Source organism: Macaca mulatta, chromosome X (assembly GCF_049350105.2).
Source record: "Macaca mulatta isolate MMU2019108-1 chromosome X, T2T-MMU8v2.0, whole genome shotgun sequence".
Taxonomy (NCBI): domain Eukaryota; kingdom Metazoa; phylum Chordata; class Mammalia; order Primates; family Cercopithecidae; genus Macaca; species Macaca mulatta.
In genome coordinates this window covers 135,988,033-136,132,211 of record NC_133426.1, presented here as the reverse complement: position 1 = coordinate 136,132,211, position 144,179 = coordinate 135,988,033, and the positions used below count along the sequence as shown (strand labels likewise).

The following is a 144,179-nucleotide window of genomic DNA, read 5'->3' as shown; positions in this document are numbered from 1 at the left end:
TGAGTTCTAGTTTGATTGCACTGTGGTCTGAGAGACAGTTTGTTATCATTTCTGTTCTTTTACATTTGCTGAGGAGTGCTTTACTTCCAACTGTGTGGTCAATTTTGGAATAAGTGCAACATGGTGCTAAGAAGAATGTATATTCTGTTGAATTGGGGTGGAGAATTCTATAGATGCCTATTAGGTCCACTTGGTGCAGAGTTGAGTTCAATTCCTGGATATCCTTGTTAACTTTCTGTCTCGTTGATCTGTCTAATGTTGACAGTGGGGTGTTAAAGTTTCCCATTATTATTGTGTGGGAGTCTAAGTCTCTTTGTATGTCTCTAAGGACTTGCTTTATGAATCTGGGTGCTCCTGTATTGGCTGCATATATATTTAGGATAGTTAGCTCTTCCTGATGAATTGATCCCTTTACCATTATGTAATGGCCTTCTTTGTCTCTTTTGATCTTTGATGGTTTAAAATCTGTTTTATCAGAGACTAGGATTGCAACCCCTGCTTTTTTTTGTTTTCCATTTGCTTGGTAGATCTTCCTCCATCCCTTTATTTTGAGCCTATGTGTGTCTCTGCACATGAGATGGGTCTCCTGAATACAGCAAACTGATGGGTCTTGACTCTTTATCCAATTTGCCAGTCTGTGTCTTTTAATTGGACCATTTAGTCCATTTACATTTAAGGTTAATATTGTTATGTGTGAACTTGATCCTGTCATGATATTAGCTGGTTATTTTGCTCACTAGTTGATGCAGTTTCTTCCTAGCATCGATGGACTTTACATTTTGACATGTTTTTGCAATGGCTGGTACCTGTTGTTCCTTTCCATGTTTAGTGCTTCCTTCAGGATCTCTTGTAGGGCAGGCCTGATGGTGACAAAATCTCTAAGCATTTGCTTGTCTGTAAAGGATTTTATTTCTCCTTCACTTATGAAACTTAGTTTGGCTGGATATGAAATTCTGGGTTGAAAATTCTTTTCTTTAAGAATGTTGAATATTGGCCCCCACTCTCTTCTGGCTTGGAGAGTTTCTCCCGAGAGATCTGCTGTTAGTCTGATGTGCTTCCCTTTGTGTGTAACTTGACCTTTTTCTCTGGCTGCCCTTAACATTTTTTCCTTCATTTCAACTTTGGTGAATCTGACAATTATGTGTCTTGGAGTTGCTCTTTTCGAGGAGTATCTTTGTGTCGTTCTCTGTATTTCCTGAATTTGGATGTTGGCCTGCCTTACTAGGTTGGGGAAGTTCTCCTGGATGATATCCTGCAGAGTGTTTTCCAACTTGATTCCATTTTCCCCATCACTTTCAGGCACACCAATCAGACGTAGATTTGGTCTTTTCACATAATACCATATTTCTTGGTGGCTTTGTTCATTACTTTTTACTCTTTTTTTCTCTACACTTCTCTTCTCGCTTCATTTCATTCATTTGATCTTCAATTGCTGATACTCTTTCTTCCAGTTGATCGAGTCGGTTACTGAAGCTTGTGCATTTGTCACATAGTTCTTGTGTTATGGTTTTCATCTCTATCAGCTCTTTTAAGGTCTTCTCTGCATTGATTATTCTAGTTATCCGTTCATCCATTCTTTTTTCAACGTTTTTAGTTTCTTTGCACTGGTTACGTAGTTCCTCCTTTAGCTCTGAGAAGTTTGATCGACTGAAGCCTTCTTCTCTTGACTCGTCAAAGTCATTCTCCATCCAGCTTTGTTCCATTGCTGGCAATGAGCTGCGTTCCTCTGGAGGGTGAGATGTGCTCTGATTTTTTGAATTTCCAGCTTTTCTGCCCTGCTTTTTCCCCATCTTTGTAGTTTTATCTGCCTTTGGTCTTTGATGATGGTGATGTACTAATGGGGTTTTGGTGTGGGTGTCCTTTCTGTTTGTTAGTTTTCCTTCTAACAGTCAGGACCCTCAGCTGTAGGTCTGTTGGAGTTTGCTTGAGGTCCACTCCAGACCGTGTTTGCCTGGGTATCAGCAGTGGAGGCTGCAGAAGATAGAATATTGCTGAACAGCGAGTGTTGCTGTCTGATTCTTGCTCTGGAAGCTTTGTCTCAGGGGTGTACCCCGCCGTGTGAGGTGTGAGGTGTTGGTCTCCACCTAGTGGGGGTTGTCTCCCAGTTAGGCTACTCAGGAGTCAGGGACCCACTTGAGCAGGCAGTCTGTCCATTCTCAGATTTCAACCTCCGTGCTGGGAGATCCACTGCTCTCTTCAAAGCTGTCGGACGGGGCATTTACCTCTGCCAAGGTTTCTGCTGCTTTTTGTTTAGCTATGCTCCATCCTCAGAGGAGGAGTCTACAGAGGCAGGCTGGCCTCCTTGAGCTGTGGTGGGCTCCACCCAATTCGAGCTTCCCAGCAGCTTTGTTCACCTACTTAAGCCTCAGCAATGGTGGGTGCCCCTCCCCCAGCCTCGCTGCCACCTTGCAGTTAGATCTCAGGCTGCTGTGCTAGCAATGAGGGAGGCTCCGTCGGCGTGGGACCCTCTGGGCCAGGTGTGGGATATAATGTCCTGGTGTGTCGTTTGCTAAGACCCTTGGTAAAGCGCAGTATTAGGGTGGGAGTTACCCGATTTTCCAGGAGTAGAGAGAGCACATTTGCTCTTCCTCTACCCTTTTGTTCTATTCAGGTCCTTAAAAGATTGGATAATGCCCACTTGTGTTGGTGAGGGCAATCTTCTTTACTCTAGCTATAGATTCAAATGTTAATCTCTTCTGGAAACATCCTCACGACACACCCAGAAATAATGTTTACCAGCTATCTGGGCACCCCTTAACCCAGTCAAGTTGACACATAAAATTAACATCACAGTTCCTAAACCAGTTATCATAGTTTTCAGAACCAAAAAAGATCCCGCATTGCCAAGACAATCCTAAGCAAAAAGAACAAAGCTGGAGGCATCATGCTACCTGACTTCAAACCATACTACAAGGCTACAATAACCAAAACAGCATGATACTGGTACCAAAACAGAGATATAGATCGATGGAACATAACAGAGCCCTCAGAAATAACACCACACATCTACAACCATCTGATCTTTGACAAACCTGACAAAAACAAGAAATGAGGGAAGGATTCCTTATTTAATAAATGGTGTTGGGAAAACTGGCTAGCCATATGTAGAAAGCTGAAACTGGATCTCTTCCTTACACCTTATACAAAAATTAATTCAAGATGGATTAAAGACTTAAATGTTAGACCTAAAACCATGAAAACCCTAGAAGAAAACCTAGGCAATACCATTCGGGACATAAGCATGGGCAAGGAATTCATGACTAAAACACCAAAAGCAATGGCAACAAAAGCCAAAATAGACAAATGGGATCTAATTAAACTAAAGAGCGTCTGCACAGCAAAACAAACCGCCCTCAGAGTGAACAGGCAACCTACAGTATGGGAGAAAATTTTTGCAATCTACTCATCTGACACAAGGCTAATATCCAGAACCTATAAAGAACTCAATCAAACTTACAAGAAAAAAACAACCCCATCAAAAAGTGGGCAAAGGATATGAACAGACACTTCTCAAAAGAAGACATTCATACAGCCAACAGACACATGAAAAAATGCTCATCATCACTCGTCGTCAGAGAAATGCAAATCAAAACCACAATGAGATACCATCTCACACCAGTTACAATGGTGATCATTAAAAAGTCAGGAAACAACAGGTGCTGGAGAGGATGTGGAGAAATAGGAACATTTTTACACTGTTGGTGGGAGTGTAAACTAGTTCAACCATTGTGGAAAACAGTGTGGCGATTCCTCAAGGATCTAAAACTAGAAATACCATTTGACCCAGTGATCCCATTACTGGGTAAATACCCAAAGGATTATAAATCATGCTGCTATAAAGACACATGCACATGTATGTTTATTGTGGCACTATTCACAATAGCAAAGACTTGGAATCAACCCAAATGTCCATCAATGATATACTGGATTAAGAAAATGTGGCGCATATACAGCATGGAATACTATGCAGCCATGAAAAAGGATAGTTGATGTCCTTTGTAGGGACATGGATGAAGCTGGAAACCATCATTCTGAGCAAACTATCACAAGGACAGAAAACCAAACACCACATATTCTCATTCATAAATGGGAGTTGAAAAATGAAAACACTTGTACACAGAGTGGGGAACATCACACACTGGGGCCTGTCGTGGGGTTGGGGGAGCAGAGAGGGATAGCATTAGGAGGAATACCTAATGTAAATGATGAGTTAATGGGTGCAGCACACCAACATGGCACATGTATACATATGTAACAAACCTGCACGTTGTGCACATGTACCCTAGAACTTAAACCTAGTTATTATACTTATAACCCTAGTATAATAAAATAAAAGAAACTAGAAAGAGATAAATAAATTAAACCCAAAGTAGAAGAAAGAAAATAATAAAAATCAGAGCAGAAATTTAAAGAAATAGAAAAGAAACAAACAATCGAGAAAACAAATTAAGCCAAAAGCTTAGAGTTGAAAGTTCTTAGACAACATCTGAAGTTCTTAGAGATAATCAATAAAATTGATATATTTTTAGCCAGGCTAATAAGGAAAAGAAGAAAGAAGACACAAATTACCAGTATGAAGAATGACAGGGGTGACATAACTACAGATTCTCCAAATATTACAAGAATACTAAGGTAATATTATGAACAACAACTTTTTGCCAATAAATTTGACAACTTAGATGAAATGGAAAATTTTTTGAAAGACACAAAACACATAAACTCACTCAGGAAGAACAGGCACTATGAATAACCCTCTATTTAAAAAATGACTTTGTGGCTAAAAACCTTTCTACAAACATAACTTCAGTGTCAGATGACTTTATTGGTAAATTCTACAAAATATTTCAAGAAGAAATAATACCAATTCTAAACAAACTGTTCCAGAAAATTGTAAAGGAAGAAATATTTCCCTTTTCATTTTAGCTAAGTTTATTACTAGCATTACCCTGATAACAAAAAAGGAAAAAGATGTTATGAGAAAACTACAGATCAGTATCCCTTATAAACATCTATGCTAAAATTTTAGCAAATCAAATCTAACAATATAGAAAAAGGAGGATGCACCCATGATCAAGTGGGGTTTATCCCAGCAAGGCAAAGTCAGCTTAACATTTGAAAATCAAGCAATGTAATTTGCCATATTAATAAACAAAAGAAGGGAAAAAACATATGATTATCTCAGTAGATGCAGAAAAAGCACTTGACAAAATCCAATATCCTTTTTTTTGTGTGTGTGTTGTTGTACTTTAAGTTCTAGGGTACATGTGCACAACGTGCAGGTTTGTTACATATGTACACATGTGCCATGTTGGTGTGCTGCACCCATTAACTCATCATTTACATTAGGTATATCTCCTAATGCTATCCCTCCCCCCGCCTCCCCACAATAGGACCCGGTGTGTGATGTTCCCCTTCCTGTGTCCAAGTGATCTCATTGCCCAATTCCCACCTATGAGTGAGAACATGCGGTATTTGGTTTTCTGTCTTGCGATAGTTTGCTTAGAATGATGGTTTCCAGCTGCATCCATGTCCCCACAAAGGACACGAACTCATCCTTTTTTATGGCTGCATAGTATTCCATGGTGTATATGGGCCATATTTTCTTAATCCAGTCTGTCACTGATGGACATTTGGGTTGATTCCAAGTCTTTGCTATTGTGAATCGTGCCGCAATAAACATACGTGTGCATGTGTCTTTATAGCAGCATGACTTATAATTCTTTGGGTATATCCCCAGGAAAAACTCTCAACAAACTAGGAATAGAAGGAAACATTCTTAACTTGAAGAGGAGTATTATGAAAAACCCACAGTTAACATAACATGTAACGGTTGACTACTGAATTCTTTCCCCCTAAGATCAGGAGATAAACAAAAATGTCTGCCCTTATTTGATATTTTACTGGAAGTTCTAGCCAGTGCAATGAGGCGAGAAAATGAAATAAGAGGCATCTAGATTTAAAAAGGAAGAAGTAAAATTGTCTTCATTTGTAGATAACATGATCATGTATATAGAAAATCCAGGAGGATCTACAAGAAATCTACTAGAACTAATAGATAACATTAGCAAGGTTTCTGGGTACAAAATTAATATATACAAGTCAGCTTTATTTCTGTATGCTAGCAACAAACAATTGGAAACTGAAATTTAGAAACAATACTGTTTACAATTCAATGAGAGAAAAAATAGTCTTTTCAACAAACGGTGCTGGGACAAGTGGATATCCACAAGCAAAACAATGAAGTTGATCTCCTTCCCTACATCACACATAAAAATTTACTCAAAATAGAGCATAGACTTAAACGTAAGAGGTCAAACTATAAAAGTCTTAGAACATAGGTATAAATCTGTGTGCTCTTAGATTAGTTTTTTCTTAGATACAACACCAAAAGCACCAAGGAAAATGTAGATAAATTCCACTTCATCAAAATGAAGAACTTTTGTGTATCAAAGAACATTATAAAGAAAGTGAAAAAGAAAAAAGACAACCCATGGAATAAGAGAAAAAATTGCAAATCTTATATCTGATAAGGGCCTAGTATCCAAAATATGTAATTAACTCTTACAACTCAACAATAAAAGGACAAATAACCCAATCAAAAAGTGGGCAAAGGCTCATTTCCGCAAAGAAGATATACAAATGACCAACAAGTACATAAAACATCATTAGTCATAAGGGAAATGAAAAATCAAAACCACAAGGAAATACTACTTCACACACACTAGAATGGCTATAATAAAAACAAAAACAGAAATAAGTATTTGGATAGGATATAGAGAAATTGGAACCCTCACACATTGCTGGTGGGAATGGAAAGTGGTACTGTTGCTATGGAAAACAGTTTAGCAGTTCTTCAAATGGTTAAACATAGAGTTATCATATGGCCTAAGTAAATATTTGTAGGTATATTCCTGAGAGAATTGAAGATATACATCCACACAAAAATATGTACACAAGTGTTCATAGAGCATTATTCATAATAGTTGAAAATAAAAACAACCCAAATATCCATCAACTGATAAATGGATAGATAAAATGTGATATATCCAAACAATTGGATATGATTTGGCAGTAAAAGGGGATAAATTTCTCATACATGCCACAACATGGATGAACCTTGAAAGCATTATGCTGGTGAAAGAAGCCAGACACAAAAGGCCAATATTGTATGACTCCATTCATACGAGTGCTCAGAAAAGGCAAATCTGTAGGGACAGAAAGAAGGTTAGTGGTTGCCAGGGGATGGAAGGGTAGGGGAATGGGAAGTGACTGGTAATGGATATGGAGTTTCTTTCTGGGATAATAAAAATGTTCTAATATTATATTACGGTGGTGGTTGCACGACTCTGTAACTATACTAAAAACCATTGAATTGTACACTTTAAACTGGTGAATTGTATGGTATGTGAATGATATCTCAATAAAGTTGTTAAAATAATTCAATACTAAGAAAACCAACCAATAAAAAATGGACTAAATATTTGAACAGACAATTCACCAAATAAGATATCTGGATGGCAAATAAACACATATAAAGATGCTTAACCTCATTAACCATTAGGGAGACAAAAATTAAAACCACAGTGAGATATCACTACAGATCTATTCGAATGGCTAAAGTTAAAAAGACTGACCGAAGTACTATTCCGATTATGTGAGGTAGTAGAGTAGTTACCGTCATAGAGATAGAAAGTAGAATGGTGGTTGCCAGGGACTGGGGAAGGTGCAAATGGAAAGTTAATGTTTAATGGGTACAGAGTTTCAGTTTGGAAAGGTGTAAAAGATCTGGAGATGGATGGTGGTAATGGTTGCAGAGCAATGTAAATATACTTAATGCCAATAAAATATAAACTTAACAACAGTTAAAATTTGTTATGTGTAATTACCTACATTTAAAAAATACATGAATGAGGTCTTCTTAAAAATGTCTAAATGGTAAATTTGTTATATATACATTTCACCACAATAAAGAAAACAAACAAAAGACTGACCATACCAAGTGTTGGTGAGGATATGGAGGAACTGGAATTCTCCTACTCTACTGGTGAGAATGTTAAATGGTATAACCATTTTGAAAAATGGTTTGGTAGTTTTATAAAAGTTAAACACACATCTACCATATGGCTTAGCATTCCATTCCTAGGTATTTACCCAAGGGAAATGAAAGACTTTGTCCATACAGAGACTTGTATATGAATGCTCATAGCAGTTTTATTGGCAATAGCCAACAACTAGAAAAAGAAACCATCCATGTGCATCAACAGGTGAATGAATAAACAAAATATGGTAGAAACCACTCAGCAATTCAAAAGTAATGACCTGCTGATACACAAAACACTGTTAATACATACAACAGCAGGAATAAATCCCAAAATAATTTTTCTGTGTGAAAGAAGCCAGCAAAAAAGAGTACATATTGTGTTACTCTGTTTATTAAAAATTCTAGAAAATGCAAACTATATATTAACAAGAAAACCTTCCCTCCAGCCCCTCCCCTCTCCTCCATCCCCAGGTGACTGCTTGAAAGCATTATCCCCAAGTGATTGCTTGGAGATGGAGCAGAGGGGAGGGGCTGGATGGAGAGTTTACAAAGAGGTGGGAGGAAACTGTAGGGATTGATGAAAACTTGATAGTGGTGATGGTTTCATAACAGTATGTATATGTAAAAACTTAGCAAATTGTACACTTTTGTACACGGCATGAAACTTGTGCAGGCATTGTATGTCAATTATACCTCTATAGTGCTATAAACAAAAAAGGAGGATGTCTTTGAACAGATAAACTTCAAGGTCCTTTCCAGCTTCAATTCTGTGGTAACTATTAGAGAAAATTATCCCAAAGCCTGCTACTGAAGTAGTCCTTTGTACTGGGATGCCCAAATCATTGAGACAAAACTGAGGAGTTTGCTTGGATTATGCGTAGACATGCTCCTGTTATTCACCTCTCTGGGGCTATGTAGACAGAACCTCAAAAGCCAGTGGGACAGAGTAGGGAAGCACACCACCAAACCAGTGGAAAGACATCCAGGTCAGAGGAGGAAACTGGGGAAATGACAGCCTAATGAGCACTCCTATTTCCAGTTTCTTTGTCTATGATTCAGAGGATCGGCTCGCCCTGAACATTCCAGACCAGTGAGGCATCTCAGGGCCATGAATGCATAGATATCCCAGGGGATAAAACAATGGAAGACAAGATGGAAATAAGAAATGGCCTTTTTAGGTCTCTTGACCCAAATGCAAGGAGCTAAGAGGATATGGAGGAAGAGGTGGAAGTATCCCTTTCCTGCAGGAAAGGAGATTATGACTTGATGGGGTCTAGGGAAATCAAATGTAAGAAACCAAAGACCTGGAATGTCAAGCCTCCTGGGATGTTTTTTTAGATGGACGTGCTAAAGAAGCAAGAGGAAGGAGGTGATACCACCTCCCCCGCACCCCGCCCCCAGCCCTGCCAACCCCTCCGCCTGCTGCTAACAGTGAAAGCCAAGAAGACCAGGAAGTGGAAGAACGCAAAGCCAAGAGGCACACTTCAAAGCCATTTGTCAGCTGGGCAGTGCCTTAAGCAAGTGCCACGGCTGACAGATCACTTTATGGGAAGCACCAGTCAAGAGGGAGCCAGCCCAGGAGGCTGTCACCCTATCCTCAGCCTGCACCTGGGTCAGATGCTTTAAAGGAAGACAATCAAAATCCTAAATACCCGAGGTGACTCCTGGCAATATTTACACCTGAGCAGAATGGCATTTTCTTCTTGATCCCAGAGGGTGATAAGTTATAAGCTTCAAGCCTGAAGCAGGGGAATTGAATGTTCTTGTAATTTTATCCTACATAGCAGAGCCACAGAAACTCTTCTTATCCAGAGGAATGTAGACCTCAAGTATCCTTCCCCGCTTTCACCCTTGTTCCTCCTGCTAACCCTAAGCTGTGCACAGTGCACTTCCCATTCCCCCAGAAGGCTGGTTACATTGGCCAGTATTGTAATAATTCCTCCAATTAGTAAGGCATTTCATGGTTTATAAAGCTCCTTCCCTTTCATTCTCTTGTTTGGACTCTTATTCAACCCTGGGAGAGAAACATTGTTTTCTCATTTTTTAGGAAAAGAACTTGAGGGACCAAAGCACAGATGTTCAGACCTATTCATTCATTCATTAATTCATTTATGTATTCATTCAGAAAATGACTGAACACCTACTATGAGTTAGATACTGGCTAGATGCTGAGGACACAGTCATGAAACCAGACAGCCATGGCCCCTGCCCTTATGGAGCTCAGTCTAGTTGGACAGTGAGGGGTGGATGGGGTGAGCCAGACATTAATTGAACACTAACTGAATTGTGAACTATGAGAAGCGATTACAGGGGAATTTCAGCCAGTCTGAGGGCCAAAGAAAACATCTCTTGAGGAGTGATTTGACATTAGAGATGAGCTGATGGATGATAGGCGTTAGCCAGAAAATGGGGCAGAGAATCGTTCAGTAGGAGGAAAAAGTATTGGGAAGGCACTGTGACAGGAGGGACATGGCATTGCAGACAGAAAGAGGATGAGAGGCAAGAGAAGAGGCTGGCGAGGTGGGTAGGGGCTAGATTATGCAGGGCCTCGCATGCCATGGTTAAGAGTTTGGTCTTGGTCCTAAGAGCCATGAGCCACAGAAGGTTTTCAAGCCAACTGGCATAACCATTCTGGTTGCTATGGAGAATGATGTGTGAGGAATGACAGGGCTGGAACAAGAATAGGGCAGCAGAAACATAGAGAAGTGTAGATTTGACAGCTATTTGGAGGTTAAATTGGCAGAAAGTTCATGCTCTGTTGATTCCAGCATGCCAGAAATGTAAATGGAGGTAGTGGGGTGTAATGGGTTGAATAGTAGCCCCCCAAAAGATATGTCTATGTCCTAACCCCTGGAACCTGTAAATTTGACACCTCATTTGAAAATGGTCTTTGCAGGTGTAAAAAGGTTAAGGAACTCAAGAGAGATCATACTGGATTATGCAGGTGAGCCCTAAATCCAATGCTGACAATCTTTATAAGAGTGAGGCAGTCATGCCTATAATCCCAGCACTTTGGGAGGTCAAGGTGGGAGGATCACTTGAGTCCAGGAGTTTGAGAACAGCCTGGGTAACATGGCAAGACCCGTCTTTACAAAAATAAAATAAAAAATAATAAATCAGCTGGTTGTGGTGGTGCCTGTAGCTCCAGCTGCTGAGGAGGCTGAGCCAGGGGCATTTCTTGAGGCCAGAAGTTCTAGGTTATGGTGAGCTATGATCACGCCACTGCACTCCAGCCTGAGTAACGAACGGAGTGAGACCCTAGTGAGGCAGAAGGATATCACATAGACAAAAGGGTCAGGTCATGTGAAGATGAAGATGGAGGCAGAGATCGGAGGGATGCAGCCCTAAGTCAAAGAATGCCTGGAGCCACCAGGGGATGAAAGAGGCAAGGAAGAATTCTCCCTTACACTTTCATTTTCTCTTTATTTATTTTTAATTGACAAATGATAATTGTGCATGTTTATAGGGTACAATGTGAGGCTTTGATCTATGCATACATTGTAGAAAGATTCAATCAAACTAATTTACATGTCTATCACTTCACTAATTTATCATAAACTTCTCACCCTAGAGATTTCTTGATTTCATATTTCTGGCTTCCAGAAGTGAGAAGAAATAAACTTCTGTTGCTTTCAGCCACCAAGTTTGTGGTAATTTGTCATAGCATCCCTGAGAAATTAACACATAGAGTTTTGCTTTAAGATGGCTAGTTTTCTTTCTTTTTTCTCCAAAAGTGTTACATTTTAAATTTTAGTACAATATTTGACTCTCTCTATGTGTATGGGAAATGTATGAAAGTCAAAAAGTGAGAACCTCAAAAGATCTCAGTCTGTGGCCATGGTTAGGATTCAGGTGGTGATGGGTGTCAATCCAAACTTGAGTTTGGGATAGAACAAAGCTGACCTCATCTCTCTGACTTTGACCTTATTATCCCAGAACTCTAAGCCCATAACGGAACTGGTCATAGACTCAATACCTTGTCCTCAACAGTCTTTGCCCTGGCTCTGCAAACAAAGGTGCCAGATTTGAGACATATAATATCCTTCAAGATATAAGCCCAGATAATATTAACCAGCAAAGCAAGAGGAAGAAAGGTTCAATGGACTTTGGAGATAAACCTGCTCCTTTGGGAGTGGCTATCCTAGCTCACAGGGCCTTGCTGCTTAAGGAAGGCATTCACATGCCTCCCCTGGGAGACCAGGGTATTTATAGACTGTAGGAGAGAGGAAGGATGGAGGCTCCTGGGAGACGTCATAGAGGATGTGCAGAGGAAATGAAACTGCTCTGAAAGACAAACAGGAGGAACGGGGACCTGTGTGGCTATGGGAGAGGATCAGAAGGAATTAAGCAGGATGTAGGGAAAAGGGGGTAATTCTGTGGAGCTGGGCCGGGCTGGGCTGGGTGCAGGAATAGAAGAACAGTTCTTCACCTCGGAGAATCTCTCTTAGGACTTATTCAGCTAATAAACTGTGAACCCTTCAAAGACATTTGAAATATAGCTGATTATCTGAATTCCATTGACATAACATTTTTCAGGTACTTGGGTATTGTGTCAAGGAAGGCATATCTGTGGGAACCCCTGGTGTTCCTTAAATATATCGTACGATCTGAGAAGGTATGTAGTTTGCAAAGAAGTTGGAAGAAACAGAAAAATGGAATAAGCATTTCCAGGGCAGTTGGAGCCCATGTGGCTGTGGCTGAAAGGTGCCCTATGGAAGGAATTAGCATGCAGAGACTTGAATATAGTATTAAACACTTGAGATGTGAATAGAGATAATGTGGTTATGCTGCAAAGTGGCTACTTCTCTAATTTTTGCAAATGTGATACCTTGTGATGGCTAGTATTTGACTCTGTGTGCTTGGGAAGAAGGCAAGTGTGAAAGACAAGATCTTGGTCTGTGGCCAGGCTTAGGACCTAGCTGGTGATCACAATTAAGAGGCATTGGACATCAAGACAAGAATCATACAGTTAGCTGAAAAAGAAACCCCAGCAAAGTCCAACAAAGAGATTACTCCCTCAAAATGATCATTAGGGTCTTTTGATTCACAGAGTAAATTTCCAGGCTGAGTTTCACATAATGAACGTCATGTCCTCTGATTTAAATCGTCTCACACCCAGAATGGGAAAGTGAATTCATGAATATGGCTTAATCATCTACTACTCTATGGCAAGCATTGTGCTGGCTGCTCTGGTGGTTATAAATGAGTTAGAAAGCTCAACTCTAGCCATTAGTATCAGAAAGACAAATACTCAGTAATGAGAGAGTGAAAAATTCATGTTCTCTGGTGGTGGTTAACTGAGCAAAGATAATTTGTCATGAAGCTAGTTAGTGAGGCATCAACTAGCAGCTGGCCTGTGCTTTTTTTCCCCCAAGTTCCTGTTAAGTAGCTTCAGAGGCAGGGTAAGCTTTGAAGCTCTTCATAAATACTTTTTCCCGATGTTGCTGCTACTGAACTTCTTTTGCTCATTAATTTAGCTTATGTCTTAAGGAACAAATTAGATGAGTGACAATGGAAGACTCATTCTGAGATGCTCCAAAAGGGCTGGCCTGTGGAATAAGAATCCTGTGCCTAACCACAGTCATTTTGTTGTGCCTTTGCAGCCAGCTAGGGGACTGCTTGGCCAGTGAGCACTACTCCTATCCTGGGAAGACACAGAAGGAAAAACAGGAGTTGGGATTTAGTTGAACCTAGGCTCTGTCCTGACTTTGCCACCAGCTTTCTGTGTAGCTTGGGGTAAGTCGCTTTTCCTTTCTGGACCTCAGTTTCTCCATCTGCATGATGAGGGGTTGGGGCTCTTGCTGTTGTGAAATCTCTCTGATGGCTGGCCAGGTTGATCCTTCTTCAGATGTCCTCTCCCCACTCTACTTTTTGCATTACTCCAGTAAAAACAACTACTACACAATGAGGGGAGGGAAGATGGTCACCTCTTTGTGTATGTCTATTAGCTGTTAGTGCTGACCCATCTAAGAACCTGTTGGACAAGTTGTGATGATTTTGCCCAAATAAAGACACGATATGGATCATAAACCTAGAGCAATTATTAATATGAATATACAATTCCTTCTTTCATTCAACAAACATTTATTGAGTATTTGCTTTGGGCAACAGCACTGCTGGTGAGAATATAAAAATGAATGAGACATAGTGTTACTATGTCATATTAGTCAGATATACACAAATACCCATGGGAATATGTAACATTTACACAATGCTTCCCTTACTATAAGAACAAAACTCAGTCAAATACTTTATAGGTATTGATTCTTTTAATCTTTTCAATAACAATGGGAGCTAGGTGCTAGCCCTTTTTTCAGATGAGGCATCTAAGGCTCAGAAAGGTTAACAATTTGCTCAAAGTAACCTATGTAGTAAGAGACAGAGCTGCCTTATTCCAGAACCCATGTGCTTACCCACTATGTGCTTCATGGCTTCCTAATTCAAGACAGTATGAGTTAGGTGCTAGAAGTTCAAATAAAGTGATAGGTGGACCCAAAAAGTGAGAAACTGCTTCTTGATGTTCAGTGAGGGAAGAGTGTGACTTTTGAGGTTAGGCAGTGATATAGTTTCGTTCTGTGTCCCCACCCAAATCTCATCTTGAATTGTAATCCCCACATGTTGAGGGAGGGACCTGGTGGGAGGTGATTTGATCATGGGGTCCTTTCCCCCATGCTGTTCTCATAATAGTGAGTGAGTTCTCATAAGATCTGATGGTTTAAAAGTGTTTGGCAGTTCCCCCTCCCTCTGTCTCTCTCCTGCTGCCATGTAAGATGTGTCTGGCTTCTCCTTTGCCTTCCACCATAATTGTAAGTCTCCCGAAGCCTCCCCAGCCATGTGAAACTGTGAGTCAATTAAAACTCTTTTCTTTATAAATTACCCAGTCTCATGAGAGCTCTGCCCCCATGATCCAGTCACCTCCCACCAGACACCACCTCCAACACTGGGGATTATAATTCTACATGAGATTTGGTGGGGAAACAGATCCAAACCATATCAGAGCCTTTTCTTCCTCATCAGTTTCAGAAGGCCAGAGGACAGACCCAAAGGTGGGGGGAGAGGCAGGTCAGGAAGAGGAGAAAACTAACATCGAATGAGCAGCTACCATGGGCTGGGGACTGTGCTAAGTACTTTACATACATTATCTCATTTAATCTCCCAACCATAAGGTCTTTGTCCATTCCTGTTGCTATAACAGAATACTCGAGACTGGGTAATTATAAATAATCCAAATTTATTTATTACAGTTGTGGAGGATGGGAAGTCTGAGATCAAGGCGCTGGCAGTTTCTGTGTCTGGTGAGGGCCCAGTCTCTGCTTACTAGATGGTGTCTTGAATGCTGCTTCCTCTGGAGGGTACAAACACCATGTCCTCATATGACAGAAGGGACGGAAGGGCAAAAAGGGAACTAGGGTGCCCCTTCCAACTTCTTTTACAAGACCACTAATTCATTCATGAGGGTGCAGCCCTCATGACTTAATCAATCTCAAAAGGCCCTTCCTCTTAACACATCACCTTGGGCTTTTAATTTCAACATATGAGGCAGGGCGCGGTGGCTCACACCTGTAATCCCAGCACTTTGGGAGGTTGAGGCGGGGAGATCACCTGAGGTCAGGAGTTCGGGACCAGCCTGACCAACATGGAGAAACCCCCTCTCTACTAAAAATACAAAAAATTAACTGGGTGTGGTGGCACAAGCTTGTAATCCCAGCTACTCGGGAGGCTGAGGCAGGAGAATCGCTTGAACCTGGGTGGCAGAGGTTATGGTGAGCCAAGATCATGCCATTGCACTCTAGCCTGGGCAACAAGAGTGAAACTGTCTCAAAAAAAAATTTTTTTTCAACATATGAATTTTGGAGGGACACATAAAAAATTAGGTACCATTATTATCCTCATTTAACAGAGGAAAAAACTGAGCCTCCGAGAAGCTAAATAATTTGCCCAAGGTCACACAGCTAACAAATGGGATTGAGGGACAGGATTTGAATTCAGTTATGTGAAACTCCAAAAGTTGAGTTCTTTGTAATGCCTCACACTGTTTAACCCACAAAAGAGGTGGGTGAGTCAACTGAACAGCAGTGGCTGGTGGTGGCATAGGACAATAAGCAGAACTGAATAGCGTGTGCATAGCTCTGATGAGGGGGACAAGTCACACTTTGAACTCACATAAGTCAGTTATCTCATTTCTGTCCCCAACAATGCACTGAGTCCTGCCCTTGCCTCCAGGATTGTCCCTCACCTTGACTGGAAACAGTCCTGCTGCTGACCACAGGTCCTGAGCCCCAAATGCAGCAACGCTTCCAGCAACTTCACAGCTACTTGCTCCTCAGGGCAGGAGAGTGTGGACAGTTTCATGTACCTCCTTCCCACCTCCAGAGAAATACCTTGAAACAGTGGTCCCAACATTTTTGGCATCGGGGGCTGTTTTCATGGAAGACAACTTTTCCATGAACTAGGGTTAGGAGGGATGGTTTCAGGATGACTCAAGCGCATTGTAGTTACTGTGCACTTTATTTCTATTATTATTTTGTTGTAACATATAATGAAATAATGCTACAACTTGCCATAATGTAGAATCAGTGCGAGCCCTGAGTTTGTTTTCCTGCAAATGGATGGTCCCATCTGGGGGTGATGAGAGACAGTGACAGATCACGAGGCATTAGATTCTCATGAAGAACATGCAACCTAGATCCCTCACATGTGCAGTTTACAGTACGGTTCATGCTCCTATGACAATGTAATGCCACCGCTGATCTGACAGAAGGTGGAGCTCAGGTGGTAATGGGAGCAATGTAGAGTGGCTGTAAATACAGATGACGCTTCACTGGCCCATCTGCTGCTCACCTCCTGCTGTGAGACCTGGTTCCTAATAGGCCAGGGAGCCATAATGGTCCATGGCCCAGGGATTGGAGACTTATGCCTTAAAACATTTATTCTGCTGATATTCATTCAATAGTATCATCCTGAACAAAAGACAGCACAGAGTTGGGCCAACAGTTACTTACTTACCTGACAGGCAGTTGTGAAGTATCAATTATGTGCCAGGCATTGTGCTACCTGCTATCACAGCAGTGACCTTAAAGTCTGGCAAATAGATACAGATATTCAAAAACTGGTCATTTCAATCTGATATTAAGATATCTGGGAGCCTACAAGGGGTTGACAGTGGGCAATCAGAGCTGTGTTCCTTGCCTCTTAAGCCTTGACCCCTGAATGGATATGGTGGTGATGGGTCCTCTCTGCAGAATTACAGCAGGCTCATAGAGCACAGTGTGCAGATGCAAAAGTGCTCCCAATGCACCGTGAGAGCATCTACCAATGAAAGGTACAGCCATAGCTGTTATGGAGAGGGCAAAGTTGCCGTGGGCAAGAGTGTCCTGAGAAAGAAAGATGAAATCTTGGATCTGGGACTACAAAAACAGATGTGGCCAGGCATGGTGACTCACACTTGCAATCCCAGCACTTTGGGAGGCCGAGATGGGAGGACTGCTTGAGACCAGGAGTTTAAGACCAGCCTGAGAAACACAGTGAGACTCAGTCTCTACAAAAAACAAAAATAAATTTAAAAATTAGCCTGGTATGGTGGTGCATGTCTGCAGTCCCAGCTACTTGGGAAGCTGAGGTGGGAGGATCACTTGAGCCTAGAAGTTTGAGCTTGCTTTGAGCTGTGATCGCACTACTGCACTTCAGCCTAGGGTAACAGAGCAAGACCCTGCCTCTAAAAAAAAAAAGGATGTAATTTGGTTAAATGAAGGAAGGATTCAATTAAAAAATGATTATTCCAGGTGTCAGATATTTAAATCTTACTGTAAACGCATGCCTTCAGCTTGGCTTGAATTTCTATTGGTTTGCTTTTATGTTCTTTTCCCTCACCTTGTACATTTTGAAGGCGAGGTAGGGTGGGAATATGGACTATAGAAAAAAGAAGAATGAATGAGTGCTCTATCCAATAGAACTTTCTTCAATGATTGAAGATTCTATTCTGTGCTGTCCAATACAGTAGCCACTAGCCACATATGGGCAATTGAAGCATGGTCAGTGGAACTGAGGAACTGAATTTTAAACTTCACTGGAAATGTGGTTAGTAGCTATTGTATTGGAAAGCGCTATGTGTTCTAACCACTTAGCAATATGCCATACACACCCTAGTAAATGTGCAATTAAATATGAATGCTTCTTTTAACCTAGTTATGGGGGACACTTATTTGGGTGTGCATGGGCTTGTCCAATCAAGGATTGGAGCACCAAGGTTCCTAAAAACAACTCTGCAAGGGCTTATTCTTAATTTGCACAGTACCTTCAGGCACATTATCTCACTTAGTCCCATAACAACTTTGAAGTGGGTAGAGCAGAGATTATCACCTCCATGAACCCCAGTGAGTTGAGGTGATGATGGCAAGGCCTTATAGCAAATGAGGGTGGAGACTAGAAGCCAGATGTTCTCCTCCTGGTTAGAAAACGCTTTCCAGCCAGGCATGGTGGCTAACGCCTATAATCCCAACGCTTTGGGAGGTGGAGGCGGGTGGATCATCTGAGGTCAGGAGTTAGAGACCAGCCTGACCAACATGGTGAAACCCCGTCTCTACTAAAAATTTATACAAAATTAGTCGGGCGTAGTGGCGCATGCCTGTAATTCCAGCTACTCAGGCTAAGGCAGAAGAATTGCTTGAACCCAGGAGGCAGAGGTTGCAGTGAGCCGAGATAGCACCATCGCACTCCAGCCTGAGCAACAGAGCAAAACTCCGTCTCAAAAAAGAAAATAAAAGAGAGAGACAGAGAGAGAGAGAGAGCGAGAAAAAGAAAAGAAAAGAAAAAGAAAGAAAACTCTTTCCAGGGGAACAGTGAAGGGAGAATGGTCTCCTGCTACCCATGCCTGCTACTCATATCCTGGGTCTCAAGGATGAAGAGGGGTACCATGCTTCACACGCTTTTTTTTACTTGAGTGTGGTTAATGGGCCATAGGCTATTAATGGGAACCTTATCTTATTCCCTTCCTGCTACCTGAATTTAGGCAGTAAAGATGTTTTTGAAAATTTCATTCATATATTCAAAATTATGTATTGAGTACCAGTCATGTCATAGTCACTGTTCTAGGTCTGGGGACACAGCTGTGAACAAAGCAAAGATCCCTCCCTTATGGAGGTAACCCTTCTGGCGGAGCTAGACTGATAATAAATACATTGTGTATATATAGGATTTTTGTAACATTTCAAAAATATTTTAAATATGCCGTGGTCTCTCATGTCTTTTATGGCACACATGCACCCTGTCCAATGTATCTTTTGTGTAAATCTGGACTTACACTTCAAGCAAACTGCCTAGCTTGCTGAAAGGTGGAGACACCTTTCGATTCAGTCTTTTAATATGTGTTGAGTGCCACCTATGTGCAGAGCAAGATATTGGGGACTTTGGAGAGATCCAGAAGAGTGAGAAGACAGTATCCTACCTTAGGGGGTTCCCAGTCCAATGAGGGAGGCAGCCCCATGCCTTGGGAGCTCCCAAGCTACAGAAGGAGCTAACAGTCCAGTCTGGAAAGGCAAACAACTTCAGGACCCGCTTCTAAACCGGAATCCCAAGTACACCCAAAATGAATCCAGCCTTGACTGTGTGGAGCTGGGTAAACCACCTGCCTCTTATCATGATGGGGAACTAGAATGAGGACAGCTCCAGGGAACAAGAAAGGGGACACCATAGGAGCTGTCGCAAGTCCCAACAGTGGGGAGGAGCTGAGGGGCAACCCTTGCTGGATTAGTGTTATCCCGGGAAGGCTTCTGGATGCGATGGGATTTGAGGTGCTGCTGCAAGAATGAATTGCTCACGGAAAGGTGGGGTGGGGGCATTCCAGGTAGAGGGTGCCTCCTGGGGGGTGCAGGGAACATGAGGGTGCTGGGCAATTAAGCCTTGGGCACAAGCCTAGGCAGTCACCCCCAATTCAGAGCCAGTTGAAAATGCAGAGGAGAGAGGAAGGCCAGTGTGTGGGTGTCTTGACCAAACCCTTGAAGCTGGCCAGCGGCAAGGGCAAGGACCAGGGTCAGGGTCAGAGGTAGAGGGCGTGAGTGAAGGCGACCCAGACTGAGTCCTTCCCTAAGCGCCTAGGTTTCCTGACAGCTGTGAAGGAAGCAAGGTGAGAAAGGGTTAAGTGTGCCCCTCCACCGCCCCAAATGCTTCCTGTGTTTGAAATCCTTCAGGTCTCTGCAAACCCTCTGGCCCCCGGCCAGACGGGCATTGTCCGGGGAGCGGTTGTGGGTTGTCAGAGAGGCTGCGCAGCCTTTGTTGTGGGGCCACCTCAGGGTTCCCTCTCGCGCTCTGGCTGGGGCTGCAGAGTGCGTGCCTGGAGGGGGGCGGTGCGGGAGGCTCGCTCCCTCTCCCTCTTCCTGCCCCCCCTCTAGCCCTCCCGATGACCACATGACCAAGTGGGCTCGCGGCCAAGCCACAAGCTACAAAATGCAGCCCCTGGAGTGAGCGGGGAGCATTCTCGCTGGCAGCCGGGTCAGGGGCAGTTGCAGCCGCGGCTGAGCAACCAGCTGCTAGGAAAGAGCTCGCCGCTGCCGCTCCCGGAGCCGCCGAGGCCAGCTTCGCGGCGCTGCCCCGCGGCGGGAGAGGAGGCTGCAGAAGAGCGGAGGCGGCCAGCGGGAGCGGCGGGGCTCAGCGCGCACACTCAGCGGCCAGGGAGCCTCCCGAGCTCCGCGCCCGCACGCGCCAGCCGCGGCTTGCGCCTTTCTTGGCCTCCTGGCGCCCGACCTCTCCTCCCCCGCGCCGGCTCGCCGGGGCCGCGGCGGCCCGAGGAGCAGCATGAATCTGCGGCTCTGCGTGCAGGCGCTCCTGCTGCTCTGGCTCTCCTTGACCGCGGTGTGTGGAGGTGAGTGCGCGCCCTCCCGCTCGCCCGGGCTGCAGCCGGCGCGCTCCTTTCCCTCCGCCCTCCTCGCACTCTCCCCGCCTCCCGGGGAGCCCGGCGCGAGCCGTGCAGTAGCAGCCACGCGCCGGCCAGCGCCAGGCAGCAGATTGACAGGGCGCCCCGGGCCATGGGGCGGCTGGCCGCAAGAACCGCTTCTTCTGCGGGGCTCAACTTGGCCTCTGGCATCATCTGCCCGTCACCTTGACCCTCCTAACTGTCGCTCGCAGTCCCAGGAGCGCAGGACCACAGGTGTGCGCCGCGTGCCCCATGCCCTGCACCCCGCGTGGTGAGGGTGGAGGCCGGGGACATGCCCGCTCCCTCGTGGATCGATGGAAGGAACTGACCAGAGTCGGGTGGGCTGGGCTCCCATGTTGAACGTCTTCTGGTCCCTGAAGGCTGGGAGCCTCCCGCCGGTCCAGGGGCGCGGGAAACCGGGGATGATGTGCCAACATGCAGACGTGACACTTGTTGCATAGGCAGGAGTGCGCGGAGGGGGTGGCGGCATGGAGCCCAGCTGTTGCTCCTTTTGGCCTGCATGTGTGAGCAGAGGCAGCCTCCCTAAGGCAGGGCCGGGCCCAGCCGGGCTGGGCTGGTCTTCTCCTCCCTAACCCCAAGGTCCTGGCTGGCCTCCTCCCCTGCACAGGATGCCCTCCCCATTGCCTCCATCCCACCCCCAGATACTTGGTTCTCTTACATCCTGGCTCCAGCCTTTCTTTCTGTCCCAGGCATGGGCATGCTTCACCTTAGTCTCCCTGTCGCTAAGCACCAAAGGAGGAAGCACAGCACCTGACCCAACCCCTCCCTGCAGCTCAGGAAAGGGGAGTCCTTTTGCCCTCACCTGCCAATACTTGGCACTAGTGCCCACGTCCGCCCCTAGCCTGGTCCCCACCCACGCCCCAGCAGCCCCATCCCGGGCTGCCTGTCCTCTGCGTGTCAATGTCTCCTGGGGCTGCCAGCTCCCACCTCCAGCTGCCACAGTCCTATGATCTGGCTGTCATTGCTGCCTGCCTGGCACCACACAAGGGGAAGGCCAAGACCAGGTGGACTAACGCCAGGACCATGGCTGGAGTCACAGGGAGGTGGGAGCAGAAAGAAGGAGAAGGCAGAGCAACGAGTTTCCTAGGGCAAGGGCACAGGGTCCTACGTGGTTCCAAACCCTCCAGAACAGGAGGGTGGCATGCAGCCCAGGAGCCTCCGAGGGGTCCAGCCAGCTCTGCCTGCCTCTCATCGCAGGCCACCTCCTTTCTCTGCTCTTGCCTTTTGGCCCTGTTGTGGCCCTGGGAATACTGCCTGACTTCTCAGAAAGGCGTGGTGGTTGGGGCTGGCACCTCCTGCCTCCAGGTAGCTGGCCAGTGATCTCTCTCTTCAAGACCTGAGCATGAAGTCAGCCACCACGACAGTAAGAAGTGGGCAGGTTTTTTCCACAGAAACTCCTATCAGGCAGGTAACAGAGGGAGCAAAAGATACTAATGTAAGATACAAATGTAAGATACAAATGATACACCATACCAGCCTGTCCTCAGGGAGCCTACCATCTGGTGTCATTAACAAGGCATGATACTTGTACAATACCACCACAGGCAAATAGTCCAGCGTGGTGCCTTCAGGGAAGAAAAAGACTGGGTGCAGAGAGAGTGTTCCAGAGGAAGGTGGGGCTTCTGGATCTGCACACTTGGTGCTCCCCACACAGGCTGTGGGGAGACCCCTAGCCAATAGACAACCATTCAGACCCTCCTGGGGCCCAGCCATTGGGACAGTACTAGCAAAGGGGAGACAGCTGGTTTCAAGGGAAGGGAAGTTGGCCAGGATGCCTGAACACGGTGTGGCTGGTCCAGAGCCTGCCACTTCGTGCTTTAATACCCCCGTCTTCATTAGGTAATCTGTCTACTCTGATTTGGGTAAATTCGTTGCCCTCACATTTTGCTCAAGCCTCATGTTGGAAACTTTCAGGGCTCTCACTGACTTCTCTACTCCCTGACTTCTCCTGGAGCCAAGAAGGGGCACGTCCCTGGAGGTGGCCACCAGCCAAGGGTCCAGGTACACATGTCCTGCTCCTGCTGGCTCCTGTCCTGGGTTAGAAGTAGGAATCCCAGAACCACTTTGTCCTTGGCCCAGACTGACATGCTGTCCCCGGCCAGAGTCCCCAGTCAAAGTTCCAGCCTGAAAACCATACTTCCTCCTCTCCACAGTCTGTCCTGACTTGGAATGTCCGCCCCCGACCCCTCATCACCCCGATACCACCGTGTACACTCCTCCACTGCCTCCTGACCTCGGATACACTTTGCTCTTGTGAGTCTGAGAACTCCTGGGCCAGGGCCAAGTGTCCCTCAGTCTCTGAGTACCTCTCTTTTTCCCCTTCTCCTCCCCCTCTGCAGGCCCAGCTCAAAGCCTGCAGTCACAGTGGGAGTGTGAGGAGAGCCTACTGTACCCCTCCTGCTCAGGGAAGGGCATCTCCACTCCATCCCCAGTCCTTAGCACTAAGCACCCGTGTAACCTGAGCCAGGCCTCTCCACGCAAAGAACTAAGGCAAGGGAAGCAGAGGGCCGCCAGACAGAGCATGATGTATCCCAGGGCAGCAAAGCTGGCACTGGAGACAGCACAGGGCCCTGGAGAAGGCGACTAGGATGGGGGGCTGGGCAGACAAAGAGACACATGCAGGACCACAGAGCAGTGGAGGGGCATTGCCAGCGGGGTCCCCAACGGAGGACACATTTGGGCTTTTAAAGTCATCACAAGACAGGCCAGACTGAGAGGAAAAACAGGTGCGTCATTCCTGATGAGGCTGGCATGTTCCTGAAAAGTCGCACGTACCTCTTTGTGCGTTGGCAGGGTTGGAGTTCAGATTGCATGAAAGTCAAATCCTGTCCTCCCCCGACTGCGGTTCTCAGCATAGAGATGCTATAGCTTCATGGCTGATGGCGCTTCAGCAGGCAATGGCTCCAATCTCTCTAGGCTCAAGATTGTTTGGGGGATTGCTCCAGCCTCCTTTTACGTAGCAAATGAGCTAGAAGAAAATATTTAAGTGCATTAGGGCTGGCCTCCATTTCTAAAGGGGAATTCTTTTGTACAGTCAAGACCTCTGCAGTGATGAGAATCAACAACCTCTAATTTGTTCCTTTGGACAGGATAAAGCCAGGGTTTCAGGTGTCAGCTTATCTGATGGTGAGCCAGACTCAGAATCAAAAGTAGGAAACAGGTGGGCTCAGAGTGCGGGAGGAGCCAGCAGAGCTCGGTGATGCTGAGGACAATGAGTCCCCCACCCAATGGGAGGGATGCAAGAGGCCCGGGGCTGGTCTCCAGAGCCTGGCTGGGGGCTCAGTCAGCTCAGAGCGGTTCTCTGCAGACCTAGAGTCTAGACATCTTCCTGGCCAGAGTCAGAACCACCAACCCTGCTCCTCATCCTGACATACGGCCTCTAGCCCTCCCTTTCTGACTGCCACAGACTTACAATCTTGGGTGCTGAGCACATGGAGATGACGCCCTCCCCCTCCTGGCACGGTGCTTCTCTTCTCCATGTCTGCCACCACCCTGAGCTACAATGGCCTGCGCCACTGCCCCATCCCTTCTGCACCCCCAGCAGTTCAAGGTGCAGAGGTGAGAGCCAAGAGTTGACTTGGTTCACTTCACAAGGCCCCTAGGTCCTTCCCCTGCGTTATCAGCATCATTCAGATCCATCCTCAGTGATCACGGTGAGCCTTGTGGGGACCCCAGAACTCAAGGCAGAGGCTGAAGCAGCTGTGGTGGGGAGCTTAGTGAAGGTCTTTCCCTCCTCCCCCTCTCCAGCCCCAGCCCCCTCACAGATGGCGCCAAGAGGGTAGCTCTGTGATAGTCAGACAGAAGCAGCCCACTTGTTCCATCCATACTTACTGCTCCAAAGTGCTAAGATAATTTTTCTTTTAATTCTCATAGGTTATGAATTTAAGGAACAAGTTGGCATGGAATTGTGGCTAGCTAACCAAATGACCCAACTCAACAGCGGGGTCCTCATGGACCTGGCGATTTTTCTTGGGGAAAGAGGGAAGGAGGGTGCAGGCTTGGAGAATATGTGTTTATGTATGTATTTGTGGAGGGGGTGGGTATGTCTGGGTGTGAGTGGGGAGAACTGCAGGCCCAGAAGCCCTGGGGGAAGAGAGCCCTAAGGCCAAACCCGCCCACTTTTGGCCCAAGAGGAGCCTAAACACTTGGAAATTGTGTGCAAGTGGAGGAGGACTCACAAGAGCCAAGGAGCCAAGGAAGGAACAGTGTGGGGATGTTGGAGGCAGAGGCAGAGGGGAAGGGGGAACTGCCAGCGGTATCACTGGGGTGTGAGCATCCAATGGGAGGCTCTGTGGAAACTGTGAGCAAGTGGTGGGAATTCCTGGGTAGATGGCAATGGGGCTCGAGGGACAGGAATCTAGATGCAGGCAAATCAGATGGTGTGCAGGGGGAGAGAGACTGTTACTCATTATCTCTGGCCTCAGATGCTGTATCTGCACAGGCCCGTACTGGGCATTGCACAAGTACCCTGCCTGGCTGCCTCTTCCCCGGCACCATTTCATCTCCGCACACAGCCTGCTGTCACCAACCAGGCTTGTCTTGGGGGTAGCAGCTCAGCTTCCCTGCATGGACTGTAGGCTTCATGAGAGTCGGCCTGCATGACTTTTCCCTTACTGCACCCAAGGATACCCTGCCCCACTTGGATTCCATTGTCAGGGCTCAGTCTGGTGTCAGGAAGCTTCTACTCTAAGCCTCCTGACAGATGTGGACAGATGTAAAGAGGAGCCCCAGAGTGCAGAATAGAAGCCAGTTGAGATTGAAATGGAAGGAATTTACATGAGACACAGGATGCAGGGTGTGATCCAGGAATTTCAGGAGGTAGGGCATTGATGGGGAGGTACCAACTTGCAGCAGCGCACCCCGCTCCTGGTGCACGGACATGCTGCTGAAGGTGACCATTCTCTCATTTATTCATTTTCAAATATTCGTGCAGTATTTATTGGTCTCTAAATCTGGTCTCAGGTTTCTAAATCTGGTGACAGTATGAGGCAGGCTGAGTCGGAGACCCCTCCCTCTTAACCTGCCTGGCCCAGCCCCATCCACTGGGAGGACTTGGTGCCCTAGAGAGGCCTAACCACCAATGAGACACCCAGGGGCGAGATATGAGCTCCCTAGTACTCAAAAGTGGGTCATCCTGCATATCAAAGGATGTAGGAGTAAAATGACGTGATGTTCGGGATTTGCTTTAAAATACTGCAGTCAAGGAAAATAGAAAAGGGATAACTAAAGCATATGTGACTCCATCTGGATAAGTGTTGAATCCGGGTGATGGGTACATGGTGGTGGGAGGGTCATTGTAATGTCATATGTCTAAAATGTTTGAAGTGTACCAGTCGCAGGGGTGCCATGGTGATTACTGCCTCCTGCCACCCAGCCAAGTACAGGCATGACGCCCCAAAGTGCACACCCCCCAATGATGTTCCAAAGAACCCACTTGTGCCTGTCGGCAACATGATATAACTGTCAAAAGGACAGAAAATCAGCTGCATCAATGGCAAGATGTGAGTAGTAGGTTCCGTTTGTGCCAGGACAGTGCAGAAATGGCAAATTTTCCCTCAATATGAACAAGAGAAACAAAGAAAATCTATGAGAAGTGCCGCCACATGGAGAGACCACCCCTCCCGTGGGCCTGTGGTCTGCGGCCCCTGCTCATTTCCAACAACCTTCCTCACTAACAGGCTTTCTCCTTCCTGCAGGGCCCCTGATGCAGCTTCCCTATGGGAATGGGCTGGAAGAGGGCAATGTCCGCCACCTGGTGCAGCCCAGAGGGTCGAGGAACGGGCCAGGGCCCTGGCAGGGAGGTCGAAGGAAATTCCGCCGCCAGCGGCCCCGCCTCTCCCATAAGGGACCCATGCCTTTCTGAAGCAGGTACTTGAGCCTCTGCTCAGTGGACAGCGCTAAAGCGGAGGGAGAGGGACAGCCTAGAAGCCGGGTGACCCTGCAGCTCAGCACTGGCCAGACACATCCATCAAGCAGTCCTGGCGCCACACGCACAGGGACTTAGAGTTGGCAAGACAGCTTATGGGGCAGCTGTCTAGCGCCTTTATTTTACAGACGATCTCCTCGTCTGAGGCCCAGAGAGGGGCTTGACACTTGGGGCCAGTCTTCCTTCCACCCTGCTGCCTGGGGTTGGGGAGGCTGGCCTGCTTAGAGATTTCTAGACATTCTGGTGGACCTTAATGGCTGGGGAGGGGTGCCCAGGGCAAACCTACAGATGTCCAGTGTAGATTGTCACCAGAGTTGGGGAAGGAGGCAGAGAGCTCTAGGGGCTCTCAGGCAGAGAACAAGAGGACAGCTGTGGCTGTGGTTGCCTGGAGCTGTGAGAAGGAGGGAAGAACCAAGGCGGCAGCAGAGAGAGGAGAGCTGAATTCTGTCCCTCACTTGGTCTGCTGGCTGTCCCACTGCAATGGGGACAGGCAGGCACCAACTCAGGGGCCTTGGGCTTGAGGTTTGGGCTGAGTGGAGTTGGGGGAAGAGAGAGAAAGGGGTCTCCTCTCCTTTCCTGGGGAGTTCCTTTAGTCTAGGATATGTCCATGACTTCTCTGTTGTCATTTTTGTCTCCTTAGGACTGAAGGGGCCCCCAAGTGCCCACCCCCTGTGGTTCTGTCTCCTCCATAGATTGGTCTGCTTCTCTGGAGGCCTCACGTCCATTCAGCTCTCACCTCACACCTGCTGTAGCCACCGATGGGCCTGGCTCTTCTCACCTGCCTGCTTCCCCCAGTGGCGTGTTTCTGGCTGTAGTTTGGATGATTCCCGTTCTCTCACAAGGATCCGTCCAGTCCATCTTCCTGGCCCCTCCCTGGACTGACTTTGGAGACCCAGCCCCGGAAAGCCTCCCTTCTTCTCCAGGTCCCCACTGCTCTAGTCCCTGCCTGTCTCATCTAACGCCCCAACCCTTCACTTGGGCCTTCCTTCCTCATGTCTGCCCTGGGCCCGGGGTGGAAATGCTCCCTTCTGCGGGCTCCAGCAGATCCCTTGTTTTCCTGTCAGTTGGACCCCTCACCTGGCCTCCAGGGAGGAATGCAGAGAAAAGCAAGGGGAGACTCTAGTTAAGAGGTGCTGGCTGCGGGGATCCAGACAGGGAACACTGGGGGCACAGAAGTGTGGCGGGGGGAGCTCTGGTGAAGTGGGTGGAGCATCGGTGTTTACTCAGTTAAGGAAGAGGTAAAGGAGAGGGGCCTATGAAGTCCTTTGTCACTTCTCTTGCCTTACTGTGCCTCCCAATACTCCCTTCTTCCTGCCCCCACACCCCATCCCCAGCTAGCCCAAACTCTAAGTCAGGAGGGGAGGGTGCTGGGTCTGACATGGCTCTATACCCTCCCAGGAGTAAAAGCCAAGCAAGAGGTTGTTTTTGCCAAGAATCACAGAATATTAGAACTGAAAGGACCCTTGGAGATCCACTTAGCCTTCTTAGGCAAACGCCTGCAAAAACAGAAGCCTGGAGAGGGGAGTGACCTGCTCGGAGTCATTGCAGAGCCGGAATGGGGACCAGGTCTCCCATCTCCTACTTTATGATGTTCTCTTCCCTCTTGATGATGTCTTTTCAAAGCAAATGAAGTGCCTTTTCCCGAGGCTGGGGCTGGGGGTGGCTGGGAGGGGAAGAGAAGGGAGAGGCAAGCTGGCTGTGAACTATCCTGTTGTAGGGCCGGAGCTGCTCCCACCTCCCTGACTTACCCCTGCTGCACCATTCCCCCAGCTGGGCTGGAAGGTTCCATAACTGGTCAGCTGCCCCCATTCTGGCAGCATTCCCAGACCCGGGGTACTCTCATAGGGGCAGCTCAGGAACTGAGACTACCGTTCAACGCCAGTGGTGCTGGTTTTCAGGAGCATGAGGTAGCCTTCAATCCTTGGACTCCATGGCCTTCCCTTCGTGCTGACTGGACCTTCCTTCCAGGGCTTTTCCTTTGGGGGAGGTGGAGAGGGGAGAAGAAGGAAGGGAAGGGCAGAAGGAAGGAGGGACAGGAGGAAGAAAAGAAAGCAAAGGAAGGGAAGGAAGGAAAGAAGGATGGGAGGAAGTGCAGCAGGAATAGCACCCTCTCCCCGGGAGGCCCCAGCTTCCGTGAGGGGCCATCACCAGCCATTCCTTGGAGGGAGCTTTCTCACCTATTGCTTGAGCAGGCTTCCCAGGAGGGAGAAAGGGAAGACAAGAGCCTGATGCCCAACTTTGTGTGTGTGGGGACGGGGGAGTCAGGGCCCCCCAAGTCCCACAATAACCCCAATGTTTGCCTATCCACCCCCCCACAAGCCTTCCTTTACCTCTGCTGCTGCTAATGCTGCTGCTGCTTAAAGGCTCATGCTTGGAGTGGGGACTGGTCGATGCCCAGAAAGTCTCTTCTGCCACTGACGCCCCCATCAGGGATTGGGCCTTCTTTCCCCGCTTCCTTTCTGTATCTCCTGCCTCATCGGCCTGCCATGACCTGCAGCCAAGCCCAGCCCCGTGGGGAAGGGGAGAAAGTGGGGAACGGCTGAGAAAGCTGGGAGATAGGGAACAGAGGAGGGTAGTGGGTGGGCTGGGGGGGCTGCCTTATTTAAAGTGGTTGTTTATGATTCTTATACTAATTTATGCAAAGATATTAAGGCCCTGTTCATTAAAAAATTGTTCCCTTCCCCTGTGTTCAATGTGTTTGTAAAGATTGTTCTGTGTAAATATGTCTTTAAAATAAACAGTTAAAAGCTGACAGTTCGCCCTTACTCTTGGAGGTCATGTTCAGGAGGGGCGTTCCTTTCCCCTGGGGGCCATGATTGTCCCCATGCCCACATATTGCACGTGCAGGGAGGTAAGTGCCTGCATTCCAAATCGGTTCTAGGTCAACTGGCCTCAAACCGATTTGCCACGAGCTCACAAAATGAATCCCTATGCTTAATGACCAGGTCACATAAAATCCAGCCCTTATAGGTTTTCTGGCATCTGTTTGGGTGTCCTCATTTTTTTGGCAGTGTCATTTAAAGAATTTTTCAAAAGCAATTTATTTAAGAACATGCTGATTAAATGCAGGATCGCTACTAAAAATTGTTTTGTATCCTTGGTGGGTGTCTTCTGCTATTTTATCTACTTTTGAACACTTTCAGGACTTTTTAGCCAGTTTGCCTTTCTTGAAAAATGTTATGTTTTCAGTAATAAATACATTTGATAATGACTGTTTGTATCATTTTATGTTTCACAAAGTGGAGTTGCTTGATAAATGAGATAGCCTGAATAATAAAATGCAAAGAGTTGAATATAATTCTGCCCCATCTGTCTCACTTCATGCTTGTTGTCAAAATGCCAATATCTTGCATAACAGAAGGGAACATTGGGTACATGCTAATTTGGTTAATAAACCCATTAGGTGCACACATGCATACACATTACAAAGCAAAACTCAGTGAGAAGCAGAGAGGAGGGATCGAAATGGGTTCATTTGATAAATCTCATGGGAAATCCTATAGATTTGACAAATATTTAGTGCTAGAAATATACAATTTTAAAGAAAGGGTCTTCACACAAACTCCCTAAAAAGTCATAAAAATGTTCAATAGGAGAGAAAATAGAAAAAGTCACCCCCAAGCATACAAAACAATCTCATTATTGACAAAATGCTGCAAGTTGTGATAGTGATTTAAAAATGCAGTGTTACAGCTGGGTGCAGTGGCTCACACCTGTAATCCCAGCACTTTGGGAGGCCGAGGCGGGCAGATCACTTGAGGTTAGGAGTTTGAGACCAGCCTGGCCAACATGTGAAACTCCGTCTCTACTAAAAATACAAAGATTAGCTGGGTATGGTGGCGGGCGCCTGTAATCCCAGCTACTCGGGAGGCTGAGGCCAGAGAATCGCTTAAACTCAGGAGGCAGAGGTTGCAGTGAGCTGAGATCACGCCACTGTACTCCAGCCTGGGTGACAGAGCCAGACTCCATCTGAAAAAAAAAAAAAAAAAAAAAATCATGTTACGTTGGAAGTGCCTCTTGGGAAAACTGGTGCAAAATGCCTTAGTTAAAAATTACTAGTTTGACTTTTAGGCAAACAGGTCATCAGAGGAACTGGTTTTAGGCAGAGGTTTCAGGTGGACTGACTTTATGCTGATTAGTCTGTAACCTCCCTAATCATCCCCAAAGTTCTAAATTCACGTGAAAGCAAGGAGAAGCGGGTGGAGCATGGGGCAGGACAACTTAATACCGACCCATAAGTGTACAGTGAATTAGATAAGTGAATCTAGAATCTGGTCTTCAAATTCCACAAGGCAAACTCTTTCTACAGTACTACAGAAGGTCCCCTAACTAGAAAGAATTAGATACAAAACGTGTTTGATATTCTTTTTTTTTTTCCCCAAGACAGAGTCTCGCTCTGTCTCCCAGGCTGGAGGGAAGCCAGTGGCATGATCTCGGCTCACTGCAACCTCCACCTCCCGGGTTCCAATGATTCTCCTGCCTCACCCTCCCAAGTAGCTGGGATTACATGCACCCGCCACCACGCCTGGCTAATTTTTTGTATATTTATTTATTTATTTATTTATTTATTTATTATTTTTTAGTAGAGACAGGGTTTCACCAGGTTAGCCAGGCTAGTCTTGAACTCCTGACCTCAAGTAATCCGCCTGCCTCGGCTTCCCAAAGTGCTGGGATTACAAGCATGAATCACCACGCTCAGCTGTGTTTGATATTCTTAGTAAATACAATACGAATTCGTAGTACAAGATGGCACGCTATGGACTGGTGGGATCAGGGAAAGCTAAAAAAGTGTGATAAAAACAGGCCCTAGAAGGCACAATAGCATTTGGTTAAGTTGGCGAAAGGATGATGGGCAGTGACGGCGGGGACAAGGAAGGGGGAGCAGCCACCAGGGTCCATGGAACATATGTAGTCCACTGGATACTACTGGGTGGATGCAAGTGTGACCTCCTTGGGGCAGGGGATAAGGAAAATAAAATTGGTGGCTTCTGTAAAGATAATTAGACCTCAAACCAAAAGAAGGCTGGACATATGATATGCGTTGCTACTACCCTTTGGAGATATCTTGACCAAATAAATACAACAGAAGCAGAGTAGGGCATTGTTTTTCAAAATGCAGAGCTTAGGAAAAGAAATAGGAGTTCACTTAACTGATTGTTGCTGGACTGGAGGTCCTGAGCTGAGAGGTTGACGAGTGGGGGCAGAGAACCTGAAAACCAACACTCTTTCAAATCCATCCGGAATTAGGCAGCCTCTGAAATGACAGAGATTAGGGAGGCAAACAGACTCAGACCACACACAGCTTTTCAGGACCCCAGGTGTGGTGTAAAATGAGCCATAACTGCTTAGAAATCTAACATTTCAGACTCTCCCGTAGGCCTGGCTGGCTCGGTACCCCTTGTAGGGGCTGGGCTCCTCTGCATTTAGGGAACCATGAGGCCTGGCCTGAGCAGCCATTCTGAGGTCCTTACAGAATTCAATTCTCCAAGCCTAAAGGTTATTCAACTGAAATGTCTCAATCCAAAGTTTCTTTCTGACCAGAGTGTGCCTGTGCCAGCTAACTGCCAGAGGAGATGGCAGAGATTTACTCAATGTCTTCCTCTCCCGGCTTGAGAAGGGCCGCTGACTTAGCCAGCATTTCTCGGTAACTCTCCAAAGGAAGGCTTCTTCTCTAGGACTCCTTTGAAAATCCAGCTTTTCCTATGTACTGGCCAGTGCTCAGAGAAGGAGCCCAGCAAGGGACACCCCTTGCCGCTGTCTTGGACTTCAGCCAAAAGTCCAAGTCGCATCCAGGACACTTCCTTGAATGTTTCAAATCAGCTGCCAACAGACTTTTTCTGTAAAGAGCCAGATAGTTTTCTTGACTTTTTGAGCCATATGGTCTCTATCCCAACTCAAACCTCTTTGAGTTTGATGCTGCTGCCTACTTTTTAGCACTGTGGTCGGAATTGACTGTGATGACGCAGGTAAAGTTTCTGGCATGTGCAGAAGCAGCCATACGCAATATATACACCAGTGGACATGACTGTGTTAAAAAAAAAAAAAAAAACTTTATAAAAGCAGGTGGCAGGGCATAGTTTGCCCAGCTCTGTCTCAAATGAAGCATCAGCAAGCCCTTCAACTCAGCCCCTGAACCCTTGCCTGGAGCACAAGGGGAAGACTTACATTCTGCAGCAAAGTGTAGAATTAAGTGATTTAATACACTGGTTATGAGATGGCCTCTGATAATAATCATACTGACAGAGTGATTCCAGTGGAAGGAGGAGTCTGGAGTCAGATAAGGTTCAAATCCTGGCACTGCCATTTACTCACCTGTGTGACCTTGCAGCAAGGGTCTTGATCTGGATGAGCCCATGTTTCTGCTTTGGGCAGGATGCTGCTGCCCACTTTATAGCACTGTGGTCAGGATTGACTGTGATGATGCAGGGAAAGTGTTTGGCACAGTGCCTGGCCCATGTTACGAGCTCACTAAGTGGGAGCTATTATTATCTCTGCTAAGCCTCATTCTAGCCCTGAGAACTGGACAGGGCAGCCATCATTATCTCCAATTTATAGATGAAAAATCAGGCTCATGGAGGTGAGGTCACTTGTTCAAATTCACAGAGCCACTCATGGGTGAGTAGAGCCTCAAACCTGGGTCTGTCCCCGGCTCGGGTCAGCTGCTGCTATGGTTTGAATGAACCCTTCAAATTCATATTTTGGAAACTTAATCCCTAAATTCATATGTTGATGGTATTTGGAGGTGGGGCCTTTGGTAGGTAATTAAAATTAAATAAAGTCATCAGGATTGTGCCCCTATGATGGAACTGGGGGCTTTATAAGAAGAGGAAGAGAGACCTGAGCTGGCACACTCTTGCCCTCTTGCCATGTGATGCCATTTTACCATGTTATGATTTGCAAAAAGGCCCTCACCAGATGCCAGTGCCACGCTCTTGGCCTTCCCAGCCTCCAGAGCTGTGAGCTAAATAAAGTTTTTTTCTTTGTAAGTTACCCAGTCTGTGGCTACAGAAAACAAACTATGACAGCTTCCTTGCTCCTGCTCAGGGTCCTCTTTCCCACCATGAGTGTGCCTCAGCCACTGGAATTTTCTAGTCTCCCAGATAACCTACAGGGCCTCCCCAGGGACAGATTTGGTCCTCGGCATTTTTCTTTGTAGAAGCTTAGCTTAGGCAGCAGCCCAGGAGGCCTCTCCAAAGGTGTTAAGTGCTCACCATTAACATCTGATCTGTCTGGAAGTCTGGAGCCAGGCACCTGTTTCAGGACACCTGCTTGGCGGTTGGGGTTCCTTTCTGCACAAGGCCAGGGGCTCAGAAACCTGGGTTCCAGTCCTGAATCTGCTTCTACCCAGGGCTTTCTGGGTAGCTTTGCAAAGTCTTTCCTTGGCCCTTTCTGGGCCTCAGCCTACTCACCTGCCCAGGACACCTGGGTGGGTAGATGTGAAGCACCTGCTTGTGACTAGGGCTTTGTTGGGGTCCCAGCTAACGGTGGGGGGTGATTCAGGCTGCTCTCCAGAGGCAATTCAGGACCTGACCCAGGGACCTGTAGGGAGGAGCTCTGGGAGAAGAACTGGGCATATGGCAGGAAAATGGGAACCTAAGCCAATGAGGGAGTCCACTGCTGGGTTACGTGGGTTGCACAAGCTTCCCATAACCCCAGTGGCTGCTGGAACCTCCATTCCATACTTCCCCCTTTGCACAAATTAAATGCTTTCTGATCTTCTCTGAGTGTTAAAAAATTGGCACACTGCTGCAGAGCTAGCCAGGTGGTGTGAAACTTGGGGTTCTGAGCTCTGGATCCTAACCCCAGCTTGGCCAGTAACTGGCTGTGCGACTCCAGGCAGGTCTGTTCATCTATTAGGGGTCCTGGTTCTCCCTCATCTATTTTCATAGGATGACAATCTCTGCTTTCCCTACCTTAAACACACAGAATCATAGAAGGGCAGAGCTGACTTGAGTCTGACAGATCATTCAGTACCCTAAGCCCTGTTATTTTTACAAATGAAGAAAGTGGGACTCAGAAAGGGTAAGTGAACTCTTAAAAGAACATAGCTAGATAGTCCTAGGAAGCTCATATAGAGTGCTTCTCATGTGCCAAGCACTGAGGAGCTTCACCTGTCCTGACTTATTCAGTTCCCATCACAATCCCATTTTATAGCTGAGGAAACTGAGGCACTCAGAGGCTAAGCCATTAGTCTAAAGATCTTCTGTGGTATGTGCAAACGAACTGAGAGAAACAAGGTGGCATTGCTTTAAAGGAAGGCAAAGGCACTGCTGAAATGCCAATCATTCCCTCCAGGGCTGCAGTCACCTCTCGTCTGTAGGGGATGGGCTTCGCTTTGGCACCCTCAGTCCCAGGGCAACAGAACTGCTTGTGATTTAGGGGCTGTGGGAGGCCTGCTGGGAAGAGGGTGCCCCTTTTTCCTTCTAGGCAGAGACATCTCTGGCTCCCTCTCCAGCAGGTGTAGGGATAGAGGCTGGTGACTTTGGCATATGTTATGGGGGGTTTCATCCCCCATGTCTCTAGGCTCCTGAACTTTCTGGAAGCCTGGAGTTCCTCTCTCCTTTGGAAATTCCCAACTCCTCAGATGTGAGGGATATGGAAAGATAAGGGAGGATAAACAAAGCAGGGAGAAAAAAGGTCCCAGTGAGGAGTGCAGGGGGATGGAGGAGGGGATCTCACCACACCGCCCCTTCCACCTCCAGCACCGCAGAGATCTTCTGATCTGATTATCCTCTTTCCTCCTTCCCTCTACTCTGGGCTACTCCCCAGCTCAGCTCCACAGCCTGCCCCACCCCCATTCCCACTCCCAAATTGCCTGTCAAGTTTTAGGTCCCAGGCCTTGTGTAAACTTCAAAAGGAGCTCCCCTTCTCTCAATCTATGCCCAAACTTTTAGAACTCAAGCCTAGAAAGAGCTCTTTGGCCTACCCCTACCCCAAATAATCAGTCTCCCGGACAATCAGCTAAAAAACACCTACCCTTGGCCAGGCACGATGGCTCACACCTGTAATCCCAGCAGTTTGGGAGGCCGAAGTGGGCAGATCATCTGAGGTCAGGAGTTCTAGACTAGCCTGACCAACATGGCAAAAACCCGTCTCTAGTAAAAATACAAAAATTAGCTGGGCATGGTGGTGGGCACCTGTAGTCCCAGCTACTCAGGAGGCTGAGGCGGGTGAATCCCTCGAACCTGGGAGGTGGAGGTTGTGCCACTACACTCCAGCCTGGATGACAGAGCGAGACTCCGTCTCAAACAAACACAACAACAACAACAACAACAACAACAAAAACGCCTAATCTGTGCAGGACACCATGCAAAGGACAGTGGAGGAGGAAGAGTGGAGAAAGACTCGGTCCTCACCTTTCCTCTGGGAGGCGCCACTGAAAGGAGGTGTGTGGTGAGGGTGTGACAGCCCTCACTAGCTGTTGTAGCCACAGTGCCCTCTGTACCTCTCCCCTGCAACCCCAGGGATGTTCCCCTGGCCTTCAGCCTGGGCACTGGCTTCAGCAGGACCTGCAAGGGAGGGAGCTTCATGCCCATCTTTTAGGAAGCAGAAGCAGGGAAAGCCGCAGCCTAAGTCACCCAAACCCCACTTCCGGTGCTCTTCTAGTTTCCCCAGACTTCCCTTCTCAGGTTCTCCACCTTCCTCCAATTCTCTGGGTCCTCCAACTTCTAGCCAAGGCTTGCCTCCCCCCATAAAGCCTCCCTGGATGCTCTCCTAGCCGTGAAGGTCACCTGCAGGTGAGGCTAGAATTGGAACCCAGACTTCTCCCCGCCACCTCCAAAAGCCCTTGTGCTCGCCAACCGTACACTTCCTCGCCAGACTAGGCATGGCCATAGCCACGATGGAGGTGATGATGCTGACAGTGATAACAAGGGAATATAATGATCATACCTTCCAGCACGGGATGCAGAGACTTAAACATCCTGACTCCTCCAAGTTCCAAGCCTGGGTCAGTCACTTCACCTTTCTGGGCCTCAGCTTTAGCTTTTCTAAAATGGAAGTAAGAATCTCCGGCTCCCTCTCGGGCTTCTAGTGACTGAAGTTTCTGAAGTTAAAATGTTTGGTGCGGTAGAGAGTGCTGTGCGTGTAACAGGGGGAAAAAAACCCACCTTTCTTAGCGGGTGCCATGAAGACCACCCTGTTTGCATGTGAAAGTGCTTTTTGATCTGTAAAGGGGCTATGGGAATTCATTTCTCAGCATTCACTGAATGTTTATTGAGGGCCTACTTTGTACCACATTCCTTATAACCTGGAGAGGGAAACAGATGTTATTCAAAAATCAAAACCGAATGTCTAACCAGGAACTGTGGCAAGGGCCCCGGAGGCGAAAAACAGGCCTCTAGGAAGTTTATCACTGAGTGCACCATCTGGGGTCAGCGAAAGCTTCCTGGAGGTAAAGTGGGAGCTGACACCTCAGGAGTGAGCAGGGGTTAAGCTGGAGAAAGGAGGTCTCAGCAGAGGGAGCACAGGGCTTGTGTCCAAAGCACCAAGGTGGGAGGAAGCAGATGTGGTTTATTGTTAAACCCATTTCACAGACAACGAAGCAGGCAGGCCCTGAGAGAGTCTGTGACTTGCAGAATGAGAGATTTCGCTGAACTCCTGTGTGCTGGCTGATTTCCTCTGTGGCTCTAGGCTGGGCAAGCAGGATGTACTATGGTCACTAAGACATCCTCTTCCGATAACTTGCCCAGACTCTATCAAATTCACCAGCTGAATATGAGGCGTTGAGAATTCCCCCCCCACAGGAGTGGCTGGCTACATGCATCTGGGTTAGCTTGATGGCCTGACACTTTGGAAACTTCTTATATGTTTCCCTTTCTTCGCGCTCGGCCTCCCTTTTTCCTCCAAGCCTGCTTATTCTTTGGGGGAAACCCAGTGTATCATGAGAGGCTGCCCCCTGCTGGCTCAGTTCTGGAACTGCAGGGACTTCTTGGGGCTTGCGCCAAGTCTAGGCACAGGCCATTATAAGAAAGTTCCCGAGGTCATCTCCTCTTTCCCGTTCGGCAGGAGGTGTGAGAACGAGCAAAGGCCAAAGTGTGTGTAGAGGAGTGGCTGACTGGTGTTAATCAAAGACGACTTTTTTTAAGGGGGGCAGCTCTAAAATTGCTTCTACTCCAAGATTCTGAGTCTGAACAATTTTGCGGGTGTGCCCCCCTGACTTGAGAGGGTGAGAGGGTGCCTCTACAGGTCATGGGCATACGTGGGCTCCATGCATGTGCTTGTGTGAACACCGAATGGGTATGCATATTTGCTCCGCGCTGTGTAGCATATTATAGTCCGTATGCCTGTTCACTAAGAGAGGGAGAGGAGTTGCCAACCCAGAGGCACCAGGAGTGAAGTCTGCGAGGGCAGAGGGCAGCATCTGGGTCTCCAAGGCCAAGCCAGGCCCCATTTGCATCCTTACAGGACTGTCCTAGGCTGTCTGGCCCTCAAGCTGTCCCAAGGAGCTCTTCCCTCAGTGAACCCCATGTTCCCACCAGTTTTCTCCCTACCAGGTACACCAACCCTGCCCCACCCCCCACAGCTGCTGTGGGAAATCTCATACCTTCTGGTGGCCACAGGCAGATCTGATTCCTGCGTGTGCTCATGGGAGAGGCCTCAAGGAGCAAACCCTCCCTTCACCCTGCCCTTGCCACGGCCCACATCCAGGGCTGCTGTTTTCCTCTATCTGGGCTGGTGCATCCCTACAGCGTGTTTCTGGCCAGCAAACATTCTAGTCAGGTGGTGTCCAGACCTTGCTGGCTATTAAAGATTTTCACTATTGCCCCTGTCCAATTCCCATTCTCCCAGGTGACATGTGCATTTTAACCTGGAGCTTCATGAGGCCACGAGTTAGGGCGTTACTCTTGTTCTCAGGCAAGGTTTTTTTTTAAACAATCCTTTCTCATTGCTCCTCCAAATGGCATGAAAACACTAGCCCACCTTGCTAGTCTCAGCAAGCAAAAGCCCTTGGTGAGGCCATGAGCCATCCGTTAAATACTTGAGCTATTAGGTTGAAAGCAGAAGTGTCAGATCACAGTTGAATGACCCCCTTGGACTTTGCCCAAAAGGAAAGCTTTCTGAGTGAGCTCAGAGGGATGGGAGCTCTGGAGGCTCCAAGTTCAGCTCCAAGTGAGTGCTCACACGCAGGCCGAGCCTTGTCTTTTGCCCATGGGTGGAGCACACCAGCCACACCCGCAGCATTTCTAGGAAATACCGTCTTCTGCTCCCTGGCTTTGGCCTCAACTCCTCCTTGCAGAAGTGCAGACAGTGGAAAGTTGATTTTCATAGGCTACTGTCATGCTGGGCTCCTCCTCCGCCCAGCCCATGACTTGCCCCTTCCCAACTGCTGTCCTCCCCTTATGGCGCCCCTGGGGATTGTGAGGTGGTGTGACAGAAAGGAAGCTTTCATCCCAGTTGTGCCACTTGGTAGGTGAACCACTCTCCCCCTCTTAGCTTTACTTTCCACTATCTATCTCAAGGGGATGGTAACTGTACCCTTTGCTGTTGTCTTTAGACCCAATTGAGACACTGGATCCAAAAGTACTTGGAAAGGAAAACCATTGCTGGAAGCACACAAGTGGTGAGCTCAAAGCTCTGAGGTGCTACCCTCAGCCAGCTGTCTGGTCGGCACAGAATCTTACCCTTGCCAGAGTCCCTTTCTGATTCTCCGTGTGCAGGAAGATTTGTGACCTATAGTCATATAGAATCCCAAGCTTGGCAGGGACCTTTGTTGGGCCATCAAGGGATAATACAAGCTACCATTTCTTGAGCAATTATATGTTATGTACTGTTCTAAGTGCTTTATATATTATACTCATTCCATCCCCACAACAAGCCCATGAGGTAGAAACTCTTATCATTCCCATTTACAGATGAGGAAATCAAGGCTCAGTATGATTAAGTGAATTGCCCAAAGTCACACAGCTGGTAAACTGAGCCAAGATTTGAAGTCTGGCTGTCTGGCTCCAGAATCTGAGCTCTGAATCACTGTGCTCTGTGGGCTCTACACGGCCCTCACTGGGCAGGATTTTTTGCCTCTGCTTGTACATCTCCAGTGATGGGGAACTCATTACTTCCCAACGTAGCCTATTCTAACTTCACATAGCTGTGGCTGCTGGAAACTTCTAGCATGTCTGGCCAAGCCTTTGGTGATTCAGACCACACAAAGATCTGTTTCCTGAAGGCTTAAGCAGGGGATAGGCGAAAAACAGGAGGCTACAGAAAGCAAGCATTCTCCGTGTACCCCTTGACACACAGAGACCCCCGATCCCATTCCTTTGGGTATGTCAACTCCTTTTCCTCCAATGGAGGTTGACACAGGAAGTAAGATGGTCCCCTCCACCTCAATATACTTTTCAACTGAAGAGAGTTGGTGAGCCCACCTGTTTGCTCCAGTTAGAGCCCAGGACATACGCAGTGACCACTGTGTTAATGAGTGTGCACTAAATACTGAATGAACGAATGAATGAATGGGCATGTGAATGAAGAACAGGATCATAGCCTCCTTTCCTGCCAGCCTCAGTCTGCTGGAAGAGTTGGTTTTGCACTGTGCTTTGAGATCCTGACAAACAGCATTTCCATGGTAACGAGGCATAGACCTGCCAGTCTGCAGGGCCAAATTCTTTCCTGTCACATGGACTGTGAGCTTGCTCCAGAAAAGACCCTAAACTACCGTCAGTGTAAGCAGAGCAGGTCACTGTCAGCTGGGAGACCCTCAGAGTGGGCACTGTTGGGCAGATCTCCCAGCGCCTGTCTCCTCTGGGAACTTCCCGGACTGATCGACCTTACTGGAGTTTCCATGGTAACAACACTAGGCTAATGGGTTGCCAGGGTGATGGTGTGCTACTGCTAAGATTGCATGGACCGGACCACACAGGGCCACCGAGTTGAAAAGATGCTAATAACACCTTTCTGAGTTTCCATGACAACAACACTCAAGCACCGGGTAGGCTTTGTCCCAAATGCAGATTAGGCCCCCGCCCTCCACGCTCTGGGAGAACGCCCTGGGAGGTTGGGCCACTGGAAACTGTCATAACCTCCTAAGGGAAAGAGATGGCCAGGGTCTGTTTCTCCTCCTCAGCCTCTTCTCTGCCCAGGGCCCCTTGCCATACTGTTCCTCAGGGCATCTGGTGGAAGTAGCCTGGTTTTGGGCAGTTGGAACTGTCAGGGAGGAGTTCTGGGACAGAAAGACAGCTCAGGATGGGTGGTGTGGGAGAAAATGGAGCTTTGGGGTACCTTTGGGATCCAGTGCCTCTCTTGGTGTATCTGCTCCCAGGCCAGGGAACTCATGCACTTTGGGGCTGAGGAAGCGGCCAAGGAGCTCTCTTTCCCTATCAAAGCCAAAAGCATGAGGTCAGAGTTTTCAAACATTTTTTTTTTTTATACAGAGTCTCGCTCTCTTGCCCAGGCTGGAGGGCAATGGCATGACCTCAGCTCACTGCAACCTCCGCCTCCCAGGTTCAGGTGATTCTCCTGTCTCAGCCTCCTGAGTAGCTGGGATTACAAGTGCCTGCCACCACACCTGGTTAATTATTATTATTATTTTTTGTATTTTTAATAGAGACGGGGTTTTGCCATGTTGGCCAGGCCTGTCTCGAACTCCTGACCTCAGGTGATCCACCTGACTTGGCATCCCAAAGTGTTGGGATTACAGGCATGAGCCACTGTGCCTGACCTCAAACTATTTTTTTAAAGCCTTGGCACATATAAATTCCATCAAAGTAGGCTCAGGGGCCCAGAGCCCCACCCATTCAGTCTCATCCCTCTCCCTACCACAGAGTCCCCTGAGGCACCCAAGCTTCTGTGGAACACTATTTGAAAAACCTCTGGTCTAGGCCACTCCATCTCATAGTCCAGACAGAGACGCTGAGAATCAGAAAGGGCAAGCGCCTTGCCCAAGGCGCCACCGCCAGTCATTAGGACTGCCAGAACTAAAACTCAGGAGTCTCACGTTTGTAGGGTTACTCCCAATCCACTAGGATGTTATTGACCTCTAATTTGGGTTCTCTGACTTCCAGAGGACCACTGGAGCTTCTGCCCTTCTACCTATTCACGGAGCTGGGGAGGAGAGAAGGTTCTGTTGTGGGGGCAGGCACAAATGTTTAGAACAAACCTTCCAGATGTGACATTTTAAAGCACCTACTAAGTGCTAGCCATTATGGTAGGATATGTTTTTCTATGCTGGGTGTCTTTTTTTTTTTTTTTTTTTTTTTTTTTGAGACAAAGTCTCACTCTGTTGCCCAGGCTGGGGTGCAATGGCATGATCTCGCTCCAACCTCCACCTCCTATATTCAAGAGATTCTCTTGCATGCCACCACGCCTGGCTAATTTTTGTATTTTTAGTAGAGATGGGGTTTCACCATGTTGCCCAGGCTGGTCTGGAACTCTTGACCTCAGGTAATCTGCCCACCTCAGCCTCCCAATGTGCTGGGATTATAGGCGTGAGCCACAGCGCCTGGCCCTGGTTGTCATCTTATCTCTTCTTTATAACAAGTTATTGAGACAGGCATGGGTATCTTCAACAGACGAGAAAACAAAAGCTCAAGGGGAGTGAACTGAAGCTTGGGTGTATTAAACATTGAGCATATCTTTAGCAGGGATGTCTCCTTACTGGCTCCAGGAGGGACCACTGGGATGAAGGCTGACCCATGGCCTATCTCCGGTGACACTGGGCTGAGGCAAGTGGATGCATTCAAAGCATTAGAGACACCTTACTGCCTGCTGCACCCCCATCCCCTCACTAAGTCTGCCCCGTCAGGGATGACTGTAGGGTAACTCCAGTCTCCAAGGCCAGGCATGTGTTATTTATTCACAACATGGCACAGCTGCTGGCCACAACAGACAGAACATCTTGTGGGTTGGGTTGGGGGTGGGGGGGCAGTGGTTCCTAGTTGCCATGGAAACTTGAGGAGGTGTCAGGAACACCACATCATGTAAACATTCCATAATTATTCATTTGGACTGGGGCGGCAGCAGGCAGTCACTTCCCCAATTACTAAACGCTTGGCCTTGCTGGGCCACAACCAAGGCTGGTGGGCCTGGTGGGTGTGGTTCCTCCTTTGGCTGTCCAGGAACCGCCCAAGCATGTGGGCTGCTGCCAGTGGCTTTCCTGGGACTTCACTGGGGCTCATTGAGCGCTGAACTTTCTCCAGTCGCACCCCTCCATCTGGACATCCTTCTCCTGTCTTAGTCTGTTTGTGCTGCTGTAACAACATACCTGAGACTAAGTCACTTATAACTGGAAATCTCTTTCTTACAGTTCTGCAGGCTGGGAAGTCCAAGATCAAGCTGCTTTCAGGTTCAGTTGTCTGTGGAGGGTGGTTCTCTGCATCCAAGATGGCACCTTGTTGCTGCATCCTCTGGAAGGGAGGGACACTTGCGTCCTCAGGTGGTGGAAAAGACAGAAGAGTAAAAGGGAAGGAGTGCTGTGTCCTCGCATGGCAAAAAGCAGAAGCCAACAAACCTACTCACTCAAGCCCTTTTATAAGGGCTCTAATCCCATCCATGAATGCTCCACCCTCATGACTCATCTCCGAAAGTGGAGACTTTCATAATACTGTCATATTCGCTGTTACGTTTCAACACATGAATTTTGGGGGACACATTCAGACTGTAGCACCCCCTTTTGAACTCCAGCTCCAGTAGGATAGCCCTTCTGCCTAACCCTGCCTGCCTCATGCCTCTCCTTAGTTCATAACATCCCTCTTTCATCTGAGCTTGTTTGCATTTGCTTGCTTTTGCTGTAGCAAGGATCATGCTGGATTGGGAGTCTGAGCACTGACTCTGGGACCAGCTCTGTGACTCACCCACTGAGTGTTCCTGGGCAAGACCTTTGACCTCTCTGGGCCTCAGTTTCCCTCTCTGTAGTCTGTTTGCTAGTTGCTCTCCCCCTCTAGACTGTGAGCTCTCTAACTGCAGGGATAGGTCTCTGGTCTGTTGCTACAGTCTCAGCCCCCTGTACAAGCACATAGTAGGTGTTTCATAAGTGTTAAATGACCAGAGATAATAATGAGCTGCCCTGTACCCTCCTCCATTCCTATTCAGATTTTTCCACCCTGGTTCAGTCTCCTTAGGGCCCTGCTATCCCTGCAAAGGTCTGAGAAACTCATGGCAAAGCCTTCATTGGGCTAATGGCCCTACCATTCCTAAAAGAGGCCAGGAGGGAGACACCTTAGGCCCCAAGATAGAGGTGGGGTGGAGACCTTGGGGCCTCTGGCAACCCCAACTTGCGCCCTGCTATGCCACCTCCAAGCAAGGGTGGCTGTGAGTGTGTCAGTGAGTGGGCCTTCGATCCGCAGGGGCAGCAGCTCCACTACAAGCTGCCTTGCTCAGTGAAACGGCAGTATAACCGAGTGATTAGAAGCATAGGTATTGAAGTCAGATGGCCTGGGTTCAGATCCCAGCTTTACTTCTTATCAGCTGGGAGATTAAGGGCAAGGCACTGAACTTCTCAGGGCCAGTTTCCTCATCTATAAGATGGAGGCAATGATAGTGCCTGCCTCATAGGGATCATGTGCATTAATGCTGTGTGTGTGTGTGTGTGTGTATGTGTGTGCGTGTGTGTGTTTCTGATAATGCTTGGCACCAAGTAAGCAATCAGTAAAAATGAAGGGGGCAGCAAGAGGGGAGCTCTTTATCCCAAGTAAGGGTGGGGCGTCCCTCCCTCTAATCTACCCCCTCCCCCCATTGCCATTACCCCAGTTTCTGGTCAGAGTTGTCCTACTTTCCCATGGGAAAAAAGCCCAGCTGGCTATTCTAGTGTCACTGATCTGGACCCAGCAGGACCCAGACCAGGGCAGAGTTTTCTGTTCTTGTGGCCTAGTCCTTCCCAGCTCCCCCGCAGCAACAATCAGTTTTATTTATTTATTTATGCCCCATTTGTTGAGCACCTAGTCTATGCCACTCGCACGCTTCAAATGTTTCTTGGATCGACTCTCTAAACTCTGCTTAGAGGAGCTCCTACCTTAGCTGCTTGACAGTCCCTTTTTCTGTAGCATCGAGTCTCCTCCAAACTATGGCCCTCCCATTCTGCCACTCAGTGGCTCTGTGATTCTGGACCAAATCCCTCCCCATTCTGTACCTCAATTTCTTTAGCTGATAAATGAGGGTCTGGAAGGTTTCTCTGGGGCCCTGTGTAGCTCAGGTGGCTATAGATGACTGGTTCACTGGCTCCTTGTCCCAGGGTCAGAATGAATTGTGTGTATCCTAGGAGCTCACAAAGGGAAGGGCTTGGAAGTTTGAGCTGCTGGTTTCCTGCCTGCTGGGGCAGACACAGTCCCCAGTCTCAAGGTGCTCCAGGTTTCCTGGGGAAAAACTAAGACCCATGTTGGGAGCAGGGGTGGGGCAGGATTCCTAAAAGGGAGACCTCCATTTCCTCAGTAAGTTTCCAAATGTTACCCAAAATGGGCTGGACTCCAGCTGAAAGGCCTTGCCAAGGCTGGATAAAAGCAGCCGCCCAGCTCTCACTGGGGCCTTCCAGGCCTGGATGGAAACTCTTTCACTGGGCTTGTCAGCTGCTTGGAGAGCCAGCGGGGCTGAGTGGCTGGAAGAGGATATAATGGGGACAGCTCATTCGCAGTGAGAGCCAGGCTCCCAGCCCGCCTGTCTTCCTTGTGGGCCCTTACTTGGCCCACGTGAATGCTCTCCCCAACACTCCCTCACTGGACCTAATTAGAGTCCCACTGACCCGTGGCGTGCATCTTACCACCTCACCATGCAGGGGCTTCCCCACACCACCCTCACAACTTCAACCTTAATTCGGGTTACAGCCTCTTGATTGATAGTCAAGGAATTCTCACTCATTTTCAGCCGTTGTCTGGCCTGCTTGAACTGGAAACTCCCATTCGGTTCCCTGTAGGGTGAGAGAGTTCTTGACCTTACAGACACAAGGGAGAGGATTTGAGCAGAGGAGCAGCACGCTGAATGTGCTGAGGCCTAATGAAAAGCCAGTACTAGACTTGAAACACTTAGAGACTGGATACCCGAATTCTAGTCCCGGCTTGGCTGCTTATTGCCTATATGACCTAGGGAAAGCCATGTCACCTCTCTGCATCTGTTTCTTCACCTAAAATAGGGACAATGAGATCCTTGTTCTGCTAGCCTCACTGGATTGATATGAGGCTCAAGTAAGCCTGTATAGTCATCCTTTGGTATCCACGGGGGTTTAGTTCCAGGACCCCCGCATATACCAAGATCCATGTATACTCAAGTCCCACAGTCAGCCCTTTGAGACACATACACAAAAGTTACCCCTTCACATACACAGGTTTCACAATATGTGAATATTCTATTTTCAATCTGTGTTTGGTTGAAAAAAGAAATCCACGAATAAGTGAACCAGTGCAGTTCAAACCCATATTGTTCAAGGGTAAACTGTATATGGAAAAGTACTTTTTTACCTACACAGCACTGTGTGTGTTTCTGATAATGCTTGGCACCAAGTAAGCAATCAGTAAAAATGAAGGGGGGAAGCAAGAGGGGGCGTCCCTCCCTCTAATCTACCACCTCCCCCATTGCCATTACCCCAGTTTCTGGTCAGAGTTGTCCTACTCTGGGTAGATGACAAGATGCCCTTCCTCTTCTCCTAGAAGCCTGGCATCCACATTTCCCCTTCCCCTCCGCCATTTGCATTGGCTTCTTCCCCTTGGCCCTCAAATGTGCTCAGAGATCCCCCGTCCAAGTTCTGAGACAAACGGTCTCTAACAGACGTTTTCCATCCTCCTACTCCTGCTCTCTGGCTTTCACTCTATGCCCCTCCTCACTCTTCTTCCTCCTCAATGTCTCTGCAGGCATTTCAACCAATCGATCCTACCCCCACCTCAGTCCTTTGGTTTCCATGCTTGGCAGCTTCTCTGATAGTTCCCAGTGATCCCCCATCCTGGTATTCCTGCCCTTGTCTAATCCCGTCCCCTTGGATGTGGGCTGGGCTAAGTGACTCGATTCTAACAAATAGAATATGGCAAAGATGATGGGCTGCCATTTCCAAGATTAGATTGTGAGACTGACTCCTGCCTTTCTCACACACTCACCATCTCTCACTGGCTTGCTCTGAGGAAGCCAGCTGCCATGTTGTGAACTGCCCTCTGGAGAGTTCTGTGTCTCAAGGAACTGAGGGCAGCCAATAGCCAGCAAGAAACTGGGCCTCTCGGTCTGATAGCCAGTGAGCACCTGAAGGCTCCTGCTGACAGCCATGTGAGTGAGCTTGGAAATGGATTCTTCCCTTGTTGAGCATTGAGGTGACTGCAGCCCTGGCCAACACCTTGACTACAGCTTGTGAGAGGGCCCAAGATGGAGAGTCCAGTTAATCTGCACTCAGACCCCTGACCCACAGAAACTGTGAAATAATGACTCATTGTTTTAAGCCACTAAGGTTTGAGATAATTAGCAAAGTAAAAATCACTTCTGTTTCTTTCTTTCTTTCTTTCTTTTTTTTTTAGACAGAGTCTCACTGTGTAGCCCAGGCTGGAGTGCAGTGGTGCGATCTCAGCTCACTGTAACCTCTGCCTCCTGGGATCAAGCGATTCTCCCACCTCAGCCTCCCGAGCAGCTGGAACTACAGGTGCACACCACCACACCTGGCTAATTTTTGTATTTTTAGCAGAAATGGGATTTTTGCCATGGCCAGGCTGGTCTTGAACTCCTGACCTCATGTGATCCACCCACCTCGGCCTCCCAAAGTACTGGGATTACAGGTATGAGCCACGGTGCCCACCCTATTGCTGCTACTTTTCAGCACCTTGGACAACATGGCTAACCAAATATCACCAGCTTAGTAAATAAGTCCCTGTGAAATCAACACATGTGATGTGTTCCCTGTTGCCTGGGAATTAATGATCCCAGGCACACAGATGCAGGTGAACAGAAATACTCAATCATTTACTATCTGTGTGCCCAGCACTGCAAAGCATTATATCACACTCTGTGGAGTACAAAAAAGCATTTGGAAATCCAAACAACCCCTATTATCCTAATAATAGGGTAGTAAGTACATAAATTGGGACATATTTATATAATGGAATACTATGGAGTCAAATGTAAAGAGCTAGATGTTTCAGTGTGAAAAATCTCAAAAACTTGATGTTGAGCAAAAAAAGCAAGTTGCAAAATGATATGTACAGGAAATCATTGATGGAAAGTTCAAACACTCATAAAGCAATCCTGTAAATTGTTTGTAGATACAATGCACTGGACAAGTATAAAAAACACACAGGAGCTGGGCGTGGCAGCTCATGCCTGTAATCCCAGCACTTTGGGAGGCCGAGGCGGGCAGATTACGAGGTCAAGAGATCGAGACCATCCTGGCCAACATGATGAAACCCCGTCTCTACCAAAATTACAAAAATTAGCTGGGTGTGGTGGCACACGCCTGTAGTCCCAGCTACTCAGGAGGCTGAGGCAGGAGAATCACTTGAACCCGGGAGGCGGAGGCTTCAGTGAGCTGAGATTGTGGCACTGCACTCCAGCTTGGCAACAGAGCAAGACTCCATCTCAAAACAAAACAAACAAACAACAACAACAACAACAACAAACAGGAAAGGTATAGGTATCTCCCTTGAGCTCCAGACTCATGTACTAAACTGCCTATTCGTCATCTCCCTTTGGATGTCTAACAGGCTTCTCAAACATAATGTGACCACCACTGATTGCTTGATCCTCTCCTGCTGCATACCTGGTCCCTTTGAAGTGAATGGCAGTACATGACAATTCCCATGTGGCTGAGGCAGAAATCTTTTTTTAGAAAACATTAGATTCAGGGGATATATGTGCAGGTTTGTTATATGCACGATGCTGAGATTTGGGCTTCTATTGATTCCATCACCCAAACAGTGAACATAGCAACTGGTAGTTTTTCAACCCTTGCCCTCCTCCTTCCCTCCCACCTTTTGGAGTCCCCAGTGTCTATTGCTCCCATCCTTATGTCTGTGTATACCCAATATTTAGCTGCTGCTTATAAGTGAGAATGTGTGGTATTCGGTTTTCTGTTTCTGTGTTAATTCACTCAGGATAATGGCCTCTAGCTTCATCCATGTTGCTGCAAAGGACACAATTTCATTCATTTTATGGCTACATAGTATTCTATGGTGTACACATACCACATTTTCTTTATCCAGTCACATTGATGGGCACCAAGGCTGATGTGATTCCATGTCTTTGCTATTGTGAACAGTGCTGCGATGAACATGCGAGTGCATGTGTCTTTTTGGTAGAACAATTTATTTTCTTTTGGATACATACCTAGTAATGGGATTGCTGGGTCGAGTGGTAATTCTATTTTCAGTTCCTTGAGAAATCTCCAAGCTTCTTTCTACAGGAGCTGAGCTATTTTACAATCCCACCAACAGTGTATGAGTGTTTTTTTTTTTCTTCTCTGCAACCTCGCCAACATCTGTTATTTTTGACTTTTTAATAGGAACCAGTCTGACTGGTGTGAGATGGTATCTCATTGTGTTTTTGATTTGCATTTCTCTGATTAGCGATGTTGAGCATTTTTTCATATGTTTGTTGGCCACTTACATGTCTTCTTTTGAGAAGTGTCTGTTTATGTCCTTTGTCTAGTTTTTAATGGGGTTGTTTGTTTTTTTTCCTTGTTGATGTGTTTAAGTTCCTAATAGATTTTAGATATTAATCAGTCCTTTGTTGGATACATAGTTTGCAACTATTTTCTCCCATTCTGTGGGTTGTCTGTTTACTCTGTTGATGGCTTCTTTTGACGTGTAGAAGCTGTTTAGTTTAATCAGGTCCTACTTGTCAATTTTTGGTTTTGTTGCGTTTGCTTTTGAGGACTTAGTTATAAATTCTTTACCCTGGTCAATGGCCAGAAGAGTATTTCTTCAGTTTGATTCTAGGATTTTTATAGTTTGAGGCCTTACATTTAAGTCTTTATTCCATCTTGTGTTATTTTTTGTATGTGGTAACAGGTAAGGGTTGAATTTCATTCTTCTGTATATGGTTAGCCAGTTTTCCCAGCAGCATTTATTGAGTAGGGTGTCCTATTGGGTATTCCCCATTGTTTATTTTTGTCCACTTTGCTGAAGATCAGTTGGTTGTAGGTGTGCAGCTTTATTTCAGGGGTCTCTATTCTGTTCCATTGGTCTATGTGTCTGTATTTATTTTTGTACCAGCACCATGCTGTTTTGGTTACTGTGCCCTTGTAGTATAATTTGATGTCAGGTAATGTAATGCCTCTGGCTTTGTTCTTTTTACCCAGGATTGCTTTGGTTATTCTGGCCCTTTTTTGGTTCCATATTGATATGGGTTGGCTGTGCTTCCGCCCAAATCTCATCTTGAATTGTAGTTCCCATAATCCCCACATGTCATGGGAGGGACCCAGTGGGAAGTAACTGAATCATGGGGGTAGGTTTTTCCCATGCTGTTCTCATGATAGTAAGTCTCATAATATCTGATGGTTTTATAATGGGGAGTTCTCCTGCACACACTCTATCTTTCCTGCCAACATGTAAGACATTCCTTTGCTCCTCCTTCACCTTCCACCATGACTGTGAGGCCTCCCCAGTCATGTGGAACTGTAAGTCCATTAAACCCCTTTTCTTTATAAATTGCCCAGTTTGGAGTATGTCTTCATTAGCAGAATGAGAACAGACTAATACACATATGAATTTTAGGATTATTTTTTCTAATTATTTGAAAAATGATGTCACCATTTTGATAGGAATTGCATTGAATTTGTAGATTGCTCTGGGCAGTATGGTCGTTTTCACAATATTGGTTCTTTCAATCCATGAGCATGGAATGTTTTTCCATTTGTTTGTGTCTTCTCTGATTTCACTGAAGAGTGTTTTGTAGTTCTTCTTGTAGACACCTTTTACCTCTTTGGTTAGATGTGTTCCTAGGTATTTTATTCTTTTTGTGGCTATTATAAATGGGGTTGTGTTCTCGATTTGGTTATCAGCTTAATTGTTATTGGCATATAGAAATGTTACTGATTTTTGTACATTGGTTTGTATCCTAAAACTTTACTGAAGTTGTTTATCAGATCTAGGAGTCTTTAGGTGAAATCTTTAGAATTTTCTAGGTATAGAATCATATTGTCAATGAATAAAGATAATTTGATGTCCTCTTTTTTATTTGGATGTCTTTTATGCCTTTCTCTTGTCAGGCAGAAACATTTTGAGTCATCTTTGATTGTTCTCTTTTACATCCTACCCTCCATCTAATCCATTGACAAATCCATCTACCTTCAGAATATATCTATATTCTGCTCACATATCACCACATCCACCATTACCACCATGGTCTGAGACACCATCATCCTTCACATGGATTATTGCAAGAGATCAAGAAATTATTGCAACCAATCTCCCTGTTTCCACCCTTGTCCCCCTACAGTCTATTCTCAATACAACGTCTGGAATAATCACTTACAATCTAAGTCAGATCACATCAGACCTATGCTCAGAACCCTCTGGTAACTCCTTCCCATCTCTCTTATTACAAAGGCAAATGAGGGCCCACAGGATCTGGTCTCCATCACTTCCCCAGACTCACCTGCTACTCCTCCTCCTTCAAGTCCTCCAACCCAAATGCACTGGCCTTCTTGTTATTGCTTGTTCACACCAGGCACATTCCTACCTCTGGGCCTTTGCATTTGTTTCTCCCTTGGCCCTGAATGTCCTTCTTTTGAATATCAGCATCGTTTACTCCTTCACATCCTTCAGTATTTACTTTAAACATCACCTTCTCCAGTAAAACATTCCCTACCCACCATATTTAAAATAGTAGATGGGGACTGGGGGCAGCTTCTACTCAGGAAGTTTTGCCTGTCAGTCAGGGGAGGCTTCCTGGAAGAATGTCAGTCACGTACCCACAGAAAAAGTAGCTTCTGGCCCTGACACACCTGATGGCTCCCCTGGAAAGATGGGTTGGGTAAGAGAGTGCATGTGAGAGCATGTACAGAACTGTGTGGAATGGGTAGAATTTGGAATGGAGGGGCATGGCTGTGTTTGTGTAACTCTGCGGGTAGTTGTGTGCAGTACTCAGGAGGGAGAGGGGGAAATACTTGGCTGGGGCCTTCAAGGTGAATTCAAGACACAGAAGCCTAGGTAGCCCCTCAGATTTCATCTTTGACCTCAGGCAAGTGTACTTGTAGTGCTAGCCTAGCCAGATTCTCCCACGCAGCACAGCATCCCTTGAGGGGCCAGGAGGGCCGGTGACTATTAGGCCGAGCATCTGAAGAGGTGAGGGCGAAGCTTCAGGCATTTCCCCTCATGAGCCAAAGGAATGCCGGAGAAGCCCCAGAAGCCCTGAGAACAATGGGGAGTTGACAGCCCCTCTGAGGACTTGTGACGTGGGCCCTTGGAGGGGCGCACAGCTGCCTGCCAGAACCTGGGGCAGGGGAGAGGGTTTGGCGAGGATACAGAGGAGCCCCTGGAATCCTTGAAGGAGGAAGCCGGAAGCAGCTGGGGATGACACTGATAGGCATTTCCCGCCTCAGGATGCCCTCCTGCTTTCTTCACTGCCGCTGCAGCTGCAAAAGCAAAGCTGCAGCTTCCCTCTGGCCTCGAATGGCTGGTCTTGAGGTTGGGAGCTGTAGGGCCCCAGCCATACCCCCTACTTCTTGCCTCCTTCCCTCTCTCTGAAGAAGGCAGGCAGCCCCCATTCAACTCACCCTGCCTAAAAGGCAGGATGCCTTTTAGGCTTAGGGAAAGCAGGGAGAGATTAAGGCCATTGTCCCTTTTCTGTTTTTGTTTCTGTTTTTGTTTTTACAGATAGGGTCTCACTCTGTTGCCCAGGCTGGAGTGCAGTAGTGTGATCATGGCTCACTGTAGCCTCGACCTCCTGGGTCAAGTAATCCTCCTGCCTCAGCCTCCTGAGTAGCTGGGACTACAGGCTTGTGTTACCATACCCAACTGATTTATTTTTTGTAGAGATGGGGGTCTTGCTATGTTGCCCAGGCTGGTCTTGAGCTCCTGGTCTCAAGTAATCTCCCTGACTCAACCTTCCAAATTAGTGAGATTATAGATGTGAGCTACAGTACCAGCCAAAGGCGATTGTCTGTAGCTCTTTCCCTGCCTGAAGCCAGGCTTATGCTTCCTTTGCCAAAAGTAGGGCTGGTCCTGAGGGCATCTGGGCCTGGAAGGTGTACTTACCCTCTTGCTGTCTCACTGGGGCCCACACCAGGGCGGGATGACTGGGCATTGCTTAGGCTCCAAGGCTTCTATAGGTGCTTCAGTGGATAGCACCAGGCCCCAGGCAAATTGAGGCCTCTCTGTCTGGAGAATCTGTCTCAGCTTAGTCCCCAGTTCCAGGATTCCTCCATATTTTTTGCAGTGCAACGCCCTCTAAGCATGCTTCCATTGACATAGGTTGTGATTTCATCCCACCAAAGATCTTTAGTAGATTCCACTACTCACATTTTCTTGGTGGGAACTGAGAAAGGGTCTAGGTCTGGTGCTTTGGTCAACAGTATGAAAGCAAAGACCAAGCCCAAAGCTGCAGAACGTGGGTGGTAAGAAGGCCATGAGGATATAAATCTTCCCTCTTCCTCCACTCTAAGGGAAGGTGGCTTAGAGTGGGAAAAGGAAGGTGGCTTCAAGCTCAGTCTTTAAGCACTGGAGGACAATGGGTCTCACGGCACTTTAAGGAGTGCAGTAGCAACTCACCCCAGGCCTGGCTCAAGAAAAAGTAGTCATGCCCCTCTGACCAGGTCCAGCCCAGACGATGCTGCCCATTTCCCAGAGGGCCTTGCTGAGCTTCATTGGCCAACCACTAAGCTCTAAGGCGACTGTTCATTTGAGGATTTCAATAGTAATCCTTAATGTTTGGCAGAGTGCTTACTATGTACCAGATACTCTTCTAAGTGCCTTGCAAATAGTAACTCACTTAGAAATTCAAAAATATCTTGGGCTGGAGTCTTGACTTGCACTGTTCATGGCACAGGGGTAGAAGGAGGCTCAAAGCAATGTCATTTAGATCTCAAGGGGCATAGAGGGCCCTGATGACTCAGAGATCCACTTGCATGATCAGAATTGTAAAAGTTAAGAAAAATATAATCAGAGTGACTATAGCTTTATTTCCCATCTCCCACCCCTTGATTCAACCAAAAAGAACTAAGGAAGCTTCTATTACAGGCTAGGCCAACATCTACCTCCATGCTATGTGCTATGATGTATACAAAAAGTCATGGTCATTTGCAGCACACAAAGAAGTCATTTCAGCAAGAAGAAGCACCAGCAAAGTACAGAAATCAGATAATAGAGTAGTTAAAGGTATGTGGGGGTGCTGAGTCCTGCCTCAATGGACGGTGGATCTGACTCAAGGCAGTGCTGGATATGTCTAGAATCTTTGGCCAGTAAGGAAAGAAGGGAAAGCAAGCAGGCAGCATCTGGAGGCCCAAGTTCAGCAGCAACTGGGTAAGTCGTATGAGAAGGGGACCAGCAGGTTGCGTTTTGAGGGAGGGGAATGTGTAGGCTTTGGCTCTTAGTTCAAGATTGATCTGGCTCTACTGTAGAGCCAGAATCCTGGGATTCAGGTGGGCATAAAGCAGCCCAGATCTGGTCCAGGATGCCTCATGCTTACCATCAAGGGACAACATGGTAGAGGCTGCTTGGCATATCCCTTCACTGTGTTCCCTGTTGACTTTGCCCCAAGCCTTGCCAGTGCTCACAAGGAAGACCTGATAAGGGAGGAGTGACAGATCTATGTGAGCCAGTACCAACTGTGACACACATAACTCGCTGGCGAGGAGTCAAGTCCCTCATTTTCTGGTGGGGAGGCCAGCCAGGCTTAACAAGCAGCTGCGCTCTCCTCCTGGGTCATGTTATCACCCTTTCAACTCCATTCGATCCTTTTCCAAGGATCTATTGAGCAAATACTTGGTGTAAGGCCCTTTGGAAGTTATGGAAGAGTCCCAACCCTCGGATAGCAGATACATGTGCATACATTGTTATGATACCAGGTAGGTAGTTCCCCAGGAGAGATCCAGTTAAAAGGCTATGGAAAGTTAGAGGAGGGAGAGAACATTTCCACTGGGGTGGATCAGGAGGGATTCACTGGGGAGGTGGCATTTGAGCTGAATCTTGAAAGAAGGTAGGATTTCAATATTAATTCCTAATGCTTGGCAGAGTGCTTACTATGTACCAGATACTCTTCTAAGTGCCTTGCAAATAGTAACTCACTTAGGGCTTACCACAATCCTATAAAGTAAGTGCCATTATCACGCCCTTTTAACAGACATGGAAACGGAAGCACAGAGAGGTTAAATGACTTGCTGAAGGCCACATGGATGGTAAGCAATGGAGCCCAGAATTAAACCTAGACAGATTCCATGCTCATCACCACTGTGCATACTGCCTCCTGGATGGGCAGAAATGGGGATGGTGGCAGAGTGGTCCAAGCAATAGGAATAGAATAAGCAAAGTCAGAAATGCAAGAAAACGGCCTACTCGTGGAAAGCGGGGATGCATCTGGTATGGCTGGAGTGTCTGGTGCATGAAAGGGAGTCAAATAAGATGAGGTAGAAAATAGGTGACGCAGTGACTGACACCTGTAATCCCAGCACTTTGGGAGGCTGAGATGAGTGGATTCCTTGAGATCAGGAGTTTGAGAACAGCCTGGAAACATGATGAAACCCCGTCTCTACTCAAAATACAAAAATTAGCCAGGCGTGGTGGTGCATGCCTGTAATCCCAGCTACTCGGGAGGCTGAGGCAGGAGAATCACTTGAACTCGGGAGGCAGAGTTTGCAGTAAGCTGAGATCACACCACTGCACTCCAGCCTGGGTGATGGAGTGAAACTCTGTCTCAAAATAATAATAATAATGATAATAATAATAATGAGGTAGAAAAGGAAGGTGACTTCAAGCTCAGTCTTTAAGCACTTGAGGATGATGGGTCTCACGGCACTTAAAGGGGTACAGTAGCAACTGATTCAAGAAAAGGTAGGCATGCCCCTCTGACCAGGCTCAGCCAAGATGAAGCTGACCATTTCCCAGAGGGCCTTGCTGAGCTTCACTGGCCAGCCACTAAGCTCTATGGCGACTGTTCATTCGAGGACAAGAATGGAAAATTCATCATGCTCAAGGCAGGAAATTCCACAGTGAAGGCCTCTTGAGCTATATCATTGCAACAAGAGCCATTCCCTGCGCAAGACAGGTCTCATTCCTGTTTTGTTTGTTTGGGGACTGAATGTTGTTATTCCCTGCTCTGCCTGTGTTTATGTCGGGGAACGTTTACCATCAGAAAACAAAGTCCAGGCAGTAGACCCATCAATGCAGCCAACCACGGAGCCCTTCACTCCGGCATTTCCGGGCTTGCTCCCACCTGATGGATTTCTCAATTGAACAACATCAAAGATCTTCTTCTAGCTTCCCTCCCATCTTAAAGGGACTGTGGTGCTGAGAGGAAGCCATTTGATGCTGGAAGCAAAGCAATTTCTGGACTTGGCATCCTCACCTGTCTTCAGTCTGATTGAGAAGCAAAACAGGCTTGTCCCACAGCCCCCAGCAAGGAGTGACACAGATCCCAAGGCTTGGACCCTCAGGCTTTTCTGCCGGTGGACGTACATCCACAGAAGCCAGTAGGGCGCAGCCCTGGGAGAGCAGCCCTAAGACAGCAGTTCTTGCTGAATGAGATCTCAGAACTGGAATGAAAAGCAGGAGAGGCAACACCACCAGATTCCAGAATGAGCACATTTATCTTGCAGATAAAATAACTGAGACTCAGAAAAAAGGGAGGAGGATGACAAAGAGACCCAAAAAAGGGAAAGAGAGTAGAGAAGGGGAGTGGTGCGGAAAATAAAGGCTAAAAAGAGAACAGAATGGGATTTGGAGGAAAAAGGCTACCCCCATGGCCTCTGCCACCTTCTGGCCAATGGTCCCTCTATGCCTTTCTTCTGCCCCCAGCCCTGACCCCCACCTCGCATGCTCCACCTCTCACCTTGGCCTGATGGACATCTTCACTCCTCATGGGACATGGGTCTCTGCTTCCAGACATCAGACAGCTGAGCACATCCCCCTGGGCCCAAGCTGGAGTCTGCCACCCCATTCCAAGCCTTCTTCTCCTTTGAGATTCAGCCCGAGTCCCCCTTCCTCTGGTATGGCCCTCACTGCCCTTGCCCTCTTCTTAGACAGCATAGAGTTTAGACTGCATAGTTTAGCACTGGGTTGTGTACCGAATGCCACATGGGTTTCCCCACTCCCTCCTGCATGAGATAACACAATCCGTCAGGCAGGGCAGAGGCCAAGTCCTGTCCCGTCCTCTCCTCTTTTTCCAGTGGGCCATGCCCTGTGGGTGAGTGAGCAATATTGCTATGATCCAAAGAGCTTCCCGTTCACCATGGGGATCCACTGACCACTAAGGCTAGTAGTGACTGAGGACATGGATTGGAGAGTGTGTGGGTGAGTGTGAAAAAGAAAGAGGACCCAAAATAATAGGAAGAGTCTCTGACAGGAAGGGGAAGCCACTTCCCAAGAAAAGGTAGAGAGTGATGGTGCCTTGCCAACGGCTGAGACACTGAAGAGGGTAAACAGAAAAACACTGACCCAAGGCTGGGCACCATGGCTCTTGTCTGTAATCCCAACACTTTGGGAGGCTGAAGCCAGCAGATCACCTGAGGTCAGGAGTTCAAGACCAGCCTAGCCAACATAGCAAAACCCCGTCTCTACTAATAATACAAAAATTAGCTGGGTGTGGTGGCACATGCCTGTAATCCCAGCTACTCGGGAAGTTGAGGCAGGAAAACAGCTTGAACCCAGGAGGCAGAGGCTTCAGGGAGCCAAGATTGCACCACTGCACTCCAGCCTGGGTAACAAAGGGAGACTCTATCTCAAAAACAAACAAACAAAAAAAGAGAATTGACTCAGAAAATCACGGACCCAGATCTCCACTGTGTCCAGACAGACCCACAGAGCAGCTCCTTGCCTTGGTGCTGAGCCCTCCGTCCCAATGCCCCGTGGGGCAGCCCTGGCACTCAGCACTCAGATGACATTCTGGCAGCGTGGTGGGGGGGCATTCGTGAGGGTAAGAGTCCGAGTGTTGCACCCAGCTGGTGACACTCCCTGGCCTGAACCCCATGGGTCCCACGCCAGGCCCCAGGTGCTTGCACACTCAACTGCAAGGTCCCTTGGATGAGGTGGGGCAGCCACATCTGGGTGAGGAATGGAGCCAAGCTGGGCCTTGTCTGACTCATCTTTGAGTTCCTCTTGCTAACTCTGCCAGCACCTAGCACTGTGTCTGGCACACAACGGGTGTGCAGTAAGCCCTGGCTAATAGTAATAGCAGCTGTCATTTATGAGACACCTACTATGTGCCAGGCACTGTGCTGAATGCCTTTCAAAGATGATCTCATTTAATCTTGACAACCTTATGAGGAAGGTACTGCATTTGAGCCCCATTTTACAGATGAGAATAACACTCAGAGAGGTTACAGGTGGCTTGTCTAAGGTCATACGGCAAGTGTCAAGTCAATGTGATGCTAGAGTCAGGCTGGTAACCCCATGCTGTAATGTTGAATAAACGAAAGAACAGGAATCCATGACTATTACTTCAATGGCCTTATGCTCAGAGCAAAAGACAAACGAATCCATGAAATGTGAGGGTCTGACATACAGCCGCCCTTCCATTGTGTGTGTGCACCTACCCCTTCCCCCCCACACACACCTTGGGCTTTGAAAGCCATCTTTTTGGTGCAGTCGTTGCAACCTCCAGCAGGGAAGTGACCCTGCGATGCAGAGCACAGGCTGTTGGGGATTGGAAGGGGAAGGAAGGCCTGTGCCAGGGCTGCCTTCACACTAAACATACAAACCTGGAAGGACAGACAACAGCTGAGGTCCTCAGCAGTGCCTGCACCAGGAAACTGATAAGGTTCTGGGGAGGGGGTTTGCCCTTTTGAGAGTTTTGAGAGCCTCTAGTGGCTCTTTGACTGCCCCCTGTCCCCAGGAGGGGCATGGGGGTGGGGTCATTTCAGCACAGCTGCTTTCCAAGCCCAGGAGGGATGGGTGGGTGCCCTTGGGCTGAACTGCTTGTGCCAAGCCCCACCCAAGAGCTGACAAACACAAGCAGACTCAAAAAGAAGAGGGACATCTAGAGCAAGCCATGCCAATGCCTAAGGTCTCACATATACTAGGGCCTCAAGCTGGACGACTGGAAATGCCCTCACTCCCTTCAGAGCTTTGCTTATGAGTTACTTCCTCAGTGAGGCCTGCCCTGGTCACCCTATTTAAAGCTGCACCCAACCCCCGCTCTCCCTATTTCGCTTCTATGCTTTATGTTTCTCCAATAGCATTTATCATCAAATGACAATTTTTACTTATTCATTTTCTTTATTTTCTGTCTTGCTCTATTATATCATATGTACTATGAAAGCAGGGGGCTTTAGGTTGTTTTGATCACTGCTGTAATGCCAGTAACAAGAATTGTACCTTGCACATAGTTGGAGCTCAAGAAGAATTTGCTGGATGAATGAATTCACTGACTTCGATGATTTGTGAGCAGTCTACAAAACACGATGATATTTACATTGTACTGCATTTTCAGCCATTCCTTGGGGGAAGCACGGTGTTTGGAAACATTTCTACATAGAATTCATTAAACTGAGTGGCGTGAGAGCCTAACATAGAACAAAGAAAATTCTTGTCAACATAACTTCCCTGCCAAGATGACTTTTTGAAATCTTCACTTTTTTTTTTCCTTGTTTTTCCTCTCGACTTTTATTTTAGTTTCGGGGGTACATGTACAGGTTTGTTACACAGGGAAATCGCATGTCACTCAGGTTTGGTGTACAAATGATCCTGTCACCCAGGTAGTGAGCATAGTGTCTGATAGGTAATCTTCACTCCTGACTGAGATTCAGAACTATTAAGTCACATACAAAATCAATGAGAAAAATCAGCAGCATCTACTAGGGTATTGTTTGTTTACCACAACTATCAGCAGACAGGATCTAAAATACTGTAGGAATTGATGTAGCACTTCCTAAGCAACCCAGATCAACAACAAACACAACAAAAACAGGGGAATTCCCAGGTAGTGACTAATAATAGCTCATTTCACCCTCACTGGCTGTGTGGTGAACAACCTGTCTGACCTCTCTGAGCCTCAATGTCCTCATCTGTAAAACTGGGAATAATAATGGTACCTACCTCATAGGGTCACTGTGAGAATTAAATGAGTTAATAGATGCAAAGTGTTTGGAACAATGCATGGTACATAATAAGCACTATATAAGTGTTTCTTATTATTCATCTTGTGCTGGGCACTGTGTGTCTTCAGAGAGGATCTATAACCCTCCTCCCTGTGCCCAACACAAAACATGCAAGCATAATATGTGTTAGCCATTGCTACTACTATCAGTACATTATTATTAAATGATGATAATTAAAAGTAGTAATTACTTGATTTATGCTTTTTCCATTGGAACTGCAAGTTTCATGGAGGCAGGCAAGGACCATGCCAACTTAGAGCCCTAGAACATAGTGGATGCTAAACTTATACACAGTTAAGTGCTCAGTGAATCCTCAGGAGTGTCTTTCACCTGGGAATTTGATACCTCTACTACTACTTTAGGACTCAAGTTTTTTTTGTTTTTTTTTTTTTGAGATGGAGTCTTGCTCTGTCACCCAGACTGGATTGCAGTGGTATGATCTGCCTTCCAGGTTCAAGTGATTCTCCTGCCTCAGCCTCCCATGTAGCTGGGATTACAGGCGCCCGCCACCATGCCTGGCTAATTTTTGTATTTTTGGTAGAGACAGGATTTCACCGTGTTGGCCAGGCTGGTCTCAAACTCCTGACCTCAAGCAATCCACCTGCCTCGGCCTCCCAAAGTGCTGGGATTGCAGGCGGGAGCCACCATGCCCAGCCAGGACTCAAGTATTCTTAAACATGAGTCAGCACTGCCTCTTCCCTACCTTGCAGGAGACAAAGGCTATAGAGACTTCAGTCCCTATTTTCCCTTAGGAAACTCACAGTCTAGTAGGCTCAGTCTATGTGTGTCCCCCATATCCATATATTGAAACACTAGCCCCCCCAGTATGGCTGTATTTGGTGTTAGGAAGTAATTAAGGTTAAATGAGAATGGGGCCCTGATCTAATAGGATTAATGCCTTCGTAAGAGGACATACCAGAGAGCTAGCTCTCTCTCAGCCATGGGAAGACACAGTAAGAAGTCAGCCATCTGCAAGCCAGAAAGAGGGCCCTTACCTGACACTGAATCTGCCAGTGTCTTGACTGTGGGCTTTCCAGCTCTCGAACTGTGAGAAATGAATTCCTCCTCTTTAAGCTACCCAGTCTATGCTAGTTTGTTATGACAGCCCATGCTGACTAAGACTATTTGCTTCTCCATCTCTCTTTTCCCCTGCTGTGGAGTTCTAGGAGGCCACATGTTTCAGGTTGGCCTCACTACGTGTCGTCCAACCTGCACTAGACTTTTGTGAGGACCAGAAAGAAGACTTTCTTGTGTTACACCCCTGATATTTCAGGGTTTCTGTGTTATTGTGGCATAACTCCACATATTCTGACCAATGCACAGTGACAGAGAAAAGGACATGGCACACCATCTTTGTCCAAACAAAAGTGAAAGCAGATGTGGGCCACCAGCTGTCCTCCCTCTGGTCCATCTTGTCTCCAAGGCTGAAGGTGGCCCCAGTGAGTCCTGGGTATTAAGACAGATGCAAACTGTGCTTCCTGGGTCCTGGGATTCAGCAGACTATGAAGATTTAAACTGCTGGAGGAATCCACTGAGGTTTCAAGTAAGAAAACAAGAGCTCCAGCTGCTAAAAAGTTGGGAAACCCTGGGAGACAAGGCATTGTTTCTAGAAAGCCCCCATTGAAATGCATACCAGTTCCCTGGAAGGGGTCATGCATTTATCCACTGACAACCAAGAGGCACAAGTTAGGGACTGATTTTTCAGGGGAGGGCTAGAGGGACAGGTCCAGGGTCTCAGGGCCACCCTGGGTCACAAAGTAGGAGGTAGACCGCACAGCTTGGCCCAGAGTTCTCCTTCGACTGCCTGTGAGGAGGTTCAAATTTCAGCAGGAGTAGGAGGGCCATGTCACTACGTCAGTTCCCCTATGACTTCTCACTGGCATGCCCTTCTTGGGCCAGGCCACCTGCATGACCATCTCTTTAGATCATCTAGGAGAGAGGATGGAAGTAAACTTTGTGGCCTTACTTTTTTGTTCCCCCAATGCTTGGCAAGACTTACTTATATGCATCTTTTTCTGACATTCCAAATTTGTCTCCTGTTGTCAAGGCCAAATTCAAGCTTAATCTCCCATAGGAGATTTTCCCTGACCCCTCCTTCCCTTTGTAATGGCTGCTGATCTCTTAATAATCCTAGCTACAGCCAACATTTATTGGGCACCACTCTGTATTAAGCCCTGTGCTAGTTCATTCTTCTTGAGTACCATCTCATCAGATCCTCCCAGGTCCTGAGGGAGGTGTTATCATCCTTACTTTACATCTGAGGAAACTGAGGTTCAGAGAGGGGAAGTGACTTATTCAAAGCCACACAGCTAGGATATGCCAGAGCTAGAAACCAAGGTCCCTGCTCTTAACAGCTGCTCTCTACTTCCTCCCACAGCTCAGCCCTCTGTCATAATCTCTTATGAATTGCTACCCAATCCCTGCAAGATCTTTGATGGTGGGGATGGCTTCTTTCAAACTAATTAATAATTAGCTTCACTTCTTTGATCAGTGCTTTACAGTTTATATAAGGCTTCTACATACATGATCTCATCTAATCTTTACTACATTCCTGGGACATTTGTGTTATCTGCAGTTTACAGATGAAGAAACTGAGTCTTAGGGAGTTCTGTGACTTGCACAAGGTATGCATCCAATGACTGACAATGAGTTACTCTTTCCACTACTCCAAGGTCCCTTTTACTTGAGAAGGGCTCCCAGCTAATCCTTTCCTCCACTCTTGGCACCTTCGCATTCTATGCCCCATTTCCATCCAATGTAAAATAGCTGAGGTGAAGAGGGGACACTCATTTTCCCTCCAGTCCTTAGGAGTTGGAACAGAGGCATGCAAAATTATGCAATTGACATTCAACAGGATGTGAGTGGGACTTCTATAGACCCGAGAACTGGCAACAAGGGCCCGAAGCTGAGGACTAGTTCCAAGAAAGAAGTGCCAAGGAACTTCCAACGATAGGGGACCAATGCTTCCTTTAGAGCTTATTAAGAGCCTAGCAAACAGTTTCTACTGCTCCCCACCTCATCTAGATAAGCAGAAGGTGGTGGTGGGGCACCACTGGGATGATCAGGAGACTTTGGTCCAGTGTTGTGGCCAAGTGAGGGGTTCCAAGAGAATGCCATCAAGATTGGGATGGGGTGGGGGGTCAGGCTGTGAAGTGGGGACATGTTATCTCATTCCTGGTTGGACATCTGCTTGGGTGGCAGCCTTGTGGCTCTGCCCTGAGCCTATGAGAACAACTAAAGGGGAGTGGAGAGAGGGCAAAGAGCAGGGGCAGCAGTGGTGTAGCCAGCCATGTGGCTTTCCTTGGGTCAGAGGGACACCTCCAAAGATAACACATTTGAGTTGTCTTACCTTGTCCTGTTCAAGAGGACTGGCTTCAGGGTAAGGGGACCTCAACAACAAAGGTCTTTGGAGATACTGCTGGGGACAGGTGTGTGTGTAGGTGTGGGTGGGGATTGGGTTGGTTGGAAGAAGTAGTGGCCAAATAGCTTCTCCCACGTCAGGGAACTCTGAAGTGGGGAAGCCTCCAGAACCCTGCCAAGATGGTTCGTGACTGTGGAAAGAGAAAAGCGTTGTGTGTTTGTACCCTATTGAGTTGAGGCTCTACAATGAAGCAGTTATACAGGGTGGAACACAATTTCTGGTGGTCACTTGCCATCCATCTCACCTTCCTTAAAGAGCTCAAGTGGCTTCTGCCTCCTTGAGACCCCTCCATGGTTAGACTGGCCTAGCAGCTGGAGGAAAGGAGAACAGATACTGCACCCAGGGCCGAAGTTAGAGGGAGGCAAATGAGGCCGCTAGGGCACACAGTGTCAGAAGGGGCTCACTCTCAGCCTTCACCCCTGCCCTTGCAGGAGTGCCTCCCTAGAGTTTGCATTCCAGATACCCTCATTTGTCTTACCTATTTGTAGCTGTCACAGGGCCTGGGCCAATGCCCAGTGGTTCCCCATGGGATTTACGGAACCTGTCAGGCCCATGAAGATGCTCTGGGCTTGAGTGCTGAGGATGTAGGGCTCTGGGGTTAGCACCCACCCCCCACCCCCGAACAAAAAAAAGGCCAAGAAATTAGCTGGGCGTAGTGGCACACACCTGTAGTCCCAGCTATTAGGGAGGCTGAGGCAGGAGAATCGCTTGAACCTGGGAGGCAGAGGTTGCAGTGAGCTGAGATGGCGCCACTGCACTCCAGCCTGGGTGACAGAATGAGACTCTGTCTCAAAAACAAAAAAAAAAAGAGTCAAGCAAAGATTTGTGAGTGTAAGAGAGGTAGGGGCACTAGAAAGGAAGACTGGAAACCTGCTTGCATCCATCCAATTCCCTGCTCTACCACGGCATGATCCAGTCAGGTGACAACCTCTCTGTGTCTGTTCCCCACCTGCAAGACAACAACAGTGCCTCCGCTCATGGGGCTGCAGTGAGGATGAAATGGGATCATGTCTGCAGAACACCGGGCTCCAGGCCTCCTTGTACCACTCACTTGCTGTGTAGTTTGGAGCAAGTCCTCTAACCTCTCTGTGATTGGTCTGTAACAAACCAAAGAATGTTTTTCACTACCTGAAAACAGGTAATTAAGTGGAAATGGAAAGAATTTTTTAACTACGAAAAAGCAGAGGACTGGTCCCCATGGTTTCTTAAGGTCCATTCCTGCTTTATGTTTCCGTGATTTAAAAACAAAACAAAGCAATAAAAACTCTTCTCTTTGGAGCTGGAGAAGGGAGCCCAGAGCCAAGAAGTCGGCTTTCTGTACCACGCCCCTCTGCCTTCAAGAAAACTGAGGTTATTCTGCCCCCTGGTGTCCTGTCCTGTCATTGCAGTCACTTCCAGTGGCCCATCTAGACTTCAGATTTGGAATCACGAATATTCATTCATTCATTCATTCATTCATTCATTCATTCATTCATTCACTGAATGCCCCACTCTGGGCCAGGCACTGTGCTGTGCACTGTGGTTGCAAAGATGAATAACACTGGGCCCCTTCCTTGAAAGAGGACACAGTCTAGTAGGGGAAGTCAGACACCTAAACAAATCATTTAGATACAGCTAACCAAGTGCTCTGCAAAAGGCTACTATACAGTGCAAAGAGGGCGTGCTTGGCTTGGGGGAGGCAGGCAACATGTCTGGAAGAGCCTGACAAAAAGAGGTGGTAGTTGAGTTTGATGACCACGTTTGAATTCTTTAGGTGGCTGGACAGGGATAGGTGTGTGTAGAAGGATGTGGGGCACATTTAAGAGGCTACAGTGTATTTGGCTTGCTGGGGGCATGCTGTGGGCTTAGGGCAACAGTGGAAGACGGACTTGAGAGCTGGGAAGTGGTCAGGGTTTTAAGCAAGACAGTGACCTGGGTAGATTTGAATTTCTGTATGTTCATTCTGGCTGCTCTGTAGAGAAAGCCTTGAGGAGGCACAGGGCTGGGAAAACTCTTGGTTGGGCTGCCAGATTTAGAAACAAAACAAAAGAGTGAAACCAAACCAAACCCCGGATACCCGGTTAAATGTGAATTTCAGATAATAGAGAATGGTTTTTTAGTATAAGTACATCCCAAGTATTATACAAGATGTACTAAAAATTATTCTGTGTTTATGTGAAATTCAAATTTAACTGGGTGTCCTGTATTTTATTGGCAACCCTATCTTGGAGACATCAAGGAGAGAGGATAGTGGCTTAGACAAGGGTGGAGGGAGCAGATTTGGATCAAAGGGGAAAAATTCCAGGGATATTCAGGAGGTAGAAATGAAAGAACTTGGCGATGACATGGACGTGAAAACATGAAAGGGAGGTGTCAAAACAACACCCAGTCTCCCGTTTGTTACGTGTTGGGTCCTCCACTGCACCGCATACCCCCAACCACCACACACCTGGAGGTCAAGAGTCCTTCCTAAAATATCCCAAAGAACCCGCGCGAAGCCAGGAGCCAAGACATCCTCCAGGGCCCCGCCTTCCTTGCTTGGCTCCGCCTCCTGCTTGGTTCTGCAGTGTGGCGCTCCCGGCTTGTTTGGGCCAAGTCATCTGCCCGTGGCTGATGCCTGGGATGAATTAGGGCCCCTTTAGGTCTCTGTTCTTTTCCTCTTTGCACCACCCTTCGCAATGGCCAGCATGAGGTGCCCAGCCCAGGTCCCCACTGCTGACTAGAACAGATCCTTTCTGCCAGGGAGGCATGTCCCAAAGAGTCCCAGAATCCTGCACGTTTCCCTAGGGGCTTTCTCACTTCCCGGAGGCTGGGACTGAAATGGTGGCCGCGCTTCTCCAAGCTTCTTGTGACCTCACAGTGCCTCTCAGTGGTCACACAGCACACTGCAAGCTGAGGTGAGATAGAAGACGGATTTGTAAGCACTGGGAAAGTTTCGTGTGTGTGGTTTTTTTTTCTTTTTCTTTCTTTTTTTTTTTTTTTTTTTTTTTTTTTTGAGGAGTCTCGCTCTGTCACCCAGGCTGGAGTGCAGTGGTACGATCTGGGCTCACTGCAACCTCTGCCTCTCGGGTTCAAGCAATTCTCCTGCCTCAGCCTCCCAAGTAGCTGGGACTATAGGCACCCGCAACCACACCCGGCTAATTTTTTTTGTATTTTTAGTAGAGCCGGGGTTTCACCATGTTAGCCAGGATGGTCTTGATCTCCTGACCTCATAATCCGCCCACCTCGGCCTCCCAAAGTGCTGTGATTACAGGCTTAAGCCACCGCGCCTGGCCAGCACTGGGAAAGCTTTTCATTCCTGATTCTCCCCTGGCGGGGCACAGGGCTCCTGCCTCTGCTGCTGGCCACCCATCTGTCAGGAGTGCTGTTGGCACTCCTCAGCTCTTAGGGATCTGAGCAAGACATTTGTGCAGTGGACCCGCTGGTAAGGAGGTGGCCTAAGATGACATTTTGCAAATCAAACAACTAGGCCCTGAGGTCTCCATTCTTGGTGGGACTCAGCAAGATGCTTCAGGTTGAATGGGTCAGAGATTCCGAAATCCCCAGCCTTCCAGATTTCATAGGTACCAGCCTACAGATAAAGCTTGATGTGCTGGAGGACCCGCCCACACCTGCCTGTGGACATCTCCGCCCAGAAAACTGGGGTGAGGCAGAGGGGAATGTCACAATTGGGTTCCCCACAGTGGGCATGTTGCCAGGCCAGGTGGTAGGGCTGGTCATCACAGAGGGTGGCTGCCCAGCTCTCCAGCATGACACCTCCCTCTCTGGGGTCATAGCCAGTCAGAAAGAACCTCCAAAGGCCCCATCCTGTATCCCTTCCACACTGGAGCCTGTGTACGGCAAGAGGTGAGGATCCATGTTCCAAGGAGGGGAGCTGAGAGACAACCAGGCCTCAGATGACTTTGTGGGCTGGAGCTTGAAGCTGGTCTGAACACTGAACAGGAGCCTGGCTCAGGAAACTCAGCTCCCTCTCTTGTCTTCAGACTGCAGGCATGTGCTGTGAGGACTGGGGACACCTCAGGATGTAGTGCAGAGGCTGAAGCTGTCACTGACCCACTGCTGGTGGCTCCCTTTGACTTCCGATGCCCTCTGTCTGCAGATGGTGAGCCATGCCGTAGGAATGGCAAGCCCCCTCCTTTCTCTCGAGTTTTGGTCATTAGTCTTTCTTTACTATATCCCCTTGGGAGTAGCTGGATTACAGGCATGCACCACCACACCCGGCTAATTTTTTGTATTTGCAGTAGAGACCGGGTTTCACCATGTTGGCCAGTCTGGTCTTGAACTCCTGACCTCAGGTGATCCACCCGCCTCAGCCTCCCAAAGTGCTGGGATCACAGCCACATTTCTTGAAAGAGTTGCCTCCACTTGCTGAATCTCAGGTTCCACCCAGGAAGAGGAGGGGCCTGGCTCCTCCCCGCTGCAAATGACAGGAACTTATGTGATTCCACCCCACTTTGCATTCTTCCCAGTGCGCAGGCTGTGGGAGGTTCTGTCAGGGAGCCCTTCCCATCTGGCTATCTCACTATGTTAAGAGGCCCCAAGCCTTCAGTGGTGACGGCTGAGACCACAGTCTAGATCAGGGCAGTCCAATCTTCTGGCTTCCCTGGGCCACACATAAAAACATAAAATGCACTAACGATAGATGATAAGCTAAAAAAATAAAAAATTTAAAAAAAAAATCAAATCACAAAGACATCTCATAATGTTTTAAGAAACTTTATGAATTTATGTTGGGCTGCCTTCAAAACTGTCCTGTGCCACATGCAGCCCACAGGCCACTGGTTGGACAAGCTTGTTCTAGATCAAAGTTTGGCAAACTTTCTGTAAAGGGCCAGATAGTAAATATTTTAGACTCTGAAGACCATATGGTCTCTGTAGCAACCACTTAACTCTGCTGTTGCAGCCCCAAAGCAAGTATAGACAATATATAAAGAAATGAGCATGGTTGGCCAGGTGCAGTGGTTCATGCCTGTAATCCCAGCACTTTGGGAGGCCAAGGAGGGCAGATCATGAGGTCAGGAGTTCAAGACCAGCCTGGCCAACATGGTGAAACTCCATCTCTACTGAAAATACAAAAATTAGCCAGACATGGTGGCACACGCCTGTAATCCCAGCTACTCGGGAGGCTGAGGCAGGAGAATCGCTTGAACCTGGGAGGTGGAAGTTGCAGTGAGCTGAGATCACGCCACTGCACTCCAGCCTGGGTGACAGATTGAGACTCCATCTAAAAAAACAAAACAAAACAAAACAAAAAAAGGATGTAAACCTGAATCAGATGTGATGCCACTGTAAACAAGTCTGAAGTGTGTGGTGGCAGCGACAGACTGCTTCAGATAGAGTTTGGAGACAGCTGCAGACAGAGGAGTGAGTGGGGTTTATGAAGGAGTAGTGTAGAGTAAGAAGAGAAGTGGCCCAAGCCCAAACCTCAGCACATGCCATCATCTACTGGAGGGGCCAAAAAAGCAGAGGAGCCTGCAATGGAGATGGAGATGGAGATGGAGTGGTCAGTGAGGCAGGAAGAACTCTGGGAAGAGTGTGGAGTTCCTGCAGCCCAGTGAAGGGAGTGTTCCTGAAGAAGGGGTGGAATGCTGCTGAGAGGTTGGGTTAGGTGAGGACTAAGAAATGACCTTTGGTTTTGGCAGCATGGAGGTTGCTGGTGACCTTGGTGAGAATTATGTCAGAGGAATGGGCTAGAAAGGGTTGAGAGGTGAGTGGAGGTAAGAAAGTGGGGACAGCAAGTGGAGACAACTCTTTCAAGAAATGTGGCTCACACCTGTAATTCCAGCACTTTGGGAAGCCAAGGCGGGTGGATCACCTGAGGTCAGGAGTTCGAGACCAGCCTGACCAACATGGTGAAACCCCATCTCTACTAAAAATATGAAAAATTAGCCGGGCACGGTGGCAGGCGCCTGTAATCCCAGCTACTAAGGAGGCTGAGGCAGGAGAATCGCTTGAACCCGGGAGGCAGAGGTTGCAGTGAGCCGAGATGGCACCACTGCACTCCAGCCTGGGCAACAGGAGCGAAACTCCATCTCAAAAAAAAAAAAAAAAAAAAAGAAAGAAAAGAAATGTGATTGTGGAGGGGGTGATAGAATGGTAGAGGAGGAAACTTCTATCCTTCAGCCATCACCCCCACGTATCAGGTCCAACAGTCCTGGAAGTGTATGAAGAAATTCTATTCTGATTTTACCACTGTTTCATGGCTCCAAAAGCCTTGTAATTAATTTCCCAGGGCTGCAGTAACAAAGTACCACAGTGGGAGGCTTAGAAACATGTTGTCTCACAGATCTGGAGGCCAGAGTGTGAAATCGAGGTCAGCAGGGTTGGTTCCTTCTGAAGGCTGTGAAAGAGAATCTGTCTCATGCCCATCCTGAGCTTCTGATGGTTTGCTGGCAATTTTTGGCATTCTTTGGCTTAGAGATGCATCACCCTGATCCCTGCCTTTGCCTTTACACAGTGTTCTCCCTGTTTGTGTGTCTCTGTCCAAATTTCCCTTTTTTTTTATAAGGAAACCAGTTACACTGGATTAGGGGCCACCTTACTCCCAGTATAACCTCATCTTACTTAACTAATTATATCTGTGATGAGTCTATTTCCAAATAAGGTCACATTCACAGGTACTGGGGATTAGGACTTCAACATACCGATTTTCGGGGGGATACAACTGAACCTGTAACAAGCCCCATTCCCTTTTGGTCTCCTTCCTCTCCACTTCGCTGTGCCATCTTCTGGCCAGGGATTAGTCCGTTTCTTCCCAGGTCACAACTGTGCTTCTCCCCACCTCTCCAACTGCCTGGATTGCTTCCATCCTTCCTTCCCAGCTGACCCCTCTCCAAAGAAGATCGAAGTCATTATCTTTCAGCAGCGAGATCACCTCCCAACCATTGTGGACACTTTCAAAATAACTGGAAACATTGATGGACAGTGAAAGAGGCAAGAGAGGAAAATGTGATTTAATTCTGTGTTCAATGAAAAGAAAGAGCGCTGAAATTTCCATGAACTTTAGATACTTTTAACCTAGTTCTGAAAAAAAAAAAATGTTTTTGTTTTTGTGGACTTTTAAGGCCATAAGTAAGAGACTGTAAGGAGAAAAGTCAACTGAATTTCCCAAAATAGAAATGATCATGAAATAAGAAAAGTAACTGCAGCTTTAAATACCAATTTTATTATACAACTAGGAACTGTCATTCTCCTCTGCCAACTAGTGGCCACAGCTACAATCAGAAAATGATCCTTGCTCTTCAAAGCTAGGGCCACTGTTAGAGGTAGAGGGGTATAAGCCCATTGTTGTCAAATGGCTTTTGCAAGTGTGCTTGGCCCGTGGACACGCCTTAGAACTCCATGCTCCACGGCGCTGCCTCCGAGGTGCACAGTCAAGATGGGACCTTTGCTGCCCAGCCATGTCAGCAGCTGGAGGACGGATGCCTGCGGGTGCGAGGAAGAGGGCAGGCTTGTGATGTGAGGGAGCTGCGGTGAGCGGCTGTGCTGGCAAGGCCCTGTTCAGCCGCCCATGTGCTTGAGCAGGACACTGTGTTCATTCATCCCAACACACAGAAATGCCTTTCTTTCATGAAATAATGTTTTCCTTAATCTTTTTCTGATTATAAAAGTCATACATCTTCATTGTAGAGCATTTAGAAAACCAGACAAACATGAGTAAAAAAAAAAAAGCCATTGAGGTTGGCTCCAGAGAGTGGCTTGGGGGCTTTATCCTAATCTCCATCAGCACCCCCATAGTCACTCTGAATACAGATGCAGTGTAAGGCAAAAACCCTGCTTGCTATGCAAAGACATCTTGCAGCTTCAAGACAAATCCCCTAGCCTACCTTTCAATGGTTTCTAAACCCTCCTGTGTAGACATTCTGAAGCCATGACTGCCCATGATGCCACCCTCTAGGGGTGACTGCTGTTAACAGTTTGGAGAATGGACTTCCACTATTTTTGTGCCTATGTATTGTCTTTATATCTGATTTTTAAAATTTAGGAACATTAGGTACATACCTACTTACATGCTGCCTTTTCCACCTCATGTTATATCCTAGCATTTTTCCACGTCACAATTCCTTAAAAACATTATTTGACAAGGCTCTGTAATATTATATCCATAAACATCTACAATGTGTTTACCCATCTTCTGGTGATGAAGGTTATGTAAATTGCTTCATTTTTTGTGCTAATGAATATGTTGAGAAGAACGGGTAGACTTACGCCATTGCGCTCCTCTAGGGTGATTTCCTAGAAGTGAAATTACGAGTGTGTGAATGCTTCCAGGCTCTTAATGCATGTTGCCACATTGCTTTTAGAAAGGTGACACTCATTTACTCTTGTCCAAGCAGCAGGAAGGCTTGTTTTTCCTTGCCTTTGCCAACACTGGAGTAATCAATGATGATTACTGGATGCCAGGCATCAGGCTAGCTGCTGGAGATATGATAGTAAGGGGAGGAAAAGATCTGGTCTCTGCCTCAGCAGTGTTCCTGAGCTGGTGGGAGAGAATGACCTTGCTCAAATAATAAATGTGTAATTACAAAGTGAAGGAGAGGAAAGGGTGCAAGGAGAGTGTGTCACAAGGACATGTTACATCCTAGGATAGGAGGTGGCCAGGGAAAGCTCCACAGAGAAAGTGATGTTTTTGCAGAGACTGAGGCCTTGGGAGGAGTTGGCTCTGTGTGAGAGGGAGCAGGGAGCAGACAAGGACAGAAGTCCAGTCTGAAAGAATGGGGGATGGGTCTACGGCCATTCACATACCGCCGTGAATGTGCCCCACCTCAGCTGAAAGAATGGGGGATGGCAGAAGAGGTTTGAGTCCATGACAAGCAGACAAGCCAAGGCTTGTGGGTCCAGGTAAGAATTCTGGGACCCAGAGAGGGGCAATGTGATCAGACTCACTTTTGAAGAATCACTTAAGATTTAAAAAAATGTTAATCATGGTAAAAAGCACAAAACATGGTCAGGCGCGGTGGTTCACGCTTGTAATCCCAGCACTTTGGGAGGCCAAAGAGGGCAGATCATGAGGTCAGGAGTTCGAGACCAGCCTGGCCAACACGGTGAAACCCTGTCTCTACTAAAAATACAAAAATTAGCTGGGCATGGTGGCAGGCGCCTGTAATCCCAGCTACTCGGGAGGCTGAGGCAGGAGAATCGCTTGAACCTGGGAGGCGGAGGTTGCAGTGAGCCAAGATTGTGCCACTGCACTCCAGCCTGGGTGACAGAGCTAGACTCAAAAAAAAAAAAAAAAAAAAAAAAAGAAAAGCACAAAACATAAAATTGATCATCTTAGCCATATTTAAGTGTAGAGTTCAATAGTGTTAGGAGTATTCACATTGCTGTGCAATGAATCTCCAGAACATTTTCATCTTGCAAAAAAAAAAGAAAAGCACAAAACATAAAATTGATCATCTTAGCCATATTTAAGTGTAGAGTTCAATAGTGTTAGGAGTATTCACATTGCTGTGCAATGAATCTCCAGAACATTTTCATCTTGCAAAGCTGAAACTCTATACCCATCAAACAACTGCCCATTTCCCCAATTCCCAGCCCCTGGTAACACCATGCTTCTTTTCTCTATGGATTTGGCTATTCTAGGGACCCCATAGAAGTAGAATCATACAGTGCTTTTTGGAACTGGCTTATTTCGTTTAGCATAATGTCCTCAAGTAGTAGCATGTGTCATGACAAATTCCTTCCTTTTTAAGGCTGAATCATATTCCATTTTATGTAGAGAACGAACACATTTTGTTTTTCTATCCATGGGCATTTGGGGTGCTTCCATCTTTTGGCTATTGTGAATAATGTTGCTATGAATATGGGTGTGCAAATATATCTTTGAGACCCTGCTTTCAATTCTTTTGGATATATCTCTAGAAGTGGGATTATTGAACCATATGGTAGTTCTATTTCTAATTTTAATAAACTTTGAGAATCAATTTTAAAAAGCAAATTCAACAAGGCTGATTTTGTTGCCTACAAAACAATAGAAAATAACAGTACTGTGTGGTTGCTAAAAACTATTATCTTCTTGGATTACATTAATATAATTCAGTAAGTCCCCCCCTACCACATGAATTCCTCTAAAGTTAATAGAGCTCAGAATGAATAATTAAATGTATATACATTTCAGGAACACTTATTCAATACACTTATGTTTTGAGGGACAATCTTTATTTATTAGCCAAACATCATTGAACATTTACTCTTGGCAAGGCATTGTGGGAAACCCAAAATATGCCCAGCTTGGTTCCCACTCTCTTGAAGCTTCCAGTCCAAAAGGGGCAACAACATCCTTTGGTATGCAGTATTTTTAAATGGTGGTACAGAGGGCAGGTTCTAGGAGTTCAGTAGGGGCAGGGGTTGTGGGAAAAGGCTTCCTGGAGGAAGTGACATTTGGGTTTGATGAGGTTTGGGTAGGTGGAGGTGGGGGCTGGAGGGTTCCAAGTGGCTGGTACAGACCGAGCCAACATGAGTTTAGGGAAGGGAACAGCATGAGAAGGTCAAGTGGGAGATTCGGCCTGAGAGGTGGGTGGAAGAGACTAAGGAGAGCTTTGCATGCCAGGTGGAAGGATTGGAACTTCCATGGTAAGTAGGCTGGGGGGCCAGCAGGGGTCTGGAATAGGGGAGAGACATCAAAACAGTGCAGGGATGTGTACAGGGAGAGAAACTGGTAACTGAGAAATTAGTTAGAAAGGAGTTAAATACATCAGGCGATTTAACTCCTTAAATGAGGCAATGAGTGTTTGAATTTTATTGGGGAGGGGGGCAGGAGTTGGAGGGGCTGGGAAATGGGCAGTGGAAAGGAGCGGCCGGCTAGAGACTGCAGTTGAGCTGATCTTGGCCCCTTTTCCGTGGAGGTCCTCCCTTCCTCCCTCTTTCTTGCTTTCTTTACTTTTTCTCACCCTTCCTCCCTCTTTTCTTCCTTCCTGCCCTTCTGTCGTCCATCTTTCCCTTTTTTCCTTCTTTTAAAAAAATATTGGCCAGGTGCGGTGACTCACGCCTGTAATCCCAACATTTTGGGAGGCCAAAGCAGGCTGATCACCTGAGGTCAGGAGTTCAAGACCAGCCTGGCCAACATGGTGAAACCCCATCTCTACTAAAAATAAAAATACAAATAAATTAGCTGGGTGTGGTGGCACGCGCCTGTAGTCCCAGCTACTAGGGAGGCTGAGGCAGGAGAATCGCTTGAACCCAGGAGGTGGAGGTTGCAGTGAGCCAAGATCGTGCCACTGCACTCCAGCCTGGGCAACAGAGTGAGACTCTGTCTCAAATAAAACAAAACAAAGCAAACAAAAATATTATGTCTGTCTTGTCTTGTAACGACCAGTCTCACCCATTTTGGTTTCCTTCAGAACCTTGCATGGTAGCCTGCACTTGGCAGGTGCTGGATAAATATTTGTTGAATTGCAATTGGTAACTGATTAGAAAGTGGGGCAGGGGCCAAAAATAACCAAAAGCTTAGGCCTGGGTGATGGGAGAGAGGAGGATGCCAGGAGAAGCTGGTCAGGGTCAAAGAAAAGTTGAATTTGACCTGCCAGCAGGCAATCTAGCTGACATGAAATCTTGGGATGTAGCTAGAAGGGATAGGGGTTTTAAGGAGCGCCCTCACCTTCATGCCCAGTCCAGCTGGGGAGACAGTGGCTGTGTTTAAGAGCACAAATCTGGGCTCTGAAGTCATTTTCTGGTCAGCCACTAGCTAAGTACCAAGTTACGCCATCTCTCTGAGTCTGTTTTCTCACCCATAAAAGTGGGATAATGGCCGGGCACGGTGGCTCATACCTGTAATCCCAGCACTTTGGGAGGCCAAGACGGGTGGATCACAAGGTCAGGAGTTCAAGACCAGCCTGGCCAAGATGGTGACACCCTGTCACTACTAAAAATACAAAACTTAGCCGGGCCCTGTCACTACTAAAAATATAAAACTTAGCCAGACGTGGTGGCACATGCCTGTAATCCCAGCTACTCGGGAGGCTGAGGCAGGAGAATCGCTTGAACCCGGGAGGCGGAGGTTGCAGTGAGCCAAGATTACGCCACTGCACTCCAGCCTGGGTGACAGAGCTAGACTCTGTCTCAAAAAAATAAAATAAAATAAAAAGGTGGGATAATGTAGTACTTTATCAGCCTATTGTAAAGGCTAAAGTGATATTAAATGTATTAGTACCTGGGATAAATGACAGCTAGGGTTATTAGTTATTATTACTATTTCTAAAGTTAGGAGAAGGAGCATACAGAAGTCACGTCGCTTCCCTGAGTAAAGGCAGCCATGGCCTCCTGTGGTGTCGAATGAAATGCAAGCTCCTGCCCGAGGTTCCTCAGGCCCTCTGTGACCACGTTCCTGCTCGCCTGTTGTCCAGCAAGTCCTGTCCCTCACGGAGTTCTGCCTGGCTGTCCCCTGAGCACAGCCAGCTGTTTTGCTGCCTCAGGGCCTTTGCATTTGTCTTTTCCTTTGCTCCGAATGTCTTTTGCCAGATCTTGCACGTGTGGCTCTTTTTGTGGGTATTCAAATCAAGATATGGTGCCTTGGCTTCCTGAGGTTTAAGTCTCAGCTAAAACATCACCTCCTCAAAGCAACTTTTCCTGACCAAGGCCCCCCGCTGTACCCTCAAGTGCATCCCCCTGTTTGATACTCTCCACAGTACTTGTCAGGATCTGTAGTGACCTTGGGTACTGTTAATTTGCATATCTGTCCACCCTCATCCCTGCCCTGCCCTGCCCTCTTGATGAAGGCACCATGAGAGCGGCAACCTTATCTGGTTTACTTCTAGATCCTCAGCACCTTGAACAGCATGGGGCACACAGGAGCCACTCAACAAATACTTGTTAAATGAATAACCCATACTGAGATGTAAGAGGAGGGGTGATGGTTGAGGGGGAAAAGTCCAGAGAGGGTGGAGGAGAAGGGCTCAAAAGTGCAGGTGGAGGAGCTGGTCTTGGCGAGGAAGACCGCTTATTTCTCAGACAGATGGAAAGAGGGAGAGATGAAGTTAAGCTGGAGACATTTTGATGTGCAGGGGGCAAGACTGTTTCGACATTTTCACAAAGCAAAGGGTACAGTCATCTGCTGGGAGCTGAAGGGCAGCAGAAGTGGGTTCTGGGCCTGGAAGTCAATGGAGGGCTTGGGAATAACTCCACTAGCTGCCATTTATTTAGCACTTAGGCACCAGGCACTGTTCCAAGGCCTGGAAATGTATAACTGATCTCATCCTCATGATGATACTACGAGGAAAGGTGCTATCATTACTTTTAAGATGTGGATACACCTTCAATACATACAATTTTTCTTCTCAATTATACCCAATAAAGCTGGGGAGAAAAGACATGGAAACCAAGGCACAGAAACGTCAATTAACTTTTGATCAGGGTCACATATCTAGGAAGTGGCAGAGCTGGGATTTGAACTCAGGCAGTCTGGTCATTGGAGCCTATGTGAAGAACCACTATAGTTTTCTGCCTCCCTAGGCCCCGTGGAACAGGTACGTGAGGTCATCAAGAGAGGAAGAGGAAGATTGTGGAAGAGTACATGGCAAGTCCAGGGGCAGTCAGCCAGAACGTTGTACCAGAAAGCCCAGGAATGAGGGCAGAGAGTCAATGGGACAGGGTGGGTGACTTATGGTTAGGCACAGCAAAGATGGGGACTGAGGCAAGAGAGAGAGAGGAAGGAGTTTTCTGGGTAAACAGCACATGCAAAGGCCCTGAGGTTAGAAAGAGTTCAGCTCACCGGGAGGGGTAAAAGGACAGTATCAGAGTATAGTGGCAGGGGTGAGGAAGGCTTATGGTAGGCAGAGGTCAGATCCTTTAGGGTGGTATTCCTCAAAGTGTGGTCCAAGCACCCCTGCATCAAAATGCTCTTGGGTCCTGATTTAGAATGCAGACTCTGTGCCTTATCTCAGACCAACTTACTCAGAGTTTCTGGAGTCTAGGAATCTGCTTTTTAACAATGTCTCCAGGTGATTCTTCTGCACATGAGTATTTGAGACCCACTGATGCAGGGCCTGGTGGGCCACAGGGAAGCTTAGGTTTCATTGTAAATGTCACTGAAGGGTTATCCACAGGGAAGGGATGAGACTGATGTAATTAAGTCATGCTGCCTGCTGCGTGGAGAATGGATTGGAGGGCAGAAAAGCTAAAAGGAAGACCAGGCAGGGCATGGTGGCTCATGCCTCTAATTCCAGCACTTTGTGAAGCCAAAGTGGGAGGACTGCTTGAGCCCAGGAGTTTGAGACCAGCCTGGGGAACACAGGGAGAACCCACCTCTACAATTTTTTTTTTAATTAGCCAGGCTTGGTAATGTGCACCTATAGTCCCAGCTACTCGGAGGCTGAGGTGGGAGGATCGCTTGAACCTGGGAAGTCAGGCTGCTCAAGTGAGCTGATCATGCCACTGCACTCCAGCCGAGGCAACAGAGTAAGACCCTCTCTTAAAAAAAAAAAAAAAAAAGAGAAAAAGAAGACCAGGCAGGAAGCCATTACAACACCCTCGTAATGGTGGTGGCCTTGACCAATAAAATCGGCAGTGGGGGTGATGAAAAGTAGATGTGTGGGGCACGCTGCTGACGTGGTCAGTCAGTAGGAAACAGAGAAATCAAGGCTAGCTCCTAGATGCTTAGCCCTAGCAACTGGCCAGATGGTGGTGACATTCTCTGAGCTGAGGGGAGACAGCTAGAGGATCTAAGTTGGGTGGTAGTAAAAGAACCAGAAGTAAAATAATTCTACTTTGGAAATGTGAAGCTTGACATGCCTGTGATACATGTGAGGGGAGATGCCAGCTAACTAACTGGATATACTGGGCAGGAACTCGGAAGAGAGCTATGAGGTGGAAACGTAACATTTGGAATCAGGGTATTACAGATATTTACAGCCACGGAAATTGATAAGATGCCACCAAAGGAATTAATGGGCAAGCAGAGTAGAACTGTTTGAAAAAAAAAAAAAAAATGCCACTATGCCATGCAGTGTCACTAACCTAAGTAATCTTAGGTCAGTCATTGTCCCCTCTGAGACTTTCCCTATCCAAACAATGAGATCAGATTAGGTCATCACTAAGGTTCTCTCCCTAACATTTAGTGATGCCACTGTTGTAATGTGTGGCTTTTACATTATGAGGCTACACCAAGAGCCAGTTCTTCAACTTGCACTGCAATCAGAAAGGCCCTACTGGGTCTCCTATAACAGAAGCCTAGCAGCTGGGGATGCCATTTCCTCTCTAACCTCTGGAAAGATAGACCACCATGCCTGCTATTCACATTGCCTGCTGCTATGTAAAAACTTCTGGTGTCAGTGTCCATCTGCTGGGGGGAAAATCACTCTCAGAAAGAAACACCTTCTCCTGCCAAGGCCTTGGGTGGGGCTTCAAAAGTTGTTTATGACAACACTGAGTCAGCACATTAAGCAGGGTCAAGCTCACAGCTGGAGGGAATTGGAAGAGGGCCTTAGTAGAGAAGAAGCCTCCAGCTGTGGCTTCTTCAGTCTCAAAGGGAATGGAATCAGAATCCACCAATTCATAATGGAGACTGGCACCATGCTCAAATCAGGGGTTTCCTCCCAACATGTTAGACAGTTCAGATGAGAACAACAAAAAAGTACTAAATTTATGGACTTGATCACCCCAATAAGTCATAAAAGTTCAAAACTGGTTTTCAAAAGCTGCAAAATAAGATTATGTTAAAACAGGCTCTCTGGGGAGGCACATCTTGAGACTATGTGAGCAGGGGTAACTGGGTTCTCCCCAGATGTGCATCTTAGGGTTTGTCAGGTTTCTGGGGCTGGAGGGATCACAGATCTGACCTAGTGTGACATTTACATGCATTAAGAGTCAACGTCCTTTCCTCTAATTCAGTTGTTTTGTTGCCTGAATCCTTAGGGTTAAAATAAGGGTACTTGGCTGGCCTCTGAAAGTATAGGACGCCTTTATTAGCCTCTGAAAATGATGGTTTCTTCTCATCTCTGAGGGTGAATATACCAAGAATTCTTATAAATGGTATTTCCCTGTAAGACAGGTAATGACAGTACAGGCACAGCTGATGGGGACTGCAGTCAAGTCGAATGGAACCCAGTGACACATAAGCCCTCCCTCCTGAGTGCTTCCGCACCAAAATCACACTTTGCTTTTTCACACAACATATATTTATTCAGAAAAAAATTTGCAATAAATTATAATAAAAAAGATGACACGAAATATAGAATCCCACTAGCAGCTTTGCTTAGTGATCAAGACTTTTTGGGAAATCTAACAAACAATTATAGAATAAGAAAACAGTGAAAGGGAGACTAACGCAATGTCACCACATGGATTTAAACCATTTCTTCCCTAAGACAGCAGGTGCAGAGTCTTTCCCTACCAGTTGAATCTGAAATCATTACTTCAGAGCAGCTACAAATTAGTACCTTAGAGGACTTGGGAATTACAGGTGGGGTGTTGCAATAGGCATGGTAGGGAAGCAGATTTCTTCCGTCTGGGTCTACGTCTTGTCTCCTCTACCTAGAGATTGTCTAAAATTCTCAACCCTGTATATGTTCCAGGATGAGGTGTAAAAAGGTCGAGGCAGTACACCAACTTAGTGTTTTGACCTGATGTAGAAAGAGATAGGATACTGCATACGTGCAGCACAGAGCCTCCACTAACCACACCCTTGATCACCCAAAGATCCCAGGTCAATGATATGCTAGAAAACAAGCCCAGGAAAGGTATTTCCCTAGGGTATGATCCTACCCCAGTGTCTATTATCTGCCTCTTTTTGTGGTCACTTTCTGGCCTTGCGGAGATGACAAACCTGTTCTGCTCTCAGTCTTCCATTAACTAAGTTCAACACCCAGCCCCTGACCTATCATACCTCCAGCTCTGTGGCACCAGTAACTTGACTCCTACTGCTTTAACTCTCAATCAGGAAAGCGTTTAGCCGTATTGCAAAATACGTACTTTTTTTTTTTTTTTTCAAGAAATGGGGGAAATCACTGGTGGTGCCTTGGATATGCTAGAAATGTCATGGAGTCAATGCCCAGGATCGTACATAGAGCCTGTACGTTATGTTCCTTGCAATTAACGTAAACAGGCAAGGGTGGTTGTAACAAAAGAAAACCAGGAGGAAACCAATTGCATCAGGCAGTTTTGCAGTCAGTGGTTGGTGGCTTATCAACCAATATAGATTAATTTTTTTAAAAAAGGCTGTATCACAGAGTTTGAATAAATGAAAAGCTCAGAGGGTCATCTTGGATGGGAGAGGTAAGGTGCTTGGTTGGTCCTATTGGCCAGTCTCTTTACACAACACTGGATATGGTCTGGGAGCCAAGGGGAGCCTCTAAACCCTTTACGTGCAGGAGCTGGTTGTAGAGCACAGAGTCAGTCCCGCTGAGGAAGGAGGTAACACCTGCCCTTGGTACTTCAGAAGACCAGAAAACGGATTCTAAGGGTCATCCGCAATACCTTTGCTGTGGGAAGGATCAATAGCTCTAGATGGGCCTGCCTGAGGTACAAGACTCCCTCTTTTACTGTGGGGCCAGTGTTGCTCTGGAGGTGGATGTCTAGGCAGGAGATGGGTCTCAGAGACACCCAGGATTAGTCTTTCTGTAAAATTTGAGTAACAACAGGAAAAGGATAGTGGGAAGCAGGACCTGTCAAACACGAATGCTCTCACTCTTCAGATACTCAAAGTGCTTCCATTCTGATTGTGATTCTCTCACATCGATGGGATGCCATCTCTAATAGTCCCTAAAGTTATGCTACTAAATGTGATCTAAGAGAATATGGTTCCACCCAGTGCGGAGCCATGAAAAGGCCAATGTTACAGAGACATGAAGATGCCATTGTAGTAGAAATGCACAAATGCATGTAATAACTGCACGCAGACAGTGAACTCACTGTTGAGGACACCCAAGGAGTCACTAGCCTCACTCAGACTTCGTTCAAAGTGACAGAACGAGGGGAGTGGAGTGCAAAGGAGTGATCCGGGAAGGGGTGGGTCAAAAGTGCATTATACAAAGGACTCTAGACAAGTCTCAGCTACAGCAAGTAGTGCTTGTAGGCCTAGAATGGGAACATCTCAGAATCTAGGCCTAGGGTACTAAGGACAATCATGACAATTGGATAGGAGGGCAACAAACACATCCCTAGGTAAAGGAGTGTAAATACAGATCTTTTTGCCTTATAAAGAGAAAACACAAAAACACCAAAATATGGTAACTTTGGCTTGGCAATATAAGTCTAAAAGTATTTTGCTGTGGAGGATATGGTAAAGGAGGGATTAGGAAACACTCTTCCTTTTTACTATAAACAGAACTTGAAATTCTGCAATAGACCCTTCCTGTGGCATGACTTTTAAAATCATTCTGAAATACTTGGAGCCCGAGATCGTCTGCTTCTAGAATATCAGAGAATAGTAAAAGCCTTAGTCTTCTTCGCTCCCAAGCAGAAAGCCCAGAAGGAACTGAATAGCACGCTGGCGGTCACTTGGAGTCTGTCTTGCCATAAGGTTGGGTGGAGGCCTCAGGAGAAGACTAGTGAAGAGAGTAGCTAGAAGACGACAGAAAGACAAGCGGAAACTTTTGTCAGACATAACCTAAGCAAAACCTCAGGGCAGGAGGGCCTGGGGACAATGACTGTTGACTGCCATGTGCCTGCACACGCAGTAAGGTATATACTGGATACAATGCATGAAGAGTATTCTCAACAAATGCCCCATGCTGCATGAAGCACTCTTACCGATCATGTTGGCATTGACGCTATTGTATTCAGAGAATTTTAAGAGTTCTCGAAGGAATGCCATCAAGTAACGGAAAACATTTCTATGGCATCTCGGAAGCTGGGAGATCACCTGTTTTTAAAAATAGGGGTAGGCAGTGAGAAAAACAGGTGGAAGATGAAAGTAAGAGGAACTTACAGCTGCCATTAATAGTATTCTATAATCCAACTCTTGCAGGACCCGTTTCATCTATCAACTTCTATTATCTCCTCATGGCCAACACAACACCTTCCAAATTATAACTTCAAAGTAAGAACGGCCGTGCTGTTTGGTCCCCGTCCACTCAATGACCAGGCCACATGGTCATCACACATTCACACGCACACCCCGCCTCACAATAGGTCGGTGTTCATCTGCTCTTTTCCCATTTCCACAGGCATGTAGCCACGGCACCTACCAAGCTGAATGGTTTTCTTTACAATGTCACTTAACATGGATGGGGACTCCTCCCAATACTCACTAGTCCAATTCACAGGTACTCTCAGTTACTGTGCATTAAAATCATTTCAGGATTAAAAACACACACCAAGAAGAGAAAAAGAAGAAAGGCTCCCAAGTGTCACCCATCCTTCCTGGTAATGTCAGCCAGAATTCCATGTACAATCAGCTTCACCAATTTACCCTAGAGTAGAGGGATCCACCCCACTGTTTTCTGTAAACAGAAATAGGCCAATGGGGAAAAGGTGGCAAATATCATAGGAAATAACACAACCTAAAATTTAAGGGTAGCAACCCTCAATGTTCGTGTCCTGCCACTAATAACAGATCCAGACCCATCCTACCAGACAGCTGGCTGCCTATCTGGCTCTGTAAAACTGATGACTTCTCTGTGGGGGAACCTGCGTCAAACACATCCTCAGGTCAGTGGAACCCACCTGTCGGCAGATCCGGGGATCATGAGCAGAGTCAAGACATCGCTGATATAGCTCATAACAGATGACTGGCTCTGGCAGGGCTTCCAAGAAAATGAGCAGTGCTTCAGCCACAGAGTGGTTGCTGCCAGCTGAATCAACTTAAGTCAAGGGAAAGGGGCTCCAGGAGAAAGGCCACACAGAGCCCCGACGGGCTCCTTTCCTCAAGCTCCTGCAGGGACTGTTTCCTTCCTCTTATTTGGGGCACACTGATCCTAATGGGGGCTTGATATTTTATTGATTCAAGTGCCCTGCAGCTGAGTTGTTACAGAATTGGTCAAAGACTCTTGGCAGCTTTGGCCCAGCTTCAGGGTCAGGGGAATATAGCCTGCAGAGTGACAGTTGACACTGGAGCAGTCCTATAAACCAGTTGCCCATGTTTCCCATCCTTCTCCCTGCCCTGTCAACAGTACGTGTGGTGGCAGGAGTGACTGATCACCTGAAGGAGAATAGTACCAGCGTTGTGGCTTCTATGTCCCATGCTTTTTAAGTCATTGTTATCTACCCCTTGCTTCCTTTTAGTAAGAGCTGGATATGGAAAGAGGTCAAAAGTTCATAAAAGGAAATGAGAAACAAGTGGATAGTCAGTGGTTATCCTACAATAAAAGACATTACAAAGAAAATAAATATAGAACCACAAAAAGCAAATAGAGGTGCGAAGAAGAGTTTGACCAAGCACTCATCCAGCTTCTTATGCTTTGGTCGCAAAGGATACGGATTGTCTCAGGAATGCTGGTATCCAGACAATCAATGATCTGCTGGAGCTCTTCCTGCATTCCAGGGGTCTGGAACAGGTCCTCCTACCAAAGAAGTCAGAATGAAGGGAACAGGCAAGATAATCACTCCTGAGGTTATGATGATTACCCAAGGATCAGAAGAGCAGCAGGAAGCAAAGGGGAAGGGTGGTATGTGTGTTAATAATTACAAATGGAGGTGTGAAAATAGCACATTTTTCCTTTAGCATTTCTCTAATCCATGTGAAATGTTATTTCAAATAAGAAAATGTTCTTTCCAAAGGTTTTAGCCTACACCTGATAAGGCAGGGGACCAGATGGCTAGAGCAAAAAACCAGGTGTTCTAATTCTAGCCTCTTTTTAAATTTTTTTTTAATAGAGATGGGGTTTCACCATGTTGCCCAGGCTAGTCTCGAACTCCTGAGCTCAAGCAATGTGCCTGTCTTGGCCTCCCAAAATGCTGGGATTACAGGCATGAGCCACCGTGCCTGGCCTACTTGTAGCCTCTTGACAAGGAGCAGAAGGCAGAGTCCAAACAGAATAACCACATTCAAATGCTAGTACTACTGAACGCTGGGGAAGGAGGAAATTGCATGCTCATACTAAACCTTGCTTTCAAGTTACATTATTCTTCAGTAGGTAAGAGAACATTACCTTTCAATTTAGTCCCAAGAAATGTCTCTTTTGGGGGTGAATGAGTTGGGGTGGCATTTTAGATAGGATTTAAAAGAAAAACTAGGACCAAGTTAAAAAATGGGTTTAAAATCTGCTTTAGATTTAAAAATCTCTAATGCCTACATGACTCATAGCCAAAGTAGGCATTATAGACTCAGGTGTGCAGCTGTCCAGGGAAAACGAGAGAGTAGCCAGGAGACAGGTGCTCTTAATTTGGTCCTGGCTCTGCCACGACTACACTTAGGCCTTGGTCTTAGTAAATAACTTAGCTTTGCATGCTTCAGCTGTGACATCTGTGACTAGGGACACTTCCACCCACCCAGTTGATCTGACAGTGCCACTGTGTGCAGGTAGCTTGGGAAAGTTAAAAGCGCTATGCTGATGCGAGGTGTTATGATTTCCTATAGTATTTACACACCTTCCAAAGTTGTAGGGAAGGTCTACTCTCACTTACCTGGTGACAGGCATATTTGAATAGGTGATCTACTAGAAGCCAGATCTCCTTGGGGACCTGAAGGGGTCTCTCACTGGCACCTTCATCCAAAGGAACCATTTGCAGAAGGGATTTCTCCTAATAGATGGAAAAGGATGAGAATCAAAGGGGTCTCAGAATAGAGATTTTGGTGTATAACTTAAAGTCCTTCAAATTCTGGTCATGCAGGTACAATGTGATCTTCATCTCTTAAGATTTTCCATTTCTTCTCAGTGGGGACACCCCTGGTCAGAAGGCACTTGATAGCGAGTCCCACAGTTAAAGGATGTCCTTTCCTAAATGCTTCACTTAATTGTTCTGCATTTCATTTGAGTTTATGATGTTTATTACATGGATGCCTTGTGTTTAAATCCTTTCAAAGGTGACACTGAGAACCAGTGCTCCAGTGATACAGTCACAGTGGAGTCCATACAGCACTGGTGACTTGGGGGGACTATTAAATTACAATTGTCAATATAGTACTTTGAGAGATCAGGGTCTACACTTAGGTATTTGTTTATTTCTAACTTACTCTTCCTTCAGGTCTTACCACAGATACTGTTGTTTGTTTTCAATGTTGATTTAAATGAGCTTCTTTGGTTTTCAGGAATTAAAGAGAACTCTCCACAACATTAGACCCACATATGTAAATATTTCAGGCTTGATGGAAGTTCTAATCTTAAGGCACTAAAACTCATAAGCCTTAAGGTCCAAAAATAGTAAACTGAATATAGCTAACCAAGAGGCAGAAATACCATGAAAAGTCTAAGGTCTGAGTCCAGAAGTTACATTTTCTAGGAATAGCTCAGTCAAGATTTCTAGGGGCTTTTACTCCTTTCATCTATCTTTCTACTATCTGTTATATTCTTCTGAAAGAATTTTGTAAGAGAAAAACCCAGAAGTGGCATAAATTAAATCAAAACTATATGTGAATTGGAAATGGCTAGGAAATAAATTCAGTTATCTTAGGTTCATGTAGTCAAATATAAATTACATGAAAAAATGTTTGAAATAGTAAAGGCATCTGAACGTAGCCTTCAGAAAAATCCCAGTGGAGAGAACTATGACCAAATTTTTTGCATCCTCCTCCCTCCCCCGCCTCTAGCTTGAGGTCATATATATTCTGCATGTTTAACTAAGAAATTCTTGCCCAACATTGTGCAACTTGTGAATTCCATCCACAACCCCCAGTCACGTAGCTTTAAAAGAAAAAAAAAAAAGGAGCATGTCACTACTTTGACAGAGACCACATACACCACAGCCGAGCTGAGGTCTCTTCTCAACATTATGTTCTTTAACAAGCATTGATGACCTTTAAAAGCTGCTGTGCCTTTCTAAGGGAATAAGAAAGAGAAGGGAGTGTGACAGTTGGTTACCATTTAAAATCTTTCTTTTTTTTTTTCCACATTCAGTTTGCTTCCTTTCTGTCCCTGGGATTCTATCACTTGATATTCATGTTGCTAATAGTTGCCAGAATGTCTATCAATGGCTCATCCATTTACTTCTTTCCAGTTGCAAGTATCAAATCCAAGCATCCACATGGTATTTGAGCCAAAACACTGTCCATCTTGCACTCTGCTAACTCTCTGGACCAAATGCAGCACATGTACTGATTCTTTAGCAGATGCCTCTAAACTTGCCATATAGAAATTATGCAGCACTGATTCACGTACTTTTTAAAAAGTCTGACATCCAACTGGAGCTTTTCCTATACTAAGGCATTAAGGCAACACAAGGCACTGTGTAAGATAAAAAGACAGAACATGGACTGCTCTTAACAGGGAAGAGCTAGGAAGCACAGCTGTCTCAAACCTTGGTGGTTTAAAAAGGTTAATAAAATGTCAGTAGATTACATACACCATCCACTATTCATTTTCAAATTCCTGTATGATAATATGGAATGCCACAGTTGTGTCTCCAAAGTCCAGAGAAAAGATCATGCACAAGAAACAATACTTGAATAATTTCACAAATTATCCTGAACTCTAATTTTCAAAGGAAAACCAAGTTACTTTGTCTTCTTTCAACAAGACACATTCAGCGCCTGATAAGCCCACACTTTGTAACCTTACTTAGTGTTAATAACTAAAGCATGAAAACAGCATGCCATCCCCATCATCAAAAGGCATTAAATTCCACCAAGTGGGGAGGGTGTATGACTTCAGCAAGTTTTTCAACCTTTCTGGGCCTTGGTTGTCTCATCTATTAGAATGGAGAAAATACCTTACCCTGTCTGAAGGTAGAGGCCTGAACCAGATGATCTTTTATGATCTTGTTCAGGTCCACAATTCTATTCTATGCTCTATTTCTTGATCATATCTGTGTATTTTTTTCTGAAATTAATTGCTATGATCATTAACCTCAAATCATTCTTAATGCAACAGAAAGCTACTTCTTCTGGTTTTATTGTCATTGGAAATGGAGGACAGCTAACTGGTACCCTCCTCCAATTCATGAGCATTCAGATACGTCAAGACGGCTCTGTAGTTACTTCTCATTTCAAAAATACAAATCTAGAACCTTGAGTCCTACTGTTTTTATGTTCCGAGTCTCAATGACTTGACTGCTACAGTAAATATCTTTCCTGTACTTCAAACACTTAAGGACAGCTGGTAGGACTTTAGGGGAGTCTCACCAAGTCAGAGGTCTCTGATATGGGAACGCCTAGGGACAAATTCCAGGGACCACAGTTAAGTGTTAATCAAGCACAGGGAAACTCTCATAACCACCAATGGATTGCATTACCTTTTCTAGGAAGCTGTCTTCTTCCTGAGAGCGGAGCAGGAAAAGAAAGTCATTGACAGACAGAATATGATTAGAATTAATTTACAGAATTAGAAACAGATCAGTATTAGAACTCACTATCTTACCAGATATACATGCTTTAAACAGCTTTGAATTCTTCAAATAAATTATGATTGTTGAAAATGAAATACATTTTTCATACACAAAGTTCTCTACTAGACATTTTAAATTTTTGTGCAGTTTGAGAATATCACTCAATAAATACGTGCGGTTCTAGACTTCTGTGTCCTTTGGCATCTGCCAACTGACCCAGCCAAATGCCCCAATGTCTCTTCCTGTCTGCTGCTTGGAGGCAGGTGCACTGAGGTATATACCTCACTGAAAGAATATGGCTGTAGGCCCAACAGTGGCCATCTGGAAAGAGATGGTAAACCACTCTACTTTCCATTTTCACTCTTCTCACGCCAGCCAGCCTCCTAAGCAGCATCCCAGATTCCTTTTTATCTCCTCGTATCCACTCCCCTCCTCAAAGGCCCTCAGAGTGCCCAGATTTGAAGGTCCTTCTGAACTATAAATGAATTTCATTTCAGACCTTTGCAGAGCAGAAGATCCATCATTATCCCCTATTTTTATTTTCCTATTGGGTATAAGAGAAAAAAGAGAGGCAGGGGATAGGTAAGAAGGTATCTTTTTAATCTTCCTGTCTTTTATGCTGTTATTACAATCCAATAACAATAGCAGCAATAACTACCACCACCACTTAGGAAGCATCTGTCATATACCAGGAACTGTGCAAAGTGCTTATATACAGTCATTTAATCTGTACACACGTCCAAAGTAGATATTATTCCCATTTTACAGATGAAGAAACTGAGGCTTTGAAAGCTTCAATTATTTTCCCAAGGCCACACTCACTATTAGGTAGTAAGTGGCTGAATCAGGATTGGATCCCAGGTCTGATCAACTCCACAGTCATTATCACTATGTTCCGTTAGACAATTCAAAAAGGACAATGTGATTGCTTCCTGGACAGAGAGGTAGAGGAAAACTGTGAGAATGTATTCTCCATAACAAGCTAAGGACAGTGAGAAACCCCACTTAAAAGACAGCGTGGTTAATGGAAAGAGTGTAGGTACTGGTGTTGGACAGGCTTGGGTACAAATCTTTGTTCCACCTCTTGGCAATTTTGTATAGCCCTCGCACAAGTTACCAAACTTCATAGAGCCTCAGTTTCTTCATCTCTAAAATAGGGATAGTAATATTTACCTTGAAGCAGCCTAAAACCAAGGGGTGATGGGGCAGTATGCCAGCAGAAGGTCTGGGTCCCTCAAGGTTCCTCATACCTCCCCAGTGACTCCCAACCTGGATTGTTTCAAATCTGACTATGGACCACTAAGCGCTCAAGTCTAAATTACATGTCTCAGTTCTTACAGGTAAAAGGAGAAATCCCAATCTTACTGTCTGAGATGTACGGGAGCTGGGAGTGGACAGGGAGGAGGAAAAGCATGTGTTCCCTGGCATTCCTAGTGGTAATACTGAATGCATTCCTCCCAGACTGTTATCCATGGGGATTAGGCGTTTTAATATTGGTAGATACTTCACGAATTAAACATGCTTTTGTGGGTTTACCTAGACTCTTAAATACCACATGAAATAAAGTCATTAGAATAATAGCCTCTATAAGGTACGTATTTATAGTACTATAATTACAATACCTTTTAATGTCAAGTTGATTTTGAGTACCCAACATCTGATACAATTTTATACTAGAACCTCTTGTAAAATTTAGGACGTGTTATCAAATGAAGAATCTACCTGACACATTTTATATTTTTCCTTCCATGAATATCTGATACATGATATGAATAAAACTAGACAGAGATTTTGTATACTAACCTGTCAAACCAGGCTCTCAAAAAAGTTTTCTTTAAGCAGCAGCCATCCTCCGGTACAAGGCATTGTGCTAAAATGCCTTTGCAGGGGAAGGCAATGAGAAATGAGGATAAAGGAGAAATACCTGGTTTGTCCCTGACTCTGATTTGCAACTGAGTTGGGGTGAGGAGTTCCAGAGTTTACAGACTGGTATTGTCATAATTCATGAATACGAGTTCTCAATAGATCACTGCTAGCCCTTTAAAAGACTCACAGAATTTTAAAGGGTAGAGATGGGGAGAGAATATTACAAGTGGAAGAGGCAGAAATAAACAAAAGGCACAGAGACTGTAAATCACAAATTGAGATTACGAAGAAGTTAGTCATCTGTTTGTGGGGTGCATGGAGAATGCCAAGAAAAACAGTGGGAAATAAATCTGAAAAGGTATGTTGAAGTTAGCCTTGGGGGGACCTTACATGACAGATTAAGGCATTCGGATTGTATTCAGCAGGCATGGGGGAGCCACTGACTACCTTTAAGCAAGGAAGTGACAGGCCCCAAAGCAGTAGTACAGAAAGATCAATCTGACAGCCCTGAATAGGGAAAACTGAAGGGCAGAGACAGAGAAAGAGAGAGAGAGAGACAGTGAGAAAGACAAGGGGATCATTCAAAGGCTACCGAGGTAGGTCAAGCAGAAGAAGGTAAACATCTTAATAATAGAAAATTATAAACATATATATATACACACACACACACATAGGTATATATATAATTTCTAAGTATATATATATTAAAGGGTATATTATATATGTATAATAAAAGGTATATACATACACTTACAAATGAATACAAGAGAAAACTCTGAAAGAAGAATCGAAAGGACTTTGATTAAATACGGATGGAGGGACAAGAGATTTACTTCTCTAGGTACAGGCACAAAGAAACAACATAGAAATTACATTGAATTAAACCCTGGTCTCAATTTTGAAAATAGAAACGTCACTTAGCCTTTATTAGTAAACAACTTACTCCCATAATAATCCTAAGGTTTCTACTATGAATCACTTAGTCCAACGAATTTTAAAGAGCAGAGATGCCCACTCTCTGCAAAAGGCTATACATGGATTACATTTAAAAAGGAAACTGAGTTCAGGATTTCCCCAGTGGGACAATATTGGCACACAGCAAATGCAATGCAAATCATTCTTTACCCCAACATTCACCCTCAGAAGACTATTCCCCGTGGCAAATGCAGCTAAAATAATATAAAAGAGTCAATTAGAGGTAGAATATCCAAATTTAAAAATAAAAAGCATAGCCGAGCACGGTGGCTCAGGCCTGTAATCCCAGCACCTTGGGAGGCCGAGGCAGGTGGATCACCTGAGGTCAGGTGTTCAAGACCAGCCTGGCCAACACGGTGAAACCCCATCTCTACTAAAAATGCAAAAATTAGCCAGGTGTGGTAGCACGCACCTATAGTCCCAGTTACTCGGGAGGCTGAGGCAGGAGAATAACTTGAACTGGGAGGCGGGGGTTGCAGTGAGCCAAGATTGTGCCACTGCACTACAGCCTGGCAACACAGTGAGACTCCATCTCAGAAATAAATAAATAAATAGCCGAAAACTGAATGGAAAATGAAGTTCTAAAAAGGATTAGTTCATATGAATAGAGAAGAAATACAAGCCATATACTTAATGGAGTAAGAAATGGATGGTTAGATTAGTAAGACAAAGTAAAAACATAATGGGAAAAAAAAACTATGGACAAATTAACAAGTTATTCCTGTTATTTCAAATTTTTAATATTGTTCTCCCAACAGATATGTCCCCAAGCAAATACAGTTTCTCTACTCATCCCTCAGCTTTTTTCATCTCTGTATTTACAACTTAGCCACATCTGGCAAGTTCAAGTCTTGTCTCCTTTCAATTAGTCCATTCTACAAGCAACACCAGAATGTTCTTCCAACTGTATCAATTTGCAACCTCATACTAATCAGCAAACCCTTCTGATGGTTCTAGATACCCTCTGGCTCAAGCATAAACTTATGTACTGACTTCAAGACTCTCTACCACCTGCCCCATTCTCCCTAACCAGCTTCATACATTTTTATCCTTGATCTTTACTTGTACCAGGGAAATCTTACAGTTTTTCATACACAATCTTTTCACTTTCACCTTCTACCCTGTATTCAAGATGTCCCTTATGCCTGGAAGAGCCTGCTCACCCACTATATTAATACATGTTTCCTAAGTACTTGGACTTGACTGAAAATACTTCTATAACTAACCCCAAATCACCTTCCTAATTCACTTTATTCTTATGTGCTAAACTTATTTCTCAGTCATGTTAATGTTACATGTATTAAATATTCATTAAAATGAAAACAGGCTGATTCTGATTTCTACAGGGATTAGCTGGTCAGCCAATAGGCTTTTATAGCATATAAGGGCTTTAATAAATAGCACAGGAAAGGAACCCATTGTTAACACAAACTACAACCTCCATAATACTCATTTTATATGACTTTCCAAAATACTGACTTACCAAGCACACCAGACATTAGTCAGTAAAGGTGGTCAATGTTCAGATTATCTGTAACCAAACTCCCTATTAACCATGACTTAAAGTTTAGCCATATTTTACATGTAAATATACTTTCATCACCACTAAATTATGGGAACTCACATAAACTCCTTAATACTTTGTATCCAGTATGTAATGAATCAATATTGAGGATTATTTGCTACTTAATATTCTAGTTAATATAACAGAAAAATCTATCTTAATTCTGAGAAAGAATAAAGATGATTACAAATGGTAGATTTTCATCCGTTTCCCACTTGTGCTAATCCCAACTATTCTAGAAGTGGCAAAGTCACTGTTATGAAAAGAGCTGGAAGGATAAAAAATAATTATGTCAGTTATTTCACTCTGCATTTGGTGGGAAGATGGTGTGGCATAAGGATCTTTCTAAAACAGTGCATAAGGATCTTTCTAAAACAGTACATAGAGAGACAACACATACATTGAACTCATTTCTGGCTTCACCAAAATTTCAGAGCAAATAATACAACAGAGGGCAGGTACCATTATTAATAGCATCATCTCATGAGATTTGAAATATGATACTGGGTCCTGGGAAAAAAAAACATGAATACTATACCTGAGGAATCATTTCAAAGGTCAAAATCAAGTCACAACAGAGTGGGAAGGTATTAAAGATGGGGTAGTAATTTTCAGATTTCTTGTTTACTGCTCCACACTAATACAGGTTGAGTATCCCCAATCCAGAAATCCAAAATGCTCCAAAACTCGAAACTTTTTGAGTACTGTCATGATGATCAAAGGAAATGCTCACTGGAGCACTTCAGATTTCTGATTTCCAGATTAGGGAAGCTGAACTGTTAAGTATATAATGCATACATTTGAAAATCTGAAAAAGATTGAAATCTGAACACTTTTGGTCCCAAGCATTTTGGATAATGGATAATCAACCTGTATAGATAATTTCCTCATCAATGAGATACAGGAATTTAATAACACTGAAGTGCAACAGACTGTGAAAAGAATCAGAACCCTAAATCCTACAAAATAAACGCTTCAAAAGAAAAATGATGACCACACACATACATTTTAATAAAAACTAGGAAATTTTGTAATTAAAAATGATCAGGGTTCTATTATTTTAACCCTGAATCACTTGTGACAAAAAGAAGGAAAAAGGCTTCACAAAGAGCCATTCATTCCTCTAATGATTTTGATTCCTTTCTATTCACGAGCAAACATGGTAAAATTACCTGATAGTATACTTTACATAAAATAAAAACTTTATGCTGGTTGAGCCTCTTCTGGCCAATCCCAGAATACGAAAAACTGCCAAGTTTTTCATATTAATGGCTTTGCAGTTTTTCATATTAATGGCAAAGATATTCTAATATCTTCACTGACTTTGATCAAAAATAAGGGTAGGTTTCAGTTTACATGTAGGCGGAAGGAGAGAGTACAAAAGGGATAAGTTTGAAAAAAAAAAAAAAAAAGAAGAAGAAACAACCAGACGAATTTAGAAAATGGTAGACCCTTGACTGGACATTTGTACTGGACTCCTAAAAAAGTCAATGTCACTAAAGAAAGTGGGAACTGCACTACTCCAATAGCGACTTTGGAGACCTCACCAAATACTATATGAACCCAGATTGGATTTTGGTTTAAAAAAAGGTGTAACAGAAATTCTTGGAACAACTGAAGAAATCTGAATATGGACTGAATGTTAAATGATACTATGGATTACTGTTAGTTTTCTTATACATAATAATGGTATTGTGCTTAAGTGTGCCCTTTTTGTTAAGAGATGCAGGCTGAAGTGTTTAGTGGTGAAGTGACATATTACCACTTAATTTTACATGACACAGCAAAAAACATCTGTGTGTATATATGTACAGAAGGCATGTGGGGGTGTGTTGTACTGTTCTTTCCATTTTTCTGCACATTTGACATTTTTCATAATAAAAAGCTGAAACAAAGAAAGCTGGGAAATTATGTCTGAGATGAAGGAAAGGGGGTAGGAGAAATAAGGAAAAACAACTTCATCATCCAAAATGTATTCTAAAAGGTGAAATACTAAAATCTGAAAGACAGAAATATAATGTTAGGAGAAAAACAATTATCATGAAAAACAGCAGAACAGTAGGATATGAATTTCTGAAGAAAATGGTTCTCTCTCAAACAGAGGTAATATACTCAGCCATGAAGGCTCTAGGGAAATAAGTATAATTCCAAGAAAGAATGCCGGGGCTGGACTCAGTGTTTTAATCTGCTATCTGAGTCACGGCTAAAACAATTCCATGGCAACAGAACAGATCGGACTCAGACAAGCCAGCAGCCTGCCCGCGGGTCTAGAGCTCCCTGCTAGACACAATCACTCGCTCTGGCTAGGCCTAAAGGATCCATGTGAATGAATACTAACAGTAAGGATAACGTATGCTGTCACCTCACCTAATTTTCTTTGGTAAAAAACCAAGAATATACTTTTGTAGCCCAAAGAGATTCTGCATACAATCCAACAGTATTTTCATTAAGAAGGAAATTTCTTAATACAACGAACTTTATTACTAAATCAATTTATGTTACTAAAGATAGTAAGTACTTCCTTCACAAAAACATTAATATTATAGCTTGGCTTGTGGGAGAGGTGGGAAAATCAACCTCCTTTTCTTTCTTAAGCACATCACATTAAATAAGCATCAAATTTCAATGTACATTATAAGCATCTGGAATGCGGATAAAATGCAGATTTGTAGGCTCCACATCCTGAGATTCTGATTCCATTGCCAGAAGTGAGGGTACCTGTAATAAGCGCCCCCAGGGATTCTGATTCAGGTACTCCAGGGTTGCAGTATAGTTCTATGCTTCCATAAGCAGCAAAGTTTTACTCTGATTAGATATAATGTGGTATTAGTGAGGAATACTAAACCAGGAACCAGGAAATTTGGGTGCTAGATTTGTTACTAACTGATGGTACTGACTTTGGGCACATTAATGTCTCTGTGCCTCAGTTTTTCTCATATGCTCAATGAGAATAATTCTGCCTGCCCCACTTAGCATACCTCACGTACATGCTAATTTATACAAAAGTGACTTGAGAGTATGAAGAGCTTAACAAATAAGCATTATATCTTTGAGAGGGGAGTCTTTAATCTTATTTGGTGAGCTTAGTATTATCTATTGTACTCCCAACAAGAGCCAACTGCAGATTAGTCCCCCCTCTTTCCTCTAAGGCGTAATCTAATCAAAACAGTGCTAAAGTAACATGCTTCTTTATCATTTGACATCCCCTGTGGCCAAAAGAAGACAGAAAGCACAAAGATAAAGAGGATGTCACTTAAGTATTATGAAAATTAAATGTAAAAGAGGTTTATGTCTTGGGACGGTTCTTACCAAGTCTATGAGTTTGGTAACAGGAACTTCTCGGATTGGTCTTTTCATACGGCACAAAGCCTCTAAGGATGTGCCAAAACAACTTGGGAGGTAATTTCCACTGATGGTCAAGAAGTAATCTTTGCCTCGATCCAGGTGAAGGACGAGAATATCTTCAATCTTATCTTCCCCCGAGTTCAGGATGGTTACAGAGTCTTTGCTGACATACACATCAAGAGAAATGTCCACTGTCTCATCTGAAATGTAAGAGATGATACATGGTAATAGAAAAACTTCCAGTGGGAAAGCAAAAAGTATAAGAACCAACAGAAAAGTGTCCTCTAAAAAAAACATTAAGCAATGAGAGGGAAGAGATAGGACACGCACAAGAGGTATCACCAATATGACAGTAAAGGTAAGAGACATGTGGTTAGAAAACAGAAAGTTAGACCAAGGGGATGGGAGTCATGAGGACATTACCAGCAGAGACATTGGTAAAGGGAAAACTCACTTGGCTCCAAGTAGCCCTCAAAAGGTTCAGCCCGAAGCCATGGCTTGCAGTACTGGCTGTCATTAAGTTTAGGGATGAAAGAAAAATGGCAGGGAACCTGTCCATTGTTGCTGATCTGGAACTTCTCCTTTTGTAGTTGCCGAAACTTCACATTTTCAAACACAAACTGGGGAATAACAGACAGACACAAACATGCATCACTAGTAGGGGAAGTAAGTCAGTTGGATTATTCCATAGAGGATATGAGGAGTAAGGTAATTGTTAAGCAGGTGTGCAAATGCCATAGACATTCACCAACTGAACCAACTTCACACCATCCACTTGCATGTATTATTATACTCACACCAGCAGAGAAGGAGTTAGGTGGCTCCTGCTACTTCTCCAGGCTACTCTGATCATTCCTAGGATCCTAAGAGGGTAACCCAACCTTGGTTCAGAGTATTCATCCTGGGACCAAGTCCTGGTTTCTGAGATATAAATTAACTAGCAACTCTGAAATATTAAACAAGAGCAGCTAACAACGGAGGGCTTACTATGTCCCGGGTGCTGTTCTGAGAGCTTCGCATGTATTAACTCATGTAATCCTTACAACTACCCCTTAATCCAGAAAAGGAAACTGCGGCTCTGAGTGGGTAAGACACTTGCCTGAGGTCATGCATCTACTAAACAGCAGTGCTAGGACTGGAATGGAGGCAGTCTGACTCCAGCGACATGGGCTTAACTACTGTGCTATGTTGCCTTTTCTAAGCAGCAGTTTCTTCTGTGCTAACCACAGTGGGCAGCAGACAGGGAGATCATGTATTTTGGCTCACCTCCCTCCTGCTGAGTTCTAAGGAAGGAAGGAAGTCATTTTCCATTCTGTCCATGATGCGTACACTATCTTCAAAGACTTTACGGTACCTTCGTTCATCCACAACCTTCACCTGAAAGAAAATGTATCCTCTTTTCAGTCTTATATGCTTCTAGCTCATCTGCCTTGGAGATTATCTAACAATTTAAAACTGGTCATTACAGCAACCATTTAAAATAAACTGTGGTGCAAACAACATCCTCAAACACTTTCCATATCTTGCTTCATCCACAACTTTCACCTGAAAGAAAACAGATCCTTGCTTTAGTTTTACATGCTCTCAACTTTTATATCTCCAAGAGCCTCTAAAGCAAACATAAATTGAACAAAGCATTATAGAAGCACACGCTTTAAGGTAAAGGTAAGATTAATTGGCTAACGTCCTGTAAAAGTTAAACTCCTATGTTAAGAAGCTTGGCAATAATAAATATTTGGGAAGAACATTTTCTTGCTTCATTGTTATTTGGTAGTGGAAAAAATGTGATTGTGGTAAAAATGATTGCTTGCACTGTACAAAATGACGGTGTCGAAACACAGCAATTACTGTTTCTAACAATCATAACTTGGTGGGGTGGGAGAAAATATGATTAAAAAGCTTTTAACTCTATTAGATTCTATGTACAATACCAAGAAGTGTAATATCACTGCTCAGATTATATAATAGCAAAGATATATTAATAAATGGAGCCTACAGCCATTTTAGAAAATGGCTGAAACAAAATGTCCTAGACTAGAGTAAAACCATGACAACGGATAAACACATCTTGACTGATTAATAAAAAAATTCCCACCTGACACAGCACTTTCAGCTTCCTGATATAGCCGTGTTTTTTTTTAAATATTAAAACTTCATACAAACCAATGCCAAAATTAACATAACTAACATTTTAACTTGAGATATCGGTTTCTTTTTTAGACTAGGAAACTTCACAAAAATCCGTGTCAAAAAAAATTGACACATGCAGCAAAGGTTCTAAAAAGATGTGGAAACAGATGCTGGCAAGGCTGTGGAGAAATAGGAACGCTTTTACACTGTTGGTGGGAGTGTAAATTAGTTCAGCCATTGTGGAAGACAGTGTGGCGATTCCTCAAGGATCTAGAACCACAAATACCATTTGACCCAGCAATCCCATTACTGGGTGTATACCCAAAAGAATATAAATCATTCTACTATAAAGACACATGCACACGTATGTTTACTGCAGCACTACTTACAATAACAAAAACATAGAACCAACCCAAATGCCCATTCATAATAAGACCTGATAAAGAAAATGTGGCAAATATACATCATGGAATACTATACAGCCATAAAAAGGAATGAGCTCAGGCTGGGCACAGTGGCTCACACCTGTAATCCTAGCACTTTGGGAGGCCGAGGCAGGAGGATCACTAGAGGTCAAGAGTTCAAAACCAGCCTGGCCAAGACAGTGAAACTCTGTCTCTACTAAAAGTACAAAAAAAAATTAGCCAGGCCTGGTGGTGGGTGCCTGTAATCCCAGCTACTGGGAGGCTGAGGCAGGAGAATCCCTTCAGCCCAGGAAGCGGAGGTTGAAGTCAGCCAAGATTGCACCACTACACTGCAGCCTGGGCAACAGAGCAAGACTCCATCTCAAAAAATATAAAAAAAAGTCCTTTGCAGGGACATGGATAAAGCTGGAAGCCATCATCCTTAGCAAACTAACACAGGAACAGAAAACCAAACACTGCATATTCTCACTCATAAGTGGGAGCTGCACAATGAGAACACATGGACACAGGGAGGGGAACAACACACACTGGGCCACTCGGGGTAGTGGGGCGAGGGGAGGGAGAGCATTAAGGTTAAATAGCTAATGCACGTGGGGCTTAAAACCTAGATGATGGGTTGCTAGGTGCAGCAAACCAACATGACACACATATACTTATGGAACAAGCCTATACGTTCTGTACTTGTATCCTATAACTTAAAGTAAAATAAAAATTTTTAAAAATGTTGAAAATAAGAACATCAAAGCTGAGTCAAGTATCTCAGACTGGGGAAGTTTTTCACGTATGTGAACTGTAACTCTTAGAGAACTGAGGATCAAACATCATTTTACCATCACCAGGGTCCATACTATAGCATTAGGTTAAGACGAATTTTATACTTTTACAAAACTTTGCAACTTTTAATTTCCAAAAGTATTTTGCACATGTCTTTTAATTTTCACAACCTGGAAGGCTACCAAAGCAAGTAATATTTTTGTTCTGAGAGTTGAGAACATTAAGATACACAACAATCAACAAACTTGCTCACTGCCACAGTTAATACCAAAGGTGATGATATCTGGACTAGTGTAAGACTCTTTCCAATATACCAGATATGTGGCAGAATCAACTTGAGTATGTCTTAAAAGCACAGCTGCCTGGGCCTACTAATCACAGTCTCCAGGGGTGGGGACGCATGCATCCACACTTTTTTTAAAGCTCTCTAAGCAATTCTTACATCCACTGAAGTCTGAGAACCAATGCAACAGATCACAGTACCAAGTGCAGGGTTGGAACCCTCTCCCAGCTCTATCTCAGCCAGCCCACAGAAAGTCTTCTGAAATTAATTAGCCATGGTGCACTCGGCTCCTTTGTTAACAGTCATTGGTGCCAATGGTGGTGAAAATGTAGTGTGGTTTTTAAAGCCTCTAATCATAACATGCCCAAGAATCCAAAACATGGGGTGATTACTCAATAAAATCAAACTTTTTCTCAGCAGGTTATCATGATCACAGCACTTAATGGCAAATCAAGGATAATGAGGTGGGGAAAAATCCCAAAGAATTCACGACCTGACACATCCATTTTAGTAAAGGAAATTACTGACGAAACTAGGAATTTGAAAAAAAAAGTACAATGAGCTAGGTCTTTATGTAATAAGATGGGAGGTTCTCCAAGACACACTGCTGATTTAAAAAAAAAAATCAAGTTGTAGACCAACACATACATATGAGACCGTTTATGATATAGAGACACACACAAATCAGTATTTTGTCTATGGGTGAACAAAAAAGCATATACAAAGGTCTAGAACTGCACTGTTCAGTACAATAGCGACTGGCCACATAGGGAATTTGAATTTAAATTACTTTAAATCAAATAAAAAGTTCAGTTCTCAGTTGCAATAGCCACACTTCAAGTACTCAATAGCCCCTTGCGGCTAGTAGCCACTGGACTGGACGGCACAGATACAGGACATTTCCATCATCACAGAAGGCTCTATTGGACAGCACTGGTCTAGAAAGATATGAACTCCTAAGGGTAGTGGCCTGGCTGGGGAATGGGGGTTTAGGCAAAGGTGGGAGTAGGAGACAGAACAGGGATTGAAGAACTTCTCCCTTATCTGTCAATTCTGCTTAAATTTCCTTTTAATTTTTTTAAAAGCACTTGTAATTGCCATACAATTTAAAAATCATTAAAAACTCAAAAGGCAGATCTTTATTAAAGATACACATAAATACACAAAGCCTGAAAAAAATGTAAATATCCCACTAGAAGCTCTGCATTAATGTGTATGGAGTATTAAAAACATCCGAAGGTTGGCCGAGCGCAGTGGCTCATGCCTGTAATCCCAGCACTTTGGGAGGCTGAGGCGGGTGGATCACAAGGTCAGGAGACTGAGATTATCCTGGCTAACATGGTGAAACCCTGTCTCTACTAAAAATACAAAAAATTAGCCAGGCGTGGTGGTGCACGCCTGTAGTCTCAGCTACTAGGGAAGCTGAGGCAAGTGAATGGGGTGAACCTGGGAGGTGGAGCTTGCAGTGAGCCAAGATCACATCATTGCACTCCAGCCTGGGTGACAGAGCAAGACTCTGTCTCAAAACAAACAAACAAACCAAAAAATTCTAAGGTTTTGAAAAGAAATACAAACAAAAAAGCCAAGCACAGCTGATCTAACCAAAGAGGTTAGTGTTTGAGGAAAGATATCCTCTCAAAATGGATTAAGAGAATTCAAATGAAGAAAAAGGGGCAGCCTGCAAGTACAAACTAGAAATTAGATGGGCTAAAAGAAGTTATCTAAAGGTATATTTTGTCAAGTTCTGTAGAATTATAGAGGCATTGTGGGGTAGTAGAAAGAGCACAGAGTTGGGAGTTAAGCCAACTTAAGATTGGAATCTCAGCTCTCCTCCTAGTTGAATGCTCTTAAATAAATTATTTAAACTTGCTGTTCTCCATCTGCTCATCTGTTAAATGGGAAATACAGTTGTCCCTTGATATCTATGGGGGATTAGTTCTGGCATTGCCTGTGTATAATCAAATTCACGCATACTCAAGTACCACAGTTGGCCCTCCTTATACGTGGGTTTCACATCCTGTGCATACTGTATTTTCCATCTGCATTTGGTTGAAAAAATCTGGGTATAAGTGGATCTGTGCAGTTCAAACCCATGTTGTTCAAGGATCAACTGTATTTAACTCAAGGCGTTGTTGTGAGGAGTAAATGAGATGTGTGCAAATTGCCTCACATAGTGCCTGCCACACAGCTACTAGCTGCTATCTGAGGAACAGTTACTATTATTGATGATTATTATTTTAAAATTTCAAAATGGACAAAAGTCAAGTCATGACTGTCTTGATAAAATTTAAAATCTATTCTAAGACCAATAACTAATTCTGATCTTAAATGAAAAGTGAATGAAAAGTCTTTCTTCCTTAAAACAGGAGCAGGATAAAACAGGTTGGTGATATCTATCTCAGAAGCCCACCAAATCAACACACACACAGAGGAAAGAAACCTATCCCATTATGCTATTCACATGTCTGAACTCATTAATCTTCATGAGTATGTACCAATATTACCCACACTTAATAGAGGAGGAAACTGAGGCATAAATATGTTACATAAATTGTCCGTGGTTACACAGTTAGAAAGTGGTTGAACTGGGATGCAAATCCCAGAAGTCTACTACAAAGTCCATTCTACTAAGCACTGCACTATATACATTCCGCCAGATTATAGAGCTGTAGATCTGAAAAATCCACAAGAAATAACCTAAATGTACTGGCTATAACAAATTAAATCGCATGATTACAAGATATAACCTACATACCAATAACACACAGTTTAAAAATACAATGAGAAAAAAAAACTTTACTCACAATACAGACAGAAAATTAAATAATTGGCCATTAATGCAGCCCAGGATAGAACAGAGTTAAAGAAAAAATTGGCTGGGCATGGTGGCTCATGCCTATAATCCCAGCACTTTGGGAGGCTGATGCAGGGGAATCGCTTGAACCCGGGAAGAGGAGGTTGCAGTGAGCCGAGATCACACCACTCCAGCCCGGGGGTCAGAGCAAGACTCCGTCTCAAAAAAAAAAAAAAAAAAAGGAAAAAAGAAAAAAAAAAAAAAAGGTGTAGGGATGACACTATGTCCCTTAGGGCAATATGCAGATTTGGTTGCATTCTGATCAGTCTGTGCCTTTGGTCCTGCTGTCTCTACCCTTCCACCCAGAATCTCTCTCCAGGTGTTTCCCTTCCTTACTATCTGATAAAACTTAGCTTTTAACTCTTCATTATGCATACTTACTTTAGGAAGCTCAAGTTACCACCTAACCACTACGTATCATGAGAAACATCTGTGTCACTAAAAGGCCTGGAGCATTAAGAGCTATACGGACAGCATTTGGGAGGGCTGGGGGTACTAACCTTTCAATGCTGCAAATGGTTACTTGGTTATGGAACATTTATGGCTTGCTGAATTACTGATCTGCTCTGAGTCTAAATAATCCTCTAGTAATTGATACTTAACACACAAATAAGTGAATATACAAACAAGTGTTTACCCCAATATGGAAGAGGGCGCTAACAGGCTTGTGGTCACTGGTTTTCAGTTCCATGTGACTCCGATAATTAAGCTGATTAACATTTGTTCCTCTCCAAAGAATTCGGTCACACCAGGCTGGAACCCGGCATTTCCCACTGTAAGTAAAGAAATGAGTTATAAAGAGAACATACCATACAAGAACATAATACCTACCACACTGGTTTAGATCAGGGTTAGGCTGTCTTGTTACATGCTCCCAAAGAACCGTGTACTTCTCCTTCCCTAACAACCCCTAACTATCATCCTCCCTATTATTTTGCAAGCTCTGTGAAGGGATTGTATTTGCTTGTTTGCCACTGAACTCCTAGAACCTAGCATGGTATCTGGTGCAAAGTAGGTGCTCAATGAATAGCTGTCTAATGAATTAATGGTTCTGTTAAGATTGGGAGTACATCTTCAACTATGTCACCACAGGAGAAAATAGCACGTTCTTAAAATATCCTCAGAAGATTTGGATTATATTTTGAACACTTCATTTTCCTTTCCTCTATGAGTGTCAACAACACTTCACAACAGATAGATAACTAATCAAGTCTAAAACTCCAATCTTCTCTTCCTAGACTGGGCTTAATCTTTGGAGAGGAATAACAGTATTGATTTCTCCTTTAAACCAGACATTTATGGACAAGTCTAGCTTCTTCCAATAGAGACAAAACAAAATCAAACCATGCAAGTCTGAGCAGGTATCAGTCCACAGAATACCAAGGGTAGGGAAAAAGAACCTATTCATCATTCCATTAAAACAAGCAACACCTTGTACACCTGATCCAGAAGGTGGCACACATATTTCTCATCAGTAGCTATGCAGTTGACTCTCAAGTCAGGTGAGTGAAACAAACACAGCAAAGTGTACAAGATCTAACAGTGTCACTTCATTTGCTGGCCAGTTACCTAGAAGCATAGGAATATCGACTCCCCCCACCCCCATGCCAGTACTCTCAGAGTTCAAAACAGCTGAACATGCCTGGGGATTCTTTGTCTTTCAAGTTTCTGTGCTCAGCCAGCTAGGAGAAAAAGAAAGAAAAAGAAAAAGAAAAAGAAAAAGGAATGAAGGAAGGAAGGAAGGAAGGAAGGAAGGAAGGAAGGAAGGAAAGAAGGAAGGAAGGAAGGAGAGAGAGAGATAGTAGGTAGAGGACAAATAGTCACTAAGAACAGTGGGCGCACTTTACTATGGTGATTAGGAAATCAAAAGGGTCTACTGAATAGTGCTTCTCAGTGTTCTCCAGCTGTGGCAGATATTAGGTCCAAGCATTAGTATTTTTTGAAGTTCTCTAAGGGATTCTAAAGTCTTTTAAGGATTGAGAGCTACTGGTGCCAGAAGAACCTTTCATGGCTTTGTTTTGCCTTCTGGTATCCTGAGTTCAACAGTTGAGTAGTTTGGTAAAAAAAAAGCCAGAATAAGTAATAGGTAAGAAACAAAGGCAAAATCAAGAAGGCAAAATTTAAGCAAGTCTAAGTCTGCTGAGATGAGAGAAATAAGGCACTGTAGGCAGCCCATAAAACTTCAACCGTCTTGACATATAAGTAATAACTTCCCTAAGATAGGCTCACCTTTGAGTATAGATGAATGAAACACTCCTATTGTTCTACAATAGCACTGAGCCATTAGGTTTTTATATCTGCTTATGGTATGGCCTAAAAAATTCCTAGCCCCTTACCAATATGGAGGGTCAGAAGTAAGATCAAGCCTTAACCTTTTCTGTGAGATGGTTCTTATTACTTTACCTGGAATCCCACCGGTCTGTTTTAGAGTCATACTTATAAGTGGGGATGAACTTGATTTCCCCTTCATTGAAGTCAACAAAAGCTTTTTTCTGTGTGCGCTGAATATTTAGCTACAGATAGAAAGAAGCATCAAATAAGCAGGATAACACTATCTTAATATAAGAGATAATCAGGTTGATAAGCCACTGTTCCCATTTCTAAGTATCTAGTTCCACAGCCTTTACAACTGTTGTGAGGGTACATAAATAAAACTTCTATACCTTATGAATTAAATCTCAGCATTCCCATAGCATCTAAACTCACCCTCAGATAGGATGCTTGTTATTAGCACATCACTATTCTTTTATTGCTAATAGTGGCAGAGGGTAAAATGGAAAAACGAAATCTGAATAATTATAAGTTCCTTGGAGCTGGGCAGAAACCACCCAGCACAATTTTAATTTAAAGAAAAAACACACAAATGTTGAATGAATAATTCCACAAACCAAATTCAGCGAATAGTTTCAAATTGTTTTGAAAGATCCTCACTCAAATATTTTACCAGAGTTACGTAAGACTCAGAATTTATCCTAAATATACCCCTTTTGGAGGCAGAATAGAGAAAGAAAAAGCAAAGAAATTTCCCAGCCAACCATAATGTGAAGGTAGCCATAGACAAGAACGGCTCACTACAAAAACCATTCTGCTGCAAATCACCTGAATGTTGGCTACGTCTGAAGGTTGAAAAGGCTCTCATAACGACTTAAAGATTATTCGAATGAAGTCAAAACATTTTCTTCCCTCAATAAGCAGCATTCACTTTTAGCAGCCAGTATCCATATGTTGAAGTAAAAATTCAAGTCACATGCCAGGTTCTGAAGCAAATTTACTGCTTCAAATATATGGAAACCAGGTTCTTGAATATCAGGTTTTACGTAAATGTTACCGACTCAATGCTTTTTCTGCAGGTTTTAAATACCAGTTAGCTTCAACTTATCATCTAGTTCCCATAAGCCCATAGCCTATGCTGTTCATCCCAGACAAACTTCTTTTCTGTGCTTCCCAATTCCCCTCACAGGGCCTCCCTCTTTTACCTCCAAGCTGTTCCTCAGTCTGCCAAGTAATCATAGAAGTTTTCCCTGTTCCATCTGCCAAACCACATCAACATAGCTGAAGGCCCACTTCCTCCAGGAAGTGTTCTCCAATTAACCCCACCCATTCACCAACTCATTTATACAAATCTCTGAAATTTCTTCTTGATAAAGACGTTTTGAATAAATGTTATATTTACTTTTTATCACTAACGTTATCTTCCCTCCTCCCATCCAAGCACTTAATAAAAGCACTACAAATCTTGTATGTAGTCAATGCATCACCAGTTAGACTGTTTTCACAAGACAGTAAGATGTTTCCATCACTCCCTAGAGTAAGATATACCTCCCACAACTCTAACAATCTCATCTCCCATCTAGGAAAGTTCCTTTAAAATGAAACTTTACTTACCTGGTCGAATTTCAAGAGTCTCTGAAGGTCTTTCTTATTAATAAGACTTTTCACCTCATTGGCATCAGGCATGCAGAGTCTATAATTCAAATCTCCCAACCAAATGACAACACTAAGGATCAAAAAAAATATATGAACAGAAGTAGCAGCGATTAGCATAAAAAAACAGAGAAGGATGGAGAGAAGAAAAATGGGTAGATTATTGACAAGCGCTCACTAACCACTACCTCACAAGGGGTTTAAAGTTGTAACCAATCCTTTGAGGGCAACTACTATCAACACCTGAGAGAGACAATGGATTACAAAATAGGTGGGAGAACAGGACTCTACACATGAAGAATGAAAATGGGAAATATTATGTATGGGATTCAGAAGCCAAGGAGTTAATGGACTGAGAAGCATGCAGTTTATTTGCTGGACTAGCTTCAAAATTTTGCCTGGCTGCTAGCCAGGTCTTTAGGGGAAGAGAATCTGAACGTCTTCTGCCTCTTAGAGCCCTGAAGTTCTGCAGGTTCTCCACTAAGGTCTGCATGGTCTGAGTGACAGCTCTCCCAGGTAGGACCCACTAAGAAAAGTAGGTCCAGGGCTCTCTAGTGTAGCCTAATCCGTCTACCATTGCCCAAGTTACAGGCAGGAAGATGTGCTGAGCCCCACAAAGGGAGACAATGCAATTACCACATCAAAATGGACTCTTCTGTTGAGTGATCGCAAGTTCCCAATGGGTCATTCTGACAATCTCAAATGCAACATGAAATTTATGGAATCTGGGAAAATAAATTTATGGAATTTCATGGCAACTTCATGACCATACATTTTAAGGCCTTAACTTTACCACTGTGAAATAGAATTCCACATGATCCTAATTATTGAGACATTATGGAAAATAGCTGAAGATCCCTACTCTTTCCTCCTCTTTCCCCAATTACTGTACTCTCTATATTAATTTCTTTAAAGCTAATCATTTTCTACCACCACCGTATCTACTCAACACATCTCTGCTTCTATGTTTATTAAATCCCATTCTTCACTGATCTCTCTCTGCTGCCCCTATTTTTAATAATCACAGCCAATAAAAAGAACAATGTAGATCTAGGGGCTTGGAAAGGGATCCACAATAAATACAATAAATAGAATAATACAGTTTTTTTTTTTTTTTTTGAGACGGAGTCTTGCTCTGTCGCCTGGGCTAGAGTGCAGTGGCAGGATCTCAGCTCACTGCAACCTCCACCTTCTGGGTTCATGCCATTCTCCTGCCTCAGCCTCCCAAGTAGCTGGGACCACAGGCGCCCGCCACCACGCCCAGCTAATTTTTTGTATTTTTAGTAGAGATGGGGTTTCACCGTGTCAGCCAGGATGGTCTCGATCTCCTGACTTCGTGATCCGCCCGCCTCGGCCTCCAAAGTGCTGGGATTACAGGCGTGAGCCACCGCACCCAGCCAAATAATATAGTCTCATACACCAGGTACCTATGTGTGTGTTTGTATGTGAATAGACAAAAGGCTAGAATAGCGCTATTTAATAGAATTATAATGCACCTCACAATATAATTTTAAATTTTCTAGTAGATGCATTTAAAAAGAAAAAAAACTAGTGAAAATATCAATAAATTTCATTTTACTCAATATATTCAAATTATTTCAACATGTGATCAATATTTTAGAAATCAAGATATTGTACATATTTTTCCTAAGTCTTTAAAATCCAATATATAGTTTATGCATACGGCATATCTTAATTTGGACCAGTCACTTTCAGGTACCTAACAGCCATATATATGGCTACTGGTTGTCATCTTAGTACAGATCTAAAAGGCTACACACCCAACTGTTAAGAACGGTTTCCTTTGGAGAGAGGGACTGGCTAGGTAGAGAATAAGAAATGAGGAAATTTTAGTTCTAATTTTATCTTTTATTACATTTACAATGAATATTTCTATTTTATCATAAAAACAATAAAAACTGACTCCAACTACAGACCCTCCAGCATTACTCTAGATGCCCCACTAATAGAACTATCCTTTCCTCTGATATCAAGTCTAATTTCTCTGCCTCAATGATTCTGTTGTTACTCAAAAATCCGCTCTTCTTTGTGACCCCAATCCCTCACTGGTAATCTTTCACTCTTCACAGCTCTACAGTATTTCACCACATTTAATCTCTTCACTATCCAAACTCCTGTAGCCACTACTCAAAGGCTACAGGTGAGTTAATCACTTACTCATGCTTCATGATGTTCAATTGTGGGAGGGTCTGATTTGGGACCACAAAACTCATTCTTGCACAAATGTCCTTATAATCTTGATTCCTTCTCTCAAAGTCCTCCACGTGGGCAGCCAGATGGGAATTGACAATGCAAAAGGTGGTGTTGTGAAATACAAATCTCACAGCGACCCCACCTTTGTTTCCCTGTTAGCAAGAGTAATTATTCAATTAGTACACTGAACTAGCAACTGAACTTTACATGAACATGAATAATAATCAAGCTCATTTCCAAAGTAACTCACCATTTTCCCCATGATTCCAGTTCCAACCGTTTCTGTAGCAATATCACGAATATATCGACACTGATCCTTTCTGGCAAATATAAGAAGCATCATCCCGACAAGGCGCACCAGTTGAACCTATGAGTTCCGGGGAGTTATAAAAGGTTAATGTTAATACCAATCTTTGCCACATATCTAACGTCCCATGACTAATTTTTCATCAAGATGATATACCAATGCCCAAACCTGAATTCATATCCTCTAATTTCACAGTGGACCCCATCAAGTGGAAACCAATATTCTCTGGGGAAGCTCTAATCTGGCTCTGACCAGTAAGAGTTAAAAGCCTGGAGGGACAATGAGTACTTTCAGCTCTAGAGCCATTCTTTTAATCACTTATTAGCCTACCAGGAGTAACCAGCATTAAAAGTTCAAATAATAAAGCCACTACCCCAGCTTGTTCCTTCCACCTTTCCTTCCTAGTTTCTGATGTCTAATTTTCTAAGAAATTGAAATCAACCAAACAGCAATCCTTTTTACTTCACTTATTTTTAACTTGTGAACTACAGCTAGAAATATGTCAGAGATATGCATTAGTCAGGGACCTATATGAGAGGAATAACATCCCCAGGAGTTTTATTACCTATATAAACTGTTAAGAGATGTAGAGTAAAGTTACTCACATTACTTGTTTTAGAGAGCTTAGTATGATAGCCCTGTAATTAAAATAACTCTTCTGGTAGATAAAAGATAAATGTCTTTAGACAAACAAATTGGCCCATCTTGCTAAAGTCAACTCTCCTCTTAACTTAAAACCGAGTTTAGAACTCGTTCAAATTCCACACCACTTCTATTCTTGCTCTGATTGCAACACATGCACCATGAGCCCACATTTCATACTGCTTTTCTGTAAAGCATTCAATTCTGACCATGTCAGTGAGTAATCTCAATCTTCAAGTTTTACTGCATAAATCAGAAATCTTATGTGTAATTATTTCAAACTAAGTATTGATATATGAATAATAAAATTCTTTTTTTCCCCTAAAAGCTATCTAAGCAATGAAAATACGTATCCAAAAGCTTAGGGAAATTTTTTTCTAGGAAATAAGGATGAATGATCAGTCTGCCCTATCCCCGTACTACACACAGAGAAGAATTCAATTAAACTATTCTTTTCAAACAAGTTGTAGATAATGGAATAACTCCCGGTGAGCCCTCTTTAGTCATATACTTAAAAAGACAATTAAATGCGGCTTACTTTTTTATACTTGGCTTTGGAATGCAAACCCCTCTCTACAGCCATGGACCATTCTTGTTCCTTCACAGATTCAAAGTAAAAAAAGGCTTCTGTGCTCAAGTCCAGTTCTTGGAATCTGAGGAAAAAAGCGATGTGAGATCTATACATATCCCGTAATTATCTCTGGCTACCTCCTGTCCCATATGTTGAAACAGCAAATGAAAAAAAGATGGGAGAGAGATAAATTTTATAGAACTGCTCTGTTCACCCAAGCTATAAGTAAGGACAAGTAGCTTTCTTTTCTAAACAATTCCCACAAGTACATTCATAAGCTATGCAAAAAATAAATCAAAATACCTCCCACAGAGGATAACAGTAGAGCTTTGCGCTTATATCCTAGGAACTGTCACTGTTAGAACTGACCTCAAGACTTAAGTTTCTATGCAGAATATATAGATTCCTATGGGTTTCAAGAAAGTTAGATGCTTCCTTACGCCATTTTAGATATCTGTTCCTTTCTGTTCTCACAAATTTGACCCACAAGTTAACTCTCGTGTATAGTCTACAGTAGGTTTTACCAAATTCTTTTTTAAAAAAGGCAAAAACATCATGTAAACTAACACCAAACATATAGCCAAAAGGAAATTCCAGAAGTGTTCTTTACCCAATGCAGTAGATATCAGGAGGACTGGGATCACAGTTCAGCCAAGGTTCTAACCCGCTATCTGGAGACTGGCCATTCACATTCCAAGTTCCAACAAAAAACCTAATACATAATATGAAAAGATAATTTGAAAACAAAGATGAAGTATAAACCAACAGAAGGTCTTTCTTTTCACTTCTATACAAAGGTATGTTCACAATATGCTAACATAATTCCTCAAAATGTTTTGCTACATATGTAAGAAAGATCTTTTGCATCTAGAACACAAAGGCAGTGGGCTTATTTTCTCTAAATTTTACATTAAGTAAAACTACAGAGGAAACCAAGTCTCTATTTTTAAAAATGCAAAGGTAATTGCTATACCACATTTCCTTTCAATTAAGCTCCATCCAAACTCATACTTGAAAGGAGAGCTTATGGATGGGAAAGAGGTATCTTCATGCTGTAAGCTAGTCAAATATGGATAAATGTTCTATAAGGGGCTGTAGTTGACTCCAGAAATTCACTTCCTGAAGGATTACAAGGACATCTGTGTAGGAAATTCTGATGAGGCAGACATAGTATTAAGGGGGAAAGCAGAAGGGAAAACTCATGACTGTCTTAACTGTTTACACACAAATATAAGCATAGTGGGCAATATGAGGAACTGGAAGTTTTAGCACAGTGATATAGTTATGATTGAATTAGAATAAATGAGGCATGACAGGAAAGCAGATGGGACTAGAATCTTGGACTAGAAGGGTACATTCTGCTCATGAATAACAAAGAAAGGTGGTGTTGCTTCATGCATTGGTGATACATGCCACATGGTACCTCACATGCAGCATACACACACAGGTCCAGAAAAGAAGATGTCAACAAGTAAAGATGAAATAAAAAATAATACAGATGAAAGAATCCAAGATAGACCTCCCAATCAAGAGGACTGGGTGAAACTTTCTTTACCAAAGTAAGTTAAGAGCTAGTGGTAATGATGGACTTTAATTTTCTAATATTGGCTGAAAAAAAAAAAAAAAACTTAGCAGGCCAGATATATAAACACGCTTGCTTATGGAATGTGCTAGGGGAAAATTCCCTAGTACACGTGACCTTGATTTGGTTCTCTAGGACTCGATAGAGACATTAGTAGACATGGCATAAATTAGTAGTTAGAAAGTCCAAGGGAAGGCCAAGCACAGTGGCTCAAGCCTATAATCCCAGCAGTTTGTGAGGCCGAGGCAGGTGGATTGCCTGAGTTCAGGAATTTGAGACTAGCCTGGGCAACACAGTGAAACCCAGTCTCTACTAAAAATAAAAATAAATAAATAAACAAATAATTTTTAAAAAAATAGCCGGGAGTGGTGGCAGGCACCTGCAGTCCCAGCTACTCAGGAGACTGAGGCAGGAGAATGGTGTGAACCTGGGAGGCGGAGCTTGCAGTGAGCTGAGAGCGTGCCACTGTACTCCAGCCTGGGTGACAGAGTGAGACTCCGTCTCAAAAAAAAAAAAATTAGCTGGATGTGGTGGTGTGCACCTGTAGTCCCACCTACTTGCGGGGCTGGGGTGGGAAGATTGCTTAGGACTAAGAGGTTGAGGCTACAGTGAGCCATGATCTGCTCTCCAGCCTGGGTGACAGAAAGACCCTGACTCATAAAAAAAGAGAAAATCCAAGGGAAACTGTAGCATCTGCATTATTTTTGATATGCATGTTATTGGCCAGCATAGAGACAGGAGCTTGAAACAGGCGACCGTTTCTTTTTATCATTGATTCTTAATTAGGCTAATGTCTTAAATATCAACAGGCCACTGTCTGTTATACCTACTAACTTTTTAGACTCAGGAAGCAAAAGAGACACTAACCTGAAAGTCTGAATGTTGACATATTCTTTCTCTCGCTTTGCCAGGATATGTTTGATGAGACCCTCCCGCTGCCCAGATTGGGTATTTGGTACAAAGAGCTTCCGCATGGTGTTGGTCACTTTGGGCTGCTCCTTATTAGAAGCTTCTTTTTCACGTGGAAGCCTAGCAAATAAACGAGAGATTCAAAAGTAAAATTGTTTAAACTATAATTCTCCTACAGGGGAAATATGTTTTCACATGGGACTTACATTTTATTCACTAAAGGGGGTGGAGGTGGGGGTTCCCGGTGAATCCCAGTAGGCTGATTTTGTGAATTTATTTTCTTGTCCAAATTCATAGAAGAAAAATTGTCTTCAAATCCGAGAAGCCCTGAAAGACACAGACCCCAAAGTCAAAGGGGGAAAAAATGTAACATCCAACATATCCAGGGTAACAGGCTTTGATTTGATCACCATTTGATCAGTGGTATTACTAAACAGAAAGCTACCATAAGGGTAGAAATTACTTGGATTGGGGCTCGAAGAAGCATACCCATTCCTGAAGCACTGATATAATAATTAGAACAACAGTTTACAATAACTTGGAACAGACCAGTAAGAGCTAACATTTATTGAAGACTTAGCACAACGCCTGGTTGACAGTAAGGGAATATATCATTATCTCATTTAATCATCACAAAAAACCCACAAAGTTAGTCCTATTAAAAATCTTCCCATATTACAGAAAAGAAAATGGAAGTTCAGAGTTGTTGAGTAACTCGATGAAGGTCGTATAACTAGTAAGTCCTTGACTTGGGATTCAAACCCAGGCTGTCTGGCTCTGGAGCTTGTACTTTCTACTATCCTGCTAAGCTGGCTCCTGAACAGCTACCATGCTACAGAAAGGATAAGGAGTGAATGCTGGTCAGTGGGTCTGGACTCGATAAAACTACTCTGCAGGAGAATGTGTCTGACATTGGCTTTAATCTACATCACCATATTTGGCCTGATAAAATCCACTGACTCTGCAATGACCATAGCAATAAGGGAACCAGGAACTTTTTAGTACCTGAAAAAACAGAAGGTTTGTCCTTAGTGTCTAATTTCTGGTACCAGCTAGATGAGTCCTTTTGCTCTGGAACAAGAAGTTGTGACTGAGCTGGAGAGATAAGGTTCACGGTCAGAAACTGGGAAGTCTTTCATTGAGTAGAATTTACCATAGCCAAAAGCCATTCTTTCAACATTCGTTAAAAGCAGGGGCCAGCACCATCTTTGGATACAGTGGAAGAAATTAAGGAAATGAGGGCAGCTCTGGGGTCATCTGCGGGCAGAAGGAGAATTATAGTCTATGGTAATCTATGCTTGCCATGACACTGAATATTCTGAAAACTGGCCTAGTGTCCTAAAAGCTAGGCAGATTTGTTCCCTAACCTATCCCTGTGTTCACTCCTGAGGAAAAAAAAAAATCAGCTATCAGGGCTTAAAGGGTGAGGTATTTTGCCAATGGCCACTTTCCTCTGTATCAGCATGTCAGAATTCCACTCCCATTGAAATAGAAGAAAGAAAATTGCTGAGTCTTGAGTTACCTTTCTGAGCAGCAAGGACAGCTGAGAGGAACTTCAAACAGTGTTCCTCATCAGGGATTTCAAAGCGGCGCTCTCTGATCCAGTCCCCCTGAACCCGAATTTTGCAGCCACCTAAAAAGAATTGAAATCCATACATATACTGCTATGGGATAAAATGTTTTACTGGGATCATATCCTCAACTTATCAGGTTAATAGAAGGTCCAGAACACAAATATTCCAGATCTATAATATAGGAAGCACATGTACAAGATCAAGAGAGTCAGTACGACGGTGGTGGAAGGGGTGATGCAGAGAGGGAACCCTAAGGGAAGTGAGAATTCCTAGGGCTGATGAACCGTGTCAATGAGCAGCCCAATCTAAGGATATGACACACACTAAAATCATACTTTCCTGCGTTCTGATCTCTCTCTCAGACATCAAAGCAGGGACCTTCGAATTCTAGCAACAGGTAAATTCCTCAAATCACCCTCCTCCCATTCCTTAGCTGGAAATTCCTACCATTTCAAGTCCAGATCATATTGTCAGAGTATCTGAAGCACAAAGGGAATAAAAGGAGTAGGATGGTTTGTCCATAAGTACAGATTAAATTTACAAAATAACTTAAAAACAGTGATACTGAAGTATTCTGAAAAGAAGCATCTATAACTCATTACCTCAAGTTTAAAATGTATGTCTTGAATAAACATACAAAAACAATATAATGACCTATGCTCAGAAGTGGTTTGGTTCAAGTACAGCCCAATTGGAAACTAGGAGAATTAGAAGCAAAGTTAGCTAGGACTTTAATTTCTTATGTGTATAACATATTGTCTCCCCTTTTCTGATGCCCTATAGTTATCATTTGTATCAACTGTTCGGATGTGGTGATCCAGGAAACCTATGTACTTGTTTCTATTCTTATTGTAACTGATTTATTACATACATTGTTTTCTCATGCCTCTGGAAACTACAAGCTTCTTAAGGGCAAGAGGCAGCATACACATGCAGGGTGCACATACAGGGAACCCAGCACTTTCAGCAGTCTAGGGTAACCAACTGTCCCAGCATTGTATGGGACTCAGAGGCTTCCTAGGACTCAGGACTTCCAATGCTAAGACTGGGAAAGTCCCAGGCAAATAAGGCTTGCTGGTCACTCTACTGGTGACAGTAACATTAGACTTCACAGACAGAAGGTATTTAATGACTGATGAACTGGACTCTTTAACACTTGTGAATAACAAATACATGAGAAAATGAAACGAAAATCCTAGTTTTTTTTTATGGTGGAAATTCACTTCTGAACCTTTGGCTTTTTGTCCTCTGCATTTTTTTTCTTGTTTCTATCTTTGTAAAGTGAGTTACAAAAAGGAAAATAAAATGATTAGTTAGAAGAAAAGAGATAAAAATGGAGAAAAAATGTGAAAGAAGGCACCCAAATAGACTACAAATAAGAAAATTAATGAGGGTGCCGCTGTAGAGAGGAAAAAAGAGAGGGAAGGAATAAAGTGTCAATTACAGCAGCCATGAAGATACAGGGAAAACTCCTTCAGGGCCTAACAAGTCCTTTCTTTCTCAGATAACTTATACTAAATGTGGTTTTAAAAGAGTAGTTTCTATCTGACATAAATTTAGAACAAAAACGCTTATTCTTTCTCACACACACAAACACACAATTCCTGAAAGACATATTTTAGCAAATACATAACTGACCTATTTAATGGGCCAGAAATTGCTTACAAAATAATGCTGGATGCTCCCTCACCATGTTGCTTGAGAAAGAGAACAAATTACCTCAAGACTCAACCTTCTACTCTTCTAGTCTATCCTAAAACCCTCTGTACCTCTGTGATCTGCAAACACTCCTACATCCTCAACTTCATCTGAATATTCTCTGCATCTCTCAGTAGTTCTCAACTATGCATGCATTAAAATTACCAGAGGCACTTTATTATTTTTTATTTATTTATTTTTTGAGATGGAGTCTCGCTCTGTTGCCCAGACTGGAATGCAGTGGCACGAACTAAGCTCACTGCAACCTTGTCCCCCGGGTTCAAGCAATTCTCCTGCCTCAGCCTCCTGAGTAGCTGGGATTACAGGTGTCTGCCACCACATCTGGCTAATTGTTGTATTTTTGGTAGAGACGGGGTTTCACCATGTTGGTCAGGCTGGTCTCGAACTCCTGACCTTGTGATCCGCTCACCTTGGCCTCCCAAAGTGCTGGGATTTTAGGCGTGAGCCACTGTGCCTGGCCACCAGAGGCACTTTAAAAACAATATTGAATCCAGGCCCCACTCCAGGACAATTAAAACAGAATCTCTGGAGGTGAAGCCCAGGCACTCGTAGTTTCCCAGTGATCTGACCATATGTCCACATTAAAATTCAGAGTCTACCGCAAAACTGGCTGGTCCCTAGGAGGAGCACTTCTCCTACAACCCTCTTGTATTTATTTATTTATTTTTGAGATGGAGTCTCTATTGCCCAGCCTGGAGTACAATGGCATGATCTCGGCTCACTGCAACCTCCACCACCTGGGTTCAAGCGATTCTCCTGCCTCAGCCTCCCAAGTAGCTGGGATTACAGGCACGCACCACCACGCCCAGCTACTTTTTGTATTTTTAGTAGAGACGGGGTTTCACCATGTTGGCCAGGCTAGTCTCAAACTCCTGACCTCGTGATCTGGCTGCCTCGGCCTCCCAAAGTGCTGGGATTACAGGCGTGAGCCACTGTGCCCGGCCTAACCCTCTTAATGGAGTCTGTTTATATTCTCTCACACCTGAAGTAATTTTTAGTTGGTGTCTTTATTTGTTCTAATAATACCACCAGACTATTCTTTCTCCTTCTCCCTCAGGCAAAATCCTTTCTCCTTTGAGGCTCATCCACTGGAATCTACCATTTCCTCCCTTTCCTCTACAAGATCATGCACCATCCTCCCAGAAACTTCAGAATCCAAGATAAGACTCATAAGACTTTCTCTACACTCAATCTCCTGCCATTAACTTTGGGTCCCTTTAAAATTAGCACAGAAAACCCAGTCAACACCTTCAACTTCCTCATCCAATGAGATTCCCCCTCCATCTCAGCCACCACTTCCTCAGTTGCTATTGGGACCCTCTCAGTTATACCCTGGATTTTGTCATCATAGAACCACCACCACTTCATAAACCTCTAATTCAAACATCCCTCCCTGATATGTTATTCCTTCCAACTTACTTGCTCATTATCCCCACTGTAACTTTTTTTTTTTTAACCTCATGGGAACCTCTAGCCCATTAATTTCTCCATTTTCTTACTATCCGTCAGCCCCTTCCTGTTCTCACTTCCCCTTCTACCAAACAGATGCCATCATTACTTTACACTCTTGCAAAAACCCAGAACTGCCTTACCTCTCTGTTCTTCCATGGCACCTACCTGGCTAAATACCAATCTTCATAAATCGAACTAATTGCCTTTCTGAACTTACACCTGAACAACCAGAGGGGGCAAATATGCACATCCACAACCAGATGGCTATCATTATAAATTCCTGATTGCCAATCTCAACTGGGTCCTCTATCATAGGAAGCAACCTAAGTTCCCACAGTCAATCAGTCTCCTACTACTATCTGAAACAACTGTTTCACACCTACTCATTTATCTTCAAAATTTGGATCCCCCATCTTCTTGAGCCTTCTTATTCTAAGCAGAATGCTTCAGCTCATATTTCAGAGAAAAAATAAAGCTATCACATGGAAACTTATCTGTATTTGTACTCATCTCATCCTTTCCCTACTGATACAAGGAATAAGATTCCTCCTATCAAGCCTCCTTCACTTTGAATTACAACCCCTCTGATTCTCTTAGTAATCTTACACTCACAACTATTCCCTAGACACATCCCCATATCCTTAACGCTTTCCCTTTCACTAGTTCCTCCACATTAGCATATAATCATGTTCTAAGTCCTTCTCATCTGAAAAACAAAAATCTTCCTGGAGCTCTGATTTCCCTCCAACTCCAGTCCATCGCTATATTCCCCTGCAGTCATGTTTCTTTAAAAGACACACAGTCACAGACCTCCCATTTCTTACTTGAATCCATTCCAATATGACTTCCAAACCCACTACTTATCTGAAATTGCTTTAAGTTCACCAATAACCTCCATCCCATGGATATTCTTCAGTCATCTTATTAGACCTATTAGCAGAAATCAACAGTTAACCAGGGCTTGACATAATCTCTTCCAAAGGCTTCTATGATACCATACTCATCTAGTTTCTCTCTCTCTCATCACTAATTTTGAGTGCCCTTTGAAGTATCTCTTCCTCTATCTAACATTTAAAAAGTGGAGCTCCTCAAGTTCAAACATAAATCTTTTTTCTCATTCTATACCAGTATTGTCCAATGGCACTTCCTGTGACTATGGGCATGCTCTAAACTGTGCTGTCCGATTTGGTAGCTAACAACTTGATATGCGACTACTGCAACTGAGGGACTGAATTTCTCATTTTATTTCTAATTATTTTAAATAGGCACATGTAGCTAGTGGCTACTGTATTCGATAGCACAGTCCACATACAATCACATCATCTCTTACGATTTTGAGTATCATCTACGTGCTAGTGACCCAGACCTTTCTTCTGAGATTCAAATGCATACATTCACTTGCCAATTTATCATCTACACTCAAGTGTCTCAAAAAAAAATCTCAGCAGGTGAAGTGGCTCACGCCTGCTAATCCCAAAACTTTGGGAGGCCGAGGTGGGCAGATCACCTGAGGTCAGGAGTTCCAGACCAGCCTGGCCAATCAGGCGAAACCCCCATCTCTGCTGAAAGTACAAAAATTAGCTGGACATGGTGGCGGGCACCTGTAATCCCAGCTACTCAGGAGGCTGAGGCAGGGGAATAGCTTGAACCCGGGAGGTGGAGGTTGCAGTGAGCTGAGATCGTGCCACTGCCCTCCAGCCTGGGCGACAAGAGCGAGGCTGGCTCCATCTCAAAAAAAAAAAAAAAAAAAAAATCTCAAACTAAACATGACTGAAACTGAATTCATGACCCTTCCCCCTTAAGGAAAACTCATTCTTTCTGCAGTGTTCTTATTTCTGCAAATGGTACCATCATCCACAGTCATGTCAGAAACCCGAGATTCATCCTTGACACTTCCTCTCACCCCCTACACTCAAACCAATTCCTATGGATTTTACCTCCAAAAACATCTATCAAGTCTGACTGCTTATCTTCATTACTACTGCCACCACATTCTCTAGCTTATGCTATGGAAACAGCCTCCTAACTGGTCTCTCTGCTTCCATGCAAATGATGACACCCCAGCATAAAATCCTTCATATTCTTCTCATTTTTAAAATCTCAAAATTCAGATTTAACACAAGGCTTACAAGATCCTGCCAGATCTGTCCCCTAGCCCGTTTTTCTTACCTTGGTGCCCAAGACCTGTTTTAGGCACCCTGGTCTTCTTTCACTTCAAAGAAAGTGTCAAGCTACTTCCCAGCCTGGAGCCTTGTGATTCCCTTTACCTGGTAAATTCTTCTCTCTCCCATCTTAACCGGTCTCTTACTTAGCCCCTCTGGTCTCAATTTAATTGTCACTTCTTCAAAGTGGTCTTCCTTGACCACCCTCCTAATATACTTACTCCTCACATAAACTCTTAGTACCTTCCCTCAAGAGCATTTATTAAAACTACAAGTATCTGGGTCGGGCGCGGTGGCTTACACCTGTAATCCCAGCACTTTAGGAGGCTGACGCGGCAGATCACAAGGTCAGGAGATCAAGACCATGCTGGCTAACATGGTGAAACCCTGTCTCCACTAAAAACACAAAAAATTAGCCAGGTCTGGTGGCGGGCGTCTGTAGTCCCAGCTACTTGGGAGGCTGAGGCAGGAGAATGGCGTGAACCTGGGAGGCGGAGCTTGCAGTGAGCCGAGATGGCGCCACTGCGCTCCAGCCTGGATGACAGAGTAAGACTCCGTCTCAAAAAAAACAAAAACAAAAACAAAACAAAACAAAACCCAAACAACAATTATCTGTATCTTATCAGTTTAAAGTCTGTTTCCTATATTAAAATCCTTAAAGTATCATGACTGTACTGCTTTCTGCTATATCCCTAGAGCCTAGAGTAGTTCCTGGCACATAAAAGATGGTCATATTTTTATAGAATGAATGATTGAATTATAGGTATCTGTGTGACACTAGTAGCAAATTGCACAGAAGCAAGACCCAAAGTAGGAGCAGCAACTTTATCTTTGTCGTTCTGTACTGATTCTGCACTTACAAAAGTGCCTGACAAAGAGAAGGCACTCAACAAATAATTGTTGAATAATGAATGAACAAGGGACAGTTTAATATTAGGAAATTAGTACAATACAGTGTACCAATTAGTCAAATAAGAAAGAATGAAATCATCTCCATAAATACTGAAAAGACATTTGCTAAAATTCAGTATACATTCATAATTTTAAAAAACACAAACTTGAAATAAATGCAGTTTCTTAATTAAAAAAAAAAAAACCTGTTAAATCAACAAGCAATAATGTCATTAACAGTGAAATACCACTTGAGGCATTCTCACTGAAATCAGGAGCCAAACAAGAAACATCATCGTTTACCACTGGTCCCAATATTCTCACTGGTATAGTGTACAACAACAGTAGCTACTAGAAAAGAGACAAAATTATCATTTATAGATGATTAAGGTTAGCTACCAAAATGAAAAAACAAAACGAAAAGCAAAAAAAGATTAAAAATAAATGTCAATGAAGCAACTGGATAAAAGATAAATATCCATAACTCAACAGCTATTCTGTATACTAGTAATAAACAATTAGAAGGGCATAGAAAAAAACTCCACCTGCAATAGCAGCAAATAAAATCCACCACAAAATACTTAACCTAAAAACTATATATATGAAGAAACTATAAAATTTTACTGAAAGATATAAAAGAAGACCTGAAAAAAATAGATACATCATGTTCCTTGACAATGACTTAATTTTATGAAGAAGTTAATTTAGTAAAATTTGGCACAGACCTATGGTGAAATATTGGTCTTTAAAAAGCATATTATAAAATAATTGTAAATGACATAGGAAAATGTGACAATATAATGTTAAATGAAGATGCAGGATAAAAACTATATATGAGGATTCCATTATGTAAAAATATCAAGAGTGGAAGGAAATACATAAAAATGTTAACCACAGTGGTGATCTCTAGATTGCAGGAAAATAATCTTAATTTGATACTTTAAGCTTTTCTGAATTTGTAAATTGTACATAATGAAGATGTATTACTTCTATAATGAAAAAAAATTATTTACAAAGCATTTAACACCAATATCCAGACAATGGGAAAATGCATATTTACATTAAAATCAGGCCTGCCTAACAAACCCAAGATCTCCTTCGTGCAACACACTGTGTACCATAAAGGTTTACATATGAAGCCCAAGGATCAAGATAAAATACGGTTTCAGTGCAAATATTACTAAATGGGTAGAAATAACCAAGGATTTTATTTAAGTGGTCACTTACCTATTTTCCCCCTATGAGACAGTAACTAGAACTCTGGACATAGCAACACATGGCTAATGTAGAAGCGGCTACAACAAAACTAATGCCGAAAATCAAGTGCTTATAAGAGAAAAGACACAGCTCAGTTTAACTTTTCAGCTTTGAATCAAATACCTCTCTACATCAAATACAGGACGTTTCCATCTCTTATTTCAGCAGCAATTTCAGTTGTTACAGAATTGCCTGTGTTTTAATTTTGCTTTTTTAAGTGTTGTTTTTGCCTTCTCCTTTCTAAGCACAATAAGAAATAGACATTAAGTTATTTTCTCTCTTGGATACTTGCAGCTGGGGTTTACCTGGCCTTTCAGGCACAGCCTTTAAGACTTCTAAAATCCACAACCAAAGGGAAAAAAAAAAAAACTCAAACCAGAAAAAAGCCTACTTAAACTGTTCAATACAAATTAATAGTGCCAAGGGCTGGGACTCTGTCTAAACAAAGTTATGTAAACCCCTAGTCCCAAGCTCAGTGCCAGTTCCCACTCATCCAAGGACTCAACTAAGAGATAAGGCAACCCATTTGATTTCGATTCATGTGGTCAGATACTCTTTTCCATAGCAACCTCACAGTAGCATCGAGTGCCCATTTTCTCCACCCCATAAAATAGGACAATTAGATGATAAACAAAGAACAGCTTGCACAGAAAGTCAAAGATGATTTGCTTCAAACAGATAAAAATGAGAGAATGGAAACACTGAAAAGAAGATCATGTTCCCTCTAATAAAGAGATGCCTTGAGGGGATGGGGCTTAAATAAAAGACTAAACTTTTTTTTTTAAAGGAATGCCTGGACAAGCAATTTAAGGGACTCTTCAGCCTTCCAAAAAATACAACAAATAAAGGAAAATATTATGGCTTAATTTTAAAAGAGGGTAGGGAAAAAACTTAAAATGTAATAGCAGTTAAAAGTGACCAAAAAAGCCCACCAATAAACCTTATGTGCTTTAAACATTAGCCCTTCCTACAATTAACAATTCTACAGCAATGATTTAACTGACAGCAACAATACTGGTAGCTCAATGAAGTACAGCATTAGAAAGGTAGATCATTATTTTTAATTTTTATAAAGATTCTTACCAGCCACCTGCTTTTTCTTAGGCTTAGCCTACATGTTTTTGGGAAACAATGCTAATTTGTATGGCTGCTACAGGAGCCTACAGGAAAAGATGGTAAAATAAAAAATGTGCCCCAAAAGGTGTCTTAAATGTAGTGAGTGTTCAAGTAAATATTTGTCGAATAAAAATCAAGCACATTCAGAAAGATACTCACTGTTAGAAGCTATGTCAATCAAAAGAGTTTCTTCTGCTTCTGAGACGGGAAAAAAAAAAGAGTAGGATCAGGGAAGAGAAAACCACTCATTACAACCAAAAGAATACATGCCTAACTAAATAACTGCTTCTCTCAGTCACTACTCCTAGGTCTTAGAACCTATTTTTTAAAATTCTTTTTCATTTAATATTTTTTAAAGGGATTTTTAATAGCACTAGGTTCTAAAGACTATGAGCAAATCAACTAAAATAAAAATGAACTGAAGAAGTAACCAAATGGAACTCCTCAAAGCAAATCAAGGAACGAGAAATTAATAGTACAGAATATAACAACATGTTGATTCAAGCAAAAGCAAGTTTAATTCCCCTTAACTGTAATATACTGATTTAACTCTGGGTCCTTTAGATACTTCTTTAGATACCAGAAGGCAAAGGAAGTTACCCTGAAAGTCCACAGGTGAATTACTTTCTTAACTCAGATCTATTCTGTGAAAATTTCCCAGTGATCTCATCACGTCTGCCCCCGTCCCACACAGGGGGGCAGAGTATACCTTCAGGTTACAATTACTACCTGTGGGCCAAAGGCCCTCCATACCCAACAGGGTGCAAAGCAGTCTGCAAGTTTAGAGCTCTCCTTATCTCTCAATGGTTCTCCTGGACTTCTTCCTTTACAAGTGTCTAGACCCAACCTATCTCTTCCCCTCTGATTTCTCTGGATTTGACCAACTGCACCTGCCAGACCCTCCAGGCTAATTGAATTCCGGGTACTGACTCCGTGGGATTAGCTTGGATCTACCTTGGTCAAATGGAGTAGTCTCACCTTTTTCACCTCCCTCCCAAGACTGAATTATTTATTTGGCTCCATTACTCAGGTACAACAGAAGCAACTGGCAAGAAACTAACTCATTTAATACCAGAGAGTAGTCTTGATATTATTAGGATGATTAAACAAGGGGAATGAGGGCATCAAAACATAGATATTGTATGTTTACTACTGTTCTTCATTAACTTTTAGTTCTGTAAAACCTGAGTGTTTACAGATGGTTTTCTTTTTCTTTAGAGACAGCCTCACTCACTCACCCAGGTTAGCATGCAGTGGCACAATCACAGCTCACTGCAGCCTCGAACTGCTGGGCTCAAGTGATCCTCCTGCTTCAACCTCCCAAGTAGCTGGGACTACAGGTATCTGCCACCACGTTTGGCAAATGTTGTTTTTTTAATTTTATTTTTGTAGAGATGGGGTCTCGCAATGTTGCCCAGGTTGGTCTTGAACTCCTGGGCTCAAGCAATCCTCCTGCCTCAGCTTCCCAAAACGTTGGAATTACAGGCGCAGTTTACAAAATAGATGCACAGGTCAGGAAATAGAAAGGAGATGAAAATCATACATAAGTCTTCCTTCAGTCATGGGGAACTATATTACATGTGTGTACATATTTTCCCAGATTCTAAGAAGCAGCACTACGATCTAACAATCAGCAATTGATTTCTTATTAAAAATACTAAGAGAAACAGGGTAAAAGAGATCCTAGAGGTAGAGTAAAAAGGTACAAAGCTAATAGGATATTAATTTAAAGTCACGTTCTTTGGCTCTTCCCCTCTGTGAAGGGCTACATCTTGAAAAGTGAGGTGGCCACAGCCACTTACTATGGCACGCAGCTACCTTGTTTAGAATGTCTCTCTCACATAGGGCAGGCTAAATAGCTATCACTTAATTCTTCTGTACAATATGGACACTATTCATTGAAGCTATTTTTAATTCTTAACACAAGCATTCTTAAAAAGTCATATCCACTAGCTTAGTATTTTCACTTACAGGAATAAATCCTTAGGAAATAAGAGATGTGCAGGTATATTTAGGTGCAGAGATGTTCATCATATTACTATTTATACTAGTGAAAAATAACCCAAATGTCAACATAGCGGAATTATTACATTATGGACCATTCATAAACTGGAATGGCATATAGCCATTAATGACATGGAAAAGTGCTCATAATACGATAGCATGTAGAACAGACAAAAAATTGTATGAGTATCACTCATGCTGCAATGTATGTGTAGAAAAAAGGAAAATGCTAGGTGTTTATCTCTGAAGGATGGGAATTTAAGTGACCTATTTTCTTTACACTTCTCTGTTCTTTCCAAAGGTATTACATTATGTACATGTCACTTAGTGATTAAAAAATAGTTCAATGTAGTTTAAGAAATAATCCATGCAAGCTAAGATTTAAGTTTTCCAAGAAAGCCCAGGCATGCTGGCTCATGCCTGTAAGTTGCCCAGCACTTTTGGAGGCTGAGACGGGCAGATTGCTTAAACTCAGGAGTTTGAGACCAGCCTGGGCAACATGGCGAAACCCCGTCTCTACAAAAATTACAAAAAAATAAAAATTAGCTGGGGGGTGGTGCACCTGCAGTCCCAGCTACTTGGGAGGCTGAAGTGGGAAGATCGCTTGAGCCTGGGAAATGACCTTGTCTTGAAAAAACAAGTTTTCCAAGAAGCTACAATTGATACAGAATGCTTCTGACTGATAAAGCCACTGGTCTTAGTGAAAACAGAATGTATTTGTTCTCTAGTATCAATTTCCTTTCTAGAGCAATGTGAGATGACAGAAGCAACACCTCCTACACAAACCTCCCAATTTTTAAGTTTCATCGTAGCAGATGAAACAACAGATTTTCTGTGCTCCGTCCCCAAATTTGAGGGCAGGAGGCCAAATATTTCCTCCCCAGAGTCAATTTTCTTATGAATCACCAATGTCAAGGTTTGAGAATCAGCACAATTGAGAATCAGCACAAGATATTACAATCTGGCAAGGTATGTTGCCAAATGTATTAATTTCAAATAGCATGTGGAGAAAGTGCTGAATGTGTGTGAATCCAAGTGACCTTGGTACCTTATAATGAGCACTGTGTCCGTTAAGCCCAAGAATGTTATTTAAATCCACATATAGGTCAGTCAGCATAAAAAACTACCTACACAGGTAATAATCTATGTACATCTCTAACCCAAGCCAAGGAAATAGGTGAGACTACAGACACACGCATATATACAAATATATTGCAATATAACCCTTCAGCATTCTTAAAGTATCATCTCCTCAACGTTATCTTTTTATGCAAAGAGTAATACATTTCATTTTACATGCAGTGACAAATTTAAATATGTATGGTATTACATAATGCAGTAATGACCAAGAAAAAACATTATAAAACTAGCTAAGCAATTAAAGCTAGTACCTTGAACACATCTGAAGTGGCTATTTATAGGAATGATATCTTGAACATGCTGTTCCTTCTCATGCAACTGGATTATTAACCTAGGAAACAGAAGAACGCATCAAAGAATAGCCACTGAAAAACCCATTTAGCAACAAAATACTTCGCTGTCCTGTTATACAAATCTAGTCTGTATTTATTAGACTTGCTGCATCTAGTTCCCTGGATCTGAGCATCATGACAGCTAGATATTGCTCTAGGCCTAAAAGGATGCTAGTGGTGATGAACATCTGATTACCCACACTGTTCTCTAGGCCATATATCCTAAAAGCAGCATACAAGCTTAAGAGCATGATTTACAGAGTATATAGCTTCAGAGTATGCATACCAGAGTGAAGAACTGACAGCTAGATGTGAAGTCCAGGGACCACAGCTATCTTTACACCATGGAATTTCTAGTACCTAGCACAGAGCCTGGCACACAGCAGTTGCTCGTGTGTGTGGAATCAGTGAATTAGAAAATTCATAAATTAAGTTTCCAATTACACTACCATGGCTTTTTACCAAAGAATGGATCTGTCTCTTCAAACAAGCATTCAGGTTCATGGAGGAGTAAGAGGGAATGCCGAGCCAGCTGGATGGTCAAAATATCAGTGACCAACAAGGTGGCAGATACCACAACCGGATTGCCTTCAAATCCCTTGTGTTTTTTCTCTGGTTTCCAAGTTTACGCTGGTATTTCTATGAACATGAGTAAACCCGGCTCCCCAGTATGAAATCCATACTTCTAAATCCATATGTACTCCTGAAATATTAATTTTTCATTTATTATTTATCCTTAATGGCCCAGAATCGAGGTACAACCTACTGGTAAACAGCCATTCTGAACGTCAACTAGCATTCCCAAAGTCAAGCACTCTTCCAAGTATTGTTTTTAGTTTTGTTTTTGTCAGGAACACTCTGTTTCTTCCCGAGTTTCATCTCAAATATCACCTCCTCCGTGAAGCTTTCCTCAATACCCCCAAGCAGAACCAGCAGCCTTATTGCCTTTGTTTGCCCCTCTAATAGAATACTTATACACTCCATTATGGTTATATTTATTTCCCCTCACTGATTTTAGCCCCTTGAAAGCAAAGACCAGATCATAATCAGTTTTGTCTGCAGCCTAACAGATGCTCAACAAATACTGGTTGAATAAATCATCTAGCTTAATTAAGCTATAAGCAGAGGTGAATTTTAAAATGAAACTGTTCAACTTCTGACATTAAAATGTCATCATTTTGAAGGGTTTGATTTCTATTTTGTTGTCTTTTGGGGTGCTTGTTGCTTTTGCTTTTTGCATTTTCAAATGTGTTAACTTTGAAGAGGATAACCTGGGATAGGATAAGTAATTACTTAGATAGAACTAAGGGAAATAAAAGTATTAATGCTTCTTTTCTGCTGTGATCCTCTTGCCTAATTTGCAGGGGTTTGTATTCTAACATGACTACAGGAATATGGGGCAGGCCCCTTTCAATCTGGAAAGTTCATGAGTTGAGTGGAGAGTCCTATAAACACAGATGGAAACCAGAAACCAGATAAAAGGCTGAGAAATCAAAGGTTCAGGAGGAAGAGCTTACTTTGAGGAAGATAAACACAAACCACTAAAATCTCAAAACATGTAAACAAGATACGGTGTTGAACATCTAGCAGTAAAGCTTCATGTGAACAGTACTATTAAAAACTATTACAAAACAGAAATAAACTGAGAATTTAAGTGAATTCCACAAACATTTATTGAGTATTTACTACGTGTTACCCACTAAATTACGATGAAAGAGTAGGGCTAAGAATAAGCATAAAAATTCTACCTGAGTGTAATTATTCATTTCAGAATATGAAGATTAGAAATAATTGGCATACAGCAAAACAATGGAATTCAGAATTTGGTAGTTGTCAAACAGAAAAGAGTGACAAATCCTGAATGCCAACTCTGCCTTATCCCTAGGAAACGCTTTGATTTGTTCAAGGAAGGTAAAAGGTCAAACAGGCTTTTTCATAATCTATTATCCTTGAAAAAGATGAATCTTAGTGTTTGATTCCCTGTTTCCAAAAAAACCTGATTTTTAATTGTAATTTTGGTCAAGTAAATTTCCCATGGTTGACAGTAGGAACCACAGACGTAAAGATTTAAGACAGGCTTCAAGTTCTAGGATAAAAAGGCCAAAAGTAAAAAGTTCTGGACGCTCGAGTCAGAGAAGGCACCAGAGAGACAAGAACATGAGGATTACAGATGGTATTATGGTATTAGGTGTCTCCAGTAAATGCTTTCAAGAGAAATTTCTCAGTGTAATTCTGAGACATGTTACATAGGATCAGATCTCAGGTATTCTACTTCCTAATTGCAAACAAGTGACTTAACCTGTCTGTGCTTCAATTTTTGTATCTATAAAAGGGGGATAATGATATTACTATTTTATCCCTCGCACGTGGATTAAATGAACTAACTAATGAAAAGTGCTTAGAACAGTACCTGGCACATAAGCAGTCATTGAGTGTTAGTTATATAGCAACAACTGTATCAGTTGTTAGTTTATATATAAACTATAGTTTATATATATTTAAAACTATATAGTTTATAAACTGTTAATATAGCAACAACTATATTAGTTGTTAGTTATATAGTTGTTAGTTTTATAGTGTTATTTATATATTAGTGTTAGTTATATAGCAACCCCATACCCCCACATATACCCCCAACTATACCCCCATAACTTACACAGAATTGGAACACAAGACTTCCTTATTAGCTCAACAGAGTTCCAAATCTACTAATCCGAGGGACCACCTTCTGGGCTGTGGTCATCTCAGTAATGTAGCTATTCTATTCAATCTTCAGATTTTTGTTTTTACATTAGAGGAAACCAAGGCACAGAAGTTTTACTGGTTTGCTCAAGGGTCACCTCTCTCTAACCCACTCTAGCCTTTGGAAATGTTAGTGGTGTTCCACTTTTCTGCTGAATTTAGTTTTATTAAATTCTGAATTTAGTTTCATTAAACTAGTCTTCCAGGGTTGGATGAAATCTGGGTTTGATGAACTTCCCAATAGAGCTGACTAAGCAGGACCTAGGAAGGAGCTACTTCATAGAACTAGCTGACATCCAGTTACAGTGGCACCAATAGTCTCAGAAAAGAGCAGGTTGGGCCAGTGGGGATTTCTTCCATGTAAATCAGACAGCATAGACACAGAGGATCTAAAAGTGGGGACTGAGGAAATTGGTTTTAGGCAGAACCCAATGTTGGGAGATGGCAAGATTTAAGTGAACAATTTTTAAACTGGGAAGGAATATTATGCCAAGAAGCCAGTGAATATCCAAGGGAGGTGTCTTGGGCACACAGGGATAGGGACCTATGATATGTAAAGGTCACCATGGATACTTTTGAGATGAGGCATTAGTGACAATAGAGGTTAGCAGCTATGGTGATAGCTTATCAAAATAATCTTTTGATCAATCATTCAACAGTATTTACTGAGTTCCTATGTCTAAGGCAGAGAGGAAGGTGACACACTGATAAAATACTGTTATTTCTATCTCTACACATTTCATTACATTTTCTAACAGTCAAATCAGTAAGTGAGGCAGTTTCTGGCCTACACTAAACCATTACTGAATTAATGAATATGCCTTCAAACAAGTGGGATAAGGGGGTAGGGAGACTGGAGAAACCAGCTGAATAGGGTTAAGACAAGTCTGTAACGTGAACAATGAGGCATTTCCATAGCATTTTTACGTTTTGTAAACCACTCTCGCATTTATTTTTCCCCCACTTATAACTCCAAAGGCTATAAGGTAAGGCAGTTAATGGTTTTATTAAACTGAAGAGTTAACTTTGGCCCAGAAAGCTTTATTGACTTGCCCAACGTTACACAACACATGTCAGTTGCAGGGGCAGGAACTAAGAACCCAGGCTTCCTGCTTCCCCGCCCATTCAGTCCTTCCACTGAGCCACACTGCCAAGCAAGATCCAGAGGCTTGGAAGTTGAGGACAAAGCCCCGAGGTTAGAGAGCACTGGCACTTCACACCTGGACCTGAACCTGTTGCCCGTGTGGCCTTAGTAGGAGGACAGTGGGTGACCCGTCGCGGTTTGGGGTTGGGAGGTAATGGCAGGCTCACCTCCTCTGTGGGAATCAGGTGGTTACTTACTCATATTGCCCGTTCCTCTGGGCTAGGGTCAGGGCGCAGGGCTCCCGGAGAGGACCCTTCATCTCCATACCCTCGACAGTATGCGGGCGCTAGTCAAGGGTCTCCTGTGGAAGCGCGGTGGGGAGGAGTGGTGCACTGCGGGGCGAAGGGGGTCTTCCACCCCCCGCCCCGGCCGCCCTCACCCGCCCCGCCCGGCTTCGCCTCCCGCGCCGGCCCCCTCCCCCACTCTGCTTGGCCTCTGGGCCACCCGGTTGCCCCGCCCCGCCGTGTTCCGCAGGGCCCCCGACCCCCACCCGCGGCCCTGCGCGGTCTCCCCTCCCCCTTCTCTCCGGCGGATACGGCAAGGGGCTGGGCTCCGACCGGGAGCGGCGGCTCCATCCAGGCGGCCTCCGGGCTCGGCGGGACAGCGGACTGCGGGCGGATCCGACGACAGTGGCTCCCGAGTCCCCACACCCACCCACCCACCTCGGCTGCGTGTCGTTTGAGGAACCGCTCCGCGCCGGGCGCCGGGCGCCGGGAGCCGGGAGCCGGTAGCGGGGAGCTGGGAGCTGAGAATCTGACCCGAGAGAGAGCGGCGCCTCGCGCCCCCGCCAGTTTTCCAGGCCGCCGCAGATTCCGCTCCCTGCGGCCAACCTGCGGAACTGCAGCGAGAGACCCGACGGACTGGGGGCGTCCCTACTACGTCCAGCAAGGAATGGGGTTTAAATGCCACCTGTGACATCAAAATTGTTCTGAGGACTTTGAAGATGGCCACAGAAACAAAACACAGTCACACCTATGGGGGATCTCAAACCTGTTGTGTCAATACGACCCACATCATCCATATATGAAACAATATATATATAAAATATATAAAATTTATATATTATATAATATATATTATACATAATATATATTATATATGTAATATTATATATAATATAATATATATTATATATAATATAATATATATTATATATGTAATATTATATATATATATTTCTTAAGGTTATAATGCTCTGTGTTGGTTATCCTACCATTTCCCTTCCTCTTCTTTCTTCTATGCCCTATATCAGAGAATTCCCCAAAGCCCAGACCTTTGCTCCTCCTCTGCATCCCCTCCAGGTCACCTCTAACTAGACAATGTCCAAATATATATCCCTGGCCCAGACCTGTTACCTAATAGAGTCCATTGTTAATACATCACTACGTCACAAAACTAACTCATTATCATTTCACTTAAAAGCCATATATTGTCTTCCCCCTCCTAATCTCTATATCCAATCAGTCAACAAACCCTGTTAATATTTTACATGGAATTACTTTTAGATTCCTTATTTTCTTTCCATTCGCACTGCCATAACTTTATTGTAAGCCCTTGTGATAGCCTATCTGGGTTATTGCATTTTTCTTTAAATAAATCCTATTGGGTTTACTCTGTCCTTTGACCTGTTTACTCTGTTGACAACCATAACAATATTTTTCCCAAAGTAATTTTTCGATTGTGTTATTCATTTGTTCCAGAATATATAATACACTAAGTATCAAGACTGACTGTAAGTCTGTAGTAATTAAAAGTATACTATGGAGATAGACAATCAATGAAACACAATATAAAGCCCCCAAACAGACCACACATATATGGAAGGTTGATATGCAGCGTGTGGGACATTTCAAATCAGTGGGGAAATAATGGATTATCCACTAAGTGGTAGTAGGACTACTGCTTATCCATATGGAAAACTATAAAATTAGACCCCTACCTCTAACCATGGAAGAAAAATCAATTCTAGGTGGATTAAAGATCTAAATGTGAAAAGCAAAACTTTATAACTCTCAGAAAAAAGCTGAGTATCTTTATGAGCTTGGAATATGGAATGAGAATAAGACATTTAGCTAAATAAAATTTCAAAATGTGTGTACTTCAAGACAATATAAACAAGTTAAAAGACAAACTGGCCTGCACAGTGGCTCATGCCTGTAATCCTAGCACTTTGGGAGGCCAAGGCGGTAGGATCACTTTAGCCCAGGAGTTCAAGACCAGCCTGGGCAACGTGGCAAAACCCTGTCTCTACAAAAAATATAAAAATTAGCTGGATGTGGAGGCAAGTGCTTGCAGTCCCAGCTACTCAGGAGGCTGAGGTGGGAGTATCACCTTGAGCCAGCGAGGTCACAGCTGCAGTGAGCCATGGATGGCGCCACTGCACTCCAGCCTGGGAGTCTGGGCGACAGAGCAAGAGCTTGTCTCAAAAAAAAAAAAAAAAAAAAAAGAAAAGAAAAAAGGCCAGCTGTCATCACCTTTCTGACGTCTCCCACCATTTCCCTCCACTCTCTCTAACTAGCTTTGCTTAGTCACACTGACTCCTTGTTGTTCCTAGGACTTGTCAGGCACACTCTTGCCTCAGGGCCTTTGCACTTGCTGTTCACTCTGCCTGCACTCTCACCTCCTTCAGGTCTTTGCTCAAATGTCACTTTCTCGCTGAAGCCTTCCTAGACCACTTTATTGAAAACTGTAATTCAACAATCCCCTTCTCCATCATCACACATACATGTTTCCTATCCCTCTTCCCTGCTTATGTATCACTATCCACCACTTCTGTTTTATTTATCAATATTATTAGTCATTTACCTTCACCCACTAGAATGTTGAGTTCCATGAGTGCAAGGATTTTTGTCTGTTTTGATCATAGCTGCATTCTCAGTGCCTAGAACCATTCTTGGAGCAAAGTAGGTGCTAGAGAAATATTGATTACATGAATGAATGACTTAGTATCCAGGATATATAAGAACTCCTATAAAAAAGAAATAAAGAAACTTAATAGAAAAATTGACAAAATATCTGAGTAAGTAATTAATAGTCAAGGAAACCCAGATGGCCAATAAAGAAATGAAAGATGCCTAACTTTATTACTATTCAGGGAAATTGAAAAGTCAAACCACAAGATACCATTTCACAACCATCGGTTTTGTGAAAATTTTAAAAGTCAGACAACCCCAAGTGTTGTTGAGGTTCTAGCAGTAGAACTCTGATTTAAGGCTAGAAGGAGTTTAAGTTGGTAGAACTGCTATGAAGAACAATTTGACGATGTCTAATAAAGGCAATACCCCTGAATCTAGAAATTCTATTTCTAGATACAGACACTGGCAAAACTCTACCTTTTATATGCACAAAGAGACATATAAAAGAATGTTCATTGCAGTATTATTTGTAATCTCAAAAATGGAAGCCAAGTAAATGTCAGCAGGTGAATGAATAAATAATGGTGTTCTCGATGAATGAATTTGAGCTACAGGTAGTAACAGCTAAATTTCAAAAATATAACGTTGAGCAAAAAGCGAATTGCAAAACATGTACAGTATACTGTGTATATAAAGTCTGAAAATATCATCTATTGCTTATGGCTACATAAATGAGTAGTACTGTAATAGTATATAAAACATGAAAGGGCATGATCACCAAATTTAAAGGAGGGAGAGGATTGACACTGGGGAGGGGCATACAGAGAATATCAAATATATCTGTAATATTTATTTCTCAAAACAGAATCTGAAAAGTGATGTTGCAAGATTTGATAGAACTGGGTGGTGGGTACATATATTGGTTCTGTTATTCCATGTACTTTCCTGCACTGAAAATCATTTGCAGTCAATGAAATGAAAGATAAAGAAGGAATATGCAGGGGAGGGTTAGCAGTATCAAATGCTGAAAATAGGACAAGAAAATGAGGGCCAAAGAGACTTTGTTTGGATGTGTCAAGGAGTTCACTGGAGACCAATACTTGTTTGGTTTCAATAAGTGGTGAGGATAGAAACAAGATTATGGGGAATTGAGGAGGAGCTGTATTGTGAGAAAACGGAGACAAGAGACCACAGATTAAAGAGGTTTGGAAATAAAAAGGAACGAAGTACAATTTTAATTAAATTAGTTAGAAGGGTCAGAGGTTGTTGACAAAGCCTGAAGCCACTTTAAAGCAAAGAGGAAGGAGCCAACAAAGAGGGGGCCTTTTAAGATGCTAGAAGAGAGAGGTGGTAAGGTTGCAAGCAAAATCCCTCAGTAATTGAGAGGGACAAAGATCCAAGATGGAGATGGCAGAATCAGCCTTAGAAAAAAGGTGAGATACTTCTTCTTCCAAGTTTACAGTGTCCTCAGCACCTAAACAGTGCCTTGCACATAGTGGGTACTCAATAAATATTTGTTAAGTGAGGAATAAAGGTTGTATGGAAATTAAAATATATTGAGGTAAGGACACTAAAAACTGAGGTCTCTCACAGGGTAAATGATGGTTGCATGTAAGTGGCTTCCAATGCAAAGAGTTAAAAGAAAATTGAATAGAATTCAAATAAATGAAACTCTGGCTTCAAGAAAACATGAATCTCACCACCTTTACCACCACCATCACCACCACCACCACCTGCATGTGCGTGCATGTATACACACACACACACACACACACACACACACATACACACATATTCAATGGGTGCTTAGTGCCTGCCTTTTATCCATTAGGCAACTGTCACTAAGTGTCTACAACTTACAGGCTTTTCAGAAACAAAATTTAAAAAAACAGGATCTTTAAAAAAGACTAGAGCCGAGCACGGTGGCTCACACCTATAATCCCAGCACTTTGGAAGGCCAAGGCAGAAGGATCATTTGAAGTTTGAGATTAGCCTGGGCAATCTAACGCGACTCCCATCTCTACAAAAATAAAATAAAATAAAATTAGCTGGGCATGGTGGTATGTGCCTATAGTCCCAGTTACTCGGGAGGCTGAGGCAGGAGGATCACTTGAGCCCAGGAGTTCAAGGCTGCAGTGAGCTATGATTGTGCCACAGCACTCCAGTCTGGGCGACAGAAGGAGACTCTGTCTCTAAAAAAATTTGTTTTTAAGTAAAGGCTATAAAATACTAAAATGACAAATTAAAAAATAATAATTTAATTAAATGGCATACAAAATAGAACAGTATATCAAGTTCATTAACAGTTAAATTTAGTATGCATTTAAAAACCCATTATATTTGAAGACGATTTTTAGGTTGAATATCTCACTTCCCAAGAATTCCCAAGTACATATAATTCTTATGGAGAAATCACAGCCATGTAAATTAAATTAGTTATGCACAGACAAATAATTTCAAAAGCAAAATTACCAAAGCATTTTCAAAAATTTATAGCAAAAATATAAATGTTTAATGCAGGATGCAGATGCATTTTAATATGTTTATTATGATGTTGGCTGAAGTCTCCACAAGTGACAGTGTTTAGGGCCTGCAAAGGCAAAAACAGGCCTGCCTAACATAGATGAGGCTGGGAAGGAAGATTTTGCATAGGTGAGTCAGCAGCCAGAGGCTGGAAGGCAGGCCCAGTGGAAGCATAAATGATTCATTGATTTTTAAATCACCACTAGTTGAAAAGCCTCCCTTTTCATATACACAAATCCAGCATGGGTATGGCTTTCCATACAGAGCAACACAAAGAGTTAATTTTTATTTACATATTTCTGATTTGCATTTCTATATGTCTACTTACACATTTCTATGTTATTTATGTCTATTTTCATTCCTTATAGAGTTTCGGGTGAGAAAGGCTCATTACTTGGGGCCACAGCCCCCTATTCACCACTCTTTCACCAAGAGTGTAGGGGTCACACCTACACTCTTGGTGAAATGGCGACAGGCACGGCAAGCAGGAAAAACTGGCCTCCTTCGGCACACAATGCCCTCCAGGCCCTTCTTTCGCTTTGCTACTTTATTCCTACCCAGGCTAATTTCTTAATTCCCTTCATTCTCTACCCCTATCACATTCACCAAGGCTAGGCTCTCCTTTCTGCTTAGTGAATCCCATAGGCAGGTCAGCATTGCCCAGGCCTACTTGCCTCTTCTTCTCAGAAATTGGAGGTGCTGAACTGAAAGAATATGGCGTCAGCCTGGCATGAAAGCTCCAAGGATCTGTCCTGAATGCATCATTCCAGAGTTATCTCCCAAGGAAACTCTTTATAAACTTTATGCTCTGCCCATCATTTCCCTTCAGATGTGAACATGTGCAGCAGTTAGTGGCGATCAAATGCATGTGTCCGTGACTCAAATACTCAGTCGATCATTTAGCTGAACACTGCTGGCTTGCCATCTTGGTCTTGACCTTTATAGAGTGTTAAATTATAAAAAATGATCCATAAGCTGTTTAATATATATCCATAAAGAATCGAAGAGATGCTGATGATTGAAATACAGAGCATAAAATGATTACAATTCTAAAAATTCCCAAGATAACACTCATCAGACCCAGAAGCTGCATTTATCTGATCAAAATTCTTATATGGCTCATAAAAATTTCTCAAGCACTTCAGAAATCCTTAAAAAGAAAATTGAGTTATGGCTAAATTCAATTTGTTTTCTCACTTATTGGGAATAAAAAATTATCCACATCTGCAAAGTCAAATGATGAGATCTCTAATATCATCATTTAGAAACAAAATGCAAAAATTATTAAAGTAAGCAGGTTGATATTTTTTAAAGCACGAAATTCAATAATTCCAATTTCAGGTCTTGAAAAGGGTTTTTGTCTATTTGTGAATGCTGCAAGGCCTAGTAACATTTAACCATACTGTGATGGATATAGAGGGATGATCTATGAAGGCTGCCTGAGCTCCCTGCTACTCTCAATCATGTGACCCTTCTGGATGCAGATAGGGATGAGGCTGGTCTTATCCCTAATGCAGGCGTCACAAAGGAAGGGGAAAATATATTCTTGGTTTTTAGGTTATCATTTTAAGTCTCAGTCCAGCGTGTAAGACAGGAAGATTTGGAAAGAGTCTCTGTTGAGAAAGATGTGTTACATTCCTCAACCCATACCTCCACCCTCAGTAGACAAGAGCCTCAGAACTGAGAAGGAGTAGAGCAGGAAAGTAAGAGAATGCTTTTGTTTATTTAGAGACAGAGTCTCACTTTGTTGCCCAGGCTGGAATGCAGTGGCATAATCATAGCTCACTGCAGCCTTGAACTCCTGAGCTCAAGTGATCCTCCTGTCTCAGCCTCCCGAGTAGCTGGGACTGCAGATGTGCACTGCCACGTCTAGGTAATTAAAAATAAAACTAAGAGACAGTATCTTGCCATGTTGCCCAGGTTGGTCTTGAACTTCTGGGATCAAGCGATTCACCCTCTCTTGGCCTCCTAAAGTGCTGGGATTAAAGGTATGAGCCATCATGCCCAGCCCAGAAGAGAATTTGGAAGCTGGAATCTTGTGGTCATGATGAGAAGAAGCCATGTTTGGGAGAAGTAAAGACCATGTCATTAGAGGCCTGATGGGCAGTTGGCCACCCTAATGGATGGCAGCAGGGATGGAAGACAGGATAACTGCACATCTCAGGGAAGCCCAGTGAAGAATATACCAAGAACCTGAGAAGTGGGTTCCTTCTCCCCACCACTGTTATTTCAGTCTTGCATAAACTCGAGTTCAAAATCAACATGTGGGGCATGAAGGAGGGAGGGGTGAATCCTAAATCTGATTGGGTTTAAACATGAATTGACTAAGTTTAAGTGGAGGATTGGTTTCTGCCATCAGAAAGAATGATGCTTCTAGAAAGGCATTAAATCCAGACATAAGCAGCATAAGCTCCAGAACCTTGTCTGTCTTGCTTATGGCTGTATACCTAGCACCTAGTACCTGGCACAGTAGCATTTCGATAGGTATCTGTGGAGTGTATAACTGTCCCTTACAGAAAATAATGAGTGATTTAGAATTATTCTAAGTGTGTTAAACATCAAAACAAATTGGGAAGTTTTGCTCTAACCAATGTAACTATTTAATCTCTTGATTGATCACACACCACTTATTCTTCACTCCATCTCAGTGCTAATGCTACATCTTTTCCCCAACATCCTCTGCAACTGTACCTGCTGGAATCCCCTATTCTTCAATGCTCACCTCAAGTGAAGCTTTTCCTTCTTTGAAGCTTTTCTCCTGTCTCCTCTCAGTTGGAAAGGAATGCTCCCTCCTGAATAACAGTGCCTCTGTGTACCTCTTAGGGAAGTTCTTGGAACTTTTCAAGGTCTGTTTTGTACAATATTGTAACAGAATGAACAAGCACATGATAAACTCTGATCATTCTTATCGCTACTCAGCACCATCTCCTCAGTGCTTTATAGTCACATGTTTTGAAAGAAACATTTATAAAGTACTTCTTTATACTTTTCTTTGGTGTGTCGAATTTTTCTTCTTTTAGTGTGCATAAAACGTATATGTACAGTTTAACAAATAATTATAAAGTGAATGTCCATGTAACCTCGACCTAGGTTAAAAAACTGAACATTGTTAGCCCTTTGAAAGTGCAAACAATGCAAGACTCCAGCTTCCAAATTTGCTTCTGGGCTGGTCACCCAAAACAGGTAGTTTTCTCTGATCATTCCTTCTTCTCCCACCGGAATTAAATCAAGGGTAGTATTGAGCCAGCATTCCCTGGTGAGGTATAAAAGATTCTGTCTGTTTGGAATGGTCAAAGTCCATGCCATAGTGGTCGTTAACATTTTTGAAGGTCATCCCTGGACATAACCACTATCTTGAGTTCTGTGATAATCATTTCCTTGCTTTTCTTTATAGTTTTATCGCTTATGAATGCAGTCATTAAAACTTTTGCCTGCTTTTGAACTTTATATGAATGGCATTGTATGGTATATATTCTTTATATCTTGCTTATTTCAGCTAATAGTATGTCATGCATGCGGTCGTATATAGATGCCCTGCAGTTTAATTGATGTACAATATTCTATTGTGTGACTATATTGGAATTAATTCATTCTCTTGTTGATGGACATTAGGTGGTTTCCAGCATTTGGCTATTACAAACAAAAGCTGATAAGAGCATTCTTTTTTTTTTTTTTTTTTTTTTCCTGAAACACAGTCTCACTCTGTCACTCAGGCTGGAGTGCAGTGGCGCGATCTCTGCTGACTGCAACCTCCGCCTCCAGGGTTCAACCGATTCTCCTGCCTCAGTCTCCCGAGTAGCTGGGACTACAGGTGTGTGCCATTGCACCCAGCTAATTTTTTTTATTTTTCAGTAGAGATGGAGTTTCATCATGCTAGTCAGGCTGGACTCGAACTCCTAACCTTAGGTGATCCACCCACCTCGGCTTCCCAGAGTGCTAGGATTACAGGTGTGAGCCATTGCACCCAGCCTAGAACATTCTTGTACATGGTTTTTGGTGCATATATGAATGATTACCTCTGGGGTGTATTATCCTAGTGGGGTGAAAGATGTCACAGGTTGGGCTCTCTAGAAGCAAAAGCTGAGATGAAATGTTGGGTGCAAGATGTTTATTAGGGATCAATACCAGTGGAAGGAAGGCAGAGGGAGTAGTATTGGGCAGGAGAGATGAACTATGATACAAGGCTGACGAAGCTTGAGCTAACTTGGCACTGAGTTTTGGAAAAAGTAGAGCCCATTGGTGAGTACTTTGTCAGGTTGAAATGGTCACCTTAGGAAGAGTGTGACTTCGGGTGAAGCAGCTCTTTGCAGCTAAGGCAGAGTCTCAAGGAGCTGACAGCTGGAGGCTATCTGCTGACTGTACCTCCCCCACATACCTGAGTAGAATGTTCTTCCTCGAAGCAGAATCTAGGTGGCACATCTCTGTGTTGCTACTACAAAAGGGTACATATGTGCTCAACTCTAGTAAATACTGTCAAACTGGTTTCCAAAGTGGTTGTACAATTTACATCTTCACTTGCACTCTATGAGAGTCCCCATCCTCACAAACTCTTGCCATTGTCAGTCTTTAAACATTTTAGCCATTCTAATGGATGTGCAGCAGTATCTCATTGTTTTTGTTTTGTTTTGAGATCAAGAGTCTCATTATGTCACCCCAGGCTGGAGTGTAGTCGCATGACCATGACCCACTGTAGCCTCGACTTCCCAGGGATATGTGATCCTCCTGCCTTAGCCTCCTGAGTAGCTGGCACTACAGGTGCATGCCACCACGCCAGATTAATTTATTTTTCATTTTTGTAGAGACAGGATTTCACCATGTTGCCTACGCTGGTCTTGAACTCCTGGGCTCAAGCAATACACCCACCTTGGCCTCCCGAAGTGCTGGGGATACAAGCATGAGCCACTGTGCTGGGCCTCATTGTGGTTTTAACTTGCATTTCCCTGATGACTACTGAGGTTAAACACATTCTCATACATTAATTGCTTTGTTAAGTCTTCTTTCGTCCACTTGTGTTTGTCTTCCACAGAGAATGAGTCTCTTTCAGGCAAAGGTCAGCAAACACAGCCTGAAACCCATTTTTGTATGTCCCTTGAACTAAGAATGTTTTTACATTTAAAATTGTTTTTAAAAATCAAAATAATAATAATAATAATATTTAGTTATATGAAATTCAAATTCCAGTGTCCACAAAAACAGTTTTATTGGAACCAGCCATGTTCACGTGTCTATAGTCTATGGCTGCTTTCACGTTACAACAGCAGAGTTTAGTGGTTGTGACAAAGACTTTATAATCTGTAAAGCCTCAAATACTTACTACCTGGCCCTTTACAGAAAAAGTTTGCTGGTCCCTGTTCTAGGTCACTAGTTCTCAAAGTGTGGTCCCTGGACCAACAGCACCAGCATCAGCATCAGCGGGGAACTTGTTAGATAGACAAATTCTTGGCCCCACTCCAAACTTACCAATTCAGAAACTCTGGGAGTGGGGCCAACCATCTTTGTTTTAACAAGCCCTCCAGATGATGCTGATGCGCTAAAGTTTGAAAACCACTGGTCTAGGCCCAGGACAAGGACTCAATCTTTTTTTTTTTTTTTTTTTTTTTTTGAGTGTGTGTGTGTGTGTGTGTAGACATCATTGTCTTTTGGTATCTTGTTCTACATGTAGTGGGTAAGCTGGGGGAGAGCCCTGAAAAATGTTATATAAGTGTATTATTACGCATGTGAAATCTGGCAAGAACGGACACTCAGGACACGATTGAAGGAAGAAAAATGGGAAAAACAAGAGGGCAACATAGAAGCTGAAGGGTATGTGTGGAGTGGGGAGGGCACGGTGTAGCTAGGGAGCCAGTCCCTGGACTGCCTTCCCTCCTACCTCTTATTATTATTATATATATATTTTGAGATGGAGTCTCGCTCTGTCACCCAGGCTGGAGTGCAATGGCATGATTTCAGCTCACTGCAACCTCCGCCTCCTGGGTTCAAGCGATTCTCCTGCCTCAGCCTCCTGAGTAGCTGGGATTACGGGCATGTGCCACCACACCCGGCTAATTTTGTATTTTTAGTAGAGACGGGATTTCTCCACATTGGTCAGGCTGGCCTCAAACTCCTGACCTCAGGTGATTCTCCTGCCTCGGCCTCCCAAAGGGCTGGGATTATAGGTATGAGCCACCGCGCCTGGCCCCTCCGGCCTCTTTTTAAACAAAGATGAATCGAGTGCGATTCCTGTCCTCAAAAAAGTCACAGTCTAAGTAGAGAAGTAGCCTAACCCTCTTCTCCCTCATTACTGCCTTTCTTCAGAACTTACCTTTGAGGAAGTGTAACTGCACCAAATTGCTGACCCTGATAAATGATAATGAACAGAGAAAATGAACTTGGCAAACAGCACTTCCGCCTTATTCCTGTTTTAGTTTAGCACTGACTTTCAGACTTACTTTACCATATTCTGTCTTTTTCCTTGGCTCAGCCAAAACTGAAAGCAGCACCCTGCTTTTTTCTTTTTGTTAACTACCATCCACTGAGTAATCTGTTATATGCCGGGATCATGTTAAATGTTTTATACATATATTTTACATTAAATCCTCATGAAATCACGTTGAATTAGGTATCATTATACCCATTTTACAGATGCAAATCGGAGGAGAGAGAGGTTAAACAATTTGGTAGAATCTGAACCCCAAGTCTTTCTGACTCTACAGCCAAAGCTGGTAATAATTGTACTATTCTGCCTCTAATAATATCGCCATGGATAATATTGTGCCTTTACATACATAGTAAATACATGGACATCAATGGTAACGTGCATCCATGAGAATTTTTACTTGCATGTAATAGAAACTAACTGATTTATTTAAATGGAAATAAAATGTATTAAATAGTGAAAAAAATATTGTGCCTTTCGCAAACCCAATTCAGATTATTTAGCATGTGTTTCGTGTTTTAGGGCATGGGTGAGTGGGTAGAATTTCAGGGTTGGGAGCATTTAAGAAAATCTTGCTGGGCGCAGTGACTCATACCTGTAATCCCAGGACTTCGGGAGGCCAAGGTGGGCGGATCAAGAGGTCAGGAGTTTGAGACCAGTCTGACCAACATGGTGAAACCCCATCTCTACTAAAAATACAAAAATTAGCCAGGCTTGGTGGCACGTGTCTGTAGTCCCAGCTACTCGGGAGGCAGAGGCAGGAGAATTGCTTGAATCCAGGAGGTGGTGGTTGCAGTGAGCCGGGACTGTACCACTGAACTACAGCCTGGGTGACAGAATGAGACTCTGTCTCAATATAAAAAAAAAAAAAAAAAAAAAAGAAAAGAGAAGAAAATCTTGTATTTTTTTTTTCCTGAGCTACTTTTGCAAAATTGCTTAACAGTAGAAAATCATTTTATATACCACTTAAAACAATATCAAAAATCATTCCTCAATGAAGTAACATTATTGTGAACAGTATAATACTCACATTGCATGTTACATTACACATTACTACTGCATTGTCTCTTCTGTGTGAAATTGTTCTGTTCAATTTTTTTTTGAGACGGAGTCTTGTTCTGTCACCCAGGCTAGAGTGCAGTGGCGTGATCTCAGCTCACTGCAACCTCCACCTCCTAGGTTCAAGTGATTCTCCTGCCTCAGCCTCTGGAGTAGCTGGGATTACAGGTGCCCACCACTGCACCCAGCTAATTTTTTTGTTTTTGGTAGAGATGGGGTTTCCCCATCTTGGCCAGGCTGGTCTTGAACTCCTGACTTCATGATCTACCCGCCTCGGCCTCTCAAAGTGCTGGGATTACAGGCGTGAGCCACTGCACCTGGCCTGTTCTTTTTTTTTTACTCACCCTATCTACTAGGTCATACTCCTTCTGTTAAGGATTAATTTAAACTTGTCCAGTTTTGAGTAATACGTTTTGATTCATCTATAAAATGGTATTTATCTATTATATAAAGAAACACCTTCATTGAGGAAAACTAGAATAGAAAAGCAAAATAAGAAAAAAAATTACCCACAATCCCACCACCTTGCTGTAACTACTGGTTTAACATTTGGAGTAGAACCTTCCAGGGTTTTTCCTTTGTGGAAATACATTTATGTAAATAGTGTTTTTCAGTGTGTGTGTGGCTAAAATGGGATCATTCTATCTTTTTGCCTGTATGTTTTCACTTAACAATATACAGGAATATATTTGCATGTCAACAGATACCTGATTACATAATCATTATTTTTTTTTCTTTTTCCTTTTTTCTTTTTTTTTTGAAATGGAGTCTCACTCTGTCACCCAGGCTGGGGTGCAGTGGCGCGATCTCGCCTCACCGCAACCTCTGCCTCCAGGGTTCAAGCGATTCTCCTGCCTCAGCCTCCCAAGTAGCTGGGATTACAGGCGCCCGCCCCTACGCACAGGTAATTTTTTGTATTTTTAGTAGAGATGGGCTTTCATCATGTTGGCCAGGCTGGTCTCGAACTCCTGACCTTGTGACTCACCCACCTTGGCCTCCCAAAGTTCTGGGATTACAGGCATGAGCCACCGCGCCTGGTCAACACATAATCATTCTTAATGCTTGCATAGCATTCCATTTATTAATGTACTATACAATGTTTTGGCAATCTTTTCTTCTTGGACATCTCAGTTGTTTCTATTACGCTCTCCCCTTCTTTGCACAAACTGTCCTGAGTCTCATTACTGTTTTGAGAGTTTACTTTAGAGCATGGGTGTCCAATCTTTTGGCTTCCCTGGGTCATACTGGAAGAAGAATTGTCTTGGGCCACACATAAAATACTAATGCCAATGATAGCTGATAATAAAAAAAAAAAAAGGTCCATGCCTAATTTTCGTGATATCTGCCACCACATAGGCAAAAAATGTTCTTGCATTCAAAGGGTCGGACACAGCTGCTTTAGAGGGAACACTGTGGAGACAGATGGCAGAAACATTTTTCAGTTATTTTCTCATAATTTCTACTGTCAAACAGGAAGCCCTGTGAAGACCAGTGAACTTAATAAAGATGAAGTGGAGAAATGAGGTTTGGACTAGACAGTCTGGGGTTTGAATCTATCTCCTGTCACTTACTAGCTATGGAACGTTAGATGAGTTATTTAGCCTAAATCTCCATTTTCTCATCTGTAAAATAGGGATAATAATA

At 43.9% G+C, this 144,179-nt stretch overlaps 2 protein-coding genes across 10 annotated transcripts; one reads left to right on the top strand and one right to left on the bottom strand.

Annotated features, from left to right (window-relative positions):
* The first annotated feature begins 20,505 nt into the window (after nucleotides 1–20,505).
* Nucleotides 20,506–30,193, top strand: APLN (apelin). Of its 2 annotated transcripts, XM_015128162.3 has the most exons (3): nucleotides 20,506–20,897; nucleotides 26,666–26,837; nucleotides 27,536–30,193. In XM_015128162.3, exons 1-2 carry the CDS (start codon nucleotides 20,831–20,833, stop codon nucleotides 26,830–26,832), a joined length of 234 nt encoding a protein of 77 aa, XP_014983648.1. In that variant the 5' UTR covers nucleotides 20,506–20,830; the 3' UTR covers nucleotides 26,833–26,837; nucleotides 27,536–30,193. The 2 variants fall into 2 exon arrangements, with proteins under 2 accessions (XP_014983648.1, NP_001177797.1); NM_001190868.1 differs by lacking the exon at nucleotides 27,536–30,193 and having other exon boundaries at nucleotides 20,831–20,897; nucleotides 26,666–26,832.
* A 49,331-nt stretch (nucleotides 30,194–79,524) lies between these two features.
* Nucleotides 79,525–137,885, bottom strand: OCRL (OCRL inositol polyphosphate-5-phosphatase). 8 transcript variants are annotated; one of them, XM_077987683.1, is made up of 24 exons: nucleotides 130,220–130,712; nucleotides 129,881–129,956; nucleotides 125,717–125,796; nucleotides 122,481–122,519; nucleotides 113,673–113,783; nucleotides 113,156–113,245; nucleotides 112,357–112,477; nucleotides 112,109–112,270; nucleotides 110,270–110,371; nucleotides 109,627–109,741; nucleotides 108,390–108,506; nucleotides 108,104–108,291; nucleotides 105,887–105,998; nucleotides 104,405–104,514; nucleotides 102,639–102,774; nucleotides 96,802–96,912; nucleotides 95,990–96,155; nucleotides 95,500–95,735; nucleotides 87,693–87,716; nucleotides 84,930–85,046; nucleotides 83,782–83,866; nucleotides 83,031–83,158; nucleotides 82,116–82,227; nucleotides 79,526–81,926 (listed from the first exon to the last, which is right to left on the bottom strand). In XM_077987683.1, the coding sequence occupies exons 1-24, from the start codon at nucleotides 130,599–130,601 to the stop codon at nucleotides 81,802–81,804; spliced, it is 3,045 nt and encodes a 1,014-aa protein (XP_077843809.1). In that variant the 5' UTR covers nucleotides 130,602–130,712; the 3' UTR covers nucleotides 79,526–81,801.
* Between the last annotated feature and the right edge of the window lie 6,294 nt (nucleotides 137,886–144,179).

Coding starts and splice junctions, on each gene's coding strand:
- APLN (XM_015128162.3), top strand. CDS start 20,831: ATGAATCTGCGGCTCTGCGTGCAGGCGCTCCTGCTGCTCTGGCTCTCC. Junction 20,898..26,665: donor CTTGACCGCGGTGTGTGGAG/GTGAGTGCGCGC, acceptor TCCTTCCTGCAG/GGCCCCTGATGCAGCTTCCC.
- OCRL (XM_077987683.1), bottom strand. CDS start 130,601: ATGTCACAGGTGGCATTTAAACCCCATTCCTTGCTGGACGTAGTAGGG. Junction 125,797..129,880: donor CAGAGGAACGGGCAATATGA/GTAAGTAACCAC, acceptor TCTGTTTCCTAG/GTTAATAATCCAGTTGCATG. Junction 87,717..95,499: donor TTACCAAACTCATAGACTTG/GTAAGAACCGTC, acceptor CTCCGCTCTCAG/GAAGAAGACAGCTTCCTAGA.